General features: G+C 40.7%; 8 protein-coding genes across 10 annotated transcripts in view; 5 read left to right on the top strand and 3 right to left on the bottom strand.

Annotated features, from left to right (window-relative positions):
* The first annotated feature begins 904 nt into the window (after positions 1 to 904).
* On the top strand, positions 905 to 9,049 carry cacng1b (calcium voltage-gated channel auxiliary subunit gamma 1b). Its single transcript, XM_089018832.1, has 4 exons — positions 905 to 1,235; positions 4,533 to 4,607; positions 5,940 to 6,077; positions 7,317 to 9,049. The coding sequence occupies exons 1-4, from the start codon at positions 995 to 997 to the stop codon at positions 7,547 to 7,549; spliced, it is 687 nt and encodes a 228-aa protein (XP_088874958.1). The 5' UTR covers positions 905 to 994; the 3' UTR covers positions 7,550 to 9,049.
* A 15,900-nt stretch (positions 9,050 to 24,949) lies between these two features.
* Positions 24,950 to 70,369, top strand: pitpnc1a (phosphatidylinositol transfer protein cytoplasmic 1a). Its single transcript, XM_089019412.1, has 9 exons — positions 24,950 to 25,340; positions 54,455 to 54,603; positions 57,248 to 57,336; positions 59,088 to 59,095; positions 61,078 to 61,149; positions 63,951 to 64,046; positions 65,486 to 65,641; positions 65,910 to 65,973; positions 67,821 to 70,369. Exons 1-9 carry the CDS (start codon positions 25,293 to 25,295, stop codon positions 68,132 to 68,134), a joined length of 996 nt encoding a protein of 331 aa, XP_088875538.1. The 5' UTR covers positions 24,950 to 25,292; the 3' UTR covers positions 68,135 to 70,369.
* A 7,788-nt stretch (positions 70,370 to 78,157) lies between these two features.
* Positions 78,158 to 83,375, bottom strand: slc25a19 (solute carrier family 25 member 19). Its single transcript, XM_089019487.1, has 7 exons — positions 83,250 to 83,375; positions 82,747 to 82,898; positions 82,425 to 82,580; positions 82,100 to 82,270; positions 79,859 to 80,039; positions 79,615 to 79,745; positions 78,158 to 78,501 (listed from the first exon to the last, which is right to left on the bottom strand). The coding sequence occupies exons 2-7, from the start codon at positions 82,876 to 82,878 to the stop codon at positions 78,304 to 78,306; spliced, it is 969 nt and encodes a 322-aa protein (XP_088875613.1). The 5' UTR covers positions 82,879 to 82,898; positions 83,250 to 83,375; the 3' UTR covers positions 78,158 to 78,303.
* Positions 83,376 to 84,677: 1,302 nt separating this feature from the next.
* Positions 84,678 to 89,336, top strand: mif4gdb (MIF4G domain containing b). The gene is made up of 6 exons (XM_089017939.1): positions 84,678 to 84,775; positions 85,417 to 85,497; positions 85,565 to 85,674; positions 86,248 to 86,403; positions 87,717 to 87,809; positions 88,113 to 89,336. The coding sequence occupies exons 1-6, from the start codon at positions 84,715 to 84,717 to the stop codon at positions 88,338 to 88,340; spliced, it is 729 nt and encodes a 242-aa protein (XP_088874065.1). The 5' UTR covers positions 84,678 to 84,714; the 3' UTR covers positions 88,341 to 89,336.
* Positions 89,337 to 89,352: 16 nt separating this feature from the next.
* Positions 89,353 to 92,047, bottom strand: mrps7 (mitochondrial ribosomal protein S7). Its single transcript, XM_089017940.1, has 5 exons — positions 91,980 to 92,047; positions 91,378 to 91,569; positions 91,044 to 91,107; positions 89,985 to 90,152; positions 89,353 to 89,784 (listed from the first exon to the last, which is right to left on the bottom strand). Exons 1-5 carry the CDS (start codon positions 92,021 to 92,023, stop codon positions 89,563 to 89,565), a joined length of 690 nt encoding a protein of 229 aa, XP_088874066.1. The 5' UTR covers positions 92,024 to 92,047; the 3' UTR covers positions 89,353 to 89,562.
* A 206-nt stretch (positions 92,048 to 92,253) lies between these two features.
* gga3b (golgi associated, gamma adaptin ear containing, ARF binding protein 3b) lies at positions 92,254 to 104,867 on the top strand. The gene is made up of 17 exons (XM_089019007.1): positions 92,254 to 92,308; positions 92,596 to 92,680; positions 92,775 to 92,850; positions 92,927 to 93,025; positions 95,101 to 95,224; positions 95,295 to 95,398; positions 95,555 to 95,635; positions 97,064 to 97,201; positions 97,277 to 97,358; positions 97,526 to 97,630; positions 97,711 to 97,974; positions 98,829 to 98,914; positions 99,250 to 99,362; positions 101,446 to 101,717; positions 101,878 to 102,047; positions 103,625 to 103,735; positions 103,829 to 104,867. The coding sequence occupies exons 1-17, from the start codon at positions 92,269 to 92,271 to the stop codon at positions 103,937 to 103,939; spliced, it is 2,061 nt and encodes a 686-aa protein (XP_088875133.1). The 5' UTR covers positions 92,254 to 92,268; the 3' UTR covers positions 103,940 to 104,867.
* A 97-nt stretch (positions 104,868 to 104,964) lies between these two features.
* On the bottom strand, positions 104,965 to 114,902 carry nup85 (nucleoporin 85). 3 transcript variants are annotated; one of them, XM_089019414.1, is made up of 20 exons: positions 114,756 to 114,902; positions 114,477 to 114,567; positions 114,157 to 114,313; positions 114,018 to 114,088; positions 113,895 to 113,938; positions 113,710 to 113,773; positions 113,440 to 113,561; positions 113,241 to 113,375; positions 111,926 to 112,048; positions 110,282 to 110,413; positions 110,099 to 110,205; positions 109,870 to 109,953; positions 109,714 to 109,779; positions 108,099 to 108,250; positions 107,894 to 108,011; positions 107,718 to 107,818; positions 107,387 to 107,538; positions 106,344 to 106,451; positions 106,150 to 106,264; positions 104,965 to 105,373 (listed from the first exon to the last, which is right to left on the bottom strand). In XM_089019414.1, the coding sequence occupies exons 1-19, from the start codon at positions 114,786 to 114,788 to the stop codon at positions 106,166 to 106,168; spliced, it is 1,959 nt and encodes a 652-aa protein (XP_088875540.1). In that variant the 5' UTR covers positions 114,789 to 114,902; the 3' UTR covers positions 104,965 to 105,373; positions 106,150 to 106,165. The 3 variants fall into 3 exon arrangements, with proteins under 3 accessions (XP_088875540.1, XP_088875539.1, XP_088875541.1); XM_089019413.1 differs by lacking the exon at positions 104,965 to 105,373 and having other exon boundaries at positions 106,091 to 106,264; XM_089019415.1 differs by lacking the exon at positions 104,965 to 105,373 and having other exon boundaries at positions 106,091 to 106,264; positions 113,440 to 113,558.
* Positions 114,903 to 115,349: 447 nt separating this feature from the next.
* LOC148885761 (small ubiquitin-related modifier 2) overlaps positions 115,350 to 121,896 on the top strand; it is a 6,561-nt gene continuing 14 nt past the window's right edge. The window contains exons 1-4 of the mRNA XM_089019072.1: positions 115,350 to 115,507; positions 117,959 to 118,090; positions 120,206 to 120,277; positions 121,179 to 121,896. The exon at positions 121,179 to 121,896 is cut by the window's right edge and continues 14 nt beyond it. Coding sequence (XP_088875198.1) covers positions 115,487 to 115,507; positions 117,959 to 118,090; positions 120,206 to 120,277; positions 121,179 to 121,241 — 288 coding nt within the window. The 5' untranslated portion in view covers positions 115,350 to 115,486 and the 3' untranslated portion in view covers positions 121,242 to 121,896. The remainder of the gene's footprint in view (positions 115,508 to 117,958; positions 118,091 to 120,205; positions 120,278 to 121,178) is intronic.

Raw genomic sequence — 121,896 nt, 5'->3', positions numbered from 1 at the left:
CCGCTTGGCTTGCCTCGTGATGGTGTTTACAGAGAGCACTTTGGCAGCACGCTCGCTTTCGAAAATAGTGTGACGTGTCCAAATCAAATAGCACAGCCGGGTTACACCAGACTTGCTGCATGTTATGCCTGACTTGCTGCATGTTATGCCTGCAAAGTGTCAATGGATTTTTTGGTGCATGGAAAAAGTTATATTTTATGAGTTATTTTGAACTGTATAGTGCCTCTTTGCATTTTTTTGATGATGATACTAGTGCAGCGTGTCCGACCGGAAACAAATTCCTTGTGTGTTCTGCATACGTGGCCATAAATTTCTCCACTGTGAGACTAATAAAGGCATATCCAATCCAATCCAATCCAATAAAGATGATTCTGATTCTGATTCTATAAACTTTCTACCAGATTGCTACGCAGGATTATAAAAACAGATTTTTGTTTTTGCTGTTGTTTTTAACATGGCTCTAAATGTAGATCATCTTGTGCCATCAAGTGGGACCCTCCTGTGAAACGGTGACTCCTGATTGGTTGAGTAAGTGGATCAGCTCATCGGACGACTAATAAAGGAAATATCCCCTCCGGGTGAGGGGAAGGGATTTCCCTTGACACGCAAATGAGTTTTGAAGCTGCTAAGAATATGAAAGTGTTCTACATAAATGACAACATTGTTTTTGAGGCCCTGGATGTGTCAAAATAAGGAGGGTGGGGGACACAAAGATTACCTAAAGTTGACTTTAGATTGCACCTATAGTAGCTGCCAAAAGTACATTTTCATCATTTAGTGCACAGCTTCCACTCACGAAAGAGAAAGCGGTGAGGGAGAGCAAGAGTGGAGAGGTAGAAAGTAGGACGCCATTTTCAGGTCCCCTCTTTTTTTGCCTTGTACCAAATGACAGGAACAAGGCAGAGGGTGAGAAAGACCAGTCGAGGAATGGGACCGGAGGACGACAAGTGAGAAGAACCTCCTGAACCAAACGGCGACTTAGGAACGACGCAGGATGTTTGATGAGCAAGCCACCAAGGTGAAGATCACATCAGTGGTGATCGTGGTGGGCATGTCGGCCATGCTTGCCGCCGTGGCGACGGATCACTGGGCTGTTCTCAGCCCCCGCGTGGACAAGCTCAACGTCACCTGCCAGGCCGCTCATTTCGGCCTGTGGAGGCTATGCAAGAAAAACATCTTCATGGTGGAGGAGGACCCACAGGGCAAAGGCTGCGGCCCCATCGGCTTGCCTGGAGGTAGGATGACCCCAAAGAATGTAACTAGGTGGGCCCGCAATTTGCTCTCAGACATTTGACCGACATAGACGTCGAAAATAAATAAACGGGGGTCTCGTCTTGAACTGAGGCTGACAATGCAGAAAGGTACAAATGAGCTTTTCATGGAATAGAAAATGAAAGTCACCCTTGACATTTGCATATCCTTTCTGCGCCTTTGTGCTGGAAATAGATTAAAATGAAACATGTACTCAGTACAGTAGCCAACAGTAACAACAGTAGCCAAAATGGAACTGTATAGTGCCACTTAGCAGTTTTTTTGACAACGATACTAGTGCAGCGTGTTCTACCGGAAACAAATTCCTTGTGTGTCCTACATGCTTGGCAATAAAGATGATTCTGATTCTGATTCTGATTCTGACGTGGGGAGACGTAGGAAATCTGGTGAATATTACTGCAGGCTGAGGAATACATTTGATTCTCAGGTGAGTTCTTTTCTTCCAGCACAGAATTGAAATCCGGTTCTGGTAGCTCAAACATGCATTGATGCGGATGCACAAGAAAGTGGATGGCGCTAGACCACAGGTGTCAAAGTCAAGGCCCAGGGGCCAGATCTGGCCCGCCATATCATTTTGTTCGGCCCTCAAAAGCAAATCAATCATGTCAAATGCTGAGATTCTCGTTAAAGTACGAAGAAAATTTTCAAATTATCCCTCGTAAACGACAATAATAGTCATTATTCTTGACTTCAAATTTTAAAACAAGTAATGGATAATGTTTTTTTCTGTGCTCCAGATATAATATGTGGAGGAGATGAAACATTCTAATGGCTTCCCCAAATTCATAATGGCTCTCAAGAGTAAACCTTAACTACAAAGTGTCCCGCGGCAAAAAATGAGTTTGACACCCTTGCGCTCGACCAAGTAGAATCGATTTTTCAGGTCAACGTGGTCGTACTTCATTGACACATTGACGGTTGATTTCAATGCATTACACTGACAGATGATCACATACAAATATTCGTGCATGCAATTCCAGGGAAAATTTAAACTCACCATCAACAAAAGCTCGGTTAGGCGGATGCTTTGGGGGTCAGGTGAGGGTGCGGGGAGGAGGGTAACCAGGGGGGTAGCTTTACCTAGCCTTTGGTTGTGCGTGCATGTCCGGCCGTTTTAGTCTTCAGATATCTTTCATTGACTTCCATCATCATGTCTGCCATCACCTGCTGCTCAACATGGGGATGAGTCTCGATAAAGTGTGCCTTAGCGCTCCATTTCACCATTTAAAAGCTCACCTATGGTGGGCAGTGGGGAGCATTGATGGAGGGCATGGATTTGTGAACTGACGGGCGAGGATGTTCGAATGTCCAAAGGGAGCTTTTAGTGAGTCTTGCGTGTTCATAGTGTCGCTCTGCGGAATTGTCTGACTGGATGACAATGCAAGGCAGAATTTTCTGTCAAAACACCAAAATGCCCAGCCAGAATGTGCCATAGTTTGTTTAAAAATATTATTTTGGTCACCCACATGGTCTACATGGATGATTGGGAGCAAAGGGAAGCAATTTTGGTTCGTACTTTAGCAAGCATCATGGATTTACACAAGTTTGATTTGCTTTTGCGGGCTGGATGAAATGACGTGGCGGGCCAGATTTGACTCCCGGACCTGACTTTGACACCTGTGATCTAAAACATTCACCCAGAACCATTTTGGGGGCACATTTTGGGTCATTGTGAGGTATTTCAGGGCAGAGTCAGAGGCTCAGGTCCACCCCAGGATCTGAACAAAGTCTCTGAAGGCTCCGTTGTGTCCCAGTTTACGTTTAAGTCCTCGTGCGACCCCTCGGTCACATTGAATGAAGCGATCATGCCACATCAAAGATGGCTGACGATGCCGAGAAGGAAATCAGACTGCAACAACAACAAAACTCCCTTTGAATGACAGATGTTATAACACGATACCTTTTTACAGTCCTTTAAGCCTCCCCCCGTAACTAAAATGTCTCAATTAGTTCAACTGCAAGGTCAATGATGGGACCGAATGCCCCCCAATCAGTTCCACCTTAGCTCGTCAAACCACTGCGGCACACGTTTAATGAATGCCACATTTCATATGAGACACGCTCGATGATATTTGCCACGCGTGTTGACAACAATATGACGTAGTGATGCAATCTTGCAACCTTTCTTGCGTTATTGGCAAGTCTGCGAGCATGGTCATAATGGAGTCGTTCCCACGTGGTTTGTTCTCACATGAAAAAAAAACGGTTCAATTGCCAATAAAGTCGACGTTATATGGACCGGCATTATTAATGACTACTTGGGAAACCCCCCCCCCCCCCCCCCCGGGCAGATTGCGCGGACAAAAGACGCAGGATTTGGTATTTGACGACGGTGCAGCTGCGCTTGTGGCGTTTTCTTTGTGAAAAATAAATTGTCTACTTTCAGTTTAGATCACAGGTGTCAAAGTCAAGGCCCGGGGGCCAAATCTGGCCCACCATATCATTTTATTCAGCCAGCGAAAGCAAATCAAGCATGCCAAGTGCCATAATGCTTGCTAAAATCCAAACTAAAATTCCAAAACAAAGTTTAACCTGCCCTGGTGCATTTTTATACCTCGGACACACACACACACACACACACACACACACACACACACACACACACACATGCACACGCACACGCACTCACACACACACACACAAATAATCCTAAATCAATAATGTACACACACAAAAATAACTAAATCAATCTAACATCGACATAAATGGATTGAAAGCACTGCATCTTCGTCAAAACTGAGCAGCATCAACTTTGCAAAGGCAGACTTTTCATACAACTCATGCACTCTCTAATAGATGATTTGGTTTCTTCAAAATGCTCACGCGCACACAAACGCATGCCCACAGTCCCCTTTGCTATGCCAGAACATGTGGATGAATTGGACCAGCCGGACCAGCGGCAGCCTGTTGCTAGGTAACCTCTTTAGTGATTCTTTCTCATCCGGGGTAACAAACGGCTCCTCTGTTGCCTGGTGTATACACACACACATACAGATACATGCACACATATACACACTAATATGGTCCACCAAAAGACCAAGATAGATCCAAGGACATGATTAAAGTACAAAGCACAACTGACAAAGTACAAACAATGACGCTGGTAATAATGAAAAAATGTAATAAACTCAAAGCGCTCTCAAATGGCAAGGGGAAACAATGATGAAGAGGCATGGAGCGCTTTACAATAATTCCATTTCCAGATGTTCAGTTTGGGCTTGTGCGTTAAGCCCTTTTAACACGTCTCTTTGTCTTTGCAGCCAAAAACTGCTCCTACTTCAAACACTTCACATCAGGAGAAGAAGCGGAGGTTTTTGAAGTCAAGACCCAGAAGGGTAAAAGTTGCATCACCACCCCCTTTTTTTTAAAAAATATATACAGCATCGCATGTCAACTTGACAGTGCAGGGGTCATGGGTTCAATCACTTCTCCGGCCAGTGTGGAGTTTGTATGTTCTCTCCGTGCCTGCTCATATACGCCTGTGAACTGTGCTCTCTCTCTCACACATACATTCATATACATAATGATATTATTTCATGCTTATGGAGATGAGCAAATGCTCTCATACATGCTAAAAAGCTGTCACTACAAAGGAAACTGCCAGTCAGATTATTTTTCAAATGTGCCAATAAATTAACTCATTCACTGCCATTCATGAATTTATTTGGAAATTGAAAATATGATGTAGAGCGCCATTCCCAAATTACTCTTGTTTTTTCTTGTTTGGGTGCCGATAAAGCGCTGGCCAGACTTCTGGAAATGTTTTTTTCACTTCCACAAGGGGGAGCAATACACTTTTTTTCACATGTTAGCGCTTTGCTCAAGGTTCAACTGTTGTTAAAGCGCTATATAAACCAATATGTATGCATTGCCTTGTATTTTGGACAGCCACCCCCAATTCAAGCTCATATAACTCCAGACTGATAAGTTAGGAAATAACTTTTTTTTACTGATGAGAAAAGAAAGTCTAAGAGTTCTTACGCTGGATTGAATGTTTACGAAGTCCTAAACGCTCACACAATTATTTTTTTTCAGATTTTGGACACTTTAAGTCATTTTTATTGGTGTTTTGCATTTGAATAAAAATATACTGCGTGTTTTGGGTATTTTAGATGCTATAAAACGTTTTTCTGATGTCAGTTAAGAAACAAAAAAGTGACGTCGGTTGTCCTTTAAAACAGCTGAAGCTGTAACAAAGCGCTTAACATGGACAGCTATCATATAAAGGAAATAAAGAAGTCGCAAAGATAGTACAATACACCAGGGAGTAAAACTAAGATCAGGTCGGAATCATGCTCAGTCAAATGCCAAAGAGTACAAGTAAGCAAAGAACTCTATGGATTAAATGTGCTCCAAGACAGACCCAGAGGAAGAGGCCACATTATGTGTGTGTGTGTGTGTGTGTGTGTGTGTGTGTGTGTGTGTGTGTGTGTGTGTGTGTGTGTGTGTGTGTGTGTGTGTGTGTGTGTGTGTGTGTGTGTGTGTGCGTGTGTGTGTGTGTGTGTGTGTGTGTGTGTGTGTGTGTGTGTGTGTGTGTGTTTCCAATATATCACACAAATACAATTAATGTCGCTTTTCAGAAGCGGCGGTTGTTATCACCTGCAAGCTAATTAAGTGTGGCGTAAGTCAATTATGCAATTGTCACTGTTTTTGTTTTTTCTTGCTAGAGTACAACATTTCGGCGGCGGCCATCGCCATTTTCAGCCTCTTCTTCATGATCCTGGGAACCTTGTGCGTCATCTTCTCCTTCGGGAAGGGTCGCGACTATCTGCTGAGGCCTGCTGGCATGTTCTTCGCTTTTGCAGGTGCAATTCGCTTCATTTTTTTCTTCTTTTTGAATGGTGAGTCTTTTGCAGGTGGGTGGGGGGGGGTGTTTAAATTGAGATCACGGTCATTTGACTTCATTGGTTTTAGGCCTATTTAAACCACTAGATCAACAAAGGAAGAAAACAACGCTGAGACGATAAGCAACTTGACAACGGGAAGGCAACATATGGCAACAGTGAACTGAATCAAAGCAGTGCACTAAATACACACATTGACGAGACACCAAGGCACACCCTAATATATGTGAGTGATGTATAAATAACAAGTGGAGGCAAAAACGAGTCAACGAGACTTGAACATGGGACAAAGTAAAACAAGATCAACATAAAATCGAAACAAGACCAACAAAATCACGCATCATGACATACTTTGCAATTTTCACAAGTGACAAAAGTACTCCCACACACTCATTAACCTAAGGGACCAAACGAGACGTTATGTTATTTTCTATATTTTGTAATTATCAGATTAATCAATTACTGGAATTATTCAACACCAGAACCAGATTGGTCTTCCCAAAATAATATTTTAAAAAAATGAGAAAAAAAAGCTGTGATGAAGCCCTTTGTCCATTTTGACAACTTCATGTAGCTTCACAGCGTTTCAAAATTCTTTCCTACTTTTAAAAACATACATGGTCCAGAAAAAGGAACAAAATATATGTTCTGTTTTGCATGATTTTTAGGAAGTTGGCTTGCATTAGCTCGTTCACATCGCCTTGCTAACACTGCAAACTGCCTAGCAAAAAAGCTAATTAGCTTTGGTACTAATTTAGCTTTTCGCCTGTCGTAAAACAAAAAAAGTATATGTATATTTTTTCATTTTTTATATATTTTTAAACATGTTTTTCAAATGTGAAAAATCGTGTATAACTAAGGTGTCTTTATTTTATACAATGCTAGTCGTAAAAACAAAATTCGATCTCACCCCCTCTCTCTCCCTCCTTCCTCTCGGTGGATGAATGGATGGATGGCTAGATGGATATATAGAGATATTTTATGACTAGCGTGATATAAAATTAAAATACCCCTTAGTCGTACATGATGTCTCAGATTTGACGTCCTATTTTACGCCGCAAAGGTCGATACAAGTAACAAAGGAGTGTAAATTCCAGATATTAGCAGTTAAAGTCATCAGAAAAGACACTTGAGAAGCGCAGAGAAAGCTGACAACTTGACCCGAGTGCAGCAATGAAGTCTGGGTTATCTTGCCCGCAGGCCTGTGCATCATCATCTCAGTGGAGGTCATGCGTCAGTCGGTCAGGAGAATGATCGACAGTGACGAGACCATCTGGATCGAGTACTACTACTCGTGGTCCTTCACGTGCGCCTGCGCCTCCTTTACCATCCTCATCCTGAGCGGCATTGCCCTTCTCCTTATCTCTATGCCTCACATGCCCAGAAACCCCTGGGAAACCTGCATGGATGCCGAGCCCGACACGTTAGATTAGCTTCACAACCGCTCACACTTTGACAGGGAGATTTTTTCCAAATTGCTGGTATGTAAACACAATGTGAAAATGTTCTGTTACCGTATGCACAATAATAGAAATAACATAAACAAATAAGCAATCATTTTTCTCATCCGAAAAACAGTAGTAGTTAGGTCGGGGACTAAATCATCATTTTAAAATGAGTAGAATAAAGTGGCAATGTGAGGAGACAGGAAATAATGTTTTTTTTTAGATTGAAGTCGGAGTGCAAAGGAAAAAAAGCAATAAATAGAAAAAAGTGCAGATAAAATCGTCCAGACATTCACCCTGTTAGACTCCGCCTCCTCAAGGCATACGTAGAGATAACATGTACAGTATTTTTTATGCATTTGAAAGTTTTTCTTGTGTGTCTTGTAGTAAGTTTTCATTTGTTTAATAACATTTAAAGCATGTGGGAGGGGCATTTATGTCTTAGATCACAGGTGTCAAAGTCAAGGCCCGCGGGCCAAATCCGGCCCGCCACATAATTTTTTTCGGTCCGCGAAAGCAAATCAAACTTGTTAAATTCCATGATGATTGCTAAAATCTGAGGCAAAATTTCATATTTTTGGATGTCAACCACAATAAAAGTCATTATTCTTGACTTCAGATTTGAAAACGAGTTATTCATTAATTTGCTGTGTGCTCTATATGTAATATTTGAAGGGATTTAAACATTCTAATGGGTTCCCCAAATTCATAACGGCCCTCGAGAGGAAACCATAACTACAATGTGGCCCGTGGCAAAAAATGACTTTGACACCCCTGTCTTAGATGCTCAACAGTGCTCTTTTGATTACGGAGAATAACCCCTGGGATGCGGGGCTGAAATGTATTGAGCAATAATTTCTGTGGCTATAGCTAAAAAAAAAAAAAAAATAAAAAAAAAAAAAACATGTTTTTCAAAAATATATATATAAACAAACTGTTCCTGGTCTAAGAATATTTTTTTAATGAAAGTGCTGCATTTCCCATGAGAGAAGTATTTAATGGTTGCCATCGCCCAACTCCACCCAACATCTTTTCTCCTCTTGAAAGACTTTCTCCAATCAATGGGACTCATTGATAGCGGCCAAAGAAAGAGGCCGCACTGAGCTGATTCGGGTGGGGGAGGCGGACGGTGGGCTGAAGAAAGAGGCAACACTCATCCCTCGGTGGCCATCGGCATCCATGCCACTCGGCCAATTTCACGCACTTCGCCCGCTGACTTGAAGCCACCAACTAAACTGTTTTAATCGATGCACATGTTTTATTTTTAGTGATTTTTTGGTGTATTAAACGAGTGAGTGAATGTGACGTTGTTGTGTTTTGCTGTCTTGACGTCAATATCGGTCCATATGAGATATATTCACTAAAAAAATCCTTGAGTGTCTCCAGCTGGCCCAGGATAAGAGGGAGCACATAACTCCTACTATAGCATCATTTCACTGGCTCCTTATACATTTTCGAGTTCTTTTCAAGATGTTAGTATTCACTATAGTGATGGACAGGCTGACAGACGATGTTAGACAAGAATCTCCGTGGACCATGTTTGCAGATGACATTGTGATCTGTAGCGAGAGCAGGGAACAGGTCGGGGAGAAACTAGAGATGTGGAGGTACACCCTGGAAAGGAGAGAAATGAAGATCAGTCGCAATATATGTCGGAATATATGCGTGTGAACGAGAGGGATCCAAGTACAAGAGTGATGCTACAGGGAGAATAGATAAAGAAGGTGGAAGGTTTTAAGTACTTGGGTTTAACTGTCCGGAGCAGTGTGGAAATGAAGCGTGTCCGGGCAGGCTGGAACGTCTGGAGAAAAATGTCAGGTGTGATGTGTGATAGAAGGGTTTCAGCTAGGATTAAAGGAAAAGTATATAAAACGGTGGTGAGACCAGCCATGATGTTTGGACTGGAGTCAGTGCCACTGAAGAAAACACAGGAAGCAGAGCTGCAGGTTGCAGAGATGAAGATGTCGAGGTTTTCTTTGGGAGTGATCAGGTTGGATAGGATCAGGAATGAGCACATTAGAGGGACAACTCATATTAGAGGCTTTGCAGAGAAAGTCAGAGAGGCCAGACTGAGATGGTGTGGACAAGTCCAGAGGAGAGAAAGTGACTATATCGGGAGAAGGGTGCTGAGCCTTGAACTGCCAGGCAGGAGACCGAGAGGAAGACCAGAGAGGAGGGTTATGGATGTTGTCAAAGAGGACATGAAGGTAGCTGGTGTGAAAGAAGAGGATGCACAAAATCGGGTTAGATGGAGGACACTGATACACTGTGGTGACCCCTAAAGGGAAAATCCCAAAGGAAAAGAAGAAGATTATTTGTCTTCAAATCTTTAAATGGCCTCGCTCCTCCTGACCTACACACCTTCCTGACACCTCAGGTCCGCTGACCAGACATTATTAGATGTGCCAAAAACTATCTAACCTTTTCCATTGCTGGTCCCACTCTCTGGATTGACCTGCCACTGAATATTCAGCCGGTCCCCTTGTTGCCCATCTTTAAAACCTCAAAACTCACTTTTTGGCATTGGATTCAGCATGATTCTAATTTGATCTTGGTTTCACTCCCTGGTGCTTTCTTTGTGACTGCTTTTTTTCCCTGTATATGTATAGTTGTCCATGTTAAGTGCGTTGTTGCAGCTTCAGCTGTTGTTAAAGCGCTATATAAATCAATATGTATTGTATTGTAAAACAACAAATAGGAACTTTTGCCTCATAGCAATGACATTCAGATGTACAAGTTGTGTCCATAATTTGTAAAATGGCTTCAAATGACTTCTACTGAGCATATTTTACAAATATTCCACCGCATATAGCTATATTTTACGTTTTAAGACTTGCGCTGAATATTTTGGAAGTCTTGTTTTTGAGTTGGTAACGAGTCCTCACCCTACGTCACTGAAGGAACGCCCCTGACCGAAAAAAAAGGACACATTGTAGCAGTTCCTCCATCACGTCAATGCATTTTGCTGTACTTTGGTCTGAAAACGTCATGTAGGACCAAAAAGAGGCAGAAGAGGGCGACAAAGCTCCATGTAAGGAATTAATCAGCCTGTGGAAACTGCCTGTGGCTGATTAATTCCTTAGACGGCTTTGTCGCCATTTTCTGCCTTTTTTGGGTGCGACACTTCCCACCCCTGATGCCTCAAAATGACACAGAATAAATTCTTTAATCTATTGCAAACATGTATGCTTTCTTCTTCAGAACTATTTGAATCATATTCATAACTGGATGAGTAACAAGAAAGCATCTTCTTCGCATCTGAAGCCATTGTTTTGATTCTCGAGCAAGGCAAGACGTCTTGCCGTGACACCACGAACGTGGGGGTGGGGCCTTCTGAAACTGGCCACTTCCGGTTTCAAATTGAAGTACTTTTTAGACACTTTACGTCAGGGGTCTCAAACTCCGGTCCTTGAGGGCCGCAGTCCTACATGTTTTCCAAGTCTCCCTGTTGCAATGCGCCTGAGGCTGTGTTGCAACAGGGAGACTTGGAAAACATGTAGGATTGCAACCCTCGAGGACCGGAGTTTGAGACCCCTGCTTTAAGTCATTTTTATTGGTGTTTTGCATTTGACTAAAAATATCATACTGCTTGTTTTGGGTATTTTAGATGCTATAAAACGTTTTTCTGATGTCAGTTAGGAAACAAAAAAGTGACGTCGGTTGTCCTTTAATGTGCCTTTCCCCAAATCAAAACAGATTTGGCAACCCCCCTGTCAAACTCTCTCGCCAACACACTTGCGTCAAGGAAGAAAACCTTTCATTGAAGGCAGAAGGCGGCAAAAGAAAGGATGAAATCTCCAGAGACGTCTCGCTCTGTTGGTCGCAGCTTACGAGGAAATGTATGCAAGGAGCTGCCTTAATCTTTCATGATACCTTTACCTTTGGAGTGAAAGATGCAGCTTGTCATGTTTCATTCTGAGAAATTTGCACAGTGGGGGGGGAGTGAGTACTTATTTGCTGCTTCTGATAAATACCAGGCCCAATTTGACTTTGCAAGCATCTGAAGAGAGTCGACAGCATGAAAACAAATGCATTGCCGTGTCACTCGAAGGGGGCGGGGGGTGGTTACCTGTGCGCTCTTGCAGCACGGACCACCAGCTTTGCTTGTTCTTTTTTTCCCAGGTGGGAAAGGTCACTTGGTGAGATTGCTTTAGTGTATTATTGGTTGGTGGAGGAAACTGTGCCCGAGCACTAATTTATTTTGTCGAAGAGAACAAGCAATTGTTCCAAGCATATTGCTTTTGTCTATTTCACTTGACTGCACTGCTGTCCAATGACCATTTTAATCTCATGTATTTAATTAGCATTTAATTATATTCATTATTGGCCACGGACTGAGTGGGACAAGTTGTTTTGATTAGTATTTGATTTGGATTTTAATGATGTTATTTATTTTTCCCATGAATGTCCGGGACCTTTTATTATAATTTCCATATCTGATTATGTGATTTTTTTTTTCTCCCATGAGAGGATGTGAAAATTTGTTTTAGAAATGTTGATTATTTTGATTGTCTTGTACATTCAGCCACCATTTCAATTATTTGGCTTCCGATTGAACACCAGAAAAAAAAAAGCAAGGGAGCATTGTGTTGCTTAACTCACTCACTGCCAGACGTGCAAAAATGTGTCCACTCCAGTGCCAGGGTTTTTCTCATTGTCACTCGAATTCCAGGAGCCACAGAATATTGGGTTGAAAGACTACATAACCATTCAATTCACTGTAAGAAACTTTAGACTATCTTCTTTCTTCAGAAAAAAATAGTTAATTCCTAAATTATATGGGTCTGGAGTTATATGAGCTTGAATTGGGGGCAGCTGAACAAAATACAATAAATACAATACATACATGTTGATACTTATAGAGCTTTAACAACAGTTGAAGCTGGAACAAAGCACCAACATGGAAAAGGGGGACATGCTGCCCCCTTGTGGAAGGGAAAAAAATATTGCCAGAGGGCATGGCCAGCGCTTTATCAGCACCCAAAGAAGAAAAAACGAAACCCAAACAAATTAGGGAATGGCGCTCTACGTCATATTTTCAATTCCCGAATAAATTTGTGAATGGCAGTGAATGAGTTAAGTGTTTCCTTTTTTATTTATTTTGAGCAGGATGATTCAATTGTGGGTTTCGGTTTGTCCATTTTGTTTCCAGTCTTGATACAGAAAAAAAATTTCCATAGTCTCAGTGTGACCAATGTGACGGACTGGAAGCTGTCACTTGTCATTTTCTGACCACTGTCTCAATGCTGTCAGAGATGTTCCTCCTCTCCACACACAGGCCGGGCCAACATGCATTTTACATCCATCAGCATCGACCCCCCCCAAAGAAAGAGTGACAAGAAAAGAAATGAGAAAAAAAATGCACACGCTTCTTTCAAGTCTGCCGGATGGACGAAATCAATTTAAAATGAGAAGAATTTGCACTCACTCGTGGAAAAAGACACAAAGTCCAGGCAAAATCGATTCATCGATGACACCATTGATGTTTTTTTTTCTGTACAGCGCAGTCATCCCCAGAATGTTGAGGGCCATGGACCACTTTCATAAAAATGTCATTATATAAAAGTAATTTTTGCCTTCCCGTCACAACTGGTGGCAAATAAATAAAGGGTAGTGTGCTGTTTTTTTCTGAATGTCTATGGAGAGCAAAATGTACCCGTTTATGCTCCATTTTGGATAATGTCTCTTTATTAGTCATCACGGGATTCATTTTAGAGGGGGTCTTCAACGAATGACATATTTAAAAACCTTTTCCATACATAAGGTGCACCGCAATATAAGAGGCACGTTCAATGAATGACATACTTCTAAACGGTTTCCATAGGCGCACCGGATTATGAGGCGCATGGTCAGCTTTTGAAAAAAAATATTTTCTTTTAGGACCGCTTTATAGTGCAGAAAACACAGTACTTAATTTTGCTTTTCAAAATTAAATCAAATGATTCAGAACAGAAGGGGGGCCCGCAAACACAAACCTGAGGAATATGAAGCTGTTGAAGAACACTGTCATTTTTTTTGCAATGCCCAACAAATGGATTGTACCCTCTATTTAAAGCTGCAGTCACGCAAAGTGATTTTTACCAAGATGCTAGTTCATTTTTCCATTGGAAGCTTTTGAACCAAACTGAAGTTAGTACAGTGAGACCTCAATTTACAAACTTAATTGGTTCCCAGACAGAGTGTGTAAGGCGAAAAGTGTGTATCTCAAAAGAAAAATTCCCATAGGAAACCATTAAAATGGGAATGGGAAAATGGGAATCAGTTCCCGGGTTTCCATAAGATATACTTTTCAACTAAATAAGCCTTAAAACTACACACAACATACCTTATTCTATGTATAATAAATGTGCTATTGTATTGTAATGAAAGAAATACACTGCATTGTATCATAAAGTCACTTTATTTACATTTGTGATGGTCATTGATGGCTTGATGGAATGGTGTTGGAGGTCGAAGGTCAAAGGGAATTGCTGTTTGGAAAGAGGCACATTACATGAGGACTGTAATTAAAGAAATAAACAGTGCTGTAAAATAAAGTTTTATTTACCTTTTTAATGGTCGTTGATGGCTTATGAAAGGAGAGTCACCTTCCCTAAGGACTGTTGGTAACTTAACCTCTGGTGTGGCTTCTCTTCTTTTTTTCTTTGGAGACTCCTCATCATTTTTGCTGATTAAAAACCTCTTAATTGACACCTGTTGCTTTCTGACTTGTAAGGTCTTACGAAGCTGAGGCATCACATTATTGTTCATCATGTTGATGATTGTCATAGCCACAGTCTTTTCTGAATGGAACTGTTCGGTAAAAGCCTGCACATCATTCCACTTTGCCAACATTGCCTTTATTATGGCGTGAATTAGCCGTGCTTTCTCGCATAAAATAGCTTTACTTACGCTGTCGCCGGATAGCTGCTTTTCGTTAATCCAAATTAACAAAAGTTTTTCGATTGCCCGAGACCGTCGCTTTGAGACCACGGAAACACCTTTTGCAACAGATGCACCTTTGATGGCTTTTCTGTTCCGGAGAATGGTAGCAATGGTTGACTTAGCATAGCCGTGCTCGGCCACTAAATAACACAAACGCACACCTCGTTCGTGTTTTTCAATTATCTCCTTCTTCTCAGCGACTGTGATTTTATTTTGTGTCTTCTTGGGCTGAACACGAGCCTGTGGTGGGTTTTTTTCGGTCCCATCATAGTAATCAGCAAAAAGCTCCAAGTAGGCGATCGACGTGTGCATTCAATGAGAGGGGGTATGGAAAGTAGCGCCGGCTGGAGCGCTGTCCGGTTGTGTGCTTCCGCCGAAGATCACTCCGCCAGATCCGAAGGTCGTGTGCTCGATGGACCAGCCGTGGTGGGTGTGTATTATGAAAATAGTGCTTATTATAAGGTTTAATTTTCATAAATTTGACGTTCGTAAGATGAAAAGTTTGTAATAATAGGTGTTCGTAAGTTGAGGTCTCACTGGACATGCTAATGCGAGGTTAAACTCTGCTTGATTTCTGCTCACCGCATCTTTTGCTTCATGTTCTCATTATCATGAAAGGCAACCACTGCCGTTTTCTTTCACACAACACATCTTGGGGAAGTTCATATTGCACATGTTTTGCTTCCACTTTCATCATGAATGCATCCTCCATCTACGTCTTTTTCAATCCGATGTATTTGCTCTTTTCGTTCCGTCACTGCTGTGCTGCTTTTCTTGATATTGTCTCCTTTTATCTGATGTTATTTTTTTCCCCTGACTTTTTGTCGTTGTTTTTTTTTGCTCGTTCAAGCAGCCACTCGGCTGTCTAATGGCTCGGATCGGTGCAGACAGATGTGTCATAAGGCAATTCAAGCGTGTTCTACACCGGTACTTCACATGTACTACATGGAATACGGCGCAAAATGCACTCTGGCCTGGAGGATGTCGAGCAAGGATTGATGTGTAAAATAACAGGAGTGTGCTTGACTAAATGTGCCACGATAGCTGCCAGAAAAACCAAAGGGCTGTGATTTTTTTCCCCCGGAGAATAAAGAGTGACAATCTTTGAAGCACTAGTTGAAAAGACAAGGCAAATGTAATGACGAGCATGACTTGAGTGTCCACAAGGAGCAGAACTATGTGTGGTTATGTCTGGAACGCTCAGTCTGAAAAAGCAAATGCCATCAAGCTAAAAAAAAAGACCGACAGGGGAAAAGATAATATCAGATAAAAGGAGAAAATATAACCGACCCCTCCCTCTCACATCCCCCACCCAGGGAAAATAATGAATCATCAACAGCATAAGTAAATGTAGGCACAACATCAAGTCATCAAATCAGCAATCATTTTAAATAACTTGTTCAGCTGCCCCAAAACAATTTCAAATTCAGGCGCTTGAGTCAAACCACTTGCCCAAACTACGACAAATAAATGGCAACAATAACAGCATTGATTTGAGTATATTATGCCACCAATTTTGTTCAAATGACGTAAATACAGCACGCCATAAAACAAAGGGTCACTCATGCTGATTCCGGAGGCAAACTGGACAAGTGGAAATTTTCTGTGCTTTTGATGCAAATTACTAATCCAAGACTGTTTTCGCAATCAACGCTAAGCAATGGAAAAGGTCAAGAAATCATTGCAGGAAAACACACACAAGCATACACAAGACAAAATTATTCTGAATGACGGGAGTTGAGGTGTTACTTTGCTCCAATCTTGTGGAAAATTGATTTTCGTGGCACCATTATGCTTTTATACATATTGCATAACGGCAAGACATAGAAGGCAGGAAGGCAAATGTTGATTTGAGGTCACACTGCCTCATCAAAGAGGGTGTGGCCTGCCAGAGAAAGCATGCTCTTGTCAACTAATTTGTCAACTTCGAAATGGGATGCGATAAGACTTTAGCTGCCATGACCTGAACTTTTATTGACTTTATTGCGACTTGTTTCACTGGGCTTTATGGAAACAGGAGTCAACAGCGATGAAACATGATGCCTCAGAGCCTATGAGACTGCTGACAATATTGCAGTTTTGTCCTCATTCAGTTAGAAAAAATTCTGTCATGTGTCAGTTAAACAGGAGAGGTTCAAGGATGGATCTCTGGGGACACCACATGTAAAGATTACATGATCTGATTTGTGATCGCAAAGGCAAACAGAAAATGGTAGTACCGATCATCTGTTCAATTATTTTGAATCCACGTGAATTGAGTTGCGGAACAGATTGAACTTGTCAAAGATTTACTAACTGATGCTTTTTTTTCATTTGTTTTTTTTTTTTCTTTGTGGGTGTTATCATAAACAAGTTTTTTTCAAAAAGGTGGTTTGCATTCAGGTTGGACTACCAAATAGAAAAATAAAGTCGACGCTAATTGCACTCTTTGAATGATGATTGTGGAATATTTTCTCACTCGCTGGCTGACTAAAAGCACTCATCACCATCATGCAGGCCTTTTGTGACTCATTCACGGCCAAAGCGTGGGAGCAAAGAACATACTGCAAGTACAAGCAAAGTTTTTGCAATCTTCGTTTGAAAACATCTCGAGATGCGGCTTCCTCTTTGGAAAGGAATCCTTTTTTTTAGAAGTCGCCATGGTGACGGCATGGGAGCGAGACCGACGGGAGTGGAAGAAAAGGAGAGGGCGGTGAAAAGGTCACACTGGCTGGTTGACTTCTGGCATACGTTTCTCCACAAGGGATGCTCTTGCACACTCAACTTCTTCTGGATTTAGAGGATTTAGTAGTCGGTGCGGTGTCAAATTAAACGATTTAAACCTCAACCAGTGCGTAAAGTACTGCATGTTAAATGCACCCTCGTGGTTGCATTATGTAGAAATGCACCTGCCGTGGATTTATATAGCATACACTAACCGTGCATTTTATATTTAATACAGAGCTCAATGTTCCCCTATAAGATTTTTATTATATACTACATCACAAATTATTTTTTTCTTGTTTTTTTTTCCTTATTTTAACATACAATACTACTTCTACTTACAAAATTAATTAGTTTGGGAAGTTGCTGAAAAGGTTTCTTCAGTCTGTACTTCTTTGAAGTTGTCGGACGTTTCGCTTCTTATCCAAGAAACTTCGTCAGCAAACTAAAGTGTTACTGGTAGTTTAGGCCATATATATATATATATATATATATATATATATATATATATATATATATATATATATATATACAGTAAAGTCTCGTTATATCGATATTCAAGGGAGTCCGAAAAAATATCGATATAACCGGGACTATCGATATATCCGACCCTGTTTGCATGTAATTTTCTCCGTGCGTGCATAGAAATAGTATCGATATAACCGGGACTATCGATATATCCGATATCGATATAACGAGACTTTACTGTATATATATATATATATATATATATATATATATATATATATATATATATATATATATATATATATATATATCCATCCATCCATTTTCCGTACCGCTTATTCCTCATTAGGGTCGCGGGGGGTGCTGGAGCCTATCGTAGCTGTTAGTTTGGGAAGACATTTCTGAACTAGAAATTGAAGTTGAGACATGTTTTCCACGTAAATGACCTACCATATTTTCCAGTGTATAAGGCGCATCAGCGTATAAGGCGCACCCCCAATGAATGTTGCATTTTCAAACTTTTTCCATATATATGGCGCACCAGACTATAAGATGCACCTTCAATGAATGAAAAAAATGTTTTCTAAATATAGAATATAAAAATACCTAAAAGTTCTAAATATAAGGCAGAACACATTATAAGGCACTACAGTGGAGGCTGGGGTTACGCACTACTTCTATGGGAAAATGGAGTCGGTGGCTGCTGACAGCAGTTGTGAGACCTATTGTGGCTCAATATTACTTCACATATAAGGCGCACTGGCGTATAAGGCACTGGGTCATCTTGAAGAAAATCAAGGCTTTTGGCTGTGCCTTATACACAGGAAAATACAGTTTTTCATTCCAAGGTACCCTCAAAATTTAGATAAATGTTCCCAAAAGGATAAAAAAGAATCAAAACATGCGACAAATAGATCTTTACTATTAGATTATTGCAAAATAAACAACAATCGTAATAATGCAAAATGTAAAAAAAAAACAAAGAACAAAAATGATGGTCATTTAAAACTTTTAAGTGCATCATCATCGTTTTTTTTTCATGTTCTCTCTCAAAAGTTTTTTTCTGACATTTTGTAAAGAACTATTCCGAGGACGTGTGCTTTTATCAGCTTGTTAGCGATCAACAAGATCGGTGAGCAGAACCTCAGTAACACGCTAGTACAAACTGAGTGAGTACAAACATGAAAAAAAAACTCAAAGAAAGTGGTTAAAACGTGACTCTGAAGTCTCTCCTATTCACTTGATTTGTTACATTGGCAGTTATCACTCGATAGAGTTGTTCCCGGTGAAGGACTTTGCTCAGCGACAAAGGCAACAAATTGGTTGTGGAGATGGATGCGATCGCCCCCGCTGCACGTACACACGCGCGAACGAACGCACCATCACCGCCATCGCCACCACCCACTTGTCGACATTGCGTGATAACTCGGCGGATGCAAATGTAATTTCGGAGGCAATTTGAATTGCAAAGCGGAAAGTCGGCAACGTTACGAAAGCTTGCTATTTGTGAGAACGTCAAGGTGTATTTGTAACGGACTGTGAAAACGCATCCAAAATAAGGAAACCAAGCGGCTAATTGAGCTACATGCACATCAGGTGCTCTCAATGAGATTTGGCATCTCTTTTTTTGCATTCCGTCAGAAAGAGAGCCGCGCTCTACTGAAATCACTTGCATGGATCCATCAGCTTATCAAAAGTTGTTTATGTGTTTTTGGACATTTTTTTAAAGGAGGGTGGATGAAACTATCAGAAAATCGAGACTTATCCAGTGTAAAACGCTTCTCTCCCAATGATGCTGGTAACATGTTACGTACAATATCAAATCTATGTTTCACAGTACCGACAATATATCGCATTACTTTTCTTAGTGAAGTCATCTGAAGAGTGACTTTACAATTTGCATTCCCGCCTGAGAGAGTGGCATCATCTTTTGCCCCATGTCACATTTTTAATTTTGATGTACCTTCCTAAACCTGACCAGTGTCTCAAAGACAAAAAAGAAACAAAACAAAACCACCACCACCACCCCCCAAAAAAATGTGCATCGCAATACATTCAAGCTGAAAGAGGACCCACAATGTTTGTGACTTGACATCTATGTAAGGCGGCTTTACGTCAAGTGGAGATTTGACAATTCTTTGGGGCATATAAAAACCAAATTACTTTTAAAGTCACAAGTCTGTAAAATAAAATTACTTTTTAAGGCACACGTGTCAAAGTCAAGGTCCAGGGGCCAAATCTGGCCCGCCATGTAATTTTATTCGGCCTGCAAACGCAAATCAAAGTTGTGAAATTCCATGATGCTTGCTAAAGGGCGATGTAGCTGGCTGTATAGCTGGCTATTTATTTGCTATCTATTAGCTATCAAGCTGGCAAGCTATCTAGCTAGCTATATATTAGTTATCTATTAGCTAGCTATCTAGCTAGCTTTCTATCTGTTTGAGTTATTTCGGGTTGAGTGAATGCTGCCGCGTGTGGCTGCCGCTGCTCACCACAGAAAAACTTATCCTATAACTGTAAAGGGACCTTGAGAGTTTTGATAGGCGCTTATAAATGAAATGTATTATTATTATTATTATTATTATTATTATTATTATTATTATTATATTATTAAAGTCTGAACCAAACTTTCACATTGTCCCATGTAAACCACAAATACAGTATGATTTTTTTACTTCGAATTTGAAAACTAGTTATTCATTCATTTGTTGTGCGCTCTATATATATGTAATATGAGGAGAAGATGAAACATAACGCCCCCCCCCAAGAGGACACCGTAACTATAATTTGACCCACAGCAAAAAATGGCATTCGTGGCATTTCAATTCAACCAAATGTGCCCCCATAATTGCACGGTCAAGTAACTGTCCGTTTGCCTCGCGGCACTAAAAGTGCACAATCAACTTTAAAGGTCAAGACCACCTCAGTGACGAGCAATCTGAACCTTTTTTTTTTCTTTCACTATCGGAGAACAAAAATCTCACCAATCCTGCTGTGCTCTCCGTGTTTGCAGTTGGCTCGACTCATATTAGGGAAAGGAAATGTCCCTTTCAACAGGTACAGGCAGCAAGGAGAGTGAACTCATTGCCCTCGAGGCGTGACTGACATCGATTTCAATCGAAAGCCGGAAGTGAAACCGCATTGTAAAATTGCAACCTGAAAACATATAGTTAAGAGGAATAATTTTTCCCAGAGGATAAAATAAACATGCCATGAAGTATTGTTCATTGTCTGTTTACATGTGCTGCTCAACCGTTTGTGTTAAAACTTCATTGAACAATAGCATTAAACGAGTAGCTATTTAAATGATAAACTTTGTGGCTGTTTTAAATGCAGAATGTGTCATTTCTCTTTTACGATGAATTTCTATGGAGCAACCACTGTCACCATAGCGACATAAAGGTAGCAGCTTCGAGGGGCGTGGAACTGGGGGGGGGGGGGGGGGGGGGGGGGGGGGGGAGAGAGAATGGATGAAAAGCACACCCAAGATGTGTGATGACCACTGTGACGCTCTATGTTAGACGCTTCACTCACACGCAAGTACACACACACACACACACAAACACACGCGTGCGCATGCACACACACACAAACATCACACTTGTGTTTCTGAGCAGTTGTCATTTAATCTGCAATTGGAGCTCAAGCTGAGGCTCAAGATGGGATAGACGTAAAAAAAAATGAAAATGAAAAAGCAATCACTCTTCACCGACAGCAAATTGAAATTTGCTGATCCATTATGCAGGAGACGATTTTTGGAGGTCTGATAACTCGCTCGATTACAAAAAAAAAAGGGAAAACCAGGTCGCTTCCAAACTAATCTGTTGAACTTTCCTTCCTGCGTTTTTGGGATGTGAGCAAATCAAACAAGGCAGATTGCATCAACATGGACGCGGGTTGGATGGCTGCATGTCAGATGCCACTTTGTCGCTTGAATTTCTTTGGCTGGCTTTTTATGAATAATGGCTCTTTCATATTTTGGACTGGAGATCAAGTTTCCCCGATTGGAGCTTTTGCGTTCGGTTGGTGCAGATTGGCCGCCTTGAGTTTTTCCCGCCACCACTTCATAATGTACACACACACACACACACACACACACACACACACACACACACACACACACACACACACATACATACATACACACATATATATATATATACACACACACACACACACACACACAGTAAAGTCTCGTTATATCGATATTCTCGGGAGTCTGAAAAAATATCTATATAACCGGACTATCGATATATCCGAGCCTGCGGCATGTAAATTTTCTCCTTGCGGTCATAGAAATAGTATCGTAATAAGCAGCACTATCGATATAATATATATGCGTGTATATGTGTGTGTATATGTGTGTGTGTATACACGTGCTTTCCCAAACGCTGGGAATAATTTTTCCCGCCTCCTGGCTCTTCTGTGTGATGAGCCTACACCCACGGTCTACAATGAGGCACTCTAAAGCAAACATGCCAGTGTATGTCACACTATCTTGGACACACACCCTCAAACAATGAAACTGCAGTATTAAAGTAAATAAGTACATCTTAAAGTAGCTCTCAGCCTTGTTTTCCACAGTTGTCTGAGTAATTTAACATCAAGAGAAACAAAACACACACACACACACACACACACACACACACACACACACACACACACACACACACACACACACACACACACACACACACACACACACACACACACACGCATACACACGGACACCACTGGATGTCATGCGATGATTAAGCGGATCAGCCACATCCAACTTTAGCATCTTTTTGACTGATGCCACCAATAAGGCAGGCAGGCCTTTAACATTATTAATTTCGCCTCGTCTGCTATGGAAGCTGCAGAGAAACAAGGTGCTTTCTGCACGGTAACAGAGCGGCAGCGAGGAAGTGACGGATGTTAAAGGCCAGCTAATAATGTGGGGAGGCGAGGAAGGCGGGTCTCTTAGCAACAGCTTCTCCTTGCCGCCACCAGCCGGAACACACGCTGTTTGTTTGTGTGCGCGACTCTGTGACAGACGATCGGAATGTGCCGGCTGGACCGTACCAGGTATCATCGGTGAGAGTGGGTGGGGGACGAGGGAGGAGTGGGGAGTGCACACAGTCCAATTACAGATGTTGCCTTGCGGTAACTAAGGAAGTCATGCAATGTATCTCCACTTTAATTTGCCATCTGCGTGGGAGTCAGATGATCAAATTGATCAATTAAATCTGGCGAGGTGTTAATTTGCGATCGGCTTAATTGCATTTGCTTTGCAGCGCATGCTGACACAGCTGCACAGTAATCATTTAGGAGAAATGCAGCTTTATTTTCTTAATTCAGCAAGTGTGCCTAACTTGTTTTTTTTTCTTTCGAAAATCTCATCAGTATTAAGATGTCAATAAAATATATACTGTATATGGTTAGTGCGTCAACTTCACAGTGCAGAGGTCGTGGGTTCAATCCTGGGTGTATTTTCTCCGGGTACTCCGGTTCCACACACACACACCTAAAAGGGATAGGTGAAGTCGCATGGGTTTCGTCTTGTTAATAACATACGACTTCTCCAAGTAGTTCTGAAAATTATGGGCGGGACTTCGTGCCATACTGTGCGCCGTTGCGTTACTTCCGTCATAATTTAATAATCTTAGTGTACAACTCCGTTATATATATATATATATATATATATATATATATATATATATATATATATATATATATATATATATATATATATCCCTACAAAAGTGTTTTTATAGGGGGGAAATGTGACCTTTTCTATTCATGAAAATAAAATGGATGAGACCATTTGCACAACAAAAGGATTGAGCTCCAGTCAACTCTGCGAGAACATGGCGCCCTCATGTGTTCAGATCTGCAAAATGGCAATTCTCTGCTCGTTCTTGATGTTTTTTTTAGACAAAACTGCGATTTTTCTTCAAACGTTACATAACAAAATAATGGTGTTTTTTGTGTGGCCTGGGACGAATTGATCAATTTGAATTCTCTTACTTTATTGTTGTTGTCTTCAAGAATCGACAGTCTTGCATGCAGCTATAGCTATATATGTTGTCATATCTCATCTGACTTAATTTTATTTTAAACGGTCTCTCGGAGGGACAGGTCGGACAAGGAGAGAAATACAAACTGGTTTTAGATCATGAGATTTGCGTAAATTGGTGGAACATGCTTTTCGTGTTCTTTCAGGGTCGCCTCACACCGAGGAACGGCTCTCTAGCGACATCTGCCATTGCAAAAAAACATGCAAGCGCTTGTTACATAAAGGATTGATGGGAGACGAACGTGTTTTTACGCAAATCCACTTAAAATATGTCAGTATTCATATTACATCCGAACAAGCATGTCGAGCACTTGTTTCCAGAATTGTGACAAGAAAAAGGCGTGTCAAGCCATGAATACACTTATCGTTTTTTTCATTGATTTGTTTACCATTGCTGATGAGGTATCATGAAAAAATAAACCTTGTATCAAACCTATTCGTCCAAATGAGAGTTTCAACCTACCGTGTAAGAGCTTGTTCGAGAACATTTGGAATGTGATTCATATTGAGATGAATATGGAACCTTGAAGGTTTTGCGATCTGTGATTTCGAATGAAAACTTTAATGGATGACATACACTACATACATATCACAAATCCATTTCGAAATGCATTCCGGCTTCTAGTCTTTTTTAACAAAGTTAATTATGGCTAAATTTCAGAACCAAGATCAGCCACGTTTCGACACATTTCACGCAGGTGTGAGATGAAGAAGCGATTCCAGCGTAGTTCATTTTTATTAGCACTGCATTTTTGTTTTTGAAGCAAGGTACAAAAACACTAACACTATGGACGTATGTTTATGACGATTATATCATTTACAGATTAAAATAGCCTATGATGATTTTCAAAAACTCTTTAAAGTGTATTAAATATGTGTTAATTGTTGCCGTTTTTAACTACTACGTTATACTCTCGTTTATGAGTTTTAAAATAGTGAAGTCACAAAGCTAGAAAACCCCGATCGAGTATTCCTAGTTTGCAATCCAAAATACACGCAATTACGCAGTTTAAAAAATAATCTAGGAAGAAATTAACACGGATTTGAAGACACATGTATGTTAATAGAAGATTTCATTATAGTAAAAATTGAAAAACAAGATTTATTCCCTCTGCGAGCGTTTAAAAGACCACGTGATTATTTATTGTGAAAGCCTAATTTTTGTACTTCCTGATTTGCCTTTCCCACTAACTCCAACTTGACTGCGTCGCATCAGTTCAGTCCGCCGCGTTCTTTTGCTGCTCGGAGCTGCGCGGACGCAGCGGAGGATTGGACTTCTTGAAACGGGAGGGCTTGCGAGTCGCAGTTCGCTGATGCTCCTATAATTTGGCAGGTCTGGAAGTTTTGGCCTCACTTTGAAACTTGACACTCGACGGATCTCCAGGGAGAGAATCACAAAAGTGAACCGAGAATCACGGTGGCATCTGTGAACTTTAACGGCGTCTTTTTGGAACGGAGGATGGCAAAAATAGATTTCGTTCCTCTTGATGAATGATTTTCAACGGGAAAGGTTGACTTGAAGCTTGACGCGTCAGACGCAAGTGTGCTTTTAAACGGAAACATTTTGTGCTCAAGACTATGTTGATGAAGGAGTACCGCATCTGCATGCCCCTCACCGTGGAGGAGGTAAGAGGCGCTTCTTTGCAATGAGCCACTACGCGTCACCTTACTTTTTCATATTCATAATTAATTTCATATCTCATATTATTAAACCATTGCAAGACCACCCTCCCACAAAAAAAAGTAAAATTACAATGTGCTTTTTCTCATGAGAATAAAAACAACAACCTAGACTTTGTCTTACTTAAGAAAACATGGCATTGTTGAATTTAGTTGAATTTAAAGAATTATACACTTTCTATTTATTGATTTCATACTTCAAACTAATTTATCGTGCTGCTCCTTCAGGTGTGCCAGCCTTGGCCACCGGAGGGCGGTATAATATTGGCATAGGCAAACAAAGACTCACTGCTTCTCTAAACTGCAATAAATATCATTTATCGCAGAGGATGAAGAATATATGACCGTGAATACTGTTTATGTTTACATATATGAGTTGCCTAAATGGTTCTCGGACCAGTCATTCACCTGTCAATGTTATTTTCTATTTTTGTCAGGATTAAGCTCGCCGAGGCAATTCTAAGACAAAGCTGTTTGAAATATGCCATGTAACTGTTTTTTTTTTAATATTTTTTGGAAATCTTTTCGGAATCTGTCAGCCAACCAACTACTTGTTGTGAAGTGAGTCGAGTCACTGCCGCCATACAGCGCTTGCAACAAATTTCAAAATGTAGCAAATTTCCTCACTGTGCGATTAAGATTAAACGTTTTCTGATTCTGATTCTGAACAAGTAAAAAAAAAAATAATCGGAACAGCAACTTGTATCTCAAAACTCGTCTATCAGGTCACTTGTATGTCAAGGTACTTCATTATACACCTACGATGGTTCAATTCGTTTTCATAAAGGATTTTGGTGGCGGGCTTTCTGTTAAAGGACAACCGACGTCTCCGGACAAGTTGTGTCCATAATTTGTAAAATGGCTTCAAATGACTTCGACTGAGCGTATTTTACAAATATTCCACCGCATATAGCTATATTTTACGTTTTAAGACACGCGCTGAACATTCAGGAAGTCTTGTTTTTGAGTTGGTGACGAGTCCGTACGTGACGTCACTAAAGGACCGCCCTTTGACCGTAAAAAAGACGCATTGTAGCGGTCCTTCTATCACGGCAATGTATTTTGCTGTAGTTGTTTGGTCTGGGGACCTCGTGTTGTACCCAAAAGCCGCCAGAAGGCCAGAAGAGGGCGTCCAAGCACCATATACGGAATTTATCAGCCTGTGGAAGCGGAGGTGGCCACTGGAGGTCGCCATTTTGTGCGTCTTTTTTTTGGGTGAGAGATTTTCCCCCAATGTTGTCTCAAAATGGCACATACAATTGTTTAATCGATTGCAAACATGAATGCATTCCTCTTCAGAACTATTTGAATCATATTCATAACTGGATGTGTAACAAGAAAGCATATTCTCCGAATCTGAAGCCATTGTTTTGATTCACAAGCAATGCGAGACGTCTTGGCGTGACGTCATAAACTGGGGGCGGGACTTTCTGAAAATGCCCAATTCGCAGCTAAATTTTTTGCAGATTTTGGACACTTTCAGTCATTTTTATTGGTGTTTTGCATTTGATTAAAAATATCATACTGCGTGTTTTGGGTATTTTAGATGCTATAAAACATTTTTCTGGTGTCAGTTAAAAAACAAAAAACTGACGTCGGTTGTCCTTAAAGGCTAAAGAAATTATGGTGACGCTGAAAATGACAGGGGCAAAGGCACTTGAGAATATTTGAAGTAAACACGTCTGATATGCTTTAGTGGAACGGGGTGTTGGGCCACATTTTGCCCCTCAACCTTAAAGGACAACCGACGTCTCCGGACAAGTTGTGTCCATAATTTGTAAAATGTCTTCAAATGACTTCTACTGAGCGTGTTTTACAAAGATTCCACCGCATATAGCTATATTTTACATTTTAAGACTCGCGCTGAATACTCCGGAAGTCTTGTTTTTGAGTTGGTGACGAGTCCTGACGTCACGTCACGGAATGAACGCCCCTGTCCGAGAAAGGACACACTGTAGCAGTCCCTTCATCACGTCAATGCATTTTGCGGTACTTTGTTCGGTCTGACAACTTCGTGTTGATCTGTGTTGATGGCAAAATTAGAAGGAAAGCACATCAATAACGCAATGGTGAATCGTTGTGTGTTGCACCGAGCAACTATTTGATATTCGCTGACAAAAATTCCTAGGAGACAAATAAGCCCATTTCCACAGAGCTTTGTCGCCATCTTCTGCCTTTTTTTGGGTGCTAAATTTCCCCCCCAGATGCCTCAAAATGACACCGAATAAATTCTTTAATCGATTGCAAACATGTACGGCAGGGGTCGGGAACCTATGGCTCGCGAGCCATATATGGCTCTTTTGATGATTGCATATGGCTCACCGATAAAACGAAATGCATGTTCTCGCTTTTACGCCGTTCATTTCCTGTTGGGGCTGCAGTTGGCGGAAAGCGCAATTTTGATTGGATGACACTGACCTAGGTTAGCGGAAAGCGCCATTTTGATTGGATGATACTGGCCGTTATGTTGAAACAGGTAAACGCCCCTTTAAATGAGCCCGACAAGTAAAAATAAATAAATAAATAACGAGTACGCTCCAGCTTGAATGCACCGGAGGATTCGCGATTCTAATTTGCAATGAAACAATCACATCGATGAAACAGTCGAATGCCAGTGATATATTAACAAGCCCCATGTTAACGTTAGCATCAACATACTTCTGCGAGAAGTAGATTGCAGATGTTGAAGCTTATGAGCCGTGTGCAGGCTAGCTAGCAGGAACTTCGCCTATGGACCCGACAAGTTGACTTTCATTCCGATTGTTCCGATTTTTACCAATCATGAGGAACGGAAAACCATTGAATGGTGAGTACTATCACAAAGTTATTTCAAATAATACATTCTGACATTTTGTTGAAAAGTGGCCGTGTGTGCGTGTTTGCGTGCGTGCGTGTGTGGCTCTCACTGAAAAACATTTCTAAATATTTCACTTTTATGGCTCTCTTAGTCAAAAAGGTTACCGAACCCTGATGTATGCTTTCCTCTTCAGAACTATTTGAATCATATTCAGAACTGGATGAGTAACTGGATCTGAAGCCATTGTTTTGATTCTCGAGCAAGGCAAGACGTCTTGGCGTGACGTCACGAACAAGGGGGCGGGACCTTCTGAAACTGGCCACTTCCGGTATCAATTTGAAGTAGTTTTTAGACACTTTAAGTCATTTTTATTAGTGTTTTGCATTTGACTAAAAATATCATCCTGCGTGTTTTGGGTATTTTAGATGCTATAAAACGTTTGTCTGATATCAGTTAGGAAACAAGTGGTGTCGGTTGTCCTTTAAGTTGGACACATTTGCCTCTTGCGTTCATTTGGCAGATTGTGAGGCAGCTGGCAGGGTTACTATCCACTTTAGCTCTTCTGTCTTGGCTTTAGACCACAGGTGACAAAGTCAAGGCCCGGGGGCCAAATTTGGCACGCCACATTGTTTTATTCGGCCCGTGAATGAGAGAACGACTGCCTTTGGAATTAGTCATTCTACTTCTCCCTAACAATCACCATGACAATAAAGATGATGATTTCCATCATCAGATGGAAATATTGACACAGAATTTCATTGTTTCTTGAAAGTGGTGCCTACCCGATGAGGCCACCGGTATGAATTCTGTAAATGAATATGATGACATTAACAGATATTTGCTTTTTAAATGTCGAATCGTCAATATTTTGAGGTTGATCCACTTAAATTGCGCATTTGATCACTCAGTGATAAAATGTGCATTTAGTACTGAGCGTGCATTCTGGCATCGTGACTATTTCATCCACATGTATAGCCTCTCAATATATTTTTTAATTTCTTCAACTCATTCATTACCAGACATGTGCAAAAATAGGTCCACTCCAGTGCCAGGGTTTTTTGTCATTGTGACTTGAATTCCAGAACCCACAGAATATTTAGTTTTAGGACTACATAAACATTCAATACAGCATGAGAAACCCGAGACTCTCTTCTTTCATCAGAAAAAAAGAGTTAATTCCTAAATTATAAAGGTCTGGAGTTATATGAGCTTGAAAGGAGGGCGGCTGTCCAAAATACAATGCAATACATACTGGTTTAACCACAGCTGAAGCATGAACAAAGCGCTAAGATGGTAAAAGGGAAATGCTGCCCCATTGTGGAAGGGGAAAAACATTGTTAGAGGTCCGGCCCGCGCTTTATCGGCAAGCATGAAACAACAAAACCCAAACAAATTCGGGAATGACCTATGTCATATTTTCAATTACCAAAGAAATTTGTGAATGAGTTAAGCATCGTTTTGAATTATGGTCGGTGCTACTTCAAGCAGGGCCACAAACTACCACTTGACTCATCAGGCCAAAACCCAACAAAAGGCTTCATGGCAGACTCTATCTGCCAGTGTTTTATTGAGCATGGGGCCTGCCGAAAGGTATTAACGCTTTATGGCTGGAGGTAACCTTCCACCTTATGGAATCATTGCGTCTATAAACAAGTGTGTTGCCATAGTGGCTCATGAAGTCTTTAGCTTGAAATCGCATCGTTGCCATGTTCTTTGCAAGGCCTATTCACTTTGTTTTATTGCCTTTACATTGGCTGCGGTTTGAAATTAAACTCATACATACTTTGGACCCTTACCTTGAAGTCTATTGATCCACATCTTGCTTAATGGTGACGTTTTAAAGTCTTAAGTGGTTACTCCGACTTCAATGTTTGTAATTAACGGCAGGCTACTTTTTCACATTGTGACTTTAAGCCCTCCAATAGATTAGCATTGGCAATCATTCAAGTGCCCATCAGGGTGGGTCGACCTCCTGTTGAAATGACTGTCATTACAAGTCGAAATGAAATAAACGCAATCATTTGCATCGAACCTCAATTATCTACCAACTGTCAGTGGGACAAATTAAAAAGACCAACGGGCCAAAGCTTGCCCCAGGCCGCAGTTTGACCACCTCTGACCTAGTGCCTAGCAATTTGAGAATGTTGTAAGACATGGGTGTCAAAGTCAAGATCCGGGGGCCAAACTGGCCCGCAACATCATTTCATTTGACCTGCGAAAGCAAATCAAACTTGCTAAATTCAAATTGTCGTACAGTATGTAAACCACAATAAAAGTCATTATTTTGGACTTCAAATTTGAAAATTCATTCATTTGTTGTGCGTACTATATATAATATGTGGAGGGGACATTATAATCACTTCCCTAATTTCAAAACGGCCCCCCGAGTGGAAACCATAACGACAATGTGGCCAGCGGCAAAAAATGAGTTTTATACCCATGGTGTAAGTCAAGGACCCAAAATTAAAAAAAAAACAGATTTGACCCTAAAATGTCCACTTCAAATCATAGAGGCAGATACTCATCTTTTGTTCTTCTCGCATTAACATTGTGTGAAATGAACATAATCGTTTTGTAGAAGCAGATGACAAGAAAACAAGGTACAAGTCACATGTTCCATGAAAAAACTAAGTTGGTACGTCAATTTTTAACAGTTTTAAAATAGAAATACACTTAATTGATTCAGCACTTCATTATTCATACTTCCCACAGTTTATTGAGGAAATGCAGCCAATCCCTTGTTATGAGTATGTCCTTGAGTATTTATTTATTTATGGTTGAAAAAGGGTTGATTGAGTGTAAATGGTTTCAAAACAAAAACAGTCCATTCGTTTTCTGCAGGGCGCGTGCTGAGTCATCACAAATCAGAGGCTTGCCAACCCCGCCTCCTCCTTCCATCCTTCTTCTCCTAAATGTGAAGTGGTGTGCTTTGTAAAAGCAGCTGAATGCGCTTCCGTCACTATCAGTCTTCATACAGGCCTTCTCATTAAAGGACAACCGACGTCACTTTTTTGTTTCCTAACTGACATCAGAAAAACGTTTTATAGCATCTAAAATACCCAAAACATGCAGTATGATATTTTTAGTCACATGCAAAATACCAATAAAAATGACTTAAAGTGTCTAAAAAGTACTTCAATTTGAATCCGGAAGTGGCCAATTTCAGAAGGTCCCGCCCCCATGTTCGTGGTGTCACGGCAAAACGTCTTGCCTTGCTCGAGAATCAAAACGATGGTTTCGGAGAATATGCTTTCTTGTTACTCATCCAGTTATGAATATGATTCAAATAGTTCTGAAGAAGAAAGCATACCTGTTTGCGATCGATTAAATAATTTATTCTGTGTCATTTTGAGGCATCAGGGGTAGGAAATGTCGCACCCAAAAAAGGCAGAAATTGCGACAAAGCCGTGTAAGGAATTAATCAGCCCGTTACCACAGGCTGATTAGTTCCTTACATGGAGCTTTGTCGCCCTCTTCTGCCTCTCTTTGGTCCTACACAATGTTTTCAGACCAAAGTACAGCAAAATACATTGACGTGGTGGAAGGACTGCTACAATGTGTCTTTTTCTTCGGTGTGGGGCGTTCCTTTAGTGACGTAACGTGAGGAATCATCACCAACTCAAAAACAAGACGTCCGGAATATTCAGAGCAAGTCTTAAAACGTAAAATATAGCTATATGCGGTGGAATCTTTGTAAAATACGCTCAGTAGAAGTCATTTGAAGTCATTTTACCAATTATGGACACAACTTGTCCGGAGACGTCGGTAGTCCTTTAATACGCTTTTTAAATGGAAGCACTGCAGGCAATCGGGAGAATGTCAACAATTACAAACAAATTCGAGTCATTATTATACTTTGTGTTGTGGTCGTGCCGATTATGTTTGAACTGAGGTTGTACAACAGCTTGTCCACTAAGGGCAGTTTTGTTTCATGTGTCCCGTGAATGCCTATGCCACACAGATGCATTATCTTGTCAATTATTTTTTTTGCTCTGACCAAACACTGATTTAGAAGTTCTGTTTGGGATGTAATGTAGGGATAGAGATGCCCATGTCACGGTAAGATCAGAGCATTGTCATCAAATGGTGAGTATAGTTTTTACTTTTTTGAATGTTGCTGTGCCGATGACCATTTTGTGGTTTGGAGCCTTTTACTGAGCGAGTTGCTTGTTCTGTAGCCAAAAGGGACAAAAGTCTTCTTGTGCCGGTCCCAAGCCCGGATGAATACAGAGGGTTGTGCCAAAACAAACATGCGGATCAAACTTCTAAAGATGGAGGACACTGTTTTGCTGTGGCGACCCCATAAAGGGAAAAGCCAAAAGGAAAAGAAGAAACCACAATAACAGTCATTATTAATGACTTCAGATTTGAAAACTAGTTATTCATTCAATTTTTGTGCGTACTATGTGTAATATGTGGAGGGGTTTAAACATGCCCAAGGGGTTTCCCCAAATTGATAACGGCCCTAGAGAGGAAATCGTAACTACAAAGTGCTCCGCAGCAAAAAATTAGTTTGACACCCTTGATCTAAAAAGTCAACACCCCCTTCCTCCCATTCATTTTAGGCTGCACTATTCCACACAATGCATGCCGTTTTACTGTCCAAAAACTAAACAGATCAACTGTGGACCCTTCAACTGAAGAAAAAAATGGCAACAGTGTGGTTGCATAAATGTACACACCCTCTTAGAATCATTCAAATCACATTTTCAGGATCATGTGAAATGGAAGTCCTCTGACTAACCAGAAATCAACTTCAGCTGTTCCAACAGGCTTTCCCAGACACTGACTGCAATTTACAACTCCGCTTATTTAGGAATGACGACTTGTATTTACGCTTTTTTGTTGTCTTGTCATGATGATATGAATATTTTGCAATGTCGTCGAACAGCAGGTGACATTGTTCTTGTCTTGTAAGGTCAGTTTTGTTTTTATTTATCCTGTGTTATTGTGTGGGTGTCCGTATGTTGATGCTCCATGTCTGCGCCGTGACCTAAAAGGTTGTGTTACTCTCTCCCACTGTGTTTTGGCTAAGCAGCTCGACTAAAGAGAGTTTTTATTGTTCACGTAGGAGGTCACGAAGCTCGTGACCCGGCACACACTTAAACAGACACACACACACACACGCAGAGCAGATGGATACAGTGCTGATAGGCCAGATGTCACAGGATAAGGCATTTGGGAGACGACGGGTGCACATCAGTCAATAAGGTGCTGAATGACTTCAGGGTGACTCAAGTCAGCAGAATTTGCTTGTGCTTGCGCACAAAAGCATTTTCTCCCTGAATGGTGTACGGCTTCCTCTGTAATTAAACAGGGGCTCGTCAAAGGGCCTTTTGAGATGGTTGAGAGCTTTGATTTGATTTCCACCACTGGCATAATCATCTTCCTTCCCGGATGAATAGATGAGTAAATGAGTTGCGAGGTAAAAACAAAAGCAGATTGCTTTCAATACAATCTTGATTTAAGACTCTGAAGAAAAATATATAATCATAAAATTGCAGTTTAGTTAACCCATTCATCCGGCAGTGCAACAGTCAACATCATTCACATTTTGGAGACATGCAGCGATTAAAAAAAACCAAGTATTCTATGTTCAAATGTCAAGTTTTTGTATTCAATAACATAAGTTGAATTTGTTCGTAAGTTGCTTCACTGTATGGAATGTATATTTAAGGCTTTTATAGGTATGTTTAAGGTTTATATAAGCATGTTTAAGGCTTGTATACGTAACCTGTATTGGTTGAAAAATACACATTTAATAAATTATATGCTCTATAAAGATATGTACAACTGTCCAGAGCAATGGAGAGTGTGGAAAATAGGTGAAGAAGCGTGTCCAGGCAGGCTGGAGCAAAATGTCAGGTGTGATGTGTGATGGAAGGGTTTCAGCTAGGATGAAAGGAAAAGTGTATAAACAGTGGTGAGACCAGCCATGATGTTTGGACTGTAGACGGTGCCACTGAAGAAAAGACAGGAAGCAGATCTGGAGGTAGCAGAGCTGAAGATGTTGAGGTTTTCTTTGGGAGTGACCAGGTTGGATAGGATCAGGAATGAGTACATTAGAGGGACAACTCATATTAGAGGCTGTGGAGAGAAAGTCAGAGAGGCCAGACTGAGATGGTTTGGACATGTCCAAAGGAGAGAGAGTGACTATATCGGGAGAAGGATGCTGAGCCTTGAACTGCCAGGCAGGAGACCGAGAGGAAGACCGAAGAGGAGGTTTATGGATGCGGTCAAAGAGGACATGAAGGTAGCTGGTGTGAGAGAAGAGGATGCACAAAACCGCCGAAAGGAAAAGAAGAAGAAGATAAAGATATGTACAACTGGAGAGAATACTATATAACATACTGTATGTTACTACAAAAAATGTTCATATGTACTGTAGATCGTAACTCAAATGTTCGTAAGTAAGGGAGTGTCTGTAAGAACTTTGCTCTCTCATTGTTGTAAATTCAAACAAATACTGTAAAATTCATATCTAACTCATTCACTGCCATTCACGAAAATATGACGGAGAGCGTCCTTTCCCGAATTTGTTCGGGTTTTTGTTTTTCTTACATTGGGTGTTGATAAAGCACTGGTCGGACCTCTGGCAATGTTTTTTTCCCTTCCACGAGGGGGGAGCATTTCCCATTTTTTCCATGTTAGCGCTTTGTTACAGCTTCAGCTTTTGTTGAATTGCTATAGAAACCAATATGTATATATTGCATTGTATTTTGGACAGCCACCCTCATTTCAAACTCATATAACTCCAGACCCATATAATTGAAGAATTACCGGTAACTCTTTTTTTCTGATGAAAGGAAAGAGTCTAAGGTTTCTTACGCTGCATCGAATATTTATGTAGTCCTAAAACTCAATATTCCTTGGGTCCTGGAATTTGAGTGAAAATGACAAAAACCATGGCACTGGAGTGGACACATTTTTGCACGTCTGGCAGTGAATGAGTTTATATTCGAAGCAAAAAGGGGCCAAAAAATAAATTGCCCAATTAATCGGTTAATTAGAATTAACTAAGCAAATGGAGCCACTGCAGCAGCACAGCCTGTCAGTGGTTGCTGGCAACAGCAAGCAAGCAGTTTTTTCATGTCACTTTATTTGGAGCTTGGCCTTTGATCAAAATTCTTGTTTGGCTTCCTAGCGGTCGCACTGTCTGGCGTGCTCAATCACAACATTTTTCATTTGTCCTCGCACACCAAGAAATTGCTATTCCAGCGCTTGTGTTTTTTTTTTGCTCTCTAATCATCATGTATTTCGTTTTTCTACTTTCATTCCTTTCATCACTTTGCTGCTGTGAAATGTAAATTTCTCCACTGTGAGACTAATAAAGGCATATCCAATCCAATCCAATCCAATATCCAATCATTTAGTCTGTGGCCCTTTAATCCCCTGAATTGGTGGACATCCCTTCCTTTTGGGAGAAACAACAAATAATTAATGCAGTACAAATTGTCTCTTGGCTGTGGGATGATTCATTTTAATGTTGTTTTTGTTATCTGATGCTCTCTCTGTCTTTTTTTTTTAAGCGAGCAGAGAAGCTCTCGCGCCACGGCGTGATTACATATGCACCGTTGATATGTGCAATCACGCCTGGAGTTTTTTTATGCTCCGTTTAGATGAATTTCAAATCCTTTTTTTTTTTTTAGAATGCCCGTTAAATGATTTCCTGGCTGGGCCTTGCAAGTGAGTGATGGCAAAATATAAAGAAATTATTGCAGATGCCTCCATGTGTTTTCAGTGTTATTTGCTGACAATGCATATCTCAAATTACCTTTCTCCGTGAAAATGAATGCAAATGCCATTAATCCGTTCCAGCTTCCTTGTTCAATTCATATTGTAGTCAAACAGCGCTTGCTGTTGCTTTGACCCTCTGCCTTGGCCTTTATTACCTTCTAAATGTTCTGACATTCACAGCAGATATTAGCACCTTAGCTTGTGTAAGCACGCTCACCAGGGGAGTTTTCAATTGGCCCCCCTCTTACTCATTGAAGACAACATCGCATTCATTCGTCACACATACACACACCTGCGAGGGCTGATTCACTGGAAATAAATCCCACACGGGCCAGTCATGAATAAATCACCACTGCTGTGATTTCAGAAATCGCAGGATTAATTAGAAATCTGCCATCTGTTGCTGTTTTTTTTTTACCCCACTGCATGACATATTTCCCTTGAGAAGGGTTTATGTAATATTTGCAATCCATTTCTGAGATCTTGAAATGTTCATTATCTCTTATCCTTTTTTTGAATTGGCTTTTTTTTCTGTCCGAGCTGTGTGAAAGCAAGGAGAAAGGGTGTTTAGGAGGGTGAGCCACCGCATGGAATAATGATCTGCCCAAGCTAAAGCTCACCTCCAACATCCCATCAGACTTTTTGAGGACGCCAAGAGCCGTTGCCTGTCACATAAAACGCCTGAGGAAACACAGCCAGTTTAAGGGAATCGCACATTGCTTTTATGGTGCAAGGGGGGTGATGGCCATCGACAGTAAAGGGGAAGCAAAAGACAAGTGGAGGACACAACACGCTTCTCACCCGTCCTCCCCGGAGTGTCATTTAGAGTTTGAAAAACACGTCACACACCAAAATAAAGGGAATATAACACACACTTACTAAGGTGTCTGTTGAATTGGCTCAAAATGTCTGCAGAATTTGATTATTTTGAAAGAGTCTGGTGAAACGGAAGCGTAGGTATTGGGGAGCTGACGCCCCGAAAGACAAGAAATGATGGAGGTAACACAGGTGGCTAAACATGGCACGATAACATCAGTAACAGGAAGTCAAACAGACATACCGCACAGGAAACTCTTAATAATGTACCATCACCTCAAGCTGCACTTTGTCTCAACTGAGCGACTAAACGGGATGTGATAACGGCCGCCGAGAATAGAAGCGAGGCGACCAGACGTATGGGACAGGTGGTGGCAACAATGCAGTATGGGGCGGGGGGGGGCAGCTGGCAGTGTCATAACGAGTGTCGATCACAATGTCTCAAGACACATCCGCGTGCTCTGATGCATTGTGATGGCACAAGTGAGCACACTCAGAAATTTGTTGTCAAGCGCCACTCATCTTTTCTGAGCTGCCGTTGAAGGTTTATTTTTATTCCCAGGCGCCCACGGTGGTGCTAATCGCGACTCCCAACCCACGCAGCAGACGTGAATACGAATCAGCGATAGTGTAAGTAGCTATGTGGTTCGTTTGTTTGTCATAAAGATTATAGATGACATTGCGGGATGTGGATTTGGTAACCTGGCCGTCAGTGGAGACGTAGATAGATTAATAAAAATGTAAAATAACAGCACACATCTGGAGCAATCAACTATCCCAATTCATTGCATAAAATGACAAATATATTAGGGGAAAAAATACATCATACTCATAAGTCCAACCATCTACTGCCACTGATGACAATACTCATCAATCGGTTCTTCAACTAGTGTACATTGCTGTGAACTTTAGATTTGTAAACCACGATCATCAGTGCTTGAAATAACGTCTTCCCGGTGCCCCGACTTTTACGTCGGGCGTACAACTTTCAAAACGTCTAGGCCCGGGTGGCCGACAACTTCTTCAAAATGAAAAAAAAAAGCGTTTTTATTTCCAAATCAAACGTTTGTTTTATTCAATAAAGAAAAAGCTAGAAGCAAACCGCTACAAGCCACGTGGACTCCTCTTTCTAAGCGGCTTTCAAAACCTTCAAGTACACTTTTTAGTCACGATAACGAATGATCGTTTGGCAATTTGCATACTCGGCACGGCAGCCAATCAGAAGCCTGTTTCGTGCTTCGGACTATACCGTGACTGTAAAGAGTACTTGAGAGTTTTGAAAGGCGTTTAGAAAGAGGAGTCCACATGGCTTTGAGCAGACAACGCAACGCAAACATTGCATTGTGCACCATGACGACAAACAACTGGAGTAAAATCTTCAGCAAGGGATATTTACCATAAATTAAGCAAGGCAGCATTTGTACTTCCTTAATTTAAAAAAAATCCTTTATACTTCGCAACAATGTTTTTTGTTGCGATTGGTTGTCTTATTGTGTTTCAAGTTGTGAAAAATGGGGCAGGCAACTTTATGGCTGGGCAGGCAACTTTTCAGAGTTGTCTGCCTGGGTGTCCAGGTGTCATACATGTCATACATGTTAAGTTTCAGAAATCATAAATCGGGAGATTTTCATACTTGTGACTCTGTGGTGCGTGTTAGAATGATGTGAGCGTTACAAAAGTATAAATTAGAAGTAAATAAAACAGAAAAATGCTTTCAGTGTTTATTTACACATTCAATTAGTATAAAAATGTATTTTGTTTTTTACATTGTCTTTTGTTTCACCTTACAAATGAACTGTCTCTATTGTGTCAATAGTTGCTTTATAAAGGGAGTATTGTATTGTGGTCTCCCGACCAAATCGTGAGACTTAACATGTATGCACTTTAGTGACGATGGATGCTAATAGATGGCAGTCCTGCATGAACAACAACTACATTATGTCAATCTAAAGCCCTTTCTGTGGTGCCGGAATAGAACAAAAAATGAAAATAAAAATGAACAGTTTTTAAAATTGCTTCATTCACTGTTCTCCACTTTTTGGTCAGAAACTAGTTATTTTGGAAAAAACAATTAATTTTCCAACATCTTGATATCGGTTATATGGATAGTACTGCTTATTACGATACTATTTCTATGAACGCAAGGAGAAAATTTACATGACGCAGGATCGGATATATCGATAGTCTGGTTATATCGATATTTTTCCGACTCCCGAAAACATCGATATAACGAGACTTTACTGTATTTATATTATTAATAATAGTATTATTGTTAATATTGTTGTGACCATTATTAATGTTATTGTTAACTCATTGCCTGCCAGACGATGTGCAAAAATGTGTCCAAAATGTGCCAGGGTTTTTGTCATTTTCACTCAAATTGCAGGACCCTCAGAATACTGAGTTTTAGGACTACATAATACATATTCAATGCAGTGTAAGAAACCTCAGTCTCTTCTTTCATCAGAAAAAAATGTTAATTCCTACAGGGTTCTGGAGTTATCTGAGCTTGAAATGAGGGCGGCTGTCCAAAATACAATGCAATATATACATATTGCTTATATAGCGCTTTAACAACAGCTGAAGCTGGAACAAAGTGCGAACATGGACAAAAGGCAAATGCTGACCCCACGTGGACGGGAAAAAAAACATTGCCAGAGGTCTGGCCAGCGCTTTATCGGCACCCAAGCAAGGAAAAAAACAAAACCCGAACAAATTCGAGAATGGCGCTCTACGTAATATTTTTAATTCCCGAATAAATTATTTTTATTACAGTAATATTCAAAAACTGAAACTGCATACATTTGTTTGACGTGGAATAAATACTGTACATTTCACGAGTGGATTCATTTTCATTTAGATTGTATCTGAAAAAAAAATAAATCAACGCTTTAAAAAAAAATGGAACAATAATCAATACCATACAAATAAAGGTATTTTAAAAATATTAGCCGACCAAAAAGTCTTTTGCACTTTAACGGCACCCGAGAAAGCTTGTAAAAATTAAAAAGCTAATGTCAAGTGACCGATTTAACACCCTAAACACTTAACAACGTTCATCCAATTTAAAATAGGAATTACAAACAAGTTTTTTTTTTTTTAAACGCAAACCATTTTTGCTTGCGAGTCGAAAAAGCAATTTAATTGTACAAAACCGCCAGTCATGAGACACTCAAATTTGAATGTGTGCCAATGTGCAAGTGGGAGCTGGTAAATGACTTTTTCATTCGAAAGATCTGTATCCTGGAGTTTAGAAGTATTTGACTTTGATGTCACCCTTTCTGACCCTTATATTATATCTTGTAGCTTTGGGATTTGAATCAGTTGCAGATCACGTACGCCAAAGATGAAAATAACACTTTAAAATCGTTAAGTCAACATGCGACATGTTCTCGTGTCACCAAGAATAGCCCGTCAACAATATACTATTTTGGGCCCCGCACTTTAATAGCGTGAATAGAAAATAGAATTTTCCAGAGTCCTTGTGGCTCTGCTCGTTGCAGTATAAGTGATTAGAATAAACGGTAGCGATGCCATAAGGGTGAAATGTGAATGTACAGTATAGCGCCATGCCTACCTCTGTGTCTCCGGTTGCTATAGCGACAACCCACAACTGATGGAGAGATCTCCTTGAAGATGAAGTGTTCTTGTCAGCGCGTGAGTAGTAGTGTGCACCTGTGCATACAAAATGGAAGGTCAATGAGTGTCGCTTATTTGTTACCTTGCCTTAGCCTTTTAAGTATGCCAATTAAAAAAAAGGAGAAAATATCGTCTTTGATGCATAAAGTACATCCAGTGTACCACTTGCTCAATTTATCATGCATTCAACCTTGACTGCGGCAATATTGTTAACTTCATTTACGCGCTCATAAATGTATTGAAAAGAATTTCCTCTACGGCTGATCGAGTGGATGAAAAATGAAAAAGATGACGATAACTTCCTTGCCACAGTCTATGATTCAATTTGCTTTCGGTCTCTTGTTTTGTGATACATAATGAACAAAAGTATTGGGCTGTGGCTATTAGAGGTGAGACAGACAAGTCAACTAGTGGACGAGTTGACTGAAATGAAGCCCGATGTGATTTCAATTGTTTGGAAGTAACAATTTGCAGCTTTTTGTCACTGAGGGAGAATTTATGTTGGACTAAGTCAAAAGTGAAGCGCGAAAAAATAAATAAATAAATACAGACACTCTCCTACTACGAACATTCGAGTTACAAACAACGGTACATAAGAACATTTTTGTAGTAGCATATGTAGTATTCTCTCCAGTTGTACATGTACATATCTTTATAAAGCATATATTTTATTGATATGTTTATTTTTCACAACAAACCAATACAGGTTACATATACAAGCCTTAAAATAGTCATACTCATATAAGCCTTAAAGGTCAACCGACGTCTCCGGACAAGTTGTGTCCATAATTTGTAAAATGGCTTCAAATGACTTATACTGAGCGTATTTTACAAAGATTCCACTGCATATAGCTATATTTTACGTTTTAAGACTCACACTGAATATTCCGGAAGTCTTGTTTTGGAGTCGACGACGAGTCCTCACGTTACGTCACTGAAGGAATGCCCCTGACTGAAAAAATGACACATTGTAGCAGTTCTTCCATCACGTCAATGCATTTTGCTGTACTTGTTTGGTCTGAAAACTGCGTGAAGAAGTTTTTTTGAAGGCAGAAGAGGGCGACAAAGCTCAGTGTAAGGAATTAATCAGCCTGTGGAAACGGGCTGATTAATTCCTTACACGGAGCTTTGTCGCCATTTTCTGCCTCTTTTTGGTGCAACATCCCCCCACCCCTATTGCCTCAAAATGGCACGGAATAAATTCTTTAATCGATTGCAAACATGTATGGTTTCCTCTTCAGAATTATTTGAATCATATTCATAACTGGATGAGTAACAAGAAAGCATATTCTCCGAATCTGAAGCCATTGTTTTGATTCTCCAGCAAGGCAAGACGTCTTGGGGTGACGCCATGAACAAGGGGGCGGGACCTTCTGAAAATGGCCACTTCCGGGTTCTTTTTTTTTGCAGATTTTGGACACTTTAAGTAATTTTTATTGGTGTTTTGCATATGACTAAAAATACCATACTGCGTGTTTTGGGTATTTTAGATGCTATAAGACGTTTTTCTGATGTCAGTTCGGAAACAAAAAAGTGATGTCGGTTGTCCTTTAAACATACATTCCATACAGAATGCAGCACTGAAGCAACTTACCAACAAATTCACCATACGAACAACCCTTGGAACATATCAACCAAGAGAAACGCAATCAACCAAGAGATGGGTCAAATGTGGCCTGGTGGTCAATGCAGAGCTACCAGGTTCGATCCCGGCTCCGGGATCGAACCTGGCTTCTTGTGTGGAGTTTGCATGATTTATCCGAGCTTGCGCGAGTTTCCGGTTTCCCCTTGCATTCTCAAAAACATGCATAGCAGGCTGTTTGAACACTTGAAATTGTCCCCAGGTGTCTGTGTGAGTATGGGTGGTTGTTCAACTGGTTCGGGGTGTCCCCTAAAACAGCTAGGATGGGCCCCAGCACCCCCCATGACTCTTGGGAGGATGAGCAGATTGGAAGATGGATGGCTTTTGGGTGGGTGGATGGATGGAAGGAATGGATGGATGAATGGAGACGGGTCAAAAGAGGTCGAGAGCGTTTGCAAGTCCAGGCGCTACTGTGCTTGCGTACGTGTGAAAGTCCTTTGCAAAGCCAGCCAGCCTCCAGACTGATCAACAAAGTGTTGCGTAATCCTCACATGTCTACTTGTGTGCTTTCTCAGAGTCAACTCAAAGAAAAGCTTTCACAGAGATGAACACTTGCGGTTGCATCTTCTGGTCTCCATTTTTCTACTTTTCTCTGCTTTCCCTACTCACTCCTTCCCATCTGTCTCCATCTGAGCGGGAGACGCAAGACGAACACCGTGTGCTCCATATGCATAATTAATCAGATGGGACTCCCCTCAAACAGGCAGAATTTCAACTTGTACCAAAAACACCCCAGAGACTGGCGCCTCAAGTAGTCGTTGCACGGGCTTATGTAACCCGCCGAGTGTCTTATTTATCAATATGCTCAATGAGCCTTGCAAAGATGTAAGTCACCTACTTCATGGCTGCAGGCTTCCCAGAATGAAAATGAGAAAATCCACGGAGCACAAATGTGGAGTCTCACTGTTAGTTACAGTCGGCGGGAATGTAAAATCGCCAACACCCGAGACCTTCTTTGTGATTATGCCCCATTTGTGAGCGTGCTCCTGGTGGATCGAAAAGGAAGAAAATGCCGGGATGTGTGGACGTGAACAAATATAATATGATGTTTGACTGATTGTGCTCAAGAGGAAGAAGTTGAAAAACTTGGATTGTACCCTTCTGCCATTAGCAAAGAAATAATCCGTCCAAATAACGGAGGCTGAAAATGTGTATTTTGTCACTCAATGAAAAGAGGAAGAAGACAAATAGTCAAATCCTCTTACGTAATGACTCCCCGTAATCTGTCTCGTCCCTCTGCAGCACTTTTTACCTTTTGCTATGGTCACAGACCTTCTGATCTTCTCTACTTCGAAACCCCTCCCATCCCGTCTTCTCCCCCTCCAGGGTGCCGCGAGGTAAGACTAAAAGAAAAAGGAAAAAAAACGGTAGTGAGTGATCTTGATGTTATGCAATGGATTGTTGGTTGAGTGACCTCAAATGCTGCAGCGATGCAGGATGAAAACATGACAGGAGGAAGAGCCTCAACCTACAGTATATACATATAGAGGTGCCTTGTCTTCTTCTTTTCCTTTTGGCTTTTCCCTTCAAGGGGTCGCCACAGCAAATCAGTGGTTTTCAGAGGTCTTCAGAGGTTTGATACGCATGTTTGTTTTGGCCAAGCTTTTATGTCGGATGCCCTTCCTGACACAACCCACTGTATTTATACAGTTGTGGGACCGGCACATATAGCGGTGCCTTGTAAGGGGGAAAATGGATCAACATAATATTATACTTTATAAACATATAATAATGACATCATTGAATAATAATCGGCAGTTCTACAGTTTTTGGTAAATTCACAACAGTATACTATCCAATGAGACATCTGTCACGGTTTGCAAGGTGGTGATGGCGGGTGCGGATCCCAAAAAGCAGGCAGGGGGGGAGCAGGAGGTTGTGTACGATAAATTGTATTAAAATAAAGTCAGCAGGAACAAAATCTAAAACATCAAAATCATCTGAACAGAAAAAAATACAAAGTATCAAAAGAAAACCAAGATTAAAAGTCCGCCAGGGTTAAACAAACACATGCACAGCACACAATGCATACAATCGCATACAAAGCATACAACAGCATTCAATGACATTCAACAATTACCCGACACCGAATAGTCGTGCCGAGGGTCCTTTTGAGTGCCACTGATTGAAAACGACCATCACCTGTGCAGGTGTGGGCGGGGCCAACAGCGCCACCCGTTGGTCGCCAACCAGATCATGACAACATCTCAACTCCACTCAGCTCATTAGTATAGCACTGACTGAAGGTTGGAGGATAAAGAATATATGACTGTCGATAATGAATGTGCACAATGTCATTGATTACAAAGTGCACCAACTCGTCTCTGCGTGACGGCTGATAGAGGCCATTAGTCATGTGTATTATTTTGTTATTTGTATTACTGGTTGTAAAAAAGCCACATCATGAGTTTGATGTTGGTCTGCTTTCATTTGGTGCTCAGATGTGTGTTTGTCTAGCAATAATCCATTAGAAGAGCCCCTAAAACAGTCTTTGAGAATTTTTTTAAATAGTCCCGTGAGAGTGCATCTAACATTGTACAAAAAAATATATATGGTAAATCTCACCAAGCTAACAATTTCAACCTTGATGAACTTTACACATTATTTGCACACCATGTAGTAGCGGTGGTACATGTATATATTAGTGTGTGCGCGCCTGCATCGTCCCATGCATATTTGTACAGGAGTAAATGCTATTTTTTGTGACACTCTCTGGAGACTTTCCTCTGCACATTCCCATAAAAAAAGAAAAAGAAATACATAAAAACTTGCCGACAATCTATCTCAACCAAAAATGTGAAACCCATTTTTGCCACGGGCCACGTTGTAGTTACGGTTTCCTCTCGGTGGGTGGGGTGGTTATACATTTTGAGTTATTAGAATGTTTTATTCCCGCCACATATTACATATAGAGCACATGATAAATTAATGAATAACTAGTTTTCAAATTTGAAGTAAAACATGTCATGGAATTGTCATTTACATGGGACAATTTTAAATTTTGGTTCAGACGTTAGCAAATATCATGAAATTTCACAAGTTTCATTTGCTTTCGCGCCCCGAATAAAATGATGTGGTCCGATTTGGCCCCTGGGCCTTGACTTTGACACCTGTGATCTAGACCAGGGGTCCCCAACCTTTTTTGCGCCAGGGACCGGTTTAATGTCAGACAATATTTTCACAGACCGGCGGATAAATACAAAAAAAAAAATTATACGACAGGCATGAAAACTGTTTTTTGCTTTCTTTTAAAGATAATAATAAACGTGAATCCATTGTGTATTTTTATACGACTTTATGAGCAGAGTGCTGGTAACATCGCGCCAACAACAACATATGTAGCATCGTCGCTGCCCCTTAAAGGACAACCGACGTCTCCGGACAAGTTGTGTCCATAATTTGTAAATTGGCTTCAAATGACTTCTACTGAGCGTATTTTACACAGATTCCACCGCATATAGCTATATTTTACGTTTTAAGGTTTTAAGACTCGCGCTGAACTACATCACTGAAGGAACGCCCCTCAGCGAGAAAGGACATACCTTGCATCAGCTCAATGCATTTTGCAATACGTCTGTGTAAGCTCTCAGTCGTACAGGAGTGATCCATCCATGAAAAGGTTTCTTCAGCCGTCATCTGTACTTCTTTTTGCTGCCAACTTTGGGAGAGACATCCTTCTGCTGGTACGTAACTTAGAAAAGGCCACTTTTGAATTAGCTGACTTAAAGAACCACCGCATTTTGCAATACTTTGTTTGGTCTGAAAACTTCGTGTTGATCCGTATTGATCCGTGTTGATGGCGAAGTTAGAATGAAAACACATAAATAACGCAATGGTGAATCCTTGTGTGTGGCACCGAGCATCTATTTGATATTCACTGACGAAAATTGTAAGGAATTAATCAGCCCGTTTCCACTGAGCTTTCCACAGAGCTGGGATGCCCTCTTCTGCCCGTTTTCGGTGCTACAACCCCCCCCCCCAGATGACACACATTCAGTGCTACATTTCCCCCCTCAAAATGACATGGAATAAATTCTTTAATCGATTGCAAACATGTATGCTTTCCTCTTCAGAACTATTTGAATCATATTCATAACTGGATGAGTAACAAGAAAGCATATTCTCCGAATCTGAAGCCATTGTTTTGATTCAAGAGCAAGGCAAGACGTCTGCGTGGCCCGGTACCAAATGACCCATGGACCGGTACCGGTCCGCGGCCTAGGGTTTGGGGACCCCTGATCTAGACGATACCATGAATCAAGTTACTAGCGTAGTCACAGAATGAATTTGACTGTCCTACCTAGAAAATGTGCTAAAATGGAATAATCAAGTATTTGAACCCAGAGATCTGCAGAAGCAATTTATCTCTTTGGTGCAGTCACCTCTCTGAGAGTACACAGCCTGCTGAAAGGACAACCAACGTCACTTTTTTGTTTCCTAACTGACATCAGACAAACGTTTTATAGCATCTAAAATACCCAAAACACGCAGTATGATATTTTTAGTCAAATTCAAAACACCAATAAATATGACTTAAAGTGTCCAAAATCTGCAAAAAAATGAACCCGGAAGTGGCCAGTTTCAGAAGGTCCCGCCCCCTTGTTCGTGGTGTCAACGCAAGACGTCTTGCCTTGCTGGAGAATCAAAACAATGGCTTCAGATTCGTAAAAGATGCTTTCTTGTTACTCAAGTTATGAATATGATTCAAATAGGTCTGAAGAGGAAAGCATACATGTTTGCAATCGATTAAAGAATTTATTCCGTGCCATTTTGAGGCAACATTGGGGGAAATGTATCACCAAAAAAGAGGCAGAAAATGGCGACCAAGCTCCGTGTGACGAATCAATCAGCCCGTTTCCACAGGCTGATAAATTCCTTACATGGAGCTTTGTCGCCCTCTTCTGCCTCTTTTTGGTGCAACACGACGTTTTCAGACCAAACAAGTACAGCAAAATGCATTGACATGATGGAAGGACTGCTACAATCTGTCCTTTTTTCGGTCAGGGGCGTTCGGTCAGGGGCGTTCGGTCAGGGGCGTTCCTTCAGTGATGTAGGGTGAGGACTCGTCACCAACTCAAAAACAAGACTTCCGGAATATTCAGCGCGAGTCTTAAAACATGAAATATAGCTACATGCCGTGGAATCTTTGTAAAATACGTTCAGTAGAAGTCATTTGAAGTGATTTTACAAATTATGGACGCAACTTGTCCGGAGGTGTCGGATGTCCTTTAAAGCAGTAATTACAATGTCTGTGGCTGAATTTTAATTATATGTTACACTGTGCCCACGTCTTCAGTCAAAGTAGGGGTGTGTGCACACTGACACTAACACACTTCTTGTCTGCAACATCATGATCATCACTTCGCTCCCCTTCCTTCCTCAACCCCTCTCCCCTCTGCAACCACCCACCTGCTGTTGTGAGAAAACAGAGCAAAGACAACGCTTTGATCGCATAATAGTCTCCCTATCTTTTGTCTTTGGCGTGTTCTTTTGAGCACATTTTGCCACGGTGGAATTGTTGAGGGTTACGTTTGATGTTGCCGCAGCGGCTCGTGTGGCGTTTTAATTGAAAAACAAAGAGTGTTCCGGCAGAGTGTTACATTTGACCGTAACCATAGCGACCATCACGTTGCCCAAACATTTTCATGACAATGTCGGCGCGTTTGTTTGCCGCTTCCCGTAGGTTACACCTATAGATCTCAGCGCAGCAGTCGGCCATAACGGTGCACTCTGTGTTGTGACCGTAAGGACTCAGGGTGCGTTCAAGCGTAGGCGATACTCACTTTTTATCGTCGTGCAATGCTGCGACAATCAGCTTTGGAAGCACCGACATATATGTTGCATAGGTTGGAGCATCTTCATTTTTTTTTAACTTTTGATTCCCGTGTTTGGGAATTTACCAGACCGCCTCGAGGCTCACTGCGCATTCCTGTGGACGGGAGGTGCGTTTAATTACACGGCGTGTTGCACCTGACAATTTGGTTCCAGAAAGTAAACTCGAATTTGGACCATCTAAAAGCAGGTCTAAGTGAAAGCGCAGGAAGTGTAGAGCAATTTTGCTGAATTTGACCAAAGCGTGAGCAGACGGATACTGAGCTCCGTGAATGCGTATGGTTAATATCACAGCATTTCAATTAGAAATATGACTGAGACAACCCCATTTTCTACCCACAGAATATTTTTAAATGCACTCTCATGACCACAATCGTTGGTCTGTCAACGCCAAATCCACAGCAACCAACTTTATACCATCCGACAAGAGAACTCAGCAAAAGGTTGGGTGGAAGGTTGGTTCATAGGATTGACAGTTAGCTACTTACGTTGATAGACAGCCATGGCACAGCTTTTCCCAGGCCTTCAAACTCAATCCATCTCTTAATAGCATCACTGTCACTTGCCAATCATACAAACCATTAAAGGACAACCGACGTCACGTTTTTGTTTCTTAACTGACATCAGAAAAACGTTTTATAGCATCTAAAATACCCAAAACACGCAGTACGATATTTTTATTCAAATGCAAAACACCAATAAAAATGACTTAAATTGTCCAAAATCTGCAAAAGATTGAGCTGCGTATTGGGCATTTTCAGAAAGTCCCGCCCCCAGTTCGTGACGTCACGCCAAGATGTCTTGCATTGCTGGAGAATCAAAACAATGGCTTCAGATTCGGAGAATATGCTTTCTTGTTACACCTCCAGTTACGAATATGATTCAAATAGTTCTGAAGAGAAAAGCATACATGTTTGCAATCGATTAAAGAATTTATTCCATGCCATTTTGAGGCAACATTGGGGAGAAACGATCACCAGAAAAGACGCACAAAATGGCGACCTCCTGTGGCCAGCTCCGTTTCCACAGGCTGATAAATTCCTTATATGGAGCTTGGACACCCACTTCTGGCGGCTTTTGGGTGCAACACAAGGTTTTCAGACCAAACAATACAGCAAAATACATTGACGTGATGGAAGGACTGCTACAGTGTCTTTTTTCAGTCAGGAGGCGTTCCTTTAGTGACGTACGGACTCGTCATCAACTCAAAAACAAGACTTTCTGAATATTCAGCGCAAGTCTTAAAACGTAAAATATAGCTATATGCGGTGGAATCTTTGTAAAATATGCTCAGTAGAAGTCATTTGAAGCCATTTTACAAATTATGGACACAACTTGTCCGGAGATGTCGGTTGTCCTTTAACTCATTCAATGACAGACGTGCAAAAAATGTGTCCACTCCAGTGCCAGGGTATTTGTCATTGTCACTCGAAATCCAGTACCCACAGAATATTGAGTTTTAGCACTACATAAACATTCAATGCAGCGTAAGAAACTCTAGACTCTCTTCTTTCATCAGAAAAAAAGAGTTATTTCCTAAGTTATAAGGACCTGGAGCTATATGAACTTGAAATGAGGGCGGCTGTCCAAAATACAATGCAATACATATTGGTCTATTTTGCACTTGAACAACAGCTCAAGCTGTAACAAAGCACTAACATGGACAAAAGGCAAATGCTGACCCCTTGTGGAAGGGAAAAAACATTCCCAGAGGTCAGGCCAGCGCGTTATCGGCACCCAAGCAAGAAAAAACAAAATCCCGAACAAATTCGGGAATGGCGCTCTATGCAATATTTCTAATTCCCAAATAAATTTGTGAGTATGAGTGAATGGGTTCATATGATACAAAAACTAAATATAACAACTCATACATGCGCCTGTCAAAAACAATTGAATACCATGAACAAGTTCATTTATTTATGTCAGTAATATTCAAAAACTGAAACTGCATACATTTGTTTTCCGTGGAATAAATACTGTACACTGATTCATTTTTATTTAGATAGTATCTGAAAACAATAAATAAATCAATGCTTTTTTAAAAAAATCAACAATAATTAAGACCAGTGTCTGAAACTCACGACAAAAAGATAGCGAACACCTGGGCAGACAACTCTGAAGTTGCCTGCCCCATTTTTCACAACTTGAAACACAACTAATCGCAAAAAAAAATGTTGTTGCGAAGTATAAAGGACTTTTTAAATTGAGGAAGTACCTACCTCAATTTTATATATAACTTATGGTAAATATCCCTTGCTGAAGATTTTGCTCCAGTTGTCGTTTGTCGTCATGGTGCACAATACAATGTTTGCGTTGCGTCGTCTGCTCAAAGCCACGTGGACTCCTCTTTCTAAGCGGCTTTCAAAACTCTCAAGTACACTTTTCAGTCACGGTATAGTCCGAAGCACGAAACAGGCTTCTGATTGGCCGCCGTGCCGAGTATGCAAATTGCCAAACGAACGTTCGTTTTCAAAGTTTTGAAAACTTAGAAAGAGCAGTCCACGTGGCTTGTAGCGGTTTGCGTGTAGCTTTTGCTTTATTGAATAAAACAAATGTTTGATTTCACAATAATCTTTTTTTTTCCTTGAAGAAGTTGTCAGCCACGCGGGCTGAGACGTTTTGAAAGTTGTACGCCCGACGTAAACGTTGTACGCCCCGGGCCTCCGGGCAGACGTTATTCCAAACACTGTTAAGACCATACAAATAAAGGTGTTTTAGAAATATTAGCCGACCGAAAATTATAAACATTTCTGTTTTTTCCACATCTTTTGCTGGCAGATCAATCATTCTGACAGTTCTTGCTCCTCCGGCTATGCTAATGTGAACACGTATAAAATGACAAGTGACAACAAACACGAGCGCCATTATTTTTTTTAATTGCACCTTCCTTGCAAGTGACTTTGTCATCCCCGGTGAAAAATGATGCCAAGCTCCAACAGCTGCTCAGTGACAAACACGCCTGCCTTCCAAATTCCAACTTCACTCTCCTCACCTGACAGTCAGATGGAAAATTGTGATGGCATTGTGATATACGAACGTACGCCCCGGGGCTTCTTGGCCAGATTGATTTTTCCACTACGCGATCACATTTCCACTCCATTTCTGGCTTGTTGTAGTTGTTGTGGAGTCACAAACTAACATCCAATACAGGGCAGTAATCCACCCCTTGCCCTTCTTCGCTGGGGGTAACGTTCCACACGTCCATCAGTGAAACACCATATTTGAAGACTCTCGAGACAAGTCTTTAAAGACACTCTTAAAATAACACAAATCACATTTAAACACAGATACTGACCGCAAGTAAGAGCATTGTGCAAAAGGTGCAACAATGTAAACATTCCACTCTCTGTTTACAGCAAACAAATTCATTGTTTCCAATAGTAAATCGTGTGCATTATTAAAATCAACCTTCAACTCCAACATAAAATTCAGGATTAAAGCAAATGATATTCAATTACAGGAAACATGTTTTTAAACTTTTTGGGATGATTCTTTGCAGTGATTCTGAATGTTCTCTGCAGATCGTTAGGTCTTATTAATTTTATAAAAATAATATGAAATACAATAATGCATTTAGTCATACTTATGAATGAGGTTCAGAAACGGGTGGATTTGTTTTTCTTCTTCAAATGGCAACGCATGTTAAAAGCCGTATTCCGCATTTTCTCAGTCAAACTTAAAAGGATAAAAATGAAAACCTAAAAAATCTGAGAGGCTAGAAATGAAATGAACTCTTTTTTTTTTTATTAGCATCAAAAATACATTTATGCACACATGAAGCAATTTCAAAAATAAATTTCCTCTCCACCCGTCGTAATTGTCAACAAACCTTGGCTACGATGAAATACTTCCTGCTTCATTCGTCTTTAAAATTGACGTCTCAAACTAAAGATGTATGCCATCATCTCGCGGCCAACTGTGTAATTACATTTAATGTTGATCTTTTTTTCCCCCATTTTGCGAATTTCGGAGCCTATCCCAGCCATCTTCGGGCAGTAGGCAGAGGACCGGTTGCCAGCCAATCACAGGGCAATATTAATACTTAACCAAAATAAAGTTATTGGCTCTACACAATATACATATATAATACTGCAAACCCGTACTTGTCTTTTTCCCACCTGAACAAAGCTATCCTCCATTTGTACTTTGAATGGGTATGCAAGTGTGTCTATATGACCCGCTCCCCACCTCACACCCCCGGCATTCCTGCTGAGAGGCAAAAGTCATCAGGCATGCCGGATGCATTTCTCAGACCTGGAAATAGGCGTGCGAGCAGTCTGAACTCTCAATCTCACCGCAACACATGTATGGAAAATAGTTGCCATCCGACCTATCAGGACGTCTAATAAGAGTTTGTCACGCGGCCAAGTGGGTCAGTGAGTGATGAATCAAAGGTCATTCAAATGAAGGTTACGAGTGGGTCGTCTGGTCCTAATTCGGGATTGAGCGATTTGTCAATGCAATGTAGATGGTTGCTAATCTGTGCGGCTTTCCTTTGCTATCGTGGCCATCGTTGACATCTGTCAAATAGTTCCTTGACTTTCCCTGTGGTTTATAATAACAATAATAAATAATAATAATAATAAATAATAATAATAATAATACATGTCGTTTACCTTTTTGTTTTTTTTGCATTACTACACTACCTCACTATACAGTTACAATTTACATGTATTGTCTGTTGTCAATTGTCTGTGTTTTTTAGCCACATTGTAAGTGCCTGGCACGCTGGGTCCGAGAGGACAGTAATTTCATCTATGATATATGTTATGCATATTAGCATATTTGACAATAAATCTGACTGACTTTATACGCGCCTTTCAAAACTTTCAAGGACACTTTACAGTCACAGGATATTTTTTTCCGCGGGTGAGCGGCGGCAGCCAGACGCGCCGGTGAAAAAAATTACAGTACATGTTCAGATGTTTCTATCACACAAAAAGCTCACCCTCTCCGCAATTTGGCCAGAAACCGGTGTTTTGGTTCGAACCACCTGTTGTTCTACTGCCAAAGAGTAAAGACGGTGGTGGAAGCTCAGGGACTGCAAGGCCTTCTCTGCTGTCCTAAAAATATCTAAATCACAGAGTGACTTTTGTACAGAATGAAATCATTTCCTGTACGACAGCTTGTATCACAGAGTGATGTGAATGATATTTTGTCCATGACGTTTCCGGACGAGTTGTGTCCATAATTTGTAAAATGGCTTCAAATGACTTCCACTGAGCGTATTTTACAAAGAGTCCACGGCATATAGCTATATTTTACGTTTTAAGACTTGCGCTGAATATTCCGGAAGTCTTGTTTTTGAGTTGGTGACGACTCCTCACCCTACGTCACTGAAGGAACACCCCTGACCGAAAAAAGGACACATTGTAGCAGTCCTTCCATCACGTCAATGCATTTTGCTGTGCTTGTTTGGTCTAAAAACATCATGTTGCACCAAAATGAGCCAAAAGAGGGCGACCAAGCTCCATATATAAGCTCCATGCAAGGAATTTATCAGCCTGTGGAAACGGGCTGATTAATTCCTCACAAGAGCTCGGTCGCCAATTTCTGCCTCTTTTTTGGTGCTCCATTTCCCAATGTTGCCTCAAAATGGCACAGAATAAATTATTTAATCGATTGCAAACATGTATGCTTTCCTCTTCAGAACTATTTGAATCATATTCATAACTGGATGTGTAACAAGAAAGCATATTATCCGAATCTGAAGCCTTTGTTTTGATTCTCCAGCAATGCAAGACGTCTTGGCGTGACGTCACGAACTGGAGGCGGGACTTTCTGAAAATGGCCAATTCGCAGCTCAATTTTTTACAGATTTTGGACACTTGAAGTCATTTTTATTGGTCTTTTGCATTTGAATAAAAATATCATATGGGTAATTTTGGGTATTTTAGATGCTATAAAACGTTTTTCTGATGTCAGTTAGGAAACAAAAAAGTAACGTCGGTTGTCCTTTAATTAAATAATTCCTTTGATTGTTTTTATTCCCCCTGTTGTGCTGCTTCCACAGGCATCTTTTCATATTAGAGCATTTCAAACCCTGTCGATATCATAATCTGAAAATGTGATTTCTTTGGAAGAAATTTTATGCCGAATCACTTCATTGGCTCCTAAAGAAGGCATATCAATCAAGAAATGCAGAAATATACTTTTTTTTTTTTACAATATTTGTTATATTGATCGTAAATAAAATTTTAGGCCGCATTTCTATTAGCTTTATAGATAAAACCAGAAATGAAGCATTTTTTATGGACAAACATTTGTATGGATACTTAGTAACAAACAATATAAAGCCGAGTAAAGTAATTTGCACTCACTTGGACGCCTGGAGTAATTCTGATGCAATCTTTTGTTGACAGCCGAAAATTGCCACATGTCGCTAGATATTGAAAGAATAGGGTACGAACTTGTACCGACAGCAAATTATTATTTTCGACAAGTAAAAATTTATGGTGGTACTATTTGTACCTTCAGTATCGAAAGGGTTAACAGGTCAACCTTTGGCAGTCATGATGACCTTCACCCACCGAAATGGCTGCAATGATTGCTCTACAATTGTATCTGATTTCTTTTCTTTGCCGTCCTGTCTTGCAGTACCGCATCGGCCAGCTGTACATGATCAGCAAGCACAGCAACGAACAGAGCGAACGTGGCGAGGGAGTGGAGGTGGTGCAGAATGAGCCCTACGAGGACCCCGAGCACGGATCGGGCCAGTTCACTGAGAAACGCATCTACCTCAACAAGTCAGTCCCCTTGATTTGCCATTCGCTTTCACGCTGGCATACATTTGCGTGAAACGTTTTAGTCGAATCTTCAAATCAAGACTTTCCACGTGAACGCTTAAAAATGTCACCTTTCTCGGGTGTTAATGAGCACAGAGATTGGAGTTGCTTCTTTTACGTTCACATTAAAACAATGGTTGCAATTTACTCTTGAATGTATAAAAATGAAATGAAATGAATCTGCACTTAGATTATGACTTCCCGAGACATCACCAAGCAGTCTGATTCTGCGTGATTACCAATAATGACAGACTGAGTATTATTCCAATCAATATCAATGTTATTTTGAAAGTGCTTGCCCTTTTCTGAACAATTTCCATCATCCCTTTTTGTGACTTTCCAAACGACAGACCCGTTTCGCTTCGTCTCTTCCGTCACGAACGCAAATCATGACTCATTATGGCAAACATTTCATCCCGTCAACATGAGTAAGCCGCTCGTAAAAAAGACAGGGGTAGGGCGGGTTTAATATATGATGATGTGACACTTTAGCATAACAGCATCAAAAGCGTTGACATTGACACATCTAGAACATGATATGGGAGGCTTTGCTTCCTGTATGTTTTTACCATTTTGTGAATATGGGGGGGCGGTGACAGCTGTCAACTTGGATGAGCTCCCTTGGTTGCTCTTTTGCTCATATGGTTTTGCTGTGCCTTGCCATGTCTTTTTTAATGACGTTCACCTCTGAACGTCATTAAAAAAGAGTGGGAGGGTTTTTTTTATTATCTTAATTGCATAGCAATTTTGGATTGGATTGGATATGCCTTTATTAGTCTCACAGTGGAGTGAAGTGAATTTTTCTCTGGTAAAAGTGCGATGTAAAGAAAGTTCCATTTATTGATTTGCGTTATACTATTAGTTGATTTTTTTCTACTCGACTCGATTTACTCTTTCCGTCCCTAATTGTTACATGACCTTTGCCAGGATTTGTGCTTTTTTTTTAAATGAGCTGTTTAAATTCGCATGGAGAAAGAAGTACTTTAACAAGCAGCTGGCCACTAAATTGCCCCCCAAAAAATATATATCAAGAAAAACCTTCAGACAGAGACGAAGAGGTTTTGTGGTCATGGACGACAAGTGAATGGACTTCTGGGAAATTTGAAGCGAAGCGGTTTGGACAGACTTTGTATGTGTGTGTATGTGCGTGCGTGCATGTGTGTGTAGAAAGAGATATGAAGTCAGTCTAAGAAATGGACAATCTAACCTTTCTTCAAAATTGCTCTCCACGTAGCCTGTTCGTGGCCAAAATGAAATTTTGCAAATTAGAGTGACAAATTTTTTCTCCAGGGCTGATGCCAATTATGACAAGTCAAGGAGGCCGCGCAACAATATTGGGAGTCGACATTCATTTTCAGTAAACATGAAAATACTGTCAATTAAGGAGAAAAAAACTCCCAGCTTGTAACTTTGTTGATCTCACTTCAACCATGTTTGCTGAACGTTAAAGATTTTGTAGAACTTAAGCAAGAGTTTTTTTGGGGGGGACAGTAATAAAAAGTTCGCTCCTCGTGTCATTATCATTTTTTAACTCATTCACTGCCATTCCCGTATTTATTTGGAAATTGAAAATATGACATGGAGCGCCATTCCCAAATGTTTTCAGGTTTTGTTTTTTCGTGCGGTGGGTGGCGATAAAGCGCTGGTTAGAACTCTTGCAATGTTTTTTTCCATTCCACGAGGGGGCAACGTTTGCCTTTTATACAGCCGCCCCTACTTGCACCTCATGTTACTTGCACCCATATAACTTAAAAAATTAACGATTTTTTCTGATGAAAGAAAAAAATCTACAGTTTCTAACGCTCTATTGAATTTTTAGGTAGTCCTAAAAGTCAATATTCTGTGGGTTCTAGAGTTTGTGTGAAAATGACTAAAACGCTGGCACTGGAATGGACACATTTTCACATCTGGCAGTGAATGAGTTAATAAGAGACATGAAAATGTATATGGACAAATTGCTCCATATAGTTATCTGGTGTAAAGTTTTCATTTAAAACATTTCGAAATAACTGCAATGTTAAAACCTTTTGATCAGGTAGATTACTTTAAAAATAATACTAAAGCTTTTTTCTCATTGGATATTGTTTTGTTTCCAGAAGCTCCAAGCATTTCTTATTGAGTGCAATGATACATATCCTCCAAAAACATGCAACAATGTCATATCACAACTTTGCAACATACATCTGTAGCTGTTCAAAAGCAACTTTTTTTCCACCTAATAAAATAAAATGTCAACAAAATGCATCAAACTCACCAGAGATGCTGATCAAAAGCATATCAATATGTGCAGATCTCTGCAGGGAATGTGGGTTTCTCTTCCCAACTGTTTAGCCAAACAATGAAGAGGACGAGAAAATGTTGATATCGACTAGGGCAGGCGGTCTGACACTGTGGAGATAAATTTGAAATATGATTAGTGAAAACACATGGTGCCATTACTAATGTATTTCAAGTGTGGCAAAGTAAAGCTTTCCAACTGAACAAAAAGGTTTGGCTAACTTTCGTTTTGTTACAACAGAAAAACAAACAAAAGAAATGATGAAATGTTTTCTTTGTGTCTTTTTTCACCAATATCTCCTCCGTGTTTTCTTTTGCGGGGTTGCAGCAAGCTGCCAAGTTGGGCCAAGGCGGTGGTGCCCAAGATTTTCTACGTGACAGAGAAGGCTTGGAACTACTACCCGTACACCATCACCGGTACGCTAATGCAATGTTCTGGTGTCCTAACGGGAGCAGCTTAAAAATAAACAAACAACTAATAAATAAATAAACACTTGGGGAAATCCCCCCTTACCCCCAATAAAAGTGGTGGGGGGGGGGGGGGGGGGGGGGGGGGGGGGGGGGGGGGCAGAAATATGACACTGGAAATTCCCATCTTTCAAAAAAAAAAATAGACTAGAAGAAGAGAAATGTTTGAAGTAACATTAAAAAATATTAACTCAGACTTTGTTGGTCACCCTCAAATCAACATTTGTCGGCTTTTTCATAATACTGTATACCGTAAAGCACAGGTGTCAAAGTCAAGGCCCGTCGGCCAAATCTGGCCTGCAACATCAGTTTTTTCAGTCCGCGAAAGGAATAAAATTTGTGAAATTCCATGATGCTTGCTAAAGTCAGAACCAAAATTTCAAATTGTCATCTGTAAACTACAATAACAGTTATTATTTTTTACTTCAAATTTGAAAACTATTTATTCATTCATTTGTTTTGCACTCTATAAGTTATATGTGGAGGGGATTACACATTCTAATAGCTTCCCCAAATTTGTAACGGCCCCACGAGAGGAAACTGTAATTACAATGCAGCCCGTGGCAAAAGTGACTTTGACACCCTTAAACAGCACAATTTCCTCCTGAATTGTTTTTTTTTTGTGCAGTATAAATCAGTTAAAATGTAGACATTTAAACCGGCTTATGTATTGCAGATTGCATTTTGTCCAAGATCATTTCGCGTTGATAATGGTGACGCAGTGTTAAAGTCATTATTAATGAAGCAGGAATCAAGTAAATACAAAAAGATTCTTTAATTTGGGGACACCACAAATTGTGACTGCCCACCCCGAAGGGCAGGCAGGGGGAAAAAGCCAAGTGGAAAAGAGAGAGATGGGGCGTGTTGGGAGAGCGTTTATAAAGACGGACAGGACGTGACGTCATGTAAAGGCGGGGAGGATATGACATGACAGGAAGCCCAAGAAAAATTAAATGATGCGAAAGGAAAGAGAAGAGATGTTTAAAATGTGTTTGTATAGCGAATTGCCTTAATACGCAGGGTTGCCCGGCAGTCAAGTGGTTAGCACGCCAACTTCACAGTGCAAAGGTCATGAGTTCAAGACCCAGACATGTGGAGTTTGTTCTCTCAGGCCCATGTGGGTTTTCTCTGGGTCTTCTGGTTTCCTCCCACATTCCAAAAACATGCATGCCAGGCTGATTGAACACTCCAAATTGTCCCTAGATGTGGTTGTTTGTCCCTGTGTGCCCTGCGATTGGCTGGCAACCAATTCAGCCCACCCCCCCCGCCATACTTAAGTGGTACGGTTAATGGATGGATGGTGACAGAGTACAAATTAAATACCTTACAAATTCTGCATATCATAAATAAAAGATTCAATCAATCATATGAGTGGAGGGGTCGGACAAACGCTATCAAAGGCATCTTGTTTGCATCCAGGATTTTAAATGTCATGCCACAAAATCTATATGGTTCTCAATGGACTCGCCAGATCTTAAAGGTGGACTTCGATTACATGCAACATGTCAGCCGTCATATTGGAGATTCAAGTTTTTTTTCTTCTTTTTGACCAAATGCTGTTTTTCTCTTCATCACTCACCCTGTTTTTATTTACTTCTTTGTATTCCGTTTCCCGCCTGGCACCGCTCCGCACCCTCCCTCCCACCTTCTCACATTCCTCCGTCCATTACATCGCCGACCACCACTGGGAATTTGATCAGAGTACACGGTGAGTAGCTTTGATGAAGCGACACAAGTGGAAATATGCATTCCCATGTTGCTATTAATGACTTTTCTGATGCCTTCATTTGTTCGTTACTCATCTGATGACATCAATGGCAGTAAAAGCAGGAAAGAAGCAACTAAGTGCAAATCTTTGCTCGCTCGATATTAACATGAAAGATTGAGTTGATTTCACATGATGTAGATGAATAACGGGTCACAAAATTACGGCAAAGCAGTTAAAGCGGAGAGGATGAAATAGCACCGACGCCATCTAGCCCAGGGGTGGGCAATTTAATTGATACTATCATGAAACAACAAAGAGTCGGAATCTTACAAAAAATAAACGATGTACTGTGATTTATTTTTTATCCAATGCAAAAGTCTCATACATTATATTGACCTTTAAAGGACAACCGACGTCTCCGGACAAGTTGTGTCCATAATTTGTAAAATGGCTTCAAATGACTTCTACTGAGCGTATTTTAATAAGATTCCACCGCATATAGCTATATTTGACGTTTTAAGACTTGCGCTGAATATTCAGGAAGTCTTGTTTTTGAGTTGGTGACGAGTCCTTACGTGACGTCACTAAAGGACCACCTTTTGACCATAAAAAAGACGCATTGTAGCGTCTTTCCGTCACTTCAATGTATTTAGCTGTACTGTTTTTTTTTTAAACCGTGTGTTACATCCAAAAGCCGCCAGCAGAGGGAGTCCAAGCTCCATGGAACGAATTTATCAGCCTGTGGAAACGGGCTGTTTTTCAAAAACTTTTGGTTTTGTTAAAAAAAATAGGGTGTGGAGTGTGAACCCCGAGTTCACAAGGGCATGCAATATATTCAAGGATCTCCAGAGGTTCGAAGATAGGGTCACTAAGTCAATGTTAATAAATGAAAGACCTTTGGCAGGGAAGACATTCTATCTAAGCCCCTCACTCAGCTTTATCATAACTTATTAATTAATTTGCCGAGGTGAAGTGCAAACGATTTGCTCTTTCACTCAAGATGGAGTAGCCTGTCAATTATAGGCGGGCAGAAAATATCAATGGGGGGGCACAGCTATGGGTTAATCTTCTCCCTTCAGGCTGTTTCGTTTTATACCAAATCAATCAGAATAATGTCTCGGAGACTGGTGGACGGCTGGGGCGTTCACATATGTTCGCTGTTTACATCTTCATGCAGACCTAGAGTGAAAAAAAAGTAGGCAGAGGCCTGCAACTTTCCACGCATGGCCGCTGAGGGTTTGGTCCAATGTTTTTATTAAAGCTTAAGTCGCGCTGATGCAATGAATAGCTTTTATGATCAAAGTCCTAGTCATGCATTCTATTGTTTTCCAGTGAACCTTTTACTTTTTATTTAAAAAATATAGAAAGAAGAAATAATACTAAATATTACTTGTTTTATTAAATGATAAAAAATAAACACATACAAGGGGGAGATATTATTATTATTATTATTATTATAGATTTGCAGCATGCTAATGTGATCACTGTAAAATCATTTTTCAGTAGGTTTGAGTCCACTTTGATTTTTAAATCTTGGGTTTTACTGAAATGTAATGTGCGATACTGGACTACCGAGAACCTGAAGCCCGGATTCGAACCCCAGACCACTGTACATATGTGCAGTGCTCATGTTGAAATGTATAATGTTGCAATGGCCCACTATTAATTACGTTCTGTCGGAATGAAACTTTATAGGAATACTTTTGATGATGTCTTTGCTTTACCACTGCATTGCATTTTGAAGTAGGTCATGAGGGTGTTACTTGGAGAGCTACTTTCTTATTTAGGTGTGGTTCGTGGTGTTGAAAATGTCATTTTTGATATGTGTGTGTGTGTGTGTGTGTGTGTGTGTGTGTGTGTGTGTGTGTGTGTGTGTGTGTGTGTGTGTGTGTGTGTGTGTGTGTGTGTGTGTGTGTGTGTGTGTGTGTGCGTGCGTGCGTGCGTGCGTGCGTGCGTGCGTGCGCGCGTGTGTGTCTCACTAGTGCTCTTTCCTGCCCAAGTTCTCCATCCATATAGAGAGCAAATACGAGGACAACAAAGGGAGCAACGACAACGTGAGTCAAAAGTTGCACATAAAATGGTTGTGTGATATTTGTTGCCATTTTCTCCTCGTATTCTCGCCTATCGTTCTACGTAAAATCATCAAAGAATAAAAACTGTGTGAATTATGTCCGTAAATATGGTTGTTATTAGCGAGAGTTGGTAATGGCTTGATATTTGATTGTCGACTTGAGCTGGTTAAGTGTCTAAAGGTGAATGTGAAATGGCCCATAACATGAACCATGATGATGGGAGTACTAATTTAATCATAAAGGAAGATTTGAAAAGTGAGGAAGATGAGTGGCAGCCCGTGCATCTGTCACCTTTAATTTCAGTCTCAACGTGATGAGGACACGTTGGCTCCTTAATGCACATAAATAAATAAGATGAATTCAAAATAAGATCAAAGAGGAGATATTTCTATTGAATCTTTTAAATTACAGTGATCCTTCGGCTTATGAATGCTTTAGTTTACAAACTTTTCATCTTACAAACAGTAATTTGAATCTTGAGAATTCAATCTTGGCATACAAACTCGTTTTCAGCAAACGAACCACACCATACCGCGCAACGGTGGCTGGCGGACTAGTTTTTGGTGGCTGAACACCAAACCACACAGTCGAACAGCGCCACGGTGGCTGGCGGATTTGCTATTATGGGAACGAAAAAGACCCCACCGCAGGCGAGTGTTAAGCCGAAGTGGACACAAAAGAAAATTATGGTGGAGCAGAAGAAGGAGTTCATCGAAAAACACGAACGAGGTTTGCGTTTGACTGACTTAGCGAGCCCGGACCAGTATGCAAAGTCGACCATTGCTATGTGTGGCTCAGGGTGTTTCTGTGTTGTCTAAGCAACGGTCTCATGCAATAGAAGAGGTTGAAAAACTTCTGTTGATTTGGATTAACGAAAAGCAGCTAACAGGGGGCCGTGTGAGTGGGGGTATTATCGCTGAGAAAGCGCGGCAACTTCACTTGGATATCATCAAGAGGCAACTACATCAACGACCATCACAAAGGTGAATAAAACAACTTTATTATACAGTAGTTTATTTCTTTAATTGCAATACAGTAGCACATTTATTATACATAAAACAAAAAACAAGGTATATTTTGTGTAGTGTTAAGGCTTATTTAGTATAAATATATGTCTTATGGGGACCTGGGAACGGATTCTCATTTTTAAGGGTATCTTATGAGAGAAAAATGTTTGGCAGATGAACTTTTCGCCTTACACACACTTTCTGGCAACCAATTAAGTTTGTAAGCCGAGTTATCACTGTACTTGATACTTTCTTCAAGTCTAAGTAGCAATGCTGCTAAGTACAAATACGTAGTACATTTTGTACATTGTTACATACAAACTGACATGCACTATGCACCAAAGTACTACCCAAGGAGCTCATCAGTATGTTTAATTATGTTAGATTTTTTTCAAGCAAGTATCTGAACTTCTGCTTAAATACAGAGAGCGTGAGATCTTCTGGTTGTGTCACTTCTTTTTTACTCGAGTACAGTACAAGTTGCACTGTGTGACATTTTAATGGCACATTATGCAATGCTGAAACACAATTGTAATAAAAGAAGCCACAGTACCACCAAGTGGCCCTAAAGGGCATTGCAGCCTGCGTGATCACTGCTGAAAAAAAACAGCAATACTGTATCTTCAGGACATGTTGGGGGGGGTTCACATTCCCAAATCGCCACTTACATCCATAATCCCCCGTACCCCAAAATAAATCAAGATAATGTGATAATGTGCCTAGAAAAAAGTTGAGTTGTCTAATTACTGATACACTGTACTTTGTCCTAATTTTGTCCTGGCTTTTCACGGTTTTATAAGTTTAAAAAGACAAACGTCACATATCGGTATTGATATAGGCATATTGTTTTTCCTATGGATACGAAAATATTGATTGTGGCCTGCGTCGCACAGTTTACAGGCGTGAACGGCGCCTCGTTAAATAAGGCTGCTACATTTCCAGCGTGACTTCTTCGCTAAGAAGTCGTGCCAAATATTGAAGTTATCCGGTGGTTATTGTATTTATTGTAATGTACAATCAGTTAAAATATTCGAGAGAGGCTTACCCCACAAGCCAACGTTAACTGTAACGCTGGCCCAGGTGGTTGTTGGAGGTGTCCAAAATTAGCAGTCCATGCTTCATCATCTTTTTACAAGTCGAAAAGTTTCCAATAACTTCTTTTGAACTCGTGTTGTAGCGGACAAGAGCGAACTAAGCGGCCAAGAGAGTAGAAAAGTCTTCTTTTTTTGGTGTGCGTTTGATTGTCAGCCGCGACGTACCTGAGCAAATGATTGACAGGTCCTTCGGGGTTGCCTTATTTCACAGCTGTTTCTGATTGTGTCGTTTTTCATTTTAATTTCATCATAAATGATTAAATACTGAGTTTGAAAAAATATTTAGAGACACAAAACGATGCTGGAGAGAAATCGTTTTCAATACGTGTTTTTTTAATCCTCACCAGCTCCACTGTGCATATTAACATATTGATACATTTCCATCCCATTTTTAAGCACAAGAAAAATCGATTTTTGTGTCCCTTGAACTGTACTTTAATTTTTTTTTGTAATCGTGTAATAATTTTGTATGTATTTCAATTTGGCTTCCCTTTGTTACATTTTGATACATTTTGATACATTTTGATTTACAACGCGCGCACACACGCACACACAATCGCAACAACCAAAATAATCGCACAACGTGTGGTTTAGAAATCACAGGACATCGCCACATACTTTACCCAAGGCCAAGAGTGTGTCAGGTGGTCTTCACTCGTTTGTGTTGTGCTTTCCTACTCAGATATTTTGTTGTGAGCCCCGAGATGAGGACACTGAGGTGTGTTTTGTGGACATCGCCTATGATGAGGTTCCAGAGCGCCACTACAAGGATTCAGAGGTGACCATAATGCCTTGACTCACTTTGATATTCTGTATAAAATTATAGATATTTGAGATATGTTATACTTACAATACAATACAATACAATACAATACAATACATATTGATTTATATAGCGCTTAAACAATAGCTAAAGCTGGAACAAAACACTTAACATAGACAACAATCATATTGATAAAGAATAGACAGAATAGAGGTTATCCTATTTAAAAGGTGCATGCTGTTGTATACTTAGTTGGCCGAACACAAGGCCCACAATGGAAGCACAGAAAATCTGGGGTCAATCTTAGGTGAACAGACACAGCCTGTTAAACTGTCATCCTTGGGTAAGAAATCTAGCCTTGGGTGGAATATAGAAATTGGTGAACTACTGCAGAGGAAGAGCTCATTAGCCAGGTTACAAATATATCAGTTCATTGAAAGACTGCATTCAAATGTCTACGCTCAGTTGGTTCATGAATGTTGGTGCTTGTACCATGGGACATCAAGGGGTGTGGTATTCAGATCAAGAAGGCTGTGTTTTACTAATGTATCATGTAAATTTGCATATACTCCCAATGAGTAGCTTGGAAGAGGGCTGCAGAGCTTGGGCATCGGTCAAAGAAGCGCACATAAAGTGGCTTCATGAAAACTACGTCCCCTGCCGGCAGTAAAAGACTATATTCCTGTGTTCGAGCATTTGTTCAGTGTCCGAGCGAACATCTCTGACACATACAGGAAATAAGGCAGTCACAATGATAGTAGAAAGCATCAGGGAGTGAAACTAAGATCAACAATAATTATAAAGGTTACTTTATTGACCATTCTGAGCTTTTTTTGCTTTGTTTTTTTTTTATATGACAGGCTGGCCTTAACCAACATCACCAATCTCACTTATACTTGCTTGGTAAAGCAGCACTTAGCATACGCGGCATGCCAAGACTCAGCGTTCGCTGCAGTTCAGCCTGAGACAAATGAGCGCAATAGCATAACGAGTCCTGAGGGGCCGCTGATTAACGTACACAAACGTCGTAATGAAGCCCCCCCCCCCTTGTCGAGCTTGTGGTCCTGCTTTCCAGGGATCCAACTGCATGCACGTGTGTGTGACTTCTACAAGTTAGGAATTCTAATTTAATATCGAGAGCAGCTACAAACCTGAAATGATCCAAAACACTGGGCTACATTTATAAGCAACATTGTTCCCATTTATTCCACCAAAGTGGTTTCTTTTACTCCCGACAAACCATTTTCGTCGGGTATGTCAATTGTGTTAGATTTGTTTCATCCTCACAGGGCCAGTGAGTATGCCCTTGATCAACATTTCCAAGTCAACAAGACATGCCAAGTCAACATTTTCCTGTACTCTGATTGGTTAGTCAGAGTTAGAGGGGGGCTGTATAGTGTTTTAAATGAAATACTGTTTGTGTTTTTTCCTTAAATCTTTTTGGTCTCACGTAGGATTTGCGCTATTTCAAGTCCAAGAAGACCGAGCGTGGCCTCTTGCAGGAGGGCTGGATAGACACGCAGAATCCCATCATGTGCTCCTACAAGCTGGTCAGCGTCAAATTTGAAGTGTGGGGCCTGCAGACACGTGTGGAGCAATTTGTACACAAGGTACACAGAATGAGAATATTACGAAAATAAAACAAAAATCAATTATAATCTTGTGCATTACTCACAAAAGGCTACGGATATTGGACTCGTGCGTGAATCATCAACCAAGCTCAGGAGTGAATAGAAAATGTTGAGGGCATGAAGTACCACGGCTGAAAAGAGTCAAATGAAAACACTCAATGCGATTTCTACTTCACAGCCTTAAAGCGTCTCTTGACTGTTTTTTTTTTTTTTTTTTTTTTTTTTCATTTTTGCTATTTGTGCTCAGGTAATACGAGATGTTCTGCTCTTGGGACACAAGCAAGCCTTTGCCTGGGTGGATGAATGGATTGGTGAGTGACAAACCTTCCACGAATCGACTCACGTTTGGACGACAGATAACGACACAATGAGGGAGATTAGACATTTCTTTCAGAAAGATAACCATAGACAGACAGAGAAAAATATTGGAAGTACATTTTAGAGCAGTGGTGTCCAAACCTTTTGCAAAAGGGGCCAGATTTGGTGTTAAAAAATGTAGGGGAGGGGAGCAACCTTGATGGACATTCTTTACATATAACAGCAATTAATTTAAATACATTTCAGAGAGCCATTCTGTGTTTCACATTTGCTTTTTTATTTTAATTTTGGCTCTTAACCCATTCACTGCAGGGCGATGTGCAAAAATGTGTCCACTTTAGTGCCAGGGTTTTTGTCATTTCAACTCAAATTGCAGAATATTGAATTTATATATATCTAAGTATACTTACTTATTTTAGAACTACATAAACATTCGATGCAGCGTAGGAAACATTTGAGACTCTTCTTTCATCATAAAAAAGTGCATTTCTAGCCTCTTTGGTTCTGGAGATATCGGATTCAAATCAGGTTGTTTCAGCAAAAAAAAACTCCTGATTTTGAACGTGAAGCCAAGATAACAAGCTTTTTCTGCAGAGAAGCAAATTCAAGCCGAACAGGGATCAAGGTCCATATTTGTAACTTTGAGTGACACCTCAAACATCTGGACAGTTGTTTACTTCTATGAAAAAAAAACAAAAGGAAAAAAAGACTTTTAATGACAAATCTACATTTTCTTAGATTTAGAATATCAGAACCAGAAACACAGAACTTTTTTTCACCAGAAAAAAAGAGTTAATTCCTAAGTTATATTGGTCTGGAGTTATCTAAGCTTGAAATTTGGGCGACTGTACAAAAGAAAATACAATACATACATATTGATTTATATGGCGCTGTAAAAACGCGGCAACGTGGACACAGGGCAAATGCTGCCTCCTCGTGCAAGGGAAAAGCATTGCCACAGGTCTGACCAGCGCTTTACCGGCACCCCCCGCAAGAAAAAAACAACCCGAATAAATTTAGAAACGGCGCTACATATCATGCTTTTTAATTCGGGAATGGCAGTGAATGAGTTAAGCATGTGTTCTGGTTCATTTGAATCATGCATATCAAAATTGAATTGACATTGACAGTCAATTTTCCTCCTTTTGTTGATTATCGCCATTTTAGAAAATTTGGGGGCTCATGCATCCGACGTAAAAGCTTGGCCAAAACAAACATGCGGATCAAACCTCTAAAGATGGAGGACACTGATTTGCTGTGGCGACGACCCCTTGAAGGGAAAAGCCAAAAGGAAAAGAAGATTCAGTCAATTACTGTACTCAGAATTTGCATTTCCTATCGAGCCTCTAGATGACAGCATTTAGCACATATAGTTAACTGCGTTACTGCCCCATGTATTTATTCTACATGCGGGCCAGATCATAATAATAATAATAATAATAATAATAATAATAATAATAATAATAATAATAATAATAATAATACATTTCATTTATAAGTGCCTTTCAAAACTCTCAAGGACACTTTACAGTAACAGGGATATTTTTTCTGCATGCGGGTGAGCAGCAGCAGCCCCACGCGCCAGTATTATTGGTTATTGATTTTATGACGGAGGCTGCGAGCCTGATGAATATTGACCACGGGCCACATTTGGTCCCCCCGGACCAGACTTTGGACACGTCTGGTTTAGAGCATCCAATGAAATGCAGGATGATATATTGTTACAGCGCTATATAAATCAATATGTATTGTATTGTCTTATATTGTATTGTACAATGTGAACTGCAATAAAAACGACCCTCTTCATCATGTCACGTGCCACCTGTGTGTCCGATTACAGACATGAGCATGGATGAGGTGCGGGAGTACGAGCGCGCCACTCAGGAAGCCACCAATCTGAAGATCGGCACCTTCCCTCCAGCCATCGCCATCAGCGAGATGCCGCTCCCCGGCAGCGCCCGCAGCGGGCCCAGCAGCGCCCCCTCCACACCGCTATCTACCGAGGCACCCGAGTTCCTCACCGTACCCAAGGACCGCCCGCGCAAGAAGTCCGCCCCAGAAACCCTAACTCTGCCCGACCCGCAGGGACGGCGGGATTCTCTTTTCAAACTTCCCAGTTTCTTCTCTTGGAACTCAAGCTCGCAGGCCGAATGAAGCGTCGAGGACGCCGCATCCCATGAAGGCCCCTCAGCTGGCTGAAGATGCTTTTCGGCATGATGGCGGTCTGAGCTCCCACACCTGCCGCGGAGCCTGAAGAGGCATCCTGTGGGTTGCCAAGAAGGGAAATATACAAGCTCAAAGCGCGGTTCAGCACTCTTGGCCCTGTTAAGTGTAGCATACATTCCTTACAAATTATTTTCAATTTCAGAAAAGAAAAAAAAGAGCTCAGAGACAAGCTCAGGGTCTGGTTGCTCATGTCTGTTGTGATGGAGTCACATGATGGTGGACACTTATTTTGCTTTGTGAGCTGGCGTCGTGCTTGACACGTGTGTCTGTGTCACTTTGGGGGGCAGGGGGGGTGGGCTATGAATACCATAAACCCCAGGATTTGCGAGGAAGTCGGTACACCTCCTAAAAGGGGCTACTACATTTGACGCCAGATGGTACCAAATGATTACTTTTGTTTATTTGACGCTACTTTACTCACAGCAACAAAGTTCTCTGAACAGAGATACCACATTGTGGTACAGTGAGACCTCAACTTACGAACTTAATTGGTTCCCAGACAGAGTGTGTAAGGCGAATAGTGTGTATCTCAAAAAAAAAAAAACAATTCCCATAGGAAACCATTAAAATGTGAATAATCCGTTGCCGGGTTTCCATGAAATATACTTTTCAACTAAATAAGCCTTAAAACTACACACAACATACCTTATTCTATGTATAATAAATGTGCTATTGTATTGTAATGAAAGAAATACACTGCATTGTATCATAAAGTCACTTCATTTACATTTGTGATGGTCATTTATGGCTTGATGGAATGGCGTTGGAGGTTGAAGGTCAAAGGGAATTACTGTTTGGAAAGAGAGGCGCATTACATGACGACTGTAATTAAAGAAATAAACTGTGCTGTAAAATAAAGTTTCATTTACCTTTTTGATGGTCGTTGATGGCTTATGGAAAAGGAGAGTCACCTTCTATAAGGACTGTTGGTAACTTAACCTCTGGTGCTGTTCGGTCGTGTGCTTCCGCCGAAGATCACTCCGCCAGCCGTGGTGGGTGTGTATTATGAAAATAGTGCTTATTATAAGGTTTAATTTTCATAAATTTGACGTTTGTAAGACAAAAAGTTTGTAAGTTGAGGTGTTTGTAAGTTGAGGTCTCACTGTATCTCTATTACCACAAGATAGCATCAAACCACCACACTTTGGTCTAAACCAGGGGTGTCCAAAGTCGGTCCTCGAGGGCCGCTGTCCTGCCTGTTTTCCAGCTCTCCCAGGAGCAACACACCTGATTCAAATGATCAGCTCATCAGCCAGCTCTGAAGCAGCATCAAAATGGTCCTGATGATTTGAATCAGGTGCGTTGCTCCTGGGAGAGCTGGAAAACAGGCAGGACGGCGGCCATCGAGGACCGACTTTGGACACCCCTGGACTCTAAACCAAGCTCCTCCAATCACTTGAACATGGGTCCTTAGAACAAACAGTACTTTTGTCTAAATGGAGCTCGTCATATCAACTTAGTTCCTTGGCACCACAATACCACTAAATGGCGGGAAAAAAAGGCTACTTTTATGACAGCGATGTGTTCCAGACCCACCTCATAAAATCTGTGGTTAATGTAAAAATTCCCACATATTTGAAAACATTGAAACACTTTTTAAAAATGGTTGTAAATATATTTGAATCCCGCCCCATCTTTAAAAAAAACTAATTGTTGTCCTAAAATGCAAAGAAAAGAACTGTATATATTGAAGTCTCCGTGTCTATGCATGTGGCTTTAAGAGGCGGGGCCTGCTTTAGTTATTTCTAAAATGAGCGACTCTGCGCGAGTGTGTTGCGTGAACGGTGGTTGACAGCAGCTTGCTTATGTTTTATTGTTCTCCTGACTTCCAATAAACAGCTGAAATGTGCATTGTAGGCGTGGCTCTCCATTCCCATACGTGAGAGCGTCACAGTAAGTATCCTGTAAAAACTTGTGTTTTACAAATGATTTAAAGAAATATAAAAAGATATAGCGTGGGAAAATGATCTTCCGGTGCTGTCATGCTAATTGACTGTTGTGTATTTCAATGGACGCACAATCTTGCTATTTTGTATGCGTGTTGATTAGAGTTCTCATGCAAGCTGTTGGTGTACTTGGCAGGACTTTTGAATCCGGGCAAATTGAATGTTGTCTTTTTCACATATTCTTCAATGTGATAGCCACTTTTCTGTTTACTTTTGCTACGTCTGTGTAAACTCTCAGTCGTACAGGAGTGGTCCATCGATGAGAAGGTTTCTTCAGTCGTCATCTGTACAAAAGTGAAGGTTTCGGACGTTTCGCCTCCTATCCAAGAGGCTTCGTCAGCGAACTAAAGTCTGACTGGTCGTATCGGCCCCATTTATATATCCCTAATGTCCAGACCTGGTGGCGCCGGACACAGCTATGATAGGTCCCTACTCTCAGGTTGGGGGGGGGGGGGGGGGGCGCGGGACCCCCCCCTGTGGCCCCACTGATTGTTCCTACATTCCTGACTAACGATTGGCCTATTACACCCACTCCCCCCGGTATCACCTCATCAGCATAACGACCCTCATCAGCATTGCGAAAGTTGCCTAACCTGTTTTGCCTGAGCAGGCTATTGTATGAACGATCCAAATTGAACCTCACACCACCAGACCGGTTTAATGAAGGATTTTGTTGTTTTATAAGAATCGCCTCTTTTACCCCCCTTTCAAACCATCTATGTTCTTTCGCTAAGATTTTAACCTCATTGTCGTCAAATGAGTGGTTAGTAGCTTTTAGGTGCAAATGTACTGCCGATTGAGGCCCACTAGTATTATCCCTGCGATGTTGATAAAGTCTTTTTTTGAGAATTTGTTGAGTCTCCCCAATGTACTGCTCTTTACAATTTTCATTCTTACAATGTATGGAATAAACTACATTACTTTGTTTTTCATTTGGTAGCCTATCTTTTGGATGCACTAATTTTTGCCTTAACGTGTTTATCGGTTTGAAATAAGTAGGAATTTTATGTTGCCAAAGGACTCTTTGTAATTTTTCAGAAACTCCTGCAATGTACGGTACTGCTACTCCTCTCCTTTTAGAATCTTGAGAATTATTGATTTCGTTCGCTATTCTTTCTTTCTGACATTTGTTGAATGACCACTGAGGGTACCCACAGTTAGTGAGTGCTCTCCTGATATGTTTTGACTCCTTTTCTCTACCTTCAGTGCTAGTTGGTATTAGTTTAGCCCTATGCTGGAGGGTTCTGATAACTCCTAGTTTATGTTGTAAAGGGTGGTTAGAGTCAAAAAGTAAGTATTGGTCAGTGTGCGTAGCCTTCCTAAAGACTTCTGTTTTTAGCGCTCTGTCCTCTTTTATAATTACTTTACAATCCAAGAAGGCTAGTTGGTTCTCTTGAATGTCCTCACGAGTAAATTTAATGTTGAAGTCTACAGAGTTGAGATGATCTGTGAAGGATTGAATTTCTTGTTTCTTAATTATGACAAAAGTATCGTCCACATATCTAAACCAGTGTCTAGGTTTTGTCCCTGGGAAGGATGTGAGGGCCTGTTTCTCCATCTCTTCCATGTAAAGATTAGCCACTATGGGTGAAACTGGTGAGCCCATAGCACAACCATGGATTTGTTTATAAAATTTTTCCCGAAATTGAAAATACGTAGTATTAAGGCAGATTTCTAATAATTGGCAGATGTGATCCGGTTTCAGTTTGGTTCTTTCATGCAGAGAAACATCCGCCAGCAGCCTCGTACTCACCACTGAGACTGCTGCTGGGGTTGGGACAGATGTAAAGAGAGAAGTCACATCGTATGATGCCAAAGTTTCCTCAGGTTCCAATATGAGGTCTTTGATCCTCTCTACAAACCCTGTGGTGTTCTCTACGTGGTATTCTGTGTTACCAACCAACGGAGCTAAAATAGTTTTTAAATATTTGGCTACATTGTATGTAGAGGAGTCAATGCTACAAACAATGGGTCGGAGGGGGAACCCTTCTTTATGTATTTTTGGCAGGCCATAGATACATGGCGTGGCCTCTCCCGGGTATAATCTAAAATACATCTGTTTGTCTATATGTTTTCCTTTCTCTAGCTTTTGGAGACAGTCAATCATTTCTTTCTTGTATCTATTGGACGGGTCCCTTTTTAGTTGCTCATACGTGTTAGAATCACTGATTAACCTATTTATTTTGTCTTCATAATCCAATGTGTTGAGCAGCACTGTGCATCTGCCCTTGTCTGCTGGCAAAATAGTAATATTTTTGTCTTTTTGTAGAGTAGTTAACGCCTTTCTCTCTTCTAATGTTATGTTGGACGGAGGAAGTTTGGCACTACTGAGAAGAGCTGATATTTTAATGCGTAGATCATCTGCCTCTGCATACGAAAGTTTGTTATTTTTAATAGCCGATTCAGTAGCTGTGATATAATCTATTGTAGGTATAGTTTTAGGAGTCACTGAGAAATTTAAACCTTTGGTAAGTACCGCCTTTTCTGTCTCTGAGAGATCTCTGTCTGACAAATTTTTGATCCAATTCTCCCTTGCAAACTGTTCATACCTAATTTTACGCGTGTTTACCAGTAGCTGAGATTGTTTCAGTAAAAGTAATTTTTGAAATTTACCCTTTTGTCTCTCTTTGGTTTTGCTGTGGTGCCTCATATAACCGGATTTAGTAAATTCACACACTTCCTGATAGATTTTGTGGGTAAGATTAGTTTGTAATCGCTGATAATAAGTTTCTATTTCTGACTGTTTGTTTTTTATCTCTATGTTAAGTCTCCTAATTCGCAAATTTAGAATTTTCCTGGTATAATTTTGTTGCATTTTATCGGCTAAGTATCCGGGTTCCAGGGGTGCTTGCTTCAAGCATTTAGGAATTAACCGGCTCTGTCTACATCTAAGATTGAATCTGAGGTGGTTCTTTAAATCAGCTAATATAAAGGTGGCCTTTTCTAAGTTACGTACCAGCAGAAGGATGTCTCTCCCAAAGTTGGCAGCAATACGTCTGTGTAAACTCTCAGTCGTACAGGAGTGGTCCATCGATGAGAAGGTTTCTTCAGTCGTCATCTGTACAAAAGTGAAGGTTTCGGACGTTTCGCCTCCTATCCAAGAGGCTTCGTCAGCGAACTAAAGTCTGACTGGTCGTATCGGCCCCATTTATATATCCCTAATGTCCAGACCTGGTGGCGCCGGACACAGCTATGATAGGTCCCTACTCTCAGGTTGGGGGGGGGGGGGGGGCGCGGGACCCCCCCCTGTGGCCCCACTGATTGTTCCTACATTCCTGACTAACGATTGGCCTATTACACCCACTCCCCCCGGTATCACCTCATCAGCATAACGACCCTCATCAGCATTGCGAAAGTTGCCTAACCTGTTTTGCCTGAGCAGGCTATTGTATGAACGATCCAAATTGAACCTCACACCACCAGACCGGTTTAATGAAGGATTTTGTTGTTTTATAAGAATCGCCTCTTTTAGCCCCCTTTCAAACCATCTATGTTCTTTCGCTAAGATTTTAACCTCATTGTCGTCAAATGAGTGGTTAGTAGCTTTTAGGTGCAAATGTACTGCCGATTGAGGCCCACTAGTATTATCCCTGCGATGTTGATAAAGTCTTTTTTTGAGAATTTGTTGAGTCTCCCCAATGTACTGCTCTTTACAATTTTCATTCTTACAATGTATGGAATAAACTACATTACTTTGTTTTTCATTTGGTAGCCTATCTTTTGGATGCACTAATTTTTGCCTTAACGTGTTTATCGGTTTGAAATAAGTAGGAATTTTATGTTGCCAAAGGACTCTTTGTAATTTTTCAGAAACTCCTGCAATGTACGGTACTGCTACTCCTCTCCTTTTAGAATCTTGAGAATTATTGATTTCGTTCGCTATTCTTTCTTTCTGACATTTGTTGAATGACCACTGAGGGTACCCACAGTTAGTGAGTGCTCTCCTGATATGTTTTGACTCCTTTTCTCTACCTTCAGTGCTAGTTGGTATTAGTTTAGCCCTATGCTGGAGGGTTCTGATAACTCCTAGTTTATGTTGTAAAGGGTGGTTAGAGTCAAAAAGTAAGTATTGGTCAGTGTGCGTAGCCTTCCTAAAGACTTCTGTTTTTAGCGCTCTGTCCTCTTTTATAATTACTTTACAATCCAAGAAGGCTAGTTGGTTACACAGACGTATTGCTGCCAACTTTGGGAGAGACATCCTTCTGCTGGTACGTAACTTAGAAAAGGCCACCTTTAAATTAGCTGATTTAAAGAACCACCTCAGATTCAATCTTAGATGTAGACAGAGCCGGTTAATTCCTAAATGCTTGAAGCAAGCACCCCTGGAACCCGGATACTTAGCCGATAAAATGCAACAAAATTATACCAGGAAAATTCTAAATTTGCGAATTAGGAGACTTAACATAGAGATAAAAAACAAACAGTCAGAAATAGAAACTTATTATCAGCGATTACAAACTAATCTTACCCACAAAATCTATCAGGAAGTGTGTGAATTTACTAAATCCGGTTATATGAGGCACCACAGCAAAACCAAAGAGAGACAAAAGGGTAAATTTCAAAAATTACTTTTACTGAAACAATCTCAGCTACTGGTAAACACGCGTAAAATTAGGTATGAACAGTTTGCAAGGGAGAATTGGATCAAAAATTTGTCAGACAGAGATCTCTCAGAGACAGAAAAGGCGGTACTTACCAAAGGTTTAAATTTCTCAGTGACTCCTAAAACTATACCTACAATAGATTATATCACAGCTACTGAATCGGCTATTAAAAATAACAAACTTTCGGATGCAGAGGCAGATGATCTACGCATTAAAATATCAGCTCTTCTCAGTAGTGCCAAACTTCCTCCGTCCAACATAACATTAGAAGAGAGAAAGGCGTTAACTACTCTACAAAAAGACAAAAATATTACTATTTTGCCAGCAGACAAGGGCAGATGCACAGTGCTGCTCAACACATTGGATTATGAAGACAAAATAAATAGGTTAATCAGTGATTCTAACACGTATGAGCAACTAAAAAGGGACCCTTCCAATAGATACAAGAAAGAAATGATTGACTGTCTCCAAAAGCTAGAGAAAGGAAAACATATAGACAAACAGATGTATTTTAGATTATACCCGGGAGAGGCCACGCCATGTATCTATGGCCTGCCAAAAATACATAAAGAAGGGTTCCCCCTCCGACCCATTGTTTGTAGCATTGACTCCTCTACATACAATGTAGCCAAATATTTAAAAACTATTTTAGCTCCGTTGGTTGGTAACACAGAATACCACGTAGAGAACACCACAGGGTTTGTAGAGAGGATCAAAGACCTCATATTGGAACCTGAGGAAACTTTGGCATCATACGATGTGACTTCTCTCTTTACATCTGTCCCAACCCCAGCAGCAGTCTCAGTGGTGAGTACGAGGCTGCTGGCGGATGTTTCTCTGCATGAAAGAACCAAACTGAAACCGGATCACATCTGCCAATTATTAGAAATCTGCCTTAATACTACGTATTTTCAATTTCGGGAAAAATTTTATAAACAAATCCATGGTTGTGCTATGGGCTCACCAGTTTCACCCATAGTGGCTAATCTTTACATGGAAGAGATGGAGAAACAGGCCCTCACATCCTTCCCAGGGACAAAACCTAGACACTGGTTTAGATATGTGGACGATACTTTTGTCATAATTAAGAAACAAGAAATTCAATCCTTCACAGATCATCTCAACTCTGTAGACTTCAACATTAAATTTACTCGTGAGGACATTCAAGAGAACCAACTAGCCTTCTTGGATTGTAAAGTAATTATAAAAGAGGACAGAGCGCTAAAAACAGAAGTCTTTAGGAAGGCTACGCACACTGACCAATACTTACTTTTTGACTCTAACCACCCTTTACAACATAAACTAGGAGTTATCAGAACCCTCCAGCATAGGGCTAAACTAATACCAACTAGCACTGAAGGTAGAGAAAAGGAGTCAAAACATATCAGGAGAGCACTCACTAACTGTGGGTACCCTCAGTGGTCATTCAACAAATGTCAGAAAGAAAGAATAGCGAACGAAATCAATAATTCTCAAGATTCTAAAAGGAGAGGAGTAGCAGTACCGTACATTGCAGGAGTTTCTGAAAAATTACAAAGAGTCCTTTGGCAACATAAAATTCCTACTTATTTCAAACCGATAAACACGTTAAGGCAAAAATTAGTGCATCCAAAAGATAGGCTACCAAATGAAAAACAAAGTAATGTAGTTTATTCCATACATTGTAAGAATGAAAATTGTAAAGAGCAGTACATTGGGGAGACTCAACAAATTCTCAAAAAAAGACTTTATCAACATCGCAGGGATAATACTAGTGGGCCTCAATCGGCAGTACATTTGCACCTAAAAGCTACTAACCACTCATTTGACGACAATGAGGTTAAAATCTTAGCGAAAGAACATAGATGGTTTGAAAGGGGGGTAAAAGAGGCGATTCTTATAAAACAACAAAATCCTTCATTAAACCGGTCTGGTGGTGTGAGGTTCAATTTGGATCGTTCATACAATAGCCTGCTCAGGCAAAACAGGTTAGGCAACTTTCGCAATGCTGATGAGGGTCGTTATGCTGATGAGGTGATACCGGGGGGAGTGGGTGTAATAGGCCAATCGTTAGTCAGGAATGTAGGAACAATCAGTGGGGCCACAGGGGGGGGTCCCGCGCCCCCCCCCCCCCCCCCCCCCCCCCCCAACCTGAGAGTAGGGACCTATCATAGCTGTGTCCGGCGCCACCAGGTCTGGACATTAGGGATATATAAATGGGGCCGATACGACCAGTCAGACTTTAGTTCGCTGACGAAGCCTCTTGGATAGGAGGCGAAACGTCCGAAACCTTCACTTTTGTACAGATGACGACTGAAGAAACCTTCTCATCGATTTACTTTTGCTACTTCACTCATATGAGCAGCTTGAATCGCTCTCACCTCATTGTCTTCTTGCAGTTTCTATTGTGTCAAGTCAATGAAATAAATTCTTGTTGTGTTATTATTTATATATATATTGTTACTCATAGTTGCATAAGTTATAGGATTGAACTACTTTACCCTTTTGCAGCTGAGTTTGATGAGTAAATAATGTGACTGAGTAAATTATATCTACCGATATATATAATACTCATTCACAAATTGAAAATATGACGGAAAGTGCCATTCCCGAATGAGTTCAGTTTTGTTTTATCTTGGTTGGTTGCCGATAAAGTGCAGGCCTGGCTTCCTGGCAAAGTTTTTCTCTTTCACAAGTGGGCATCATTTCCATATTTTTTATGTTAGCGCTTTGTTTCAGCTTCAGCTGTTGTTAAAAGCGCTATAGAAACCAATATGTATGTGTTGTGCATAGTCGGCAAACCGCTATGGACCTTCCCTTTGGATTTGTCTAGAAGGAATAAATAACATACACTGATGCCGTTTTGTTTTGTCATCTGAAAGATGTTTTATTTTGAAAAATTACAAGATTTCTAGTCACATTACTGAACATGTCAGACGTGATGCTAAAATGAAACCGAAGCGCAAGCATAATTACAGTGCACCAAACTCACTCTGCATAACATTCGGCTACGGTGAGTCGTGGTTTTTATGCACCACATCTTAACTTCCGGGTTGAGTGAACGCTGGTGCGTGTGGCTGCCGGTGCTCACCCACAGAAAAAAATATCCTGTGACTGTAAAGTGACCTTGAGAGTTTTGAAAGGCGCTTATAAATGAAATGTATTATTATTATTATTGCATTGTATTTTGGACAGCCGCCCTCATTTCAAGCTTATATAACTCCAGACCCATATCATTTAGGAATATTTTTTTTTCTGATGAAAGAAAACTCAATATTCTGTGAGTCCTGGAAATTGAATGAGAATGACAAAAACCCTGGCACTGGAGTGGACACCTTTTTGCACATGCCAGGCAGTGAATGAGTTAAATCATACTTTTAAAAAATGTAAAAAGAAACACCACTGTTTTGATGCAACACAGCTTGATTTGAGTCAATGGTTCACCTCTGCAAAGTGTATTCTTAGAAAGACGTGATAATAGAATAAATAAATGTTTTCCATGTAGCAAGCAACCTCCATTTTGTAAACTTAACAGGAAGTGGCTGAGAATACTTCCCGCCCACATGAGCTATCTTGCCGCCGTACGTGTGTTGAGGTCTTTGAGGTCTTGGAACGCATTGAGGAACAATTCGTAGCAGAAGAAGGTGAGGCCGGTGGACAGGGCCGCCTTGAGCAGGCTGGGAGAGAGGCCTTTAAAGAAGCCTCGTACGCCCTCCTCTCTGGCCATCTGCGTCATGCAGTCTGCTAAGCCTCGGTAACGTCGCACCTAACAGGAAGCATTGTGACGAGAATAACCTATTAAGGGTATTTGCTATACGAACACACAATAAACATTGATTTATTTTCTTAAACCTACGTTTCATTATACATGACACATGGTCCCAAGATAACGTCACACGCGCCGGTCTTAATAAAAGCTCTCACAAACAGCTGCGGCCCTCTCTCGCCTCCATCATCCCTGCGTGAGCCGGACGCGCCGGCGTGCACCATCCTGGTTCGGGCCAGTCCCCATTTTGTCCGAAGATTAAACCATCTTTCTGCCTCATTCCTCGTTCTTGCCTGATTCTTACATTTTAGACCTAACATAACCCCTGTTCAGTTATATCTCTATTCAAGTCTTTGTTTGACACTGTATTTATTTTGTATTATAGTATCTTGTATATTTTGTACCTGTCCAGTTATTTTATAACTAAGTGATTGCATTTGTTCTTGTACGACAGTTTCAAACGTTGACATTTTTTTGTAACCGTAAAATAATAAATCCCACGGCACTCTAAATCAATAAATAACACAAGTGTCAAACTCAAGGCCCGGGGGCCAAATCTGTCCCACCACCTCATTTCATTCGGCCCACGAAATCAAACTTCCACGATGCTTGTTAAAGTCCTCACCAAAATTTAAAATTGTCGTATTTAAACCATAAACACGGTCATCATTTTTTATCTCAGATTTGAAAACTAGTAATTCATCAATTTGGATAAAATATGTGAAGGTATTAAACATTCTAACGGCTTCCCTAAATTCATAACGGCCCCCGAGAGGAAACCATAACTACAATGTGGCCCGCGGCAAAACAATGACTTTATCCCCCTTGATATAAAAGAACCTGCCATTCAAAATAGACAAATTTTAACTGGTCCTGGAAATCAGATGAAAGGAGAGACAATCGATGAAAAGGTTTCTTCAGCCGTCATCTACTTCCCTATACCAGCACAATTTTTGTTCGCTGACAAAGCTTCTCGGATGAGGAGCGAAACGTCCAACACCTTCAAGGAACTCCAGATGACGGCTGAAGAAACCTTTTCATCGATGGACCACTCATGTGCGACTGAGAGCTTCCACAGACGGAGAGATATTGATAAACAAATAAACCGCTTACCTGTCCGAACTGAATTCTGGCCTCCTCGAAACCTCCAACTTGAAGTCTCTTCTTGAACAGATCCAACGGGTATGTGACTGTTTTGCTAATCATTCCGGCTCCACTGCCACACAAAAGACTCCTGAGGCTTTCTTCGACGCAAATAGACAAACAGGCGCAGAAGCGCGATTGGTCAGAGCGGCAACACTGCCACCTCAAAGAGGGGGGAGAAAAAAATCCCTTCTTCAACAGTGAGTGCACTGACCTCTCGATTTGCCAGCTGATGGAGGCGGTGCCAGCAGCCTTTTGAAGACGTTGTAGAAGAAGAACTGCATGCCGGCGTAAGGAAACACGGCGATGAGCACCGGCGACAGGCCGCGGTAGAACGTCAGCGCGCCTTCCGAGCGCCACATCATACGCACACCGGCTGTCAGGTTCCTGTACAACTGCAGTGACACATTTCATCAGAATCAGAATCAGAATCATCTTTATTGCCAAGTATGTAGAACACACAAGGAATTTGTTTCCGGTAGAACATGCTGCACTAGTATCGTTGTCAAAAAAACTGCTAAGTGGCACTATACAGTTCCATTTTGGCTACTGTTGGAAGAGTTCAAAGAGTTAATGGCTTGGGGGAAGAAGCTGTTTAAATGTCTGCTGGATTTGGTGCGCATGGATCGGTAGCGCCTGCCTGAGGGGAGTAGCTGGAAAAGGTGGTGGGAAGGGTGCGGAGGGTCCAGTAGGATTTTCCGCGCCCTAGTTTGGATTCTTGCAGTGTGCAAGTCCTCGAGAGTGGGTAGGGCGGTGCCAATGATTTTTTCCGCCGTCCTAACTGTCCGTTGACTCTGAGATGCCGTACACAGTTTAGAATTTGAAAATATCCGTGATGGCAGTTTTCTTTCGAATCCTCGGGATTATTTGCATGAAGACCAAAAAAAAATCACCAATTCACGATTTTGGGCTAAGCCACGATATGAAAGTATCTTATGCCAATGTTGAAGTGAGTAGAAAAGCTGCGTTTTGACAAAATATGAGCTTTTATCCAATCTTGTGGTATCTTTGTTCCAATGAACGGTACAAAAGTGAGTTGAAGAGCTCCATTTAGACATAAGCAGTGTTTTTGCCACCATCTTCAAAAGTTAACAGTGAGAAAACTGAAATTGTCCTCGTTGGTACCAAATCCACCTTGAGCAAAGCTAACAGTTTCTCTCTCACTATTGACAATTCAACCGTTTCTCCCTCCCATCAGGTCAAAAGCTACGGTGTCATCCTTGACAGGACATTATCTTTCCACTTAAATAACTTAACCCGATCTGCATACTTCCACCTACGCAATATCAATCGTCTTCGGCCGTCTCTCACTCCTTATACCACTGCTATCCTCGTTCATAGTCTTGTCATCTCCCGGATTGACTATTGCAATTCACTTCTCCTTGGTGTCCCTCAGAAACTTCTCCACAAACTTCAACTCGTCTAGAATTCTTCAGCCCGGATTATCATCAGAACCTCATCCTTTCACCACATCACCCCCGTCCTCCAAGAGCTCCACTGGCTCCCGGTCAAATATAGAATCAACTTTAAAAATTTTCTTTATACATTTCTTACACACTTTCTCTATAAAGCTATCCTTAACCTTGCCCACCATACCTATCTGACCTTCTTCAAATTTCTATTCCCTCTCGTTCCCTCAGATCCTCTTCCTCCCTCCACCTCTGTATGTACCCCCCCCCCCCCCTGCCCGTCTCAGCACGATGGGGGACAGGGCTTTACGCTGCTCTGCCCCCAAACTGTGGAACTCACTTCCAACATTTGTAACATCGATTCTCTTCCCACCTTCAAATCCCATCTCAAAAGCCACCTATTTAAAATTTCATTTTCAGTGTAGCTCTGTTTTGTTTCTATTTATTGTATTCTATTTGTGAATGTATTTTATTTATTATAGTACCTATGCTTGTCTCTGACTGCAAAGTGTCGTTGAGAGCTTTTAAAGGCGCTTACAATGAAATGTATTATTTATATTATTATTATCTTGTGACATAGTTGTACTATGTAAAAGTGCATTGAGCTGGATTTACATAAAAGTAGTGCTTTAATGCTATCTAGCAGCATCTTTCTGGAAGGGAACTACATTACAATGAGTTGAGGTGCTTCGTTTTGACAAAATGAGAGCGTTTCTGCAGGCTTGTGGCATTGTGGTGCAAACAAATGTCAAAGTGACTTGTGACACTTCATTGAGACAAAAGTCATGTTTTATCGACATCTTGTGGCGTAGATGTAGATCATATGTTTAAGTGAGTTCAAGAGTTTCACCTAGTGCATTTTCACAAATCGGAACAGGGTCAAATTGATAAGCAAAGGTCCACCACTGTGCATCTTGATTATTGCAAAATGACATTCTTCTCACTTAATACTTATAGTTCACCTTACAACACATCCCCACAATCAACTGTCACCACAAACGCAAAGGGTGGCCATATATGAACATTGTGTCCAATTCATTTCCCACCTTGGGCTCTCCCTGGGCGGCAAAGCGCGTTCTGAGCGTGTCCAGAGGCTGACACACCATTGTGGCAGAGCAGGCTGCCAAACCTCCACACAGAAAGTGCACTCCGGATGTCTGGCTGTCAAACGGCGTGGTGTCGTGCACCGCCTTTGTCAGAAACTCAAAAGTAGTAAACTGAAACACAAAATATTATTTTATATTTGTAATTACATTTTTAATCACACACAAAGTGTACTACACAGTGGCTAGTTGAGTATTTTTAGAAACTCTGTTTTTATGTGTTACTGCTCTGTAAGTGTTTAAAACCCCGGGGGCTTGAGGGTTGTACCTGCACTGCTCCATAACAGACGGAGAGCAACTGCGCGGGAACATGGCCCTTCCAAAAAGCAGCGAGGCCCTCCTCTGTGTGAATGCAACGTGCCGCCTGAAGTAATCCCCAGTACTTCCCTCGTGGGCTTGTAGAAGACAGGCTCTCAATCTGAAGCTGCAAGGGAAAGTAATATTGATATCATAAAAACAGTGTTCATTTTATAAGAGCTCTCAATTGTTCGGATTTGCCATAAAAAGTCCAAATCTGCCCCACAGCCGTAATGAAATAAATATGATAGAAGATGGATGGTGGATAATGTGACAATTCCATGTCACACTACCTGAAATCGAATTTTAATAACATCCAAAGGGCTGATGATGGCTCGGGTGACCATGCCAGCAGTCGACCCCGCAAGGGCTGCCTCCCGGGCACTATGCGGTAACCTCTGTGCCCGGGGGTCATAGCCCACCATGTCGCCAAGGCTTCTGCTACCTATTAAAACAAAAACAGAATAAGCATGACATTGTGCTGCTGGTATCATCGTAAGTTATGGAAAAACTGGTATTAGTTTCCGAAGAAATAACTCCCGTTTAAGAATGTGCCGGAGTGGACTTATATGTACATTTCTGGGTTTATTGTACGCGGAATAAACTTCACTTTCATATTTGGCAAATAGAGAAACTGTCAGGGTTCTGAAATCTGCAAAGTGAGAACGACAGTATATTGAAAACAAAGCCGGCAATAGAGGGCATGTTGTAGGACTTAGCTGAAAGCTAAGCTAAGAACGAGAACATTTTGCGAGGAGGAATACAAAAGTAATAATCAGTGCAGTCGACAACTTACTTGGTTATGTGTGGCGGCGTTTTTTGAAAATACGCCTTAAATGCTCAGCATAAACGTATAACTCTGACTTGAACAAGTCAAACGAAACAGGTTTCCGCCATTGATTTTTCCAACCACTTCCTGGAGATGTCGTCACTCAGTATGAACGTGCTTTAAAATAATAAATACAGCGGATGAATGTAATATATTTTCCTTTTTTCCTCGTGTGTTAAATATACAAAGGAAGGGTAGTTAAAATGTGAGTATTTTGTGAATTTAAATAATAATTACAATATAGACACAGCTGTGCAATTGAGAACTACTGTGCTTCAAATGATCCAAGATGTAACTGGCGTGTATATTGCCATTGGTTGCCGTGACAACAAAAATATAATGTATTTGGTCTTGTTGTTCTGTAAGTGTTTAACGTTTCAATGAGAACCTTCATATGTGCGTTTTTCTTAAAATCGTATTCAATATTTTATTTACATAATGTTTTGTCATTATCACTTCCGCTCCGTGTCATGTGTTTGGACGTACCAGCGGAATCGTAAGAGATAGGACGAGAGTAATGCTAGGGAGAGACCGGACGAGAGTAACTGCTAGAGAAATAACGATAGACTGTCGTTCTTTCTCGAGCAGTTACTCTCGTTCTGTCTCTCTCAAGTAGATAAACTTTGACGTAGAGTCGTAGACTTACTCTACGTCAAAGTTTATCTACTTTCGGTTAATAAGATGCACACGGTACGTTATTAATTTGCTTGTTTATTTTGCTTGTTGTTTGTCGTTTTTTAAATGACCTTTATAGTTTTCACGGTGTTCCAAGCGTTCCACAATAAACGTTTGTGACATCAGTACGAAGCGTCATCTTTGACCAGGGTATATACACAAGACACTTTTATAACCGTAAATGAAAACTGTGTTTTAAATGACGCAAACATAAGACAATTAATGTCTAATACGTATTAAAAAAATGGAAAGCCCAACATAATGTGAAGGAGAATGGGATGGGCAGGGCGGCAACGGCGAATTTGTCTCATTGAGCCGACCCTGTGATGTACAATTTTCTTGTCGTGTTATTGTATCTTTGATAGACTAAACCTACACATGGACATTGGATTGGATTTGTCTTTATTAGTCTCGCAGTGGATAAATTTACATTTCACAGCAGCAAAGTGATGAAAGGAATGAAAGTAGAAAAACAAAATACATGAGCTGCTGGACAGGCAGCCACTCTCGCGGCACTGTCTTGAAGTCAAAAGAACAAAAAAACTAAATAACAAATAATTATAATAATAATAATAATAATTATAATAATATGACAACACAAAGACACAGTCATTCCTTCTTAAGCACTTTCTATACCCTCTTTGCTACATGAAGCAGTTCTATATGAAAGAGGAGAGGATCATAGCATCTTGTATATGTACTCTCTTGTCGCAACATTTCATCTTTGAATGCATTCAGAATCAGTACGCCTTAACCTATGCGAGTGAAGACGCGAATACTCATAAATCCAAATTACGATTTCCGTAGATTTTCCAAATGTGAGTAAAACAAGTCTGATGTTTTCATAACTCGACATTTAACTCTTATTGCGTTAAACGTGACTTGTACTTGTTGACGATGAGTGCAGAAGCTAGCTTGCTAGCATCACATTCGTTTCTAGCGTAAAAAGAAACACTGCTACACAACACTGACAGGAACTGATTTTTGATTCGGCTTAATGTGCGTTCGGGGGAATTAATAACCTCTATTTAACGCACTACTCCGATAATGTGACCTGAGTTTACACGTTAATCCTTATGCTCCACAGCCAACTTGATGACACCACAGGATTTTGGAGCTGTTGTTGTCTATGCCTGTTAAATAGTTTAATTGGAGTTAGTCGTTAGTTTTTGCTTATCTTGTGGACTGCAGACACAAGCACAAAATAGCACAATATATGTCCGTATATGATGATCAGAATCAGAATCATCTTTATTGCAAGTAGTATGTATAACACACAAGGAATCTGTCTCCGATGGAATACGCTGCACTCGTATCATCAAAAAATGAGAAAAATGGAAGCACTATACAGTTCTATTTGGGTTACTGTTTAGAGAGTGGATAGTAAAACACAATTTCCGATAAAGTAAAGGCTTTCAGAAGCAGAGTTTGTGATTTTATTCAGTGGTGTTTTCTGCAGCTATGGAAAACTCTCCCGAAGACTACAAGATTCAGTCATTTGACTTGGCAACGCAAATGTTGCTCAAAACAGCCTTGAAAGGTCAGATCGTAAAATGAATAATACCAAAAGTGTGTCAATGAACTCACACATGTTAATCATCCTCCAGATCCAGGCTCAGTGAATTTGGAGAAGGTGTCCAACATCATTGTGGATCAGTCACTGAAGGACTGGGTATTCAGCAAGGAGGCAGGACGCATTTGCTACACTATTGCACAGGTGCTTTCGATGTCAGGAGTTGCTATCAGTGGCCTGTGGTGTGTTAATTTACACAATTTCCACAACTGTTTTAAAAAAAAAAATCACCCATGACCAGGCAATCTTGAGATGTAATGAACAAGCTCGCTTTAAGAGGCCAATTCAAGACCAGATTTTCAGAGGACTAATTAACCTCCATTTTATATATCCTTATTTCCTTATTCCCATATTTTTTGTTGTTATTCAATTATCATCATTTCAAGTTTTATTGTTCAATTTATTTTGATCTGGACTGTTATGTGGTAAGAGTGTTCCATTTGGTGTGTTTTGGTGGAGTATGGCAATTTCAATTGGATGTTCTTTCATTCAGAAAGAGACATTCTTTGTCTCATCCATTAATATTTTGTTAACAATGTTTCTTTTTATTATTGGCGCCTGACTTTATGTACTCATCCCACACATGTAATAGGTCAATAAAAATACTTAACCCCCACCCCTCCAAAAAAAGCAAGTACTGTACTGTATATCGAGCATCTATTAGGGGTGAAGCATTTTGATTTGCATTCTCTTGTTAAAATCTCATTTGTGGCTCAGGCGGAGGCCAAGCAAAATAACGGCAGCGTGTTTAGGAGGAACTTGCTGAACAGACTCCAGCAAGAGTTCAAGGAACGTGAGGAGATTCGAGCTCGTTCCCTGCAGGAGTGGGTCTGCTTCGTCACCTTCATCTGTAACATCTATGACTACCTCAAAGTGAGCATGCAAACATACCATGTTATCTGTTTTTCAGCGTCACGCCCAAATTTCATTGTATCTGCACCACACACAGAAAACGTTCTCTTCTATACAGTGAGACCTCAACTTACAAACTTAATGGGTTCCCAGACAGGGTGTGTAAGGTGAAAAGTGTGTATCTCAAAAAATAAATCCCAAAGGAAACCATTAAAATGGGAATAATCCGTTCCCGGGTTTCCATAAAATATAGTTTTTAACTAAATAAGCCTTAAAACTACACACAACATACCTTATTCTATGTATAATAAATGTGCTATTGTATTGTAATGAAATAAATACACTGCATTGTATCATAAAGTCACAAAGAGATTCACATTACATGAGGACTGTAATTAAAGAAATAAACTGTGTTGTAAAATAAAGTTTTTTTTCAACTTCTTCGATTGCCCGAGACCGTCGCTTTGAGAGCACGGAAACACCTTTTGCAACAGACGCACCTTTGATGGCTTCTCTGTTCCAGAGAATGGGAGCAATGGTTGACTTAGCATAGCCGTGCTCGGCCACTAAATCACACAAACGCACACCTCGTTCGTGTTTTTCAATTATCTCCTTCTTCTCAGCGACTGTGATTTTATTTTGTGTCTTCTTGGGCTGAAAACGAGCCTGTGGTGGTTTTTTTCCGTCCCATCATAGTAAAATTATCAGCAAAAAGCTCTAAGTAGGCGATCGACGTGTGCATTCAATGAGAGGCGGTGTGCAAAGTAGCGCCGGCTGGAGCGCTGTTCGGTCGTGTGCTTCCGCCGAAGGTCACTCCGCCAGCCGTGGTGGGTGTGTATTATGAAAATAGTGCTTATTATAAGGTTTATTTTCATAAATTAGAGGTTCTTAAGACGGAAAGTTTGTAAGATAAGGTGTTTGTAAGTTGAGGTCTCACTGTACTTCTAAACTCCACAGCAATTAAAACCGTTCTTAATTTTACAACTGAAAGTTCATGTGTTGAAAACGTGATTTACAAGGATATATCTGTTGGCATAAAAAAAATCAGCATCTCAAGAATTAATTTATAATTTTCCGAAATAGTTTTTAATGTGACAACACTAAAGTCACAAAGTTTCACAACCACTAGTATTCTGTTCGTGCGCTATGATTTATATTCAGGAAATGCTGTCCTTAGTCTAAAAACAAAACAAAATGTGCCTTTTGTGTTAAACGAGTCGGAATATTGTAGCAAGATAATAGAAGCTTTTGTTTGTTTTGATAATGCCTCATGTGCAAGTATGCACGCTTTTCAAAGCATCTGTTTAAGTGTAATTTTTCGTTATACCGCGCAGGTGAATAACATGCCCATGGGGGTGCTGGTCCACCCCGTGTACGACTGTCTGATGAGGCTGGCGCAACCCGATGCTCTGATGAATGAGGAGGAGGTGAGCAAGACCACACTCTTATTTAGGATAGTATGCTTGATAAACTATGAATGTGGCGCTTGAAGGTTTATTTCTGATTATAATTTATTTAGTAATGCCACTGCCAAACTAATTCCTAATGTAAAAAGGATCAGGTGTTTTTGCAAAAAGAATCAAACACCTTTGTTGAATAGTTTAACTTACTGAATTCAGTCATCAATGTAACATTGGTTTCATGATTGTGTACATTCTTACACCATAAAAATGAAATGGCAATTCATGTCAGCACTGATCTCCAGCTTGGGTGCATCCTCCCTCATTTAGGTTGATTGTCTGGTGCTGCAGCTCCACCGCATCGGGGAGCAGTTGGAGAAGTCCAGCAGTGAGCGCATGGATGAGCTTTTCTACCTGCTACGTGATGGCTTCCTCCTCCAGGAGTGTCTCACTTCCATGGCCCGCCTGCTGCTGCTGGAAATCCTGGAATTCAGGGCGGGGGGCTGGGTCCTCAGTGGCACGGCACATAGTTATTACTATAGTGAAATTGCAGATTGATGGTGACAGTTGTTGTTTTTTTTTTTTGGGGGGGGGGGGGGGGGGGTACACCAGCAATTTTCATGATGGATATGAAAATGTGCAATAGATCATCAGAGTGAAATTCCAGATGTTCAGTCACACAGCCTACTTGGTTATTCTGTTTATTTATTTATTGTAGTTTTACATAACTCCCTTTTCATGAGAAAACATTTCATAGTTAAAGTTGGGATATCGCTGATTAGATCGAAGTTAGTCTGACCCGTTTTCTGATGTGTGACAAATGGTGAAGGAAACATAAATTTCTGTTGCAGTTTTGAGAGCTATTATTTACCAACTGGTAAATAAGGAGTGTATAACTGTTGCAGCAAGACAGAATACATGTGTGAATGAGAGGGATCCCAGTGCAAGAGTGATGCTACAGGGAGAAGAGATAAAGAAGGTGGAGGATTTTAAGTACCTGGGGTCAACTGAAGCAGAGCTGAAGATGTTGAGGTTTTATTTGGGTGTGACCAGGTTGGATAGGATCATGAATGAGTACATTAGAGGGACAACTCGTATTAGAGGCTTTGGATAGAAAGTCAGAGAAGCCAGACTGAGATGGTTTGGACATGTCCAAAGGAGAGTGACTATATACTTGCAATTTTTTGATGATGATACGAGTGCAGCGTGTTCGACCGGAAACAAATTCCCTGTGTGTTCTACATACTTGGCAATAAAGATGATAAAGACGATTCTGACTAGAAGGATGCTGAGCCTTGAACTGCCAGGCAGGAGACCGAGAGGAAGACCGAAGAGGAGGTTTATGGATGTGGTCAAAGAGGACATGAAGGTAGCTGGTGTGAGAGAAGAGGATGCACAAAACCGGGATAGATGGAGGACATTGATTCGCTGTGGCGACCCCTGAAGGGAAAACCCGAAAGGTAAAGAAGAACTGTTGTGGTTTTATTCAGAGAGATTGTGTATACTGTTACTGTATTTTGTATTTGTTCCAATAAAATCTTGGATAAAAAAATGCTTTACGGGTCTGACATTTTCAAAGTAATATGTCCGTTTTTATTAAATTATGTTCATTGAATATACTGTAAATACATGCTTTTCTACACTCTTCTGATGAACAGATCCATCCTTGTAGTTCAAAGCTTTTCAGTCCTTGTGTTTTATGAATTTTATTATTTACAAAAGGTGCCATTTGTCACCTTTCAATATGAAGAATACACAACCTCCCCCCACCCCTGCACTTCTACCACCAGCGGTAATGCGCATATGCTCTGTTGGCTTCGGCCATCTTGTGTAGCTCTATCTTCTTCTTGAAGACATTGCCTTCCTTTGCAAAAGCTGCCATCAGTTCCTGAGAGAGTTTTTCATACATGTGAGTGCGCCGGTGCTTATTTTCCCTGCACTCTGTGATCATCCATTTCATAGCTAGAAAGCGTCGCCTGTTGTCTGTAAGTGGCACCGGCACCTAAGTGAGAAGGGAACGGTGATTTATTTTCATTTTTAAAATGGCTTTGTTTAAAACTTTTTGTAGCGTCTTGTGAATTTGGTATCATTAGCTTCTTTAGGTTACGTGGGGATCTGATTTTTCTGAATAAAAATCTGAGATTTTATCATCTGACTGTCATATCTCTGACAGTTACTTATTTTTATGCAACAGAAACTGACCTGGTAGTACTTTCCACCTTTCTGGATGCTGGTGAGACCAACGACAGGCTTGCAGTTGTCGAGAGCTTGATGAAAGATAGCATAAGGGTTGCACTCAATCTCCTCTCTCTTCCCCTCTGGAGCTTTGTGGTACTTCTCCACCTGTTTCCTTTTAATAAGCTCCAATGTCTGAGAAAGGAGCAGGTAAATTTTCAACGAACTTGAAAAACCATATCACTGTGAAAGGCCTCCTCTTAAGTGCAGTCTGCCGTCTACTTAAAGGACAACCGACGTCACTTTTTTGGTTTTTAACTGACATCAGAAAAACGTTTGATAGCATCTAAAATACCCAAAACACGCAGTATGATATTTTTAGTCAAATGCAAAACACCAATAAAAATGACTAAGTGTCCAAAATCTGCAAAAAAAATTGAGCTGCGAATTGGCCATTTTCAGAAATTCCCGCCCCCAGTTCGTGACGTCACACCAAGACGTCTTGCATTGCTGGAGAATCCAAACAATGGCTTCAGATTCGGAGAATATGCTTCTTATTACACATCCAGTTATGAATATGATTCAAATAGTTCTGAAGAGGAAAGCATACATGTTTGCAATTGATTAAAGAATTTATTCCATGCCATTTTGAGGCAACATTGGAGCAATGGATCATCAGAAAAGAGGCACAAAATGGCGACCTCCAGTGGCCACCTCCGCTTCCACGGGCTGATAAATTCCTTACATGGAGCTTGGACTCCCTCTTCTGGCGGCTTTTGGGTGCAACACGGTTCTCAGACCAAACATGTACAGCAAAATACATTGACGTGATGGAAGGACGCTACAATGCGTCTTTTTTATGGTCAGGGGGCGGTCCTTTCATGACGTCACGTACAGACTCGTCACCAACTCAAAAACGTCTTAAAACGTAAAATATAGCTATATGCGGTGGAATCTTATTAAAATACGCTCAGTAGAAGACATTTTAAGCCATTTTACAAATTATGGACACAACTTGTCCGGAGACGTCGGTTGTCCTTTAAGTCTGAAGTTGTGAGTAAATGTCAAATACCAGTGTGTTCGTACCTCTGTCATGATCTCCTTTGCCAAAACTTTGTTTCCATGCTTCATCATCATGTTGATGAACTTACTGGAAATCCATAAACAAAACGATCAACAACTCCACAGTGCATCCATGTGTGTTAGTGACATCATTGGTAAGTACCCAAGTTTACAAATATTTTTCAACTTTTTCCAGGTATCTGTACTTATTTTTCCAATGAATTTGTATTTACTCTCCATCAAGTCAAACAAAATATATGCACTTTTACTTATAATACAATACATCCTACACTTAAGTATAGAGTATGAGTATCTTTGCAAATTTTGGTTATTGAGACATTCTAGGATGTATTAGTACCTGATGACGGGATCATGGAAAACTGAGCTGGTGACGCTGTTTGTTGCCGCTTTGATGGGCCTGAGAGTCTTCAGCGCTTTCTCTTCCTTCTCTTCATCAGTGAGTTCCGTTTCTGGTTTGTCATAAACCTCTTTCCTCACTTCTGGCTCCAGATAGTATGGATTGTATCTGCTCCATCGCATTGCCAGGACCCTAGAAACACAACATATTAATTCATAATAATCGAATCAGACAGTCATAATTTTTAACATTTATTTTACTTCTAAGAAATCTATTGAAATCGTCATCAGGTTAACAATGCTGTAAATTCGTGTGTGTAATGATGGGAAGAGTATCCATTTATCAGCACAACCGTAAAGTTCAATGTACACTGTATCATTGGTCATATTCAAACAAATACGGAAACGTATACGAGGAAAGCAAAAAAAAAACGTAATTACAAGTACAAAAATATAAACCAGCCATAAATTCAGTTGAACGGGAATTTAGCGATGGAACGGAATTTTTGTACTACATCCATTTAACTGTCCTTGATAATGGTATAAAAAACGTCGTGATTAATCTCTTTTTTTTATTGTTTAGTGTTTGAAAGGAGACATTACCTGGGCGTCCAAGGTTTTAACAGTCCAGATATGGAAGTCGCCATGTTGAAAATGTCAGTACTACCCCGGGTGACAATGCTCAGTTTAGGAGCTTGTGGAGATGCCTTCTCAAAAATAATAAATACATTAACATATTTTTTTTCAAAATATCAGTTTGAATACACATGGACTAATATTGTATTTTAAATGTGCAATTTACTGTATGGTTTTTCTTTTTAGTTTGTATTATTTTGCATCTTACTCGACTCTCGTTTACACGGTCGTGACATCTCGCGATGTTTTGATTACGATGGCGTATCAGGAAGGAGAGTCGCTTGAATCCTGGCTCAGTGAGTGATTTTTGCAAATGTATAAATTAAAAGACACCCGTTGTCGTACAATTTACAATGCTAGCGCTACGACACAGCCAGTTGTTTCATGCTATAGCTGTCAGCACGTATTTCCGGCACTTTCGACGGTATTGTGGACGTGACTGATCTAGATGTACATCATTTCAGTCATCTGGGTGGAGGTCTTAAAATGTGATTTCTTTTCATTGTGTTAAGTATGTTTGATCGACACAACATTTGGAGTGATGATCAATATATATTTTTGTGAAAATGTACGTGTGCATCAGATAAAGCCACTTACCCAACAAACAGACAGGAGGACTGGGAGTACATAATTGGCTTCTGTGACCAAGTCAATAAAGAACTGGAAGGGTTTGTTTTCTACGTCATTATTATTAATAGTATTCTTATTGCCATAATCCTTCCTTGGGAGAAAAAATATATAATGTGTAATTTCGTTTTGCAGCCCCCAAATTGCAATCCCACTACTGGTCCATAAGATCCACTCACCGCAAGAATGGGAAGCACTTCAGGCTTTAACAGTAAGAAAAAAGAAAAAAAATCTTCATTGTTGCATAAGCAACTTGATCTGTTTGAATTTATTGATTGTGTGCGTAGGTGTTAGAGGCATGCATGAAGAACTGCGGGAGCAGGTTTCATAATGAAGTTGGGAAATACAGATTTTTAAATGAGCTGATTAAAGTTGTGTCTCCAAAGGTAAGTTGTCTAAAGTGCCGTACACTCTCCTCCGTTCATCTGGGGCAGTCCACTCTAATAAGCGAAAAATATGCAATGCAGTTTAAGACCAACAAAAATATGTATTTTTATAGTTATACCCATCCCACACAGTTCAAACACATATAAACCTTTGTTTTTAAACATTTATTATTTTATGCAAAGACACCGCTTTGAGCAACATTATTTATTCTTGGGGGTGATGCTGTCAGTAAAGAATGAAAGAATAACAAACATCAAAGTCAGAGAAACTTCTAATTTGGCTTTTTAGTCTTCATTTTTCTGGAGCTGTGAAATGTAAAACACCATAGATGGGTTAACAGAAGTAATTCTAAACCTTCCAATAACTGATACTTTAACGAACAGCATAGTACTGTCTCAACTGTTTGGAAACAGTGATGATCAATAGAGCTTCATTTGGGCATCTTCATTGACAAATCCTGACACACACACACACACACACACACACACACAATAAATACATAAATAAAGAAATAAATAAATCTCTCGTTTATCACGGTTAACACGGACTGGGACCACCTGCGATAGATGAAAAATTGCGATGTAGAGAACCCTCCATGTATTGGTTAATTTACATGTGTATGAGTAAAAAAACATATTTATAAGGCCAAAATTATTGGAACACAGTACAGGACATGCATAAAAAAGCACAGTAAATGTATGTACTACAGTACAAAACTCTAATTCAATAAAGTAAACAGTGTACTATCAACATACAGTAAATAAAGTATAATATTTTCACTAAGTACACTAACTCGTCTTGCTGTAACGCAGCGTAGATTCTTTGACGTAATGGCGTGCAGCAGCGGCATAATTTTCGCCTTTGTCAAGTCATTTTACTTTTTCACTCACTGTCATCATTTTCCTCTTTGGGTTCGCTGGATGATTTTGAAGGTTTGGGAGCCATTGTCGGGGGGACGTATTAAGTACGAATGAAAATACAAGAATACGTACAGTACGTAACCTGAACTCACGCGATGCGAGAGCACATGGAGGGATCAGCATTCAGGTCGGTTGAATGCTGCCCAGTGGTGTCGTCTCTCAGCCAATCAGCTTTGGCCCGAGTCAGCACCAAAACAAATAGAAAAAAGAAAAACCCGAGTTGACAACGCGGCATCACACGAATCTCAACAAAGTCAAGACGATTCATGTACAGCAGGGGTCTCAAACTCAATTTACCCGGGGGCCGCTGGAGGCAGAGTCTGGGTGAGGCTGGGCCGCATCAGGATTTCCACAAGAAAAGCACAGATAAAACATTCTAATGTTCTCAAATTTTTTATTTATAACACAAAAAAATGAATTAAATGAATAAATGGAAAAATGAATACAAAATAAATTAACCAGTAATAAATAAAATAATTATTATAAGGCAGATACAGATGACTGAAAAAAACACAGGAAAACTAATTATTTAAAAAAAGTTTCAAATGTCTGTATTCACAGTTCTTTAACCTTTAACTTTCTTAACATAAAGAAAATATTGAACAGGAACTCTCCTAAACATGGCTTCTCTTGCCTACATATTCAACTGCACACACACAAGTTTCATTCATATCAATCATGCGGGCCGCACTAACATTAATCTTTCATTTCTCCACTGTGAGAGTAATAAAGGCATATCCAATCCAATATCAGGGCGGGCCGCAAAATATTCTTTCGGGGGCCGCAGTTGGCCCGCGGGCCGCGGGTTTGAGACCACTGATGTACAGTAAGCAAAGTGATGAAAATTTTGTTTACTACATTAATCGTTGACTCATTGTCAGCTGTGGCTAAATGAAAACGGTGTTTTTGGTTACTGAACCCTAGTTCGGTTCTGTGCATATACAGCACAGTAATGCCTCAAAATGGATAACTAAATTAAAAAATAACAATAGTAAATCTAATGAATGCTGTATGCTGCTCTCTGTGACCCGCTGTTGTTTCACAGGACTGTACTGCAGTGACTTAGGCTGCCATTTGCACGATGCATCAAAGTAGCAAGGGATTACTGTAAATAAACAGTGGCTGATTAGGTGCTCCATTTTGTCAATTTGCAGTACATGGGTGACACTGCACCTGAAAAGGTGAAGAGAAAGATTGTCGAAATGCTCTACAGCTGGACCATCGCCTTTCCCACTGAGCCCAAGATGAATGAAGCCTACCAAACATTGAGAAGACAAGGTTGACATTGGCACTTTTTTTTCCTCCCTCTTCCTGTCTTTGTTTATGCCAACGCTCTTCTTTCTCACAGGGCTGGCGACCCAGGATCCAGAGTTACCGCCAGACCGGACTTTGATTCCCTCTCCACCGACACGGGCCAAACACCCAGTGTTCGATAACGAGGACATGGGGAAGGTCTGGAATTGTTTTTTTGGGGGGTTTTGGATAGTGTTGGTGGTGGAGTGACTATGACGTAGTTGTCGCGGACATATTTGGCAATGAACATGTACAAACGTATCTGATGTATTTCCAAACAAGCCTTGTTTGTATTGATTCCATACATGTCCACAGCTCCTTGCTGAGCTTCTCCGCAGCAAAAACCCCGAAGACCTCCAGGAGGCCAACAGGTTAATCAAAAGTATGGTGAAAGAGGTGAGACACCTCCCAGTCATGACACATATTGAGATACAGTGAGACCTCAACTTACGAACTTAATTGGTTCCCAGACAGAGTGTGTAAGGCGAAAAGTGTGTATCTCTAAAAAAAAAATTTCCCATAAGAAACCATTAAAATGGGAATAATCTGTTCCCGGGTTTCCATGAAATATACTTTTCAACTAAATAAGCCTTAAAACTACACACAACATACCTTATTCTATGTATAATAAATGTGCTATTGTATTGCAATGAAAGAAATACACTGCATTGTATCATAAAGTCACTTTATTTACATTTGTGATGGTCATTGATGCTTGATGGAATGGTGATGAGGTCGAAGGACAAAGGGAATTGCTGCTTGTAAAGAGAGGCACATTACATGAGGACTGTAATTAAAGAAATAAACTGTGCTGTAAAATAGTTTTATTTCCCTTTTTGATGGTCGTTGATGGCTTATGGAAGGAGAGTCACCTTCTATAAGGACTGTTGCTAACTTAACCTCTGGTGCTGTTCGGTCGTGTGCTTCCGCCAAAGATCACTCCGCCAGCCGTGGTGGGTGTGTATTATGAAAATAGTGCTTATTATAAGGTTTAATTTTCAGAAATTTGACGTTTGTAAGACGAAAAGTTTGTAAGATAAGGTGTTTGTAAGTTGAGGTCTCACTGTATTTTATTTTAAAAATATTACATGCCATTATCTTCTTTGTTTAGTATTTACATACCGCCAAAATGGACGTGGAACCTCATTGCCGCGGTAACGGTCAGAAATGGAAAGATTTCATATCGTATATCTAATTGATTCCACGAGATTCTAGCCATTCTTACTGTTTGCTTATCATGACATTTTTATGTTTGGTGGTGTGTTAGCAGATATAAAAATCAAGTCGGCTTGGATGAATAATGGTTGATAACACTGTTTTGTACTGTTGTCATTTGTGCTGGTAACTGGTCCTATACATCCCTATGGACAGAGGTGGAAGTGCCTGACTTATGCTCTGATCGGCCCCAGCTCTAAAATTGGGCGAGCAGCAGACTACTGCCTGAAGCGAATCTGATTACTTCTTTTGTTAGATTAGCTAATATGATTACTTTCTTTGTTAGATTCGCTAATCTGATTATTTCTTTTGTTAGATTATTTCAGGGAGTAGTGTCCCGCTCCCCCAACCTTAGCGCTGTGACCTATCAGAGCAGAGATCTGGCACTGCCACCTCTGTCCATAAGGAATATATATTGGGCCGGAGTTACCAGCACAAACTTGCGTTTGCTGACGAAGCTCTTCGGATGAGGAGTGAAATGTCCAACACCTTCAAAAAAGTACAGATGACGGCTGAAGAAACCTCTTCCTCAATGGACCACTCCTGCACGACTGAGAGCGTCCACAAACCTTGCAGAGTGGTGAACACCTTGTTTTTTTTCCCCTCCAGGACGAGGTACGCGTGCAAAAGGCGTCAAAGCGCAACAACACGCTGGAGGAGGTCAACATCAATGTCAAGCTCCTGTCCGAAATGCTCTGCCACTACGACAAAAACGCCTCCTCGGAATCCGATAAGGAAATTATGAAGGTTTGTATTGGAATCAAACGTCACAGTCACACCGAAGCGTTGCTCAGAAAAAAAACTCGTCCTTCGCTGCCTTAGGAACTGTGCGAGCGCTGTGAACAGCTGCGACGCTCCGCTTTCAAAATGGCCACCGAGGCCGAGGACAACGATACCAGTTTAGGTTTGTCCATTTATTCTTTTTAATCTGATGGAAGTGCAACAAAATCTCAGTCAACTGCGCCTTTGGTTGGCATGTGTTTCACTTCACGCCATGAACCGATCGATCATCAATTCCACACAATCGATTAATGCCGAACGAAGATTGAATGAATGCCTTATTCTGTTCAGGAGACATCCTGCAGGCTAGCGACGACCTTTCCAGAGTCATCAACTCTTACAAGAAAATAGTGGAGGGGTTGGCTGTCAATGGAGACAGCCAGGAGCCTCGCAGCGGTCAGATAATTCAGCACACACACACGCAAGCAGGGTGTGTACCCCCCTTTTATCCACATCTTGCCGTATTTGTTCCCCAGATTTGCCAGAGACGACGGATACACTCATCGACTTGACCGTCACGGACCAGCCGAGCCCTCCAGCGGCGGCGGTGGCGCCTGCCCCTGTCCCACTCTCAGGCGCTCTCTCCGACATCTTGTGCGACTCGTCGTTCCCCCCCCTGCTGCCGCCTCCCAATCAGTCGTCGGACCCGCTAGCCGCTCTGGGCGGCAGCCCCGGTCACCCTCCGCCTAACGCGGCCTCCGACGCGCTCTCGCTTCTTGATCATGAGCTGCTCTCATTAGGTACTCGCTCATATATTTAAAGGACAACCGACGTCTCCGGACAAGTCGTGTCCATAATTTGTCAAATGACTTCTACTGACCGTGTTTTACAAAGATTCCACCGCATATAGCTATATTTTACGTTTTAAGACTCGCGCTGAATATTCCGGAAGTCTTGCTTTTGAGTTGGTGACGAGTCCGTACGTGACGTCACTGAAGGAACGCCCCTGACCGAAAAAAAAGGACACATTGTAGCAGTCCTTCCATCACGTCAATGCATTTTGCTGTGCTTGTTTGGTCTGAAAACGTTGTGTTGCACCAAAAAGCCAGAAGAGGGCGACCAAGCTCCATATAAGGAATTTATCAGCCTGTGGAAACTGGCTGATTAATTCCTCACAGGAGGTTGGTCGCCATTTTGTGCCTCTTTTTTTTTGGGTGAGAGATTTTCCCCCAATGTTGCCTCAAAATGGCACTGAATAAATTCTTTAATTGATTGCAAACATGTATGCTTTCCTCTTCAGAACTATTTGAATCATATTCATAACTGGATGTGTAACAAGAAAGCATATTCTCCAAATCTGAAGCCATAGTTTTGATTCTCCAGCAAGGCAAGACATCTTGGCGTGACGTCACAAACTGGGGGCGGGACTTTCTGAAAATGCCCAATTCGCAGCTCAATTTTTTGCAGACTTTGGACACTTTAAGTCATTTTTATTGATGTTTTGCATTTGACTAAAAATATCAGCCTGCGTGTTTTGGGTATTTTAGATGCTATAAAACGTTTTTCTGATGTCAGTTAGGAAACAAAAATGGGATGTCGGTTGTCCTTTAAGTAGAAAGTAACAAAATAAATCAAATGTTTGCACATCCCACAGGACTAAATGACGACCACGCCGCATTACCATGCAACCAGTCCAAAGGAAATCCACACATGGCATCCATTCAGTGGAGTTCCCTGCAGGTACAATGTCTTGATGAGTCACTCTTGTGAACTTACGCACACAATCAGAGATGATGTTCGTTCCGTACTAGTCTTTTCCTTATCCTCACTTGTCAGTGCACTAGAAGAACAACCGGGATTCATTCCCACATTTTTTTTACCATTACGAATGCCATTTTGGCACTTCCATTACGCAATTAGCTTGACTCTGTGCTGCATTCGAAACACTTAACTCGGCTTGTTTCATGCAACAAACCCTTTGAGTAAGTAAGTAAGACGCGGTTGTTGAACTTGTGCGCCGACTCGTCTTCCTTGTAAGGAAAAAAGGACGCTCAGAGGCTTTTACCTGTCTTCAGGCTCCTGCGACAAGTACGGATTTGTTTGGCTCACTCATGCCTGCAGGAGAACCTGATTTTACCTCACTCCAGAACCTTCAAGACCTGGCTCTCATAGGCTTCCCCAATCAGAGGTGCCACATGAACAAGTGCTCCTTTATAAAACTCCTGAATTTAACTCATTCACTGCCAGACAATGTGCAAAAATGTGTCCACTTCAGTGTCAGAGTTTTTGTCATTTTCATTCAAATTACAGGACCCACAGAATATTGAGTTTTAGGACTACATAAATATTCAATTCAGCGTGAGAAACCTTTGACCCTCTTCTTTTATCGGGAAAAAAAGTTAATTCCTAAGTTATATGGGTCTGGAGTTATCTGAGCTTGAAATGGGGGCGGCTGTAAGAAATACAATACAATCCAGATACGTACTGTATATTGATTTATATAGCGCTTTAACAACAGCTGAAGCTTTAACAAAGTGCTAAAATGGACAAAAGGCAAATGCTGTCCCCTCGTGGAATGGGAAACCATTGCCAGAGGTCTGACCAGCACTTTATCGGCACCCCCCACAAAAAAAAACAAAACCGAACAAATTCGGGAATGGCAGCGAATGAGTTAAAAAATATTGACCACAACTTTTCTTTTTCTATTTTAGCATATTAACTGATTTTCGTTATCTGATCACAACACGATCCTCACAAAACCGCCTTTTTTGTTTAATTGACTTTGTAAAGTATTGAAAGGATTTGGGATATTTCTATTTTAACTTTGTAGAGTAAAATAGTAAATAACACTGGTCAAAAGCAAATTTTGATCAAAAGATGGCTTTTTGGGTACTGAAATGTATATTTGTCACATATTGTTTTTATATTTTATTTTGAAATTCAACTAATCAAAGCTTGTGCAATACGGATTTGACCATGCATTGAAATTTATAGCTGGAGTTCCCATTTAAAAAAAAAATCCTAAATCCATCTGTTTCTGAAGTTAACCCTTCATTCACAAATAGTGTGAGATATAGCATTACTACATATTGTTATATGATCATTATAACAGCCTGGTGTTAATGAATAAAAAAGAAAGGGTTGACTCGGAATCAGTGCGAAATTTAGTTGCTGCATTTCTTGGATGCTTTTCATTTAAAGGACAACCGACGTCTCCGGACAAGTTGTGTCCATAATTTGTAAAATGGCTTCAAATGACTTCTACTGAGCGTATTTTACAAAGATTCCAGCGCTTATAGCTATATTTTACGTTTTAAGACTCGCGCTGAATATTCCGGAAGTCTTGTTTTTGAGTTGGTGATGAGTCCGTACGTGACGTCACTGAAGGAACGCCCCTGACCGAAAAAAAAGGACACATCAAGCAGTCCTTCCATCACGTCAACGCATTTTGCTGTGCTTGTTTGGTCTGAAAAGGTCGTGTTGCACCAAAAAGAGCCAGAAGAGGGCGACCAAGCTCCATATAAGGAATTTATCAGCCTGTGGAAACGGGCTGATTAATTTCTCACAGGGAGCTTGGTCGCCATTTTCTGCCTCTTTTCTGGGACGTTACATTGCAGTCCAGATGCCTCAAAATGACATGGAAGGACTTCTTTAATCAATTGCAAACATGTATGCTTTCCTCTTCAGAACTATTTGAATCATATTCATAACTGGATGTGTAACAAGAAAGCATATTCTCCGAATCTGAAGCCATTGTTTTGATTCTCCAGCAATGCAAGACGTCTTGGTGTGACGTCATGAACTGGGGGCGGGGCTTTCTGAAAATGCCCAATTTGCAGCTCAATTTTTTGCAGTTTTTGGACATTAAGTCATTTTTATTGGTATTTTGCATTTGACTAAAAATATCATACTGCGTGTTTTGGGTATTTTAGATGCTATAAAACGTTTTTCTGATGTCAGTTAAAAAACAAAAAAAGTGACGTCGGTTGACCTTTAAGTCACTTATTACTTTTGTAATGGCAACTTTATTTCCAGATTCTTACACAGTACATATTGATTTTAATAGTGCTTTAACAACAGCTGAAGCTGCAACAAATCGCTTAACAGGGGACATGTATCATATACAGGATTCTTAAAATATAGCCTCCAATAAAATGGATGGCATTTATATTTTTACCCCATTATTATCAAATTATTTTAGTAGCAATCTGAAATCATTTTATGATATGAAACAGCGTTGAAAATACAGTGTGACTTTCCACATTTTCCAGTGGCACGCCAATGGGAAGTTTTGGGGCACCCGCGGCGGTTCCTCCCCCCGCGGCCACGTCAAGCTGCCCCCCTCCAGCATCTCTCATCCACGAGGCTCTGCCCGTCTCTCCTGCCCTGAGCCACGCTAAAGCCCAGAACCTGGCCTCCGTCCCGGGTAGCCCGCTCTTCAACTCCCTGTCCCCAGCCCACCGTGCCATCCAAGGAAGCCCCGTGAGAACTGCGCAGATGTCCCTAAGTAATGTGCACGTTCCCCTGGACGCCATCAGACCCGGTGAGGATTACCATCAACTAGATTTTTCCAAATATTACTGAAGTTCACATTTACTTTGGGAAATGGACGTGAATTGCCATGGAACGTTTTTTGCAACCTTCATTTGCCATTTGTCATATTCGTTGGCTTCCTACTGGCTAACCTGTCCTTCCTATTGTAGGTAAAGTTCTGCCGGTTACTGCCTACGACAAGGACGGTGTTCGGGTTCTGCTCAATTTTGCTTCCGATTCTCCCCCTGGGAGGCCTGACGTGCTGGTCATTGTGGTGTCCATGCTTAACACAGCGCCGCTGCCTGTTCACGGGGTGGTACTGCAAGCTGCTGTACCAAAAGTAAGACGCTTGTGTGGACATGCAATATTTGTCATTTTTTCCTTTACCTTCACTATGTGTTTGCCTATTCAGATTTTTTAAACATATCCATTCATCCATTTTCCAATTCGCTTAAAGGACAACCGACACCATTTGTTTCCTAACTGACATCAGAAAAAAAGTTTTATAGCATCTCAAATACCCAAAACACGCAGGCTGATATTTTTAGGCAAATGCACAACACCAATAAAAATGACTTAAAGCGTCCCAAAACTACAGTAAAGTCTCGTTATATCGATATTCAAGGGAGTCCGAAAAAATATCGATATAACCGGGACTATCGATATATCCGACCCTGTTTGCATGTAATTTTCTCCGTGCGTGCATAGAAATAGTATCGATATAACCGGGACTATCGATATATCCGATATCGATATAACGAGACTTTACTGTACTTCAAAATGACCTCAGAAAGTTTCACTTTCAGAAGGTCCCGCCCCCTTCTTTGCGACGTCACGCCAAGACGTCTTGTCTTGCTCGAGAATCAAAACAATGGCTTCAGATTCGGAGAAGATGCTTTCTTGTTACTCATCCAGTTATGAATATGATTCAAATAGTTCTGAAGAGGAAAGCATAAATGTTTGCAATCGATTAAAGAAGTCCTTCCGCCTCATTTTGAGGTGTCTGGACTCCAATGTAGCATCCAAGAAAATGCATAAGATGGCGCCCAAGCTCCGTTGGAAATGGGCTGATTTGTCTGCTGGGAATTTGTGTCAACTAGTATCAAATAGTTGTCTTGGTGCAACACACAACAATTCACCATCGCGTTATGTATTTTCCTTCTAATTTCGCCATCAACACGAAGTTTTCAGACCAAACAAAGTACCCAAAATGCATTGTGTGTCGCTTTCTCGGTCAGGGGCGTTCGAGACGTGACGTCACGTCAGGCATCGTCATCAACTCGAAAACAAGACTTCCGGAATATTCAGCGCGACTCTTAAAACGTAAAATATAGCGATAAGCCGTGGAATCTTTGTCAAATACGCTCAGTAGAAGTCATTTGAAGTGATTTTACAAATTATGGACACAACGGACGCCATTTCCAACGGAGCTTGGGCGCCATCTTGTACATTTTCTGGGCGCTACATTGGAGTCCACATGCCTCAAAATGAGACGGAAGGACTTCTTGAATCAATTGCAAACATTTATGCTTTCCTCTTCAGAACTATTTGATTCATATTCATAACTGAATGAGTAACAAGAAAGCATCTTCTCCGAATCTGAAGCCATTGTTTTGATTCTCAAGCAAGACAAGACGTCTTGGCGAGACGTCGCGAACAAGGGGGCGGGACCTTCTGAAACAGAAACTTTCTGAGGTTATTTTGAAGGAGTTTTGGGACACTTTAAGTCATTTTATTGGTGTTTTGCATGACAAAAAATATCAGCCTGCGTGTTTTGGGTATTTCAGATGCTATAAAACGTTTTTCTAATGTCAGTTAGGAAACAAAAAAATGGTGTCGGTTGTCCTTTAAGGGAAATACCAGTCGTGTTTTTTGTTATTTTTTTAAGTGAACCATCTTTTTTTGCTCCTGTTTTAGTCAATGAAGGTGAAGCTACAGCCTCCTTCAGGAACAGAATTGGCCGCATTTAACCCCATTTTACCTCCGGCCTCCATTACGCAGATCATGCTATTGGCCAATCCCACCAAGGTGAGTCAAACCCACTCGCGCCAATGTCACATTACCCCTTGAGGCTCACACTCGCTCAATTTTTGCTGACTCAAGTCGTTGGCGTATTTTCAGGAAAAGGTTCGCCTTCGCTACAAGCTGGCCTTCACGCTTGGGGATGTACTGTGTAATGAGGTGGGGGAGGTGGACCAGTTCCCCTCGCCTGAGGCGTGGGGGCACCTATAAACAGACACTCAGTTCACGAAGGAAATTTTATGAAGCGAGTTATCATCACAGCGTAAAGACAATTAGTTGGAACAACTCAACGTTTTAGTTGGTTTAGTGTTACTTGAGATTTTATTTAGCTTTTATGTTTTTGCAGGTAACGAAAGATAAGCACTGATATGATAACGGTCAGCTTTAAAGGACAACCGACGTCTCCGGACAAGTTGTGTCCATAATTTGTAAAATGGCTTCAAATGACTTCTACTGAGCATATTTTACAAAGATTCACCGCTTATAGCTATATTTGACGCTTTAAGACTCGCGCTGAATATTCCGAATGTTTTTGAGTTAGTGACGAGTCCTCACCCTACGTCACTGAAGGAACGCCCCTCACCGAGAAAGGACATACCTTGCATCACCTCAATGCATTTTGTGGTACTTTGTTTGGTCTGAAAACTTCGTGTTGATGGCGAAATTAGAAGGAAAACACAAATAACGCGATGGTGAATCCTTGTGTGTTGCGCCGAGACTTCTCCAGTGTATTTGATGTTCGCTTACAAAACGTCCCAGGAGACAATTTATACAGAGCTTTGTCGCCATCTTCTGCCTTTTTTGGGTACTGTGAGTACTAAAGAGTTTGTCACTACATATCTCTCCAGTTGCATCAAAATGACCGGAATACATTCTTTAATCGATTGCAAACATGTATGCTTTCCTCTTCAGAACTATTTGAATCATATTCATAACTGGATGAGTAACAAGAAAGCATCTTCTCCGAATCTGAAGCCATTGTCTAAAAATATCATACTGCGTGTTTTGGGTATTTTAGATGCTATAAAACGTTATTCTGATGTCAGTTAGGAGTCAGTTACTCCGGTCATTTTGAAGGGGGGAAATGTAGCACCGAAAAGAGGCAGATGATGGCGACAAAACTCAGTGGAAAGCTCAGTGGAAAGTCAAATAGATGCTCAGTGCAGGATTAATTCCTTACAATTTTTTTCACCATGAACAGTCAACACAGATTTTCAGTGCCAAAGTACAAAAGCATTGTGTGGCGCTTTCTTGGTCAGTGACAATACCTACTGTGACATCACGGCAGGTATCATCACCAACTCAAAAACAAGACTTGCTGAATATTCAGTGCGGATCTTAAAACGTAAAATATTGCGATATGCGGAATCTTTGTAAAATACGCTCAGTAGAAGTCATTTGAAGCCATTTTACAAATTATGGACACAACTTCTCCGGAGACGTCGGTTGTCCTTTAAAGGGTATATATTCCGGAAGATTTACTTTTTAAATACTTGACTTCTGAGTGCTCTACTGTAAAAAGGGTCAGTCTTGACATGTGGGGTATTGCAATGAAAGTAGGTGACGGAATAATTTAAAACCAAAATGTGACCATTTTATTCGATTTTTTTTTCTTTTGTGACTTTGATCTTGACTGCGTCACACCTGAAAATAAAAAACGAGCACATTTTCAGATTTGTAACTTGAAAATGGGTGTTACATAAGGCTGATCCTCAGCATGAGCATTTCTTTGTAGTATTTATTTACAGTTTAAACAAATGTCACCGTGGCAAATATTATTTGATTTTTGTCACTGTAGAAGGATTAGACTTTGTAATAACTAAATTACTTGAGTTCTAACGCAGCTTTTGTTTCATTTAACGCTTGTTATTGAAGGTTGTTCTTATTCGGATGATCCTTTTCCCCCTCAACTCTTCCTAGTATCGCGGATTCAGTTTGGCAGGTTGTCTTAAATCTTTATGCCAAAGACCAAAATTGATTTTTTTGGGGCAACGGTTGTGCTTTGTTGCCATTTTGTGGCATCTAGAAGCAGTTGTTAACCCCCACTACGAGCGGGGGTTCACGATACTTGCCGTGCGGTTTATTGTTAGTTAAGAAGACCGCACCATGACAATGTGAAATAAAATATATGGAGACAAATTTAAAAATAGTCAGCTGTGGAACTGAGTCATGGTGTTGACTCATCGGTCTCATTTGGACATGAGATGTACAGAAGCGAGTTAAGTGTACATAATGCAGAACTACTGTATCGTCGTTTGTGAATATGTGATATTTACATTTGTACATTCAGTTTGTTTGCTGCATGAATAAAGATTTTTGTGTGAATGGAAGCTGTTGTGTCATTGAAGAAGTATCACCAGGTTCATTATCAAACAGGGGATTTTAGTTGGAAATGAATAGAAACAGTAGAAAAGAGTTACTGCGCATGCTGAGAGTTCACACTTCGACTGTGCCTTCGTTGATAATGGCCATGGCCAAGTTCCTGGCCATGGCGAGTCTGAGGAGCTCCACTTTGGTCATCTCCAGGTCTTCCTCCTCAAATAGCAAACATGCATATGTCCAAATTTCAAATATGGATTGAAGTCAAGCTTTGACGGATTGAAGCGATGTCTACCTGCATGGTGGTGTCAGTTATGGAAGCGGTGGTGGGAGTGTTGCAGGAGGAGGTGAGTTCCTCTAAACAGAAGATAAGCTCGTAGGTTTGCTCTGATGTGAAGATGACCTGAATTGTATGAACACGAACCATTCCGTCAATCTATAGTATTTTCCGGTGTATAAGGCGCACCCACAATAAATGTATTTTCAAACCTTTTCAATATACAGTCTAAGGCAGGGGTGTCAAAGTAATTTTTTGCCGTATTGTAGTTATGGATTCCTCTCGAGGGCCGTTATGAATTTGGGGAAGCCATTAGAATGTTTAATCCCCTTCACATATTACATATAGAGCACACACAAAATTAATGAATTACTAGTTTTCAAATCTGAAGTCAAGAATAATGATTGTTATTGTGGTCGACATCCAAAAATATGAAATTTTGGCTCAGATTTTAGCAAGCATCATGGAATTTCACAAGTTTCATTTGCTTTCGTGGGCCAAAAAAAATGATGTGGCGGGCCGGATTTGGCCCGCGGGCCTTGACTTTGACACCTCTAAGGCATACCTTCAATGAATGAAAAATGTTTTCCAAATATAATACAGTATATAAATACAGTAAAGTCTCGTTATATCGATAGTACTGCTTATTACGATACTATTTCTATGAACGCAAGGAGAAAATTTACATGCCGCAGGATCGGATATATCGATAGTCCGGTTATATCGATATTTTTTCCGACTCCCGAGAATATCGATATGACGAGACTGTACTGTACATAAAATTTTTCAAAATATAATGTGGTGTACATTATATAGCGCCACAGTAAAGGCTGCGGTTACACACTACTTGTACTGCAGAGGGGAAATGGAGTCCTTGACTGAATTTACGAAAGAAACGTCAGTATTATGATAATATCTGTGGTAAAATATTTTGCATATCGCTGACATTTGGACAAAACATTCTACAAGAGAATTTGAAATTGTTTTTTTTTTTCTGGGGTTAGGGACATAAATAATATGTTAGTGGCCAATTTGTATTGAAAATGTTTTTCCCTCCTAACCTCTTTTTGCTCGAGCAGCGGCAGGGCATCAGTCAGTAGCGTCATCCAGAAGCTCCTGGGTGCGATCTTGGCAGTCATCAAGGAGAGGAGAAGCTTAGCCGCCTCGCTAAAACGCTTCTCCCCGTACAACTTGTGGAACTCACGGTACTTTCCTTCAAAATAACAAATGTGAATGGTGATCAAGCGAATGTCAGAGCAACTGGAGCAGGATATCAGATGGGAGAACAAAACAAAGAGCAAAAATATGGACCTGGACTGCTCATGATGCCAATCAAAAAAAAAAAAAAAAAAAAAAAAAATCAAACTGTGTTTTTATGAACTTGCTGCCTACCGAGGAAAGTGAGCCTGTCACTTAACAGCATGGCCGGACCTAGATTGTCTATGAGGTCCAGATCGGAAAAGGACCCCCTGGAACGGTAATCCTGTAAAAACCTGGACACAAGCATAAACAGAAGCTGATTTGATGGCTTGATTGCAATCTCCGTCACTCTTGAGGCGCAAACAAACCTTTCTGAAATTAAGGTGGCGAAGGCAGCGTCTTTGGCTCTGATGCTCCAGGAAAGGGCGGAACCGAGTCTGTTGTTCCTCAGAGCGCGCATGGCCATGATCTTACAAATACTACGCACTGCGGAAGAAGAGAACAAAAGTTCTTTGTCAAATAAAAATGACAAAACTTGAAAAAAGGGAGAGAGAACGTCAAAAAAGATGTTACCTTGCTCTGGCATTTGCCTTTGTTCGCAGATCCTGAGCACCTTGAGGGCTTTGCGCTCCGTGTCTAAAGGGATGCGTTCCATCTGCAGTTCCAGGTAGACTCGGCCAAACTCCGGGCAGTGGTCAAAGTAGTCCACGGCCAACTGCCATAGACTGAAAACAAGAATGCGCTCAGGTAAGAATCAAAGGATTTTGGAGAAAAAGACAATCACAACAAAAGGTAAAATAAACTAGATGCATTTTTAATTATAGTAAAGTCTGGTTATATCGATAGTACTGCTTATTACGATACTATTTCTATGAACGCAAGGAGAAAATTTACATGCCGCAGGATCGGATATATCGATAGTCCGGTTATATCGATATTTTTTCCGACTCCCGAGAATATCGATATAACGAGACTTTACTGTATAGTCATAATAATAATAATAATAATAATAATCAGAGCATTGTCATCAAATGGTGAGTAAAGTTTTGCTTTTTTGATTGTTGCTGTGCCGATGACCATTTTGTGTTTGGGAGCCTTTTACTGAGCGAGTTGCTTGTTCTGTAGCCACAAAGGGACATAAGTCTTCTTGTGCCGGTCCCAAGCCCGGATAAATACAGAGGGTTGTGTCAGGAAGGGCATCCGACGTAAAAGCTGGGCCAAAACAAACATGCGAATCAAACCTCTGAAGATGGAGATTACTGATTCGCTGTGGCGACCCCTTGAAGGGCAAAGCCGAAAGGAAAAGAAGTTCAATTCTATAGTTTGTGCTGCTAGCTAAAATTGAGCTAGCTTCAGAGATGCAGCTGCTTGAGTAAATTGGGGAGAAAAAAAATAAGACTATAATGGTATTTTAGTTGTATCTCTGTTGAGAGAGAAAAAAAGTTGGTGAATATTTTTTTAACTCATTCACTGCCATCCCCGAATTTATTCGGGGATTGAAAATATGACGTGGAGCGCCATTCCTGAATTTGTTTGGGTTTTGGTTTTTCTTGCGTGGAGTTGCCGATAAAGCGCTGGTCAGACCTCTGGCAATGTTTTCCCCTTCCACGAGGGGGCAGTATTTCCCTTTTTTTCCATGTTAGCGTTTTGTTCCAGCTTCAGCTGTTGTTAAAGCGCTATAAACCAATATTGCATTGTATTTTGGACAGCCGCCCTGCTTTCAAGCTCACATAACTCCAGATCCATATAACTTAGGAATTAACTTTTTTATGTTTATGTAGTCCTAAAACTCAACATTCAGTGGGTCCTGGAATTCGAGTGAAAATGACAAACCATTGCACTGGAGTGGACACATTTTTGCACATCTCGCAATGGATGGGAGAAGTCATCAAAATCCTTTGGTTTTGTTTTTCAGTTTGACATTTCCTTTCACAAAAGCTCTCAACTTTGTAGTCAAATGTTTTTTTTTCTTCTTTTTAACCAACCCGAGTTCTAATGCCAACTAAAGATCAGAAAAGGCAATTTGTGTTTTGCTTGGTGAAGGAACAATCTCTTTCTTTCTTATACCGTGACAGACTCAATGCCTCTTGAAAGATCCGTCTGGATGCTTTAAAATGGCTCTCAATCTTGCCGACTTTGCTTTGAAAGCGGCCGGCAGTCACTGGGACAAGAATGAAAAAGCCCCCACCTGTGGTGAGTGAAGAGACCGGATGCATATTCCAACAGCAGAAACTCTCTCAAGTTGGAGCCAAAGCTAAAAAGACAAAAAGAAGGCGATGATGCATCTTTGCGTCAAATGTCACTCGTTGCGACCGACACGTCTCGTCACGAGGATGCGACTGACTGCAGATTGTGAGACTGGAGGAGCTGACAGTGATCAAGTAGATCCGTCAGATGGGCCACAAACCACCAATTGTTGAGGGCGATGCTGAGGCGACACACAAGGAAGGAGGATTTAGCAACAACGTTGTGGCTGTGTGCAGTTTCTCAAGATGCGTCGAGGGATAAATACATCTACGATATTACTCATTTATATCGTGAATGAAGAGTGAATTTCCACGATTTAACACTACCTGCAGTCCTTGATGACCTGATGGATGTCGAATTCAAAAGCGGCCAGTAAGATGCTGTCCAGGGCTTCTGGCACGCTCCTGGGGTCCAGAAACATGGTCATGCATGACTGCGCAGAGCACACAAACACGTTAGAGATTTGAAAGTGGAGCGAGCTGCAAACTTTAGTGCGGTTGTGACTATACATGGGCGTAGAAATGCAGCTCGGTAGATTTGACTGTGGGGTGGGAATAGAGGAGTCTTGTGACCAGGAAGTGATACCAGGTGCCCACAAGTTCTTTCTGTTGCAGCAAAGTTTCTTCATCTCCTACTAAGATCTAAAATGACAGGAAATTCAACCTAAAAGAATGGATTTTTCAAGGAGATACAACTAAAACATACAATACATATCGATTATATATATATATATATATATAGCGCTTTCACAACAGCTGCAGCTGTAACAAAGCCTCTTCACATAATAGTCAACACAAAGCAAAATAATAAACAACATTTATACGTATGTGTAAGCTCTCAGTCGTACAGGAGTGGTCCAGCGATGAAAAGGTTTCTTCAGCCGTCATCTGTACTTCTTTGAAGGTGTCGGACGTTTCGCTTCTTATCCAAGAAACTTCGTCAGCAAACTAAAGTCTTACTGGTAGTTTGGCCCTATATATATATCCCTACTGTCCAGACATGGTGGTGTCGGACTCTGCTATGATAGGTCCCTGCTCTCAGGTTGAGGGGAGCAGAGGACTACTCCCTGCAGCTCCACTGATTGTTCCTACTGTTCTGACTAACGACTGGCCTGATTGCCCCACTTCCACCGGTATCACCTCATCAGTATTACTAATCCTATGTTGCCTAAGCAGGCCATTGTACGAATGATCCAAATTCAACCTCACCCCACCAAACCGGTTTAATGAAGGATTTAGTTGTTTTATGAAAATTGCTTCTTTTACTCCCCTTTCAAACATCTGTTCTTTCGCTAAGATGTTAACCTCATTGTTGTCAAATGAGTGGTTGCTAGCTTTTAGGTGCATATGTACTGCCGATTGAGGCCCACTAGTATTATCCCTGCGATGTGGATAGTCTTTTTTTGAGAATGTGTTTAGTCTCCCAAATGTACTGCTCTTTACAATTTTCATTCTTACAATGTATTGAATAACTACATAACTTTGTTTTTCATTTGGCAGCCTATCTTTTGGATGCACTAATTTTTGCCTTAACGTGTTTATCGGTTTGAAATAAGTAGGAATTTTGTGTTGCCAAAGGACTCTGTAGTTTTCCAGAGACTCCTGCAATGTAAGGTAATGCTACTCCTCTCCTTTTTGTAGCTTCAGAATTTTTGGTTTCATTCCCTATTCTTTCTTTCTGGCATTTGTTGAATGACCACTGAGGGTACCCACAGTTTGTGAGTGCTCTCCTGATATGTTTTGACTCCTTTTCTCTACCTTCAACGCTTGTTGGTATTGGTTTAGCCCTATGCTGGAAGGTTCTGATAACTCCTAGTTTGTGTTGTAAAGGGTGGTTAGAATCGAAAAGTAAGTATTGGTCAGTGTGCGTATCCTTCCTAAAGACTTCTGTTTTTAGCGCTCTGTCCTCTTTTATAATTACTTTACAATCCAAGAAGGCTCGTTGGTTCTCTTTAATGTCCTTACGAGTAAATTTAATGTTGATGTCTACCGAGTTGAGGTGATCTGTGAAGGATTGAAAAATCTTGTTCACGTCCGACACCTTCAAAGAAATACAGATGACGGCTGAAGAAACCTTTTCATCGAAACAATATTTATGTAAAAAAAAAAAGGAATGACACTTGATGGAAGGCACTTTGGCAAGGGTGGTCCTACCTTGGCTATGAGTTCAAGATGTGGGTTGCTAGCAAAAGAGTTGTCCTGGAGGCAGCGGTTCACTTCTTCGTGCCAGTGTCTCCACTTGACGTCAAATTCTGTCGGTATCTGTGTTCCACCAAGCTGAAGGAAGAATGACAATTTTAACATTTATTTCAATGCCTCCCGTCCCGCATTACAGCCGGGTTGCCAAATTCGGTCCAATGTAATAATACATTGTATGTATGTAATAATATAAAATGTATGCGTGGAGTTACTCTGTGAATGATATGCACAGAACGCATGCACCGCCATTTCATATTCAGTTAGGGGTTTAAAGAAAAATGTAACCGCCGTTGCTTGTCCTGGGTTAATTTGTTTGGCATTTCAAGCAAATGACATGCCTCTGAAAATGTGGGCCTTGTTTTGGGACTGTTTGAATCATATTCACAAAACCAACTGCTGGTGACATCTTCTATGAGGGAGAAAGAGGAATGGCAAGTCTTACATTCACACCTTGTGAGTTAATGTTTTCCCTCCTGAATTAGGTAATTTGTAATATTTATTTATGGCAGTGTCTGAAACTCATGACAAAACGTTAGTGGACGCCCGGGCAGACAACTCTGAAAAGTTGCCTGGCCCATTTTAAACAACTTGAAACACAATAAGGCGACTAATCGCAACAAAAAAAACTTAGTTGCGAAGTATAAAGTGCACTTAGTGCACAGTGCTGCAGTTGATAAGAAGACTGATAGAGTGCTTATGCACATTAGTAAACATATTACGTTATTTCATTCTTAGATTAATAAACATATTATTTATTCCATGTTTAGCTTAGTACATACTATGATTATTGCATGTTTAATTTAGTTTACATGGCATTATCAAGCTTATTAATTCAATAGTTGTTGCAAGAGGCAACAACTCCAAATTTCAGTCTAAGGTCCTCCCAACACTGAGTTGGTCGTAGCCGATTGGACGGAAGATCGACTTGTCCGCAACTGATTGGTCAACAGACTGTCGCGGTATTCTTTTAAACTAAGTCTGAGGAGGCAGGCTCCCTCTCTTTCTTTGTGCTCTTTGCTCTGTGTGCTCCTGCCTTCGCTTCCTGCCTAGACGAGAGAAGTGCTTTTTCTGTCTCACTAGAATAAAGTAGTTTTTTGTTCACCATCTATCGTCGTCACTGATATTTTTATCACAGAACTTCGTTGAACACCGAACCAGAAGAGAAACAAGAATTTGAAACCGACAAAGACCTCTAATCACATCCAAATGTAGGGATCCGTCTGCTTAAACAATTTGAACAGTCATAACAGGACACAAAAAAAGATTTTACATTATAGAAGGGCATCTTGCTCAGCAGGTTGTCCATCAGCTTGAACATATATATGGCAGCAGGTTGGAGACTGGCCTGTTTCACCAGCAACTGTCTGACTTCTTCCAAGCGGCCTTGCAGCACATAGCCCACTACCTGTGCAATACAGTGCCATCATTCGTGGAGGTGAATTCACAAGCAGTTTGTGCACATTACCTACCACGTCCCAGTAGTCACGGTGTTCGGCGGGACTCTCGCTTTTAAGCACGTGCGTCGCCTTCTCGTCCACGTCACCCTTGTGTAATCTCACCCAGTCCAGCAGGTGAAGCAACAGGGCCCCTGCTAATGTAAAGTGTCCTTGAGAGCTTTGAAAGGCACTTATAAATAAAATGTATTATTATTATTATCATAATGACACGAGCAGAAATGACAAACAGACTGGCTGAGCATTCCGAAAAGGGAGACAAAATTTGGGCAGAGTTACACAGACCAGCGTCAATGAAGAGGACTTCGCAAAGATTCCAGATAAGTTCGATGGCCAGCAGGATTGACACCTGTTAAAACAGAACAAAAATGTGAAGAGAATGCAAATGCAGTATAAACAGTCATTACACTTTTTCTGGTATTTTCTTTAACAAATGTTTAGAATCATAGTGAATGTCAAAAAATACACACCTGATTTCCATATTGTGTGCACACCACTGAGTCTTTCGTATTAACTAAAAAACAAAAGGCAACAAACCATAACATTAATGAATAGCTGGTAACAATCCATAATCGTAGAAAGAACATACAGACCTGCAACTTGTTGAAGCTCTTCGATACAGGCCCGTATTACAGATCGATAATTTTTACTAATGCTGACAAATCTAAAGAGAAACAAAACGTGTGACACAATGATTAAGTGTGAACTGGATAAATCTTGAGTTGAACTTACTGGGACTTCTTATTCTTGTTGGGGATTTCGTCTTGGATTGTCTGTAGGCCAACAAAGATGTGGTGTGACTCGTTGAAGAGCTTGCGTAGAATGGGGGAGTGAATTTCCTCGTCTTTCCTAACCTCATGGATGAAGGAGCTGCATGACCCCGAAGCGCCTGCGAACCGAGGGTACAAGCAAGTCGGTAGGGGTTATCCCTAGCAGTATTTTTGGCAACGATGATCATTTATATTAGAAAGAATTCCGATCTATTTGCTGAATTAATGTACATGAAATGTGATTTGGGTGAGGAGAGTTTCTTATATCCATTGAATACACACCAGATGGTTTATAAAGGGTCTCATACACGAGGATATCTCCCGGACCACAGGCAAACCCCAAATGTTTCCCATGACTGGATATTGGAATATTCTGTGAGGGGGAAAAAAGTCACGACATGAGCACAAGAGCAACAGGCAATTGCCATCTCCGAATATGATACAGCACTAAATAGAATGTGTCGTGCGGTGGAAGATTGGAAAGGTTTGGCTGGGGTGTTTACGTTTGGCTTTTTTTTTTGAGAGAAAATTACGAGAAACTTAGACAGTGATGTATCTTACTGTAATCGTCGGGTCAACGTCGACCTCCTCCATCACGTAATATCACCAATGCAATCAAATGTCAAATAGCAAATATATAGTGATAAATGTGTCTAAATGAACTACAAATGTGACGGTTTAGCGCGCGCAGTCATACGGCGGAAGGCCCCCGTGTTGCCACCTGATTACGTCATATCATGGCTGCCCTTTCTCGTGCCTGATTTTCCGTCTGCCTTTGCATCGTATATAATAGGCACTGTTTTTCTGATACATTGTCAAAACTGCACGAGGGAATTAGTTACTGCAGTAAAAATCGTAGGGTAATCAATTGTTTACATAAGTAACATATTTTGAACACAAAAATGACGAAAATACGATGGCCGTTTGTACGTATGCAGTTAACAAAGAGGGTGTTTTCATGCGACATTCGTCCGAACAGAGTGGGTCTTGTGTTTATTTGGGCTTTGATTTGGTGAATTTACCACAATCTAAAAGCCAACAAAAGAATTACAACGACATGCGCGCTCACGCGGGGCCTGGAGTATCTGTAACGCGCATCTTTTCTCTCGCGCCCACGCTTGTTCTGTCGTCCACCCTCGTGACCTCCAGCGACCAATTGGCGCCCATTGTGTCGTGCGCGCACCGGCTCGGGGCCGCGCACGCAGGGTTTGGAAACTTTTAGCGGGAACGAGCACGTGCGCGTTCCCGTGTTCTTTGTGTGGCAGCAAAGAGAAAGCGCCAAAAGAGTCACCATGGCTGATGAGAAACCGAAGGTGAGTGCCACTACACCACGCCGCTTTCAAATCCGATTTGAATCCCTAACGTTGGAGGCGCAGGGGCTTTTATGGAGCGTGAATTTCCACGTGCTTTTTGTAAGTTTGCAACCGACAAGTCAAGTCGTTGTATCGACTTTGATAGACCGGAAGGCTTGTGCACGCGCAATGTGGGGCGCGCGGCCGGCATTTTGTGCATGAGCGCATGGTCCAGCCAACCGGCTGGTGTTACCCCCACTTCATGTCTCCGATCGACGTTTACATCCTTCCAATTGTCGGATAACGTTGAATAGGAAGAAACGGGGTACAAATACTTGGTTACTGTATTACAGTACTTAATTAACGAAGTACGAATATTGTATAGTACTACGATATTGTGAGAGAGTATCTCTTTCAGACATCTATTTGGGTAACTATGAATGAATACTTTTTCCCCCTGACTATCCATTCTGACTACTGACATACAAATACTTTATTGCTGTACGTGGGCACTTTTTGTATGCAGTTCTTTAGACTTTTTATTTTTACTTCCTCCGTTTGAAAACGGATTTACAGTATTTACTGCTTACTCCTTACCGTCGTGCATATTCTCATCTATTCATAGTGAATAGATTGGACAGTTTTTGAATATGTGCCATTCTTACAAAAACACAACACACCCATTTTTAATAGCCTTTAATTTCAACTAGGAGCCATTTAGAATGGCATATTCAGATACTCTTCAGTCATTAGCCACGTTTTCAAATTATTTCTGTTATTTGACAAAATAAGTAAATAAATATGTAAGCTTAATTGTTAACAGTGATTTAAAGTTTTTAAGAAGGCGGAAACAGAAGGGGCAGCAGTGACAGTCTGCACCACGGACTTCAATTTTTTTTAAACAACACACTGTTACGTTTTGCGAGGTGGTGATGGCGGGTGCGGATCCCAAAAAGCAGGCAGGAGGGAGCAGGGGGTTGTGTTTGATAAATTGTATTACAATAAAGTCAGCAGGAACAAAATCTAAAACATCAAAATCTTCTGAACGGAAAAAAATACAAAGTATCAAAAGAAAACCAAGATTAAGAGTCTGCCAAGATTAAACAAACATATGCACTGCACACAATGCATACAATTGCATACAATGTGTTCAACAGCATACAATGACATTTAACAATTACCCGACACCAAATGGTCGTGCCGGGGGTCCTTTTGAGTGTCACTGATTGGAAACGACCAGCACCTGTGCAGGTGCAGGCGGGGCTGACAGCGCCCCCCATTGGTCGCCAACCAGATCATGACACATACAAACGCACTGACAAAATGTCCACCCCCCCTCAACTCCACTCATATACAATACAATACATATTGATTTATATAGCGCTTTGACAACAGCTGAAGCTGTAACAAAGCGCTTAACATGGGCAACTATCCTATAGAGGAAATAAAGCAGTCACAAAGATAGTAGGAAGCACCAGGGTTCTACAAATGTAATATTAATCGGAATATCTCATTTAGATTGGAGGTGCGTGTAACATATTATGAAGGACATGTGTGTGTGTTTTTTTTTTTTTTTATTACATTCGATAAAATAACAGGGCGGCCTCGTAGTTGAGTGGTTAGCACTCCAGCTTCACAGTGCAGAGGTCGTGAGTACAAGAGCCGGTCTGGCCTGCCTGTGCGGAGTTTGCATGTTCTCCCCTGGCCTGCGTGGGCTTTCTGCAGGTCCTCTGGTTTCCTCCCACATTCCAAAAAACATGCATGGCAGTCTGATTGAGTACTCTAAATTGCCCCTAGGTGTGAGAGTGACTGGTTGTTTGTGTCTGTGGGTCCTGTGAATGGCTGGCAACCAATTCAGGGTGTCCCACAGCTCGTGCCCGAAGACGGCTGGAATAGGCTCCCGAATGAAGATAAAGCGATCAAGAAAATGGATGGATGGATAAAATAACATTTTTTCATCTCACAATGAGGACATTCATAATTCACAGCATCAAAGTTATGTAAGGAAAAAGAAGTAGAAAAACGTTTGAAGAAAAAATTATTGAAGCTGCTGTTAAGGCAGCCACTTTCGCGAAGTCAAAATTAATAATATTACACAACACAGGAGACACAGACAGTTATTCAATCTTAAGCATTTTTCTCCACACCATTTGTTGTATGAAGCAGTTATAGATGAACAAGGAGAGGATCAAGGTGTCCTTTTCATCAGTGGATCGGGGACAATTAGACAATCGATTGACATGGCATCAAATAGGCGCTGAAAGAAATAAACAAATATTGAAATTTAAGGTAGTCATTTTTGGAGAAAAAAAACACAAAATGGGAGGCCTAATTGACCAATAGTATACATTTGGGGGAATGTTGACCAAACTAACATAGGAGGGTAAATACTTCAATACATCCCACCATTGAATCCTAACAATGTCTGGTTTTGTGTTTATTTGTTTTTCCCCCCTATTTGTCTCCCATTAGGAAGGAGTGAAGACTGAAGGTAGTGAACACATCAACCTGAAGGTGGCAGGCCAGGATGGCTCGGTTGTGCAGTTCAAGATCAAAAGACATACTGCGCTCAGCAAACTCATGAAGGCCTACTGCGACAGACAGGTGACTGCTTGACATGATACAGTCAGACCGGTGACTGCTTAACATAATGCAGTCAGACCTTGAATTACCAGGGCCCCGATTTCAACTTGCACTCGATCATACCGAGTGAAGTGGGGAACAAACTTTGCACTTTTATTGTAGCGCTTTTCCCAGTGTCCTTCTTCGTATTATGGATACAGATTTATTTATTTTTTGGATGGGGCCGATATTTTCCCCCAACTGAAGTTGGCCAAATGCAGTCCTTGCGGTGTAGCGCATCATATGGAAATAATCAAATCAATGGCTTGATAGCCCAGAGGGGGAACAGCCGTTTGCATTTTACTGGTATGTTGTTTTTTATATGATGCTAGTAAAAAAGGAAAAACATATTGTATTGAGCTAATATTATTGCCACACTTCCATGCAATGCAACTTGCTTCATTCGTAACCACAAACAAAGTTGTAGTGACTACACGCTCTCTGTCTTGGTAATATCTTCTTGTCTTGTAAATCTGTTTAACAGTTATGGTAAGATGACAATTGGGCATTGTTGTCTTTTATCATGTAAGGAATGTTTTTACACCATTCATTTATTCACAGACCCCCTAAAAAAAGTCATTTACAGGGATTCATTTAGACTGCGCACTTGCACCATTTACGTATTTTGACACCCACTGGCACAACTTTGGAACTCCACTGCGCCAGTCCCGGCGCAAGTTTATTACGATTGCCGCATATGATCTGTGTCACAAAAGACATACTTATGTTACAAAGGTTAAAATCTTAGCGAAAGAACATAGATGGTTTGAAAGGGGGGTAAAAGAGGCGATTCTTATAAAACAACAAAATCCTTCATTAAACCGGTCTGGTGGGGTGAGGTTCAATTTGGATCGTTCATACAATAGCCTGCTCAGGCAAAACAGGTTAGGAAACTTTCGCAATGCTGATGAGGGTCGTTATGCTGATGAGGTGATACCGGGGGGAGTGGGGGTAATAGGCCAGTCGTTAGTCAGGAATGTAGGAACAATCAGTGGGGCCACAGGGAGGGGTCCCGCGCCCCCCCCCCCCCCCGCCCCAACCTGAGAGTAGGGACCTATCATAGCTGTGTCCGGCGCCACCAGGTCTGGACATTAGGGATATATAAATGGGGCCGATACGACCAGTCAGACTTTAGTTCGCTGACGAAGCCTCTTGGATAGGAGGCGAAACGTCCGAAACCTTCACTTTTGTACAGATGACGGCTGAAGAAACCTTCTCATCGATGGACCACTCCTGTACGACTGAGAGCTTACACAGACGTTCTGTTACAATAGCTAAAGAAATAATTTTAGTTAAACACCAATTGAACACTGTCTGTTTTCCTTCAGAGGTTTTAACTTTTGTCATCTGCCATCTTGCCTTACCAATATCGAGCAATATGGAGTGTGAGAACAGGAGTAAAACTCTAAAAGACATTAAAAACAGCCAGCAAACAAGCATATTCTTTTTTATATTATATTCTTTAATTTTTTTTCATATTTTTTAAAGAAACAATCGAATTATTCTGCGGAGGTTAGTGACAATTCGTTGCAGCAAACTGATTTTAATTTAGTGGAAAATTGGCATGATTTCAGAGCTAAATCTGTTGTCTTTTCTGTTAGACTGTAGAATATCAAAATAGCACACAATTGATTGTGTTGTAACTAAAACAAATGAAAATGTTTGTTCATTGCATCTATGAATACATTTTTTGACTTTAATTAAATAGTTTGTTGATGTATTAGAAAAAATATTTTACTCAGTGTTTTTTCATTTGCAATTTTGAAATATCATGCTCCAATGAATGCATTATTTCAATCAGTTTTGTATACTTTGGGAATCTATTTAAATCGGGCCCCATCCGTTTGAGAATTTGGCCCCCTTTTCAGATAATAAGGGGCCAACTGGCCCCCTATTTTAATTTCCCATATGCATCCCTGAATTTACATTTCAATTTGTACAACAACACCAAACACGGCTCCCTTTATTTGTACTCATCCACTTTTCAGATGGGCAAAAGCAAAGGAACATGTGACTGATGGGTGTGTCCGATTGCGCAAGTGCTGCCTTTTGATGAATGCTGACAGTGTGTGTGCGCACGCGTGTGTTTTTCTTCAGGGACTGACCATGAGGCAAATCCGGTTCAGATTTGACGGACAGCCAATAAATGAGACAGACACGCCGTCGCAAGTAAGTTTAAAATCTTTTTTTTTTTTAAAAGAGCAACACTTCTTTCTAAGAAGATCTAATGAAATTTACAGTTGTACTTCTGTAATCGTCTCCACATTACTCTATGTTGATGCATTCGTTGCTTTCATGCCAAGTTTTGGATGCGCATTATCCCGGATTTCATGCATTCGCTTAACTGAGAAATTCATGATTTGAAGACAACATGTATCCCACACATGCAGAATCTCAGATATTAAAAAATGGACAAAGGCGCTTGTGTTGGTAAATTAGAGCAAGGGACGAGAAAAAAGCAGAGGAAGACATTTGTTTGACTTTTTTTTCTCGCTAACATGCTTACTTTACTCCTTTGTAAAGAATTGAAAAATACCATATCTCCCAGGATAACATGACAGTTTATCGATACTCAAGTGTAGCAACCTATGTTCATGATCTTGGTTTTCCCACTCGGCTTCGCATTGTTTATTAGCAGGAGCGAGCAGAATTTTACGAGATAAAACATGATTCATTGTCATCTATTTCACTGCTGCCGGCGATTCGATTCTTCAGCTGGAGAAAAAATATGTTTCCTCCCAAAGATGTTTGACAATTATCAAGAACGTTTTACAACTGGTGACCATAGAAGAGGGTCAATGAGATTCGGGTTTGTCAATGCTGTACAAACAGCTTAATGCAAAACCACTCTGGCTCTGATTTGGAGAACCTTGCAATAAAAAAAAAAAAATCTGTTTCAAATTTAAACGGTCAACTTTGAAAATGCCTTGTGGTTTATGGTAGTGCATTAATTGAACAAAAGGAATATCTCCAATACAATAGGGCTGGAAAGCAGATGAAACAAAAAAAATGCAATGTTTCCGACAAGGTAAAACATTAAAGGAGTTTCTGTAATTGTCCTTGTTCACAGTTGGAAATGGAAGACGAAGACACGATTGATGTGTTCCAACAACAGACAGGAGGCGTGATTTAATCAACCGACCCTTAGGTGTCATCTTTCCTCATTTAACCGAACCGCAGCCTGGTACATACATCATTCTCATCTTGTCCTATTGAGATTTAAATGACTCTGCTGTACAGTATTTTCAGTCTCGGCCCTGTTACCTCTGTACGATTTGTACATAAACTAATCCTGATCGATATTTCCTTTGTCAAATTGGACTGGTTCTCGAATGAGAACTATAAAAACGTTGCCAATAAACCAGGCTAGGTCCAGAGTTTTGCTAGTAAATTGATTGAAAAGGTGAGCTATTTTCAAACCGTCCGCGGTTTGTAGGTACATTACTTGTAGAATGTGGTCACAAGGGGCCAAACTAACCACCTGAAAAATTGATTTGCATGATCAGGTCACTGTGCGTGTTGTCGACTAGAGAGCTGGCCACCCGGAGCACATCAATACATGTCTGGGCTTTATCAAACTGTTGTATTGGGACTAAAATCTCATTTGTTCATCATATGAAAATAAATTTGATTTTTACCCCTATATGGTGGTGAATCTGTGGACAATTGCTTTGAATAATCCATTAACTAGACCAAATGTCATTTTTTTGGGGAAGGGGTATTTTTCCCTCATGCAAACAAAATCTGTATTGTCTGTTAAAATACATGTTGAAATAAAGCTATTGTTT

The sequence above is a fragment of the Hippocampus bargibanti genome, linkage group LG17 (assembly GCF_051943395.1).
Source record: "Hippocampus bargibanti isolate YZ-2025 linkage group LG17, ASM5194339v1, whole genome shotgun sequence".
Classification (NCBI taxonomy): Eukaryota; Metazoa; Chordata; class Actinopteri; order Syngnathiformes; family Syngnathidae; genus Hippocampus; species Hippocampus bargibanti.
Note: the sequence above shows the minus strand (reverse complement) of the source record. Positions and strands in the feature narration are given on the sequence as shown.

Excerpts from the sequence above, each read along its gene's own strand:
- mrps7 (XM_089017940.1), bottom strand. The coding sequence starts at position 92,023 with ATGGCGACTTCCATATCTGGACTGTTAAAACCTTGGACGCCCAG. Across the intron at positions 90,153-91,043 it reads CAAAGGAGATCATGACAGAG|ACATTGGAGCTTATTAAAAG; the intron begins GTACGAACACAC and ends CTCCTTTCTCAG. Across the intron at positions 89,785-89,984 it reads AAGGTGGAAAGTACTACCAG|GTGCCGGTGCCACTTACAGA; the intron begins GTCAGTTTCTGT and ends CTTCTCACTTAG.
- pitpnc1a (XM_089019412.1), top strand. The coding sequence starts at position 25,293 with ATGTTGATGAAGGAGTACCGCATCTGCATGCCCCTCACCGTGGAGGAG. Across the intron at positions 25,341-54,454 it reads TGCCCCTCACCGTGGAGGAG|TACCGCATCGGCCAGCTGTA; the intron begins GTAAGAGGCGCT and ends CCTGTCTTGCAG. Across the intron at positions 65,974-67,820 it reads CTGGGTGGATGAATGGATTG|ACATGAGCATGGATGAGGTG; the intron begins GTGAGTGACAAA and ends GTCCGATTACAG.
- cacng1b (XM_089018832.1), top strand. The coding sequence starts at position 995 with ATGTTTGATGAGCAAGCCACCAAGGTGAAGATCACATCAGTGGTGATC. Across the intron at positions 1,236-4,532 it reads CCCCATCGGCTTGCCTGGAG|CCAAAAACTGCTCCTACTTC; the intron begins GTAGGATGACCC and ends TTGTCTTTGCAG. Across the intron at positions 6,078-7,316 it reads CATGTTCTTCGCTTTTGCAG|GCCTGTGCATCATCATCTCA; the intron begins GTGCAATTCGCT and ends TCTTGCCCGCAG.
- mif4gdb (XM_089017939.1), top strand. The coding sequence starts at position 84,715 with ATGCGAGTGAAGACGCGAATACTCATAAATCCAAATTACGATTTCCGT. Across the intron at positions 84,776-85,416 it reads TTTCCGTAGATTTTCCAAAT|CTATGGAAAACTCTCCCGAA; the intron begins GTGAGTAAAACA and ends TGTTTTCTGCAG. Across the intron at positions 87,810-88,112 it reads CTCTGATGAATGAGGAGGAG|GTTGATTGTCTGGTGCTGCA; the intron begins GTGAGCAAGACC and ends TCCCTCATTTAG.
- nup85 (XM_089019414.1), bottom strand. The coding sequence starts at position 114,788 with ATGGAGGAGGTCGACGTTGACCCGACGATTACA. Across the intron at positions 113,939-114,017 it reads AGAGCTTCAACAAGTTGCAG|TTAATACGAAAGACTCAGTG; the intron begins GTCTGTATGTTC and ends TTTGTTTTTTAG. Across the intron at positions 109,780-109,869 it reads CTCCAGTCTCACAATCTGCA|CTTTGGCTCCAACTTGAGAG; the intron begins GTCAGTCGCATC and ends TTGTCTTTTTAG.
- slc25a19 (XM_089019487.1), bottom strand. The coding sequence starts at position 82,878 with ATGGTGGGCTATGACCCCCGGGCACAGAGGTTACCGCATAGTGCCCGG. Across the intron at positions 79,746-79,858 it reads ATCAGCTGGCAAATCGAGAG|AAAGCCTCAGGAGTCTTTTG; the intron begins GTCAGTGCACTC and ends TTTGCGTCGAAG. Across the intron at positions 78,502-79,614 it reads CCAGAATTCAGTTCGGACAG|GTGCGACGTTACCGAGGCTT; the intron begins GTAAGCGGTTTA and ends GCTTCCTGTTAG.
- gga3b (XM_089019007.1), top strand. The coding sequence starts at position 92,269 with ATGGCGTATCAGGAAGGAGAGTCGCTTGAATCCTGGCTCA. Across the intron at positions 97,631-97,710 it reads CAGCCAGGAGCCTCGCAGCG|ATTTGCCAGAGACGACGGAT; the intron begins GTCAGATAATTC and ends TTTGTTCCCCAG. Across the intron at positions 98,915-99,249 it reads TTCAGTGGAGTTCCCTGCAG|GCTCCTGCGACAAGTACGGA; the intron begins GTACAATGTCTT and ends ACCTGTCTTCAG.